Consider the following 139,433-nt stretch of genomic DNA (forward strand, 5'->3'; position numbering starts at 1 on the left):
TTTAATTATATCAGTATCATACCCGTGTGTACACACACACACCCAAACTCCCACCCTCATAAAAAAAAAAAAATGAACATTCGAAAACTATAGATTGGGTCCTTTAAAAAAACAAATATTCTGGTTAGGTTAATTTTATTTTCATCATTAATCCCCACCACAATTATTAAATACTCTGTACTTGGCTTTAATGGTGATGTGTAAACCACTTAATATGTAACACACCACTATACATGTATATGTCAAAAGTATGTTCCATAACAAACACTTATTTTTTATATATTTTTATAGTGAAAAACATTTATTTCAACATACATGTACATGTATATATGATTGTTCAACAAGTTTTCATTGTCTTTTTCACAGTTGACTGACCGGCAAATGGTTTGGGCATCTCTTGAATTTCTAATGTTGGCAGTGACCTGTCTTGTGTGCCTGACTCGTAGAAGTTCCACACCAGTAACCCCTAAACTGGAGACTTCATCAGCACCCAGCCACTCACAGTCCAGTGGTAAAGCAAGACGCAGTTCTGATATTGGAACTGTGGGACATGAAGTCCCTGTTGCATCAATCAAAAAGCAATCAAGTGAAACTATGCTAGGTATTGAATTTTTCTTACAGGCTTTAAGCATAGGTTCCAATGGTTACCACTTTAAAGCGTTTCTTTATAATAATAATAAGGAAGTATGGCACTGTGTTGAGATTGACACAAAACATACAAAAAAAAGAAAAAAGAAAAAGAAAGAGGTTTTCGATAAAGATAACAAACTTGTATAAATAAAGGAAAAACAACATAGTGTGTATGATTTTCTTCTTGAATAGTGTCATATTTTTTGTTTATTTACGAGAATACAAAGTATACAGTACACTAAATTTAAAATACAGTTCAGGGTTCATTATTTTGTTATAAAGTACCTTTAGACAAGTTTAAAAAATCTTCTTTTCTACATCCAGAAAAGTCTTCATATGGTGAATAGACCTAGCTCTTTCACATTCCCATTGCGCATATGCGTGAAGAGTAAAGTCCTTTGCCGAATTAGACTATATCCAGACTATATACAACTTGGGGGGCATGATCAACAGAGCTGTGAATCTCTAGCGACTAACATACATGTTTCTTATCAGATGGTAAAATGGCTGCTAAAAATGGTCTACTAAAGTTTACACTGGAATGGTTTAAGACCAAAAGCAGTGAAACATTAACTTAGACGAAGTCTCTGGAGCCGCCTGTCAAGGGTTTTAACAATGCAAAATTAAAAGATTCATACAATAAAATAAATTAAGTGGAATAGGTTTGCTACTTTTAACAATTATAATTGTAGTTAAATATTCACGTGGATTTCCAGTGATATTTAATTCTCCACATTTATCAGTATTTAAAATTTAATAAAATATGCCTCCCTTCTCCCTAAAACCCCCCAAAACCCCTACCTAATGTAGACCTTTATCACAGCAATATTTTCCCATTATCATTTTAATAAAAAAATACAGTCATACAACTACTAATCAATGTTGCATGTCTGTCCACAAATTATTTATTTATTTATTTATCTTATTTTATTTATTTTATTTTCACTATCATTTATATCATGCAGTCACATACAACTTCAATTCAAATATCTGGTATTTATGAAGGTTAATTTTTTTAAAACGTTTTACATTTTTATTTATCTATTATTCAATACCGGGTATCTGCATACATACATGCACACACATTAATATTATTTCAGTCCATATCCAATATTTACTGTGTACGGTTCCGAACCGATGGTTTCTCGGGCGTTAAACAACAACAAAATATTTTTTATTTCATAATAAGCAGTAATTCACATATGACTCCAATAAGTCTTTTGTTGAATGTTGACAGAATATTTGGGTTCCCTACTAATCATGGAGATATTCACATGCCTATTGCGTGGCCTCCCATTGTCTATGCCCCCCAACTTGTACACAGGGATATTTTTGCAAGTGAGTTCACGGTTAGCATCCACGAGGTGCTCCACTACACGGACATGCGTAGTGGAATTTGAAAGAGGTCTATTTTAAAAAATAAATTTAAACTAATTTATTCACAACTACAGACCATTTCCAACTAGTATACATTTGTTGGGAAGCATTTTGTCTGCATTCATAAATTTCAAAATTGCCATGGATAACAAATCCTCCCTAGAATAAAATTGATATCTTAAGGCAGTAACCCACTTTTATTAGTCCCCAACGGGTCCAACCGGAGGGGATTATAGGTTTCATCTCTGTCCGTCCGTCTGTCTTTCCGTCTATCCCACATATTTTCTAGATGTTTTTTGGCAGAAGGCTTTGAGATATTGAGCTGCAATTTTGTGTATAGGTTTATCATGTATTGTTACAGATCATGTTTGACTTTCATGGCGATTTATCCATTTTTGACGCAGTTATGGCCCATGAATTTAGGAGATGTGAAAATTAGTTTTTTGAACTTTTTTGTCAGAAGACCTTTAGATATTGAGCTGAAATGTTGTGTATAGGTTTATCACGTACTGTTACAAATCAGTTTTAACTTTCATGGCGATTTACCCATTTTTAACGGAGTTATGGCCCTTGAACTTAGGAGATGTGAAAATGTGTTTTTCTGATTTTTGCTATGCCTTGAGATATCAAGATGAAATGTTGTATATAGCTTTATCATTTGTATATACATGTAGCTTTACAGATCAAGTTGAAGTTTCTTGGTGATTTACCCACTTTTCAGAGTTATGGCCCTTAAAGGAAACATGTCACGTAAACCATATTTGGCACCAACCATGTACAATTAATTATAAATTGAATCACCTAAAAAAAACATTTATAAAAAATTAATTACTTAAAATATCTCCATAAAAGAACCCCAGATACGAGCTCTTAGCGGAAATTGCCGATCTTTAATGAGCAGGGCAATCACGAGGTCCGTGACGTCAGAGACGCGTCGCTTGATCTGACGCCTTACACTTAAAAGCATTAGTCCGTACCACGCATAAAGAATCTAAGACTTGCACAGCTTACCAAAACAATGAGTGTTCGTTCGCAAAACGTTTTGCCGTATCAATATGAGCTGTTAGTAAATGAAGAAAGACACACATTTACTTACAACAGTGATACTGAAGAAAAAACGGATAGCGAGTCGGAGGGTGGAGAAACTGATGGTGCCAGACCAGACCGGTCGACCAATTTACAGCCCGGAGCCCGAAAGTAACCCGGAGACAAAACCAAAACTCGGATGCTAATGCCGAGGTGTATACTGTTCATATTTAGCATAAAGATACACCTCGATATGATGTATTTAAATATGTAAAAAATATAAATGTAGGACAAACATTTTTTGGGTGTTTTTTTTTAGAAAATATCGCATTTTTTATGTTCGGGCTGTACATAATGAAATCTGTATGCACAGTGTAAACAAACGCTCTAATTTACGACAAGGCGCTTCACTTTAATTAACCTGGCTTGTAAAACAACATAAATGACTTGAGAGTATAATCAACTTTTAAACTAAATATATTTCTATTTGCATCAATAGAACGAAATGGGGTTATAGTATTTTTCTCTCATAAAAAAAAGTAGCATATTATTAGGCCTATTGGTTGGGTGCGTTAGAGTAAAAACGACCACTCACGATACCCAAGTGATAATCTTCTTTTCTTTGGTACTACGTAATTGGTCAGTTTTGTAATTTTAGATGGGAAAGTCTACTTAATCAAGGGTTTTACAGCATTATTTACAGTAATGAAGCAGCGCGGCTGATAATGTCCATTAACATTGTACTATAGTCGCGACAGGTTACGCAACAATACCCTGTGATCTTAAAAAAACTGGCACGTATTTTGTACGTATGTCTAGACCGTGGTAATCACTTACCTGGTCGATACCCTGCAATATACACCTGCCAATCAGAAATCACATGTGCAGGCCACGGAAAGAAAGGACCAATTAACTAAAACAACACTCTGATTCTCAAGTCAGCCCGTGGATGAAACATAATAGTTATTTCGACACCGACAGTAGTGGTTTATTTTGTATTGAACTTCGTGTTGCTTTGGGGCTTCGGGCGATGAGGAACGTTTTTGTGACGTATTCCGCCCGAAGATTAAAAACATTATTTAAAATTATTATTGTTTTCTACACGTTTTTTAAAAACATATTTAAATACATCGTACTGAGATGTATCCTCATGCCAAATCCCATGTTTGTATATGCCATATTTAATTACTTATTGACGTTTCCTTCTTCGGACGGTGAATACAGATTTTGTTATGTAGGCCTACAGCCCTAACATGAAAAAAAAAAGAAATTCCCCCAAAAAAACAAAAAAAATTCTACATTTTTGTTTTAACATATATAAATACATCATGCTGAGGTGTATCTTTGTGCCAAATATGTACAATGTACACCTCGGCATTCGCAACCGAGTACTGTATTTGTCTCCGGGTAACGTTCGGGCTCCGGGCTGTAAATAGGCTGACACCAAAGTACTATGCGGTGTTGGTGTCCAATCTTTTCTTTTGCGATAAAATACACGCGTCTTTCTTCGGATACAATCCTTTGGAAAACCATAAAAAGACAATCCCGATCGTTTAAACTGTTTATTTTTACACCCAAAGGCCGCGCAGTACGGCACTGTTGGACTGAAAAGATCGTAAGCCCCTTACTCCATATATAAACAGTTAACAACAATGGAAGAGTACAGCGGCTCTGACGAGTACAGCGGCTCTGACGTCACTTCCCTTTTTTTCCGAACGCTCACGAAGAAATATGCATAAATCGTACTTTGATACTGATTAGCGTAATTTCTTCATTTTAAGTTAACTACACGTATTTTATTGTTATAAAGTTATTTGTATATTATTTTTATATCATTTTTCTTTTAAAATGAGCTATAATATGGTCTCGTGTCATGTTTCCTTTAAATTTAGGAGATACGAAAACTTGTTGGGCCCGGTAGGGGACATGTATTGCTTTAGCAGTACTTCCAAAATGCTTGTTACCTCAGCGGTCACTCATAATGGGGAAAATATTTTTCAGATTTTCTCAGTGACAAATACTCTACATTGGTTTGACATGTATACACTACAGTTGGGTAATCTGATGCTTACAAATTAATTACCTTGTTGGTACTATATATGTCATCATGATTTAGCAAACACAAAATGATGTGGGGTAGTTTAAACAGTTTGCATTTACGGCTTTCTGTTTTCAGTGTTAAACTTGTAATAAAATGTTATTTTAATGCAATTCATTATAGATTTATTTTTTAATTAGAATATATAGAACTTGTTTTTGAAAATTATCTTTGAACATGATTCAAATACAAAGTTATAGCAGTACTCAGAACAGTGTGTAAAGCGGTTTACATTGTTTCTATATACATGTACATGTGTGTGTGTGTGTGTATGTATATATATATCTTGATCTTGAAAATAAAGGCTTTTAGAAATAAAATAATAAATAGAATAACAAATTCGGTACCAGTTATTATCAAATTTATGTCCCTCATGATACAATTTTTACTTGTCACTTGCTAAAGGTCATCACAAGTGAAAATTATTTCGCTCAGGATGTACCGGGTAAATGTAAATTTGATAATAACTGGTAACTTGTTTATTATCCTCTATATTCTGTATTTATAGGTCTTAAAATATTTATTGAAAGTATTAGTAATATCTTACTTAGAGGATTAAAGTACTGTCGGAAATAGAATAACAATTATTTTTGTTGATTATTTCTTACATATATATTAAACAGGCAAGTAAATATTTTGTAAATATCTATTTAATGATAGTCTACCTAATTTAGCATTTACTTGTTTTGGCTCTCATTGATGTACAAGGTGGGGTTTACTCTTAAAATTAAAAGAAAGATGTCAGTAAACAGGTGATTTGTGCACTTTATTGGAACAGACTATAACAAATGTTGGTCAACATGTGTCAGTTTCATTGCTGTTGCAATATGTGAGGGACTATTTCTGATGATGGTTTACCCCTATTCCTCTGAAAAACTAAATATTTGTAGACATTTATAAGTAACTTTTGAGCAAAACTGTCAAGAACCATTTTGAATGTGTGATCTATTATACCAGTATTAAAGGTGCTATCTCAAAGTTTATATTCACTAAATATGCTGGTCATAATTAATAATTCATGCTGCAATTCAAAATGATCAGTTAGCTTAAAGTTTTAAATTAAAAGTTTGTTTAAGGGTAAATGAAATTGACACTTATCATCAAAATGTGTTATAGTCTGTTCCAATAAAGGTCACAAATCACATGTTTACTGACATTTATTTTAATTTCAAGAGTAAACACCACCTTGTACATCAATGAGAGCCCAAACAAGTAAATGCTAAATTAGGTAGAGTATCATTAAATAGGTATTTACAAAATATTAACTTGTTAGTTTAATATGAAAGAAATAATTGATGAAAATCATTTCATATTCTATTTCCGACACTACTTTAGTTGTTGCTATCATGGTTATTGTAATATTGGACAATGGTTTATAACTTAATGTTGCATGCATTTTGTAATAAAAGAACTATTCATGACCTTTGATCTAGACAGATACTGTTAAATTACATCAAATAGCCAAATTGTTAAGCTTTATCAAATCCATTGTAAACACATCACTATTAATTGTTTCAGCAACATCATCAGTACAAAACATTGGAGTTGTTCATAAAACAGACACGCCATTGTCAGATACGGTTTCCCGAGAAGGACAGAAGAAAAAGAAAAGAAAGAAACATAAAAACCTTGAAACGAAGTCTTCCGTTGACCTAGTACAAGATTATAAGCACGATACCCAATCCTCCACCCAGCTGAGTCGCTGTGCTGGCCTGCTGTTTGGTGCAGATGCAGTTAACTCTTTAACAGGTGTCACTGATGAGGAGCACAGCCAGGATACAAACACATATGAACATGGTAGCAGTACTACAAGCTTGCCGTGCTATAGTGGACCAGACTCTGTAGAAAGCCAGCCTGGCCGACCAGACAGCTCTCTAAGTGATACTGCGCTTCATGGAATGTGTCCTCACCACAGAAAGACATTCCAGCCACAACCCTCCAGGAGTGTTCAGTCAGTTACAAATGGATTTTCCGACACATCCGACACAAAACAAGACAATCCGATGGAGTTTTCTGCTTCTTATTGCCTTGATCGCATCGAGTCTGTTTCCATGATAAAGACAGAGACTAAAGGTTACAAGAAGTGGGTGGAATGGAAAAAGTCCCTTGGCTTTAAATAAGTAGCCAAATAAGTTGTGTGTTTAACCTGGTCAGTATTGTGTATAGTGGTGATTGTGCATTTGTCATGTATGTAAATTGTGGTGTTTTGTTCAAATGTGGTGGATTATGTGACTGGTTATTTCAGGAGAGTACCTAAATGTTAATGGACACCTGTACCTGTATGTTCTTTACACTCAGTATTTTTTTCTTTCACTTTTGTTTGGTACATTGCAAGTCCCTAGATATAGTGTTTGTTGTCACTGTCCGTCCACATAATATGCTTCACATCAGATTTGAGTCATATGTTTCATCCATTGTGTTGCTAAGTTTTTCTTCAGAATGGTTTTATTAAGGAGTCAAGTGTCAATATGGATTGAGGCTGATGTTGAAATGTCAAGTTTTGATACCTGTGGGTAGTGTTCAGCATAGTTTTCAGTTCAGTACTTCATAGTGGTGTCAGCATAGTCTTACCCAGACATATCAGTCAACAGGGTGTGGTTGATTGGAGGGGAGTATGGGTTTCATCTTTCTCTATCTACATGTATCTGTCCCTCTGTCCTACATGGTATTCCGGACAGTTTTTTCCACAATGCTTCAAGATATTGAACTGAAATTTTGTGTATAATTTTATCATGTACTGTCACAGATCAAGTTTGACTTACAGGGCGGGTTTACCCATTTTTGACAGAGTTATGGTCCTTGAACTTAGGAGATATTTGGGCTTGATAAGAGATATGTTTTGTTTTAGCAGTAATCTCAGAATAATTGTTTGCAATATGTCTTGATAGCATGCACTATGTTTAGTTGACTGGTTTACTAACAGACACAGCTATCTGAAGTTACATGTAGGTAGACGGGCACCACATTATTGGTTTAGTAACAGACACAGCTATCTGAAGATACATGTAGGTAGACGGGCACCACATTATTGGTTTAGTAACAGACACAGCTATCTGAAGATACATGTAGGTAGACGGGCACCACATTATTGGTTTAGTAACAGACACAGCTATCTCAGGTTACATGTAGGTAGACGGGCACCACATTATTGGTTTGTGTCAAAACTCTGTTACTGGTGTGCAACCTAGTGATTCATTCTAGATTGGAATGCATCTAGTGGTGTCGTTAAACAAAACAAAACAAGCTCTCTGATGGACTAATAATTTGTTTTGTTTCATTTTTAACATGTGTATGTGTATGTCTAACTGGAACCAGATTTATTTGTAAGCAGCAAATTGCTTGCAGTTGAATTGAATGCGATCATTGTTGATGCAGTGTATGAACAGTGTATAAATGTGTAAAGTGGTCTTTGGTTCATAATTTCATGCATGTCAAAAACTATCATGTTCAGTGTATGTGTATAACTATTATATCATTATAAAATAGTATCAAATAAAAATTGATCTCTTTCTTCGTGAAATTAATACATGACACAAGGGATCTTAATTCAGTGGTTCAGATTTTTCCATCAGTAGCCAAAAGAAGGAATTCTCTCTTGAAATTACAACTTTTCAACACTAGGCCTATAATTGCATGTTATTTCAATAAAAAATAACATTAATAGATAACATAGACATATTTTATTATTAATGGTAAAGAAATCATCTGAAATGATTTGTTTAATATTTTATGCATTGCCGAAAGTTATGCAAAATTGAAGTTATTAATATTACTTTTTTAAGACAAATTATATTCAAGCATTTATAACAAAAGAATATAATTTACAGATTGGAATTAAACGAGTGTTATCTGCCAACAGAACAGTATCATCCAGATGTAGTATATACATGCAGTGCTTATCTGCATTGTACATGTAGTTTTCTACTGCCGTTTGCCAACTTGTTTATAATTAAAAGCTGTTTGTTGAATGTATGACATTATACCAAGTATGGTATGTACATTTGAAAGATGAGTTAAAATGTATTGCAATGATAAAGTTAGGTAAGATAGATACATGTACATTGTACTTTTCCAACAGCAGTCATATATGGCATTAACGTTTGTGTTTACATATAGCTCAATTTCTCACAAACTGTAAGTCCTACATCAAGGAAACTTCATTTATAATTACATCTATGGATATTTATATCAATGCATGTTTAAACATTTTTAATTTATTAAATTAAAATTTTATTTGAAATTTCTTAAAGTTTAATTTTTTAAATATTATATTTTGAAACATGCTCTGAGGTGAACATTTTTAAATGCATTAATTGGTAACATTATATAAGTGGTGTGACCAGGATTATATAAATAGGTGAGACCAGGACTTTTATAGTATAACAGTTTCTGGCACGAGTCCTTTTGTATGCACTTACATGTACATGTAGCTTAAATACAATTTGAATTTATGGGTAGTGAGTATCAACAAATTTGTTTAGTTACCATCTCTCCTCATGTGCAGAATTAGAAGACCAGCCCTGCATGACCGTATAGTGCATGAATGAATTGCAACATTTTGATGTTTGTGTATTTGTTGCATAGACACACACACACACACACACACACACACACACACACACACACACACACACTCCCTCTCTCTCGCTCTCTCTCTTTCTCTCAATGGATGAAAAACTGTTTTCGTTATTGCTAATTTGATTTTATTGGATAGGACTGTATTTAAATTATTTGAATAATAATCATCTGTGAACATCATCGCTTACTGTCAGAGTTGGTCAGCCCCAAGTTGAGCCAGCAAACGTTTCACTAATGTTCGTGAACTATTTGACAGGTTCCCAATGTGGTCATTTGGTTTACCATAAAGCGCATAAACCAGTCTATAGCGGACGTTTTTCCGCTTGATCTGGCTGAACGCAGCCCTGATTTCTTTTGGATCCTAACTTATAGTGTGTGTTTTATTTTTGGCATCTTAAGATTGATTTCACATTTAGTGTAAGAAAATTGTCAACATCTGACAATATTTTTATTTCTATGTTCATTTGTGTTATTCCCAGTGCATATGCAGATATACACATGTACTTTATTGAATGAAATGTCTGGTTATGAGCTGTTTGGATCATTTATGTTAAGTTGATGTGCATATTTGGAATGGTGGATTGTTATTGAATACAGCCTACACTTGTCCAGTGTCTTGTTGCTATGTGTACCTTGCTTTTTGCACACTATAACTCTCGTTTTAATGGTTAAGATTTTTCAAGACACTTCTGTTTTTGATCATTGTCAATGTGTCAGAGGTGGTTCTATGGGATTGTTAATTTATCTTAGTTTTTAGTATTATTTTTTTATGTACATGTACATGTAGCTTGCAGTTAATTTAAAGGGACACACCCTAGTTACGGCTAGTTGTTAACCATTACGGCGTTGTTTTTCGCTATTAAACCCATTTTTTTAACAAATAAAATTGCACTTTACTTACCGTTTATTATTTAGATATACATTTCCATTCACCTGAAGTGTTTTTTGGTAATCCTGGTGTTTGTAATACCACAAAATGCATTTTTTGTATTGCTGAAAAACGGACGCACGTTTGAGAAAAAAACGTTGAGCAGACAAGGTCTAATCTATTTTTAGATGGGATATTTCCATTTCAATGTCACAGACGTTTGTATACCACATGACCGTTATCATTTTGGTTCGGTTTGTTTTCTCGTGCACGGTTCACGCAATCAACATCCGATTTGTTGTTCATTTGTGAGATTTTTCTTCACAGTTTGTGAACATTTTCAGTAACAATAAAGTTCAGACAAGTAAGTATCTCAATACAAAACGTTACAAACCCTTAAAACCAATAATTTTGCTAAGTCTTACGATATCTGGAGAAGGGATACAACCAGGACAGAACAGTTGGAACATGTCCAGGAGAGGTGAAAAGAACGCACCCCAAGTCTGTGAAATTTGTCGTGATGTAGGCATTGTGATGTAGGCATTGTTGTGCTTCGAGCGGTGACATCAGAATACAAACTTTCAAAATTATTTCATGCAATTGGGACATGTGGGTTCCCATGGTATTTATCGATATAAAACCTGCTTTTTCACTCCATTTGATAAAAAAAAACGTGATTTAAGTGTGTTACAGGTTTGTAGATTAACAAAATTATAATTTATTTTCGCTGGATGGAACTAGGGTGTGTGGCTTTAACATGATGAGTTATCTCCCTTTGTCATATCAAACATTTTTCTTCATTTAACTCAATTTTAACAAAATAAATACATTTTCATTACACATTTTATGAAAACAGTTGTATCAAGTATTTGCCGATTTGTTTTTGTGACAGATTACATTAATAAAATTGATTCTTACAAATTAATTTGTCATAATAAAACAATCTCTTACAGGTATAAACAAATGGTATACACCTCTGTGCAATATTTTAATAGATTTTAAGAACTGCTATACATACATACATCTCTGTCTCCCCTTTACCAGAATATTTCCAGTACTAAGTCATTCCAGTCAACTTAAACAGTTTAAATAATAATAATAAGATGCATGGAGTTGCATATAGTGTTGTTATGTTAAAGATTGGCCCACAAGAAATACAGCTCTAAATGTTTCAGGATTGGTTCATTTCGTAGGCTGCCATCATGACATTTCAACACATTATATATATTTATATGTACTACACATCTTTGTTTATTTCAAAACCCTTTAAAATTCTAAATACAGAACTTGGAGTTTTTTGGTGGTTTTGTAAATAATAAAACTGCAGTTTCATTTCCTTATCCAATAAGGTTAACATACAGATCTTAGTGCATCAAATATTTGAGAAATGTCATACTTCTAGCATTTCTTCGTGGCCAGCAATATAATTTTAATTAAATTGGGCCTAGAAACAAATATAAATTGAATATAGGTGTGCCATGGGAAAAAACTCAAATTGGGTGATATATCCTAAATGTAAATATTTTTTTTAATATTCTCATTGAGTGCAAAAATTATATATTGCTGGTCTCTGGTCAGCACCCACATTGATTTTGACCTAGTGATGTGCAGTTAAATGTGGAATCATTTCTGTTTTGGTTATAGGAGAAAAACTGAAAAGTGTAACTGTGGAGATAGAAAAAAACTACTTTCGGTTGTCCAAATTTGGTATTTTTAGCCTAGTTCGTCCATCAATACCAAAATCTACTTCTGACAATAACCTGCCGAACGACTCATATTTTTGCATTTTGTGATGTTGATCTGCGAATTTGGTACACATTTTGAATGTCGAGCTGTGTTGATTGCAATGCAAACTTGTCGCCATTTTAACTTGGCGAAAAACGAGGCAGATCGAGTTTGGAAAACTCCATTTGTCTGTTTAATGTCTATTTTATCGCATCCACGTGACGTTTTCTTATGTGTGTATGTCTTCTGCAAAAGTCATCCATGTTTATTATTTGTTTGAACCCTTGATTTATACTCATATTTTGTATTTGTACCTGTAAGGTATTTCCAGTGGGTTTTTCAATATCGGTTGTTATTTTTTTAATTTCCAAGACAAAAGATAAATTCACTGTTAACACGATTATTTCACTACTTTTTTGTTTTAGTTGCAAAATAAAACAATGCTGACAAATAGTTTATTTTATATATGGAAAAACAAATTTAACTAAATTTTAGGGAAAGAATCTTGGACTAGTGATAATATCTGTAGGCTAATTTATTTTTTAATTTATTAAACTGGCTAATTAGTAGTTTTTATGTTTTTTAGTAGACCCACAAGACTGGAACATGATTGTTCTACAAACTGTTCTTTTTGAACTTTGCAAAGTTTTCTTATTGGCAAACCAAATTTCATAAAAATGCCAATAAAAACCAAAATCGAAATCGAAACTCTTCTCTTGTCAAAACCGAAACCAAAGCCAAAGCCAAATTTCATAACCGCACATCACTATTTTGACCTCACATGTCCATTTGTTTTTTTCAAAAAGTGCCATCTATACCAAAAATAATGCTATGCTGCTGCAAATAATAAATATTGTGATGCACCATAAGAGTTTGGGTCCAAATGAGATCATATAGGGGCAAAGATCAGTAAGGAAATGGTTTATTTAATGACGCACTCAACACATTTTATTTACGGTTATATGGCGTCGGACATATGGTTAAGGACCACACAGATATTGAGGGAAGAAACCCGCTGTCGCCACTTCTTGGGCTACTATTTTCGATTAGCAGCAAGGGATCTTTTATATGCACCATCCCATTGACAGGATAGCACATTCGTGGTGCACTGATCAAGTCATAAACATAGCCTTGGTTATATGGGAAATGTGAAGAAAAGTGTTTAGGGTACCAAGGCAGATGAGGACATAAAAACAATTAGAATGCTGGTATTTCGGAATTTGTAATAATCATAGATTTCATGTTAAAAACAACACTACACAAGTTGTGTATTCAAAGTTACAATTAAGGGATTCAATTTAAGTAACTTATGGCTAAAAGCTGGTTCACAAACATTTGTTTGATGAAAAACTCATTTTTGTCTAGGTGTTACTGATACAACAGTCACCTAATGGCTGCTTGTGAGGTGAAGAAGTCTTGAAATTTTCAGAACTGTTCTTCTTCTGAGTCAAGAATGGTCTCATGTGATGTGTGCAATTATAATTTATGAATTAATTTACATTAACCTTGTCTCTGCATCTGCATTTGACAAAATTATTTCCCTTTGATCATAGTTCATATATACATACATGTATAGGGATAATCTGATAATGAACAGTGTTCAAACTACATGTACATGTATATTTCAATAGAGAAGTGTTATTATCAGCATCATGTATTGTTTTAATTTGATGCAGATCCTGTTTCATAAACAATTTGCATTGTCCATTTGTATTGATTATTGACTGAGATTAAATGTAGATATTGGTTTTGGCTGACATGTTTTTAAATTAGAACACCAAGCTTCATTTCATTTAATGTACATCGAATGTTTTAAACTCATCACACAAATGTATCCATTGCATTAATGTTTTATACATTTCACGTGTTTTGTTTTGATTTAACATGGCAAATTTATTCTTACTACAGTTAGAGCTTTGAATATGGTTATATATTATTTAATCAAATATGGTTATCAAGTACTAAATTAAATGTTATTCCAGAACTACATCGTATTCTACATTTCAGAAATGGGCCTTGCTTACTTTAATAAACATGTAAGTCCAAAACATACCTGGGGTTGGGTCTGGTGTATTTTGTAGGTAACTGCATTCATATCTGTAGGTATATTTTTAAAAGTAAAAATTTGAGAATGTACCTTTCTTGCTGTTTATTAAGAAGAATAAAAAGGTAAGGCTCGAACACTGTGCAGTGTGAAAATATGGTATATGTTCTATCTGTTGTCTGTTCATGCCAGCACAGAGGTGGTGTGTTTTGTCTTCAATTCAGTCTCTTTCTTTTTTAACTGGTATCATATTTGCCAGATCCAGACCCAGCACCAGTGTATTTTGAGCATAAAAAACCCATACCATGCAGGTACATGTGTTAAGTTATTTTGATTGGGGGAAAAACTAAATTGAATGTGTTTTGTCAAGATGAACATTATATCTTAAACATGTTTGTGATACTATGGTTTATACCAGTTGTGTTTTCATCAATTGAATAAACAGTTATCTGGGCATGTGATACATGTACATGTGACTTATGTTTGATCAGCTGAAATGGGTCTAAAGTTAGCATGGTCATTTTACATATAAACATATTGGAATATAGGTGGTCAAGTTCATGAGTACCAAACTTTTCTGCAAATAAGTTTACAAACTCCATGTAGGAATTGGTGTATTCATGTGATATCCATGATTCAAAATAATTGTTAATATAGAGTGGCTTCAGACAGCCTGAAAATTACTGCGATGTGCCGCCATTCTTGTCAAGTGAAAATACTTGCCAAAAACCAAAACTAACAATTCCCAGGTATTTTCCATTGAATAAAAACTAAAGCAGCCATACTGTCAAGTAATGTATTTCCTGTTTGGTTATTATTATTTCCGGTGAGTTCCATGTGCAAAATGGTGGGAAATATGAATTGGGGAATGCACTGTATACAGTGTGTCGACTTGTGTGAAGTGAGGCAAGATATCTCGCCTGCAGTAGTGAGAAGGTTAAGAAGGCATTAACTTTCACTTATTCTCTTTGTTTATTTACAGATCGCTCAAGGCTGAAGTGTCACTTAGAGCAATGAGAGTCTTCATTATATGCAGACTTTTCTTAGCTAACAAGGTCCTGTATGTTTGTGTCCCAGAGTGCTTGAGCCTTTTTGAAAATGTTGATGGCAAGAGCCAGAACGGATTGTTCTTTGCAGGGTTTGGTGTACCTTGACTGACAGATTCCACAGTGGAGCTGTCGATCAAAGATTCGGTCTCTGAATTTTGAAGACTGCCGGCCTTGATAGACACCATGGTGACATCTTCCATACTGACTGCAGTGGTTACACTTTCTTTAATTCCCATTGAAACTTCTATCGCGGCAACCATTTTGTCACAGTCCAAGCACCCTGATGATTCTACATGTACGGTTCCGGACAAAAAGCAAGGGAAACTGATGATCAGTTCGGTGCAGATCACTGCATGAATAAACAGAATGCAGCCAGTCACCAAGATAACTGTTGAACATCGGATCACTGCTGTTTGTCTTTGAAGTTAAGGAAAAATACTATTACTACCTTCATGACTTCGGTTCCGGTTTGGGGTGGGATATAGCTCAGTCGGTAGTGCTTGCTTGAGGTGCTTGCGTCTCAGGATTGAACCACCTCGTTGGATCCATTCAGCTGATATCCATTCAACTGATTGGTTTTTTTCTTATTCCAACCAGTGCACTACAATTGGTCAAAGGCCATGGTATGTGGTTGCCTCTCTGGGAAAGTGCATATAAAACATCCCTTGCTGTATTAGAAAAAGTGTAGCGAGTTTCCTCTGAAAACTATTGTCACAATTACCAAATGTTCGACATCCAATAGCTGGTGATTAATTAATCAATGTACTCTAGTGGTGTCGCTAAACAAAACAAACTTTTTCGGTTACGGCTACTGTAATGGCTCACACAAGCAAGCAGAGGATCTTGTGACATCTACCTGTCCGTCAGATTCTGGCCGTAGATCAAGAGACTTCTTGTCTTGGTTTCATCGAATCGGTGTTCCACGGTTCACGGGTCTTTGAAATGCAGCCATTTACTGGGATCGATCATTCACATCGCTGTCATGGTCTAGAAGTTAGAGCATCAGTACTCTTTGTCTTATCGATTGGATCATTGGAATCCCACTGGGCCCTGTGTGGACCATTGGCCTGGAGATAGTACACTGGACTGATGTCGTTGTGGCGACGTCATTGAGAACCTGTGAAGAGTACAATGGCCCTGGCAACCATAGGTTTCCTGCAATCATCGGATCGGCGTCACTGAGCTCATGGGTCTCTAGAATAGATCTTCTGCGGGTCACTTGCCACCACCATCAGTTCCAGGGTTTGTCCATGCTCCTCATTATATCACTAGGTTTAGATTGTCAGGTTCCATTTGGAAAGCTGTCTTCTAGACTGTCAACTGGCAATGATCAAGTCGGGGTCACTCGGCTCCAGAGTTTTTGAACAGGGCCATCTGAGATCTGTTGTGTATTGCTCAAGTTGATAACGTTGGCATTCTTATACAATGCACAGGAGATATCTTGACTGCTGGTTCCCTAGCCTCGGGCATTGCACCGGACTTGTATAACAGCTGTACAGTTTCTCCATTAGTTAGCATCGACATATCCTGTTTTTAACATGATGGCACATAGGCAAAAAGTTGGAAACATCAACACAATTGGATTTTTTTTTTAGACAGGTCATCTGGGTCTGATAATTGACCGAATTGGTCATCAGTACAAGCAAAATGGACTTTAACTGGCTGACTATTGTTTTCTTCAGATAGCCTCTCAACATAAACTTGTTTTGTGACTCAGATTGTCACTTTCGGAGTGTACAACACCAAATGACAATGTCACAAGTTGACTTCAGAAGTATTGAAAAAATGGGATGTTTTTGCTCCGGTTCGTAGATCCCTCGTATTTTAAGATACAGTTACAGTCTACAGTTGTGTTGTCAGACAATTCCCGTTTCAAGATAAACTTCACATGATTCACAATCATGCATGTTTCAACTGGATTTATCAACATCCTCCACCTTGATTCAATATTTTGTAGATTCAGGATGATTGTGTGCTATGAAGATGAAGGTTTGCTTTCTTCATCTGCATCTAACTCTCACGAGTTATGAGCACTAGCCACAATGATGTCTCTGCACTGTCACCCACCAATTAGTAACATACTAATGGGTTGTTTTTGGGTCACTGATTCCATCTTTACTAATTAGTACCTTAGAGATTTATGTACCAAATATATTGATGGGTTTCACCACCTGGGTCCAGTGAACATGGGCTGTCCTCGTTGTCATTGGAGATTCTGTCGGGTTCCTGGACTGCATATGGAGATGTCCACAGAGCCAACAGATGAGAACAGGCCCGTTGATAATTGTGTGTCTGCACTGTACTATGTTCACACTTGTTTAGTGTCAGGCTTTTTGTCAGGTTAAAATTAGCTATTTTTACACATGCACTTAGGCGAAGTGTTGTTACCATCTTGGACTAACAGATCCTTGTTGAATAACCTGGGACTAATTCATTCAATGTTCTGATGGAAATAAACATAACATTTGTTGTTTGCATGATCCGCTCTGGAGTTGGCTAATCATGGCTTAATCTTCCACTTTGTCAGAACCGTTCCAGTCTATGGGGAAAAGACGAAGGCATTTTTGGATTATAAAACCTGTGTCCTGCTATTGAATGCTGTCATTGTTTGAGGACAGGTTAAGTAGAAAAGAAATGGAGAAAACTTTGATCGTTTTCTCTTTTATGAATACTTAACCTGACCTCTAGAGTTTATACACTCCCAATCTCCCTGCTTCTAATTCTCCATTCAGTGTGCTCAGGCAAAAAAAAAAAGAAGGAAACTTCAGTCATGTGACTGGAACAGGAAGCAGAGGACTCATTGTAAGATTTTAGTCATCCCATTGGCTGTTGGGATGTACGGACCAGACTACTATTCCTAGTGGAATATGCCATCATTTGAGGTCAGGTTAAGTATATTAAAACTTTTAATCCCAGACCAATGAAACATGTATGTGTATATTTTTCTCAATGCCTGACTAAAAATAATTTAATTTATTAAATATTATTTTTAATTAAATTACTTTTGTATTTGGCTGAATGTCAAGTGCATTGGGAAATCGAGACTAACAATTGTTGACATTTACCGAAGATTTGAAGTACGCGCTTGCGCAATGCATATGACAAAAAGATCGTCCATTTTGTCCAATTTGCTGAAAATATGAGGAGATGTATTTACTGATTATTGAGTAACGTGAGTGTTGAAAAAAAAAAAAATTTGTCTTGGAAAAAGTCTGGAAAAGGTCTGGAGTTTTTTTGTTTCCAAGGTGTATGAACCCTGGATTATGTTCTCTCCAGATAGCACTAATAATTGGCTCCATCTGAAGCTGGTGTAATGAGAATTACTGCTTATTATGCAAATTAGTTGTAAAAATGTTCTTTGGAGAGTTAATTTACTTTTTGATGGTGTCTGATAAAATGTGAAAAGGTTAAAAAAAAGTACAGACAATGTTAATGAGTATTTGATTTGTATTATTTGAATGAATGTTTCCAATGTTAATGGCTATTTGATTGCATTTGAATGAATGTTTCCAATGTTAATGACTGTTTGATTTGTATTATTTGCCTTTGTTAAAACAAACCAAAGACTTTGATGTGTTTTGTGTGCTGTACATCAGTATTTTAAATAAATAAATGTTATGAAATGTTGTTGGTCTATATTTATTATTAATAATCTTTTTAATAATCTTGTATTGCTTCTTGAATTGGCTTTGCATTATTATTTTTTTTTTTTTAATTGATTGGACAGAAAAGGTGGGTACAGGTATATAATTTGTTTTTAATATCCTCATCGTGTCGGTCCCTCTGCAATGGCTATGGTGCCACCTTATTTGGTGCATCGCAGTATATTACTAGATGAGGCATCACAGCTTTATTTCTGATACAGATCACACTGTTACAGCTACCACTGGAAATTTAAGGAAACAAATATTGATTTGCAGGGTAAGCATTAACATGCGAGCTGACCAGAGACCAGTTATATATATATATATATATATATATATATATATATATATATATATATATATATATATATATATACTCTGTCAAAAAAGAAACACATAGGTGATAGGGAAAGAAGAATAGTGTTTGATTTTACAAAATATCTGGGGTAGTGATGGGTATTTAAAGCTGCAATGCTTGCAATGATACCTCATTTCCATTTCGACATGGACAAGTTACAAGATGCCAAGACTAAGCATGCCGAATCAAAACATTGCAATAGGCCGCCTCCAGTTAGGTGAATCGCTGTTAGCAGTTGCACGCCACATGAACGTCCATCAGAGCACCATTTCACGTCTCTGGGACAGGTACCAGCAGTTTCAATCAGCTGAAGACCGGCCCAGAAGTGGAAGACCTCGATTAACAACTGCAGCACAAGATCGCTACATCCGAGTGTGCAGCCAATCAGAAGATAACTTAAGGACATCCTTCACGTTCATCCCTAGCAGCTAATCGAAAAGAGTAGCCCATGAAATGGCGACAGCGGGTTTCCTCTCTCAATACCTGTGTGGTCCTTAACCATATGTCTGACGCCATATAACCGTAAATAAAATGTGTTGAGTGCCTCGTTAAATAAAACATTTCCTTCCTTCCATCCTTCACGTTCGTCTTCACTTTCGTGATCTTTCCCGTGTCATTGCAGGAAGAGAAAACTGTTGGTGCTGCACAGAAACGCCTGTTGTCAAACACTCGTCGGTAGTTTACTGCTGACAGTTATACATCAGTGGTGTCGTGGTTAAGCCATCGGACATAAGGCTGGTAGGTACAGGGTTCGCAGCCCGGTACCAGCTCCCACCCAGAGCGAGTTTTAACCGACTCAATTAAAAGCTTAACGATCAGTGTTTATATATGCTTCTTATAGAAATCAATTTCGCAAATATCACCGTCTTGTTTACATGTGCATCCAGCTACTTGTTATTTCTGTTATGTGCGGCAAATCAAAGTCATGCAATACTTACAAGCAAGCAAACCAATTTTGATGCTATGTTCATTTCCTTGTCCTCGTCACGAAACTGTTGACTGCAGAGATTAAAGGGACATTCCTGAGTTTGCTGCATTGTAAGATGTTTCCGACTAATAAAATATTTCTACGATTAAACTTACATATTAAATATATTTTCTTGTTTAGAATATCAGTGTCTGTATATTCCACGTGTTTCTGGTCGTCTTAATATTTGTAAGAAGCCCAAACTGGATTTCGTCTTCAAATAATTTTGTACATACGTACGTACGACCTAGTACAAATATTAGAACGATCAGAAACACGTGTAATATATAGGCACTAATATTTTAGGCAGAACAATATATTTGATAATTAATTACAATCGTTAAAAAGTCTCAGTTAGTCGATAACATCTTAAAAATTGCAGCAAACTCAGGAATGTCCCTTTAATATTCACTATTGGCAGATTGACGTTCCCACCTGTTTTATTTGACATTCAAGATAAACATATACAGGCGCGTGTGTGTTTAACAAAAGGAAACATTGGTTTTGTTCGGTTTGCTGATTGCTGATTGCTGAAGGAAATATATCTACAAATAATAGACCGGCGCAATAACAAAAAGTAGCTTTAAAACTAACTTTACTGGCCCCAGAAGCCATATGGCTATATTATAGCTCATTTGAAAGCGTAATTATGTCTAAGTTTATCATAGGCCCTGATATGATGTGGTGGCGAAATATCGTCACGTTTTGGGGAAAATGACGTCACGTGACCCCATCACAGTTTTATTTAAAAATCCATATTTCCAAATCAGTAGCTCTATTTCTTAATATTTTTCTTTTTATGAGCAGCAAATATTTAAAAAAAAAAAAAATTACGAACTTTCCTAATTTTCTTTTCTGAAAACCTGGCCCCAAACGCTATATCGACAGATCGTAGTTCGTTTGATAGCTTACTAGTTTTTACGTGCACATTCAGAGCAAGCTGTTGTAGCGCACACTGGTGTCACATATTATTTGCACTCCCCTGGATTTGCACTCCCCAGTCAAGATTATACGTAGAATAAGCACTTCCCAGTGCATATTTTATGTATAATATGCACTCCCTCAGAATAATATGCACTCCCCCAGTCTATATTACACGTAGGCTATAATAATTTGTTAAGCACTCACATAATTATATTTTTAAAGTTTTGTTTTATGTTTGTATGACCAGTGCACTTTGTAAAAGTTGGTATAAATCTCAGTGGCGAATCTAGACGAGGGTGTTGGGTATATCAATCAGGGGCGGATCAAAGGGGGATCAAAACTTTCCATAACTTATCATTTGTAGTGATCGGATGGATCCTAAAATCTCTTCACCCATCCCTTGCTTCCCTTACTTTGATTAATATGACAGAAATTACGTGGAGATAGCATTGCAAAGCTTTGTCTTAAACAGGTTCGTATTTTAAAACCAAATAATCGTTACTTCAGACCCACCCTACCCCAGTTAAATGCCACCTTATGCCCATCATCATTTCTGCATTCTTTGTTCATAGGGATTCGATATTGACAACCATCGTTTGTCTAAAAACATTTATATATTTTTTTAATAAAGGAAGTTTTAGGCATAGAATCGCCCTCAAATTGCTGAGCAACCATGATGCGTTCTGAGCTATCCAGACATCCATAAAATGATGCTGTTTAACTGAACCACATGATAGCTTACATGCATGCCACAGTGTACGTATTGATGTATGTATGTGTGTGTGTGTGTGTGTAAGTATGTATGTATGCATGCATGCATGCATGTATGTATGTATTGTATGTATTGTATGTATGTATGTATGTATGTATGTATGTATGTATGTACTGATGTGCGTTTGCGTGTGAATATGTCAGAAATAATTTAATACAAATGTCACAATATCGTGGGAACAATGTCAGTGGAATTTTTAGAAGTACAATTACCAGGTTACTTGCAAAATACGGTATAGGTTGACAGTTGTTTGGGGGTTGTTTTACTTAACTACCCTCACGTTAAAGCCCCGTCTCAATTTGTTGTTATAAAAGTCAAAACGTAACCAGCAAAATGTAATTTAAATGCAACATGGTCAATCATATTTATAGTTTGTTTTGTTTACCGATACCACTAGAACACATTGATTTATTAATCATCGGCTATTGGATGTCAAACATTTGGTAATTTTGACATATAGTCTTAGAGAGAAAACCCTCTATATCTTTCCATTAGTACTGGGTCTTTTATATGCACCATCCCATAGACAGGATCAAGCGAGCGCTTTACCACTGGGCTACGTCTCGCCCCCTCCTATTTATAATCATTAAAGATATATTTTGAAAGTTTTATGTTATGTTTTATATTATTTCTTTAATGAAGCACTTTATATTACTTGAACCAGCTACTGCAGTTAGTAATCATATGGCAGTGTTCATTCATAACCTCCGACGTCAGAACTGATCCCCAATAAAGAAAAAAAAATCGTTCAAAATGAGAGTTGGGTGTTAGAAACAGGTTGGGGTTTTTGTTGGGGGTGGAGGTGGGGTGGACGTCCCACGGTTATTCGGGATAATATTTTGCACAAAACTCACGTTATCGTATATGAATGATATATCTTATAAACCTATAAATTATTAATTAAACGAACATTCATATTATGACTGTGGCGGTGATCCGTTTCATAGGTCCTAATTGATTTACAATAATATCCCTCTCTACGTGTTGCCCCAGTGGAGTTAATCTGATGAAATTCTTTCCACAGATTTTCTTCTTGCAAACTGCTTATTTCTGGCCTTATTCCTATCAGTCTTAGACCAGTATTATAATTATCTCATTGATGAGCACACTTTTTATATTATAATTAGCGAACTGTTTTAATGAAAATCACATTTATGTAAAAACTGATAAAATGTGGGAGAAAATCATTATCAAATATTGTTTTCTACCCCTAAAAAAGAGACATGAATGCTATCTTTAATAACTGTATTGATAATGAGACCATAAGCATCCTGTTTGAAATGTAATAATAAAAAATGAAGACACCCCAAATCGTGAGCTATTAGCTAATTGTTATTTTTCCATCGTATGTACAATACAGTTGATTAAAGGAATGCTCGCGCAAGGCGTTTGGACTGGTATGCATATTCAGCGATATATAATGCACATTATTGCTTAATATCAACAAGTATATTATTATATTTAATTAATAAAACGGTTAAATGTGACGGCTATTATATATAACGGGCGCAGCCATTTTGTACCATCCCAGTGAATGGTTTATGGAAATTTAACAATTCACTACTACACGATACAAATTATAGAAAATATAAAAATCCAATATGCCGTCCCTTTTTAAATGTCAATAAACGTAGCACCGATACCTTGATTAATTTACAGTTATCAAATTCTGAAAGTATGTGATATAGTATATTTATTTTATTGGCCTAACTCTTCTTTTTTTTCACCATTTTAATTATTTCGGCTTAAATTCAGGCTTGTCCGTCGTCCGAGGCATTATAGATGCACTCGACCGCACGTGCTATCATTTGTTTATGGGGTAGTCTGGTTCACGGTTGTTCACGATACTGCTAATGAGAGCCGCAGCTGTTTTCACTCAGTAAATATGTGATGGTGCGCCTCAGACTTTGACAGGGAAACCGGCCTCGGTGGCGTCGTGGCAGGCCATCGGTCTACAGGCTGGTAGGTACTGGGTTCGGATCCCAGTCGAGGCATGGGATTTTTAATCCAGATACCGACTCCAAACCCTGAGTGAGTGCTCCGCAAGGCTCAGTGGGTAGGTGTAAACCACTTGCACCGACCAGTGATCCATAACTGGTTCAACAAAGGCCATGGTTTGTGCTATCCTGCCTGTGGGAAGCGCAAATAAAAGATCCCTTGCTGCTAATCGGAAGGGTAGCCCATGTAGTGGCGACAGCGGGTTTCCTCTCAAAATCTGTGTGGTCCTTAACCATATGTCTGACGCCATATAACCGTAAATAAAATGTGTTGAGTGCGTCGTTAAATAAAACATTTCTTTCTTTGACAAGGAACGTTTTCTTCTTTGGTACAATTTGATCTACAGATAGTCCGGCAGCGAAATGGGGATTTTTTGCCTAACCCAAAATGTTGGTATTAAGGTTTTTTTTACTGTTAACTTTTTTTAAGGACATATCCTAGAACCAATATCTGGCGGATGAAACTCTGTCACCCTTGGGCATTTTAAATTTATTTCAAGTTAAAGAACGTGTATCCCTGCCCGCCCCCCCCCCCCAAAAAAAAGAAGAAGAAAAAAACACACAACCCCCCAAAAAAAAAACAACCCCAAAAAAACACCCCGACAACAACAAAAAAAACCCCAAAAAAACAACAACACACTTTTAAATCACTTTTCTTTACTTTTTCCCATTAAATAAGAATATAAGAAGAACACATATGTTAAGGAAATACATTCCTTCTATTTGGTGGTTAAAACACCTATTTCTGAATTTCTATTGATCAGTTTTATATACATAATTAATCAATCGTATTACGCATGTTAAAGTCGAGACCCGTATTCTGCTTCTCTGAACACTAATTAATATTTGGCTATGTTCATGAATAGTTCGGAAATTATTATTATTATTATTATTATGATTTCACAAAAGATAGAGTACGAAACAGTCTTTACGCGATATCATGGGCCTAAGAAGCCTGCCATGCCCACAAAAACAGCTTTAAAATCACCATCACATTTGAAAGTATTGGCTAATCGTGTTATTTCAGTTAATAACGCTAAAGATAGCGATTTTCTCTTTTTTAAAGAGTTTCGTTGTGATGGCAGAGAGTGGGTTACTAGAAATCATGGGTAAGACATTTGCTGGTGTAGCAAAGATGCTTACAGGCAAGAAATTTCCGTAAAATGTCAGAGCACTTCGTATGGTCGCAGAAGAGGTTACGAGGCGGTATTTGAATCAGTGATGAGTTAATAAACCTTCTTAAAAATCTTTCCACTTGAAGTAAAACTACAAAGCTGTGGGTTGATGTGCTCATTAAACCTGTTTTCATCATGAAGGTGTATGTCAGAGCAGAGAGGGAAGGCGACTAGCCTTTACACATTGAAGCTGTCCATCAAATGATGCCATACTTCTATGCTGCTAGTCACATACATTATGAGATTAGAAGAAGATGTCTTGGAGATCAGCCAGCAAAATGAACATGTGACAGGAAAGGCACAAAGAAGAAATGAAATCTAGAATAGCATCTGATGCTAAAGATCGTGAAAATATTCGACATAAACTACAACTTTGTATTGATCCAATGACACCAGACACACATCCAGAAAATATCGTGAATATTTTGCCAGGTAGGGTTTCAACAGTAAATGTTCGTGATGCTGTAGCTATGAAGGTCGTTACCATGGCAGTTACAAAGAAAAATATCACTGTTAACACAACCAAAATATAGGACACAGGCTTGATTTATTCTCGTGTTATTGGTATACAAGCAAGATCTCGTGAGGTAGACATCAACCTTGTCTTATCTCATGAGTTGACGCCAGTTCCAACTTCTATGTTCAATGACTCAGGAGATATGCGAATAGGCAAATCAAAGTCTACCTTCAAAAATCTTCTACAAGTACCAGTTTCTTCTCTACATAAATATGAAGGTTCACCCAGCATCATTACTGATGGATCAGCACTACTGGTGGTTGTGCATTGTCCAGAACGAGGCACAGTACAAGATTACCTGTCCAGTTTCAAAACTTTAATAGTTAGAAAGTTGGAGATTTGCAATGTTTACTTGGTATTTGGTCGCTACAAAGAGTATAGCATAAAGGAAGTAACAAGGCAGGGTAGGAAAACTGGTGCCAGTAGAGTTCATCAAATGACTCCAACAACAAACTTGCCATCAATGAATGTTGTTCTCAGCTGATTGAAATGATCTGCCATAGCCTTCTAAACGACACCGAATTACTCCAGGAACATACTCGGAAACTTATGCTTGTAATCACAGGGAAGGATGATGTTCCATATGAAATTTATGGTGGCATCACAAGTAAAAGATGGGATATAGCAACTACTCACGAAGAAGCAGACAACATCATTGTTCAACAGGTTATGGATGTAGCTTCAAAGAGGCTGCAGACAGTAATTGTATTGTCAGATGATACTGATGGTTTCCTGCTAATACTGCACTACTATGTTATTGAGAACACTGAGGTACAAATGCTGATGGAGTCACCTATTCAATGCAGGGCAGTGATAGATATCGGTGCTTCTGTTTCATAGTATTAACACATCATATCAGATGTTTTGTCAGCATACGCACTTAGCGGACGTGAAACAACTGCCTCCTGTTTTGGTATAGGTAAAGGTAAAGTTCTGAAAGCATTGAATGATGGGCATTCCCTCTCATTGCTTGATGACTCTTCTGTAGAGTTATCAACTCAGTTCATGGCAGCTTGCTATGGCCAAGCTAAATGCAAGTCAACAACTGAGGCTCGTGTAAGGGTCTGGGCATCTAAAATGGGAAACTGTTCTCAAATGCCAAAACTGTGTTCGTTGCCACCCACAGATGAATCATTTCAATAAAATGTGAAATGTGCCAACTTACAAACATGTGTGTGGAAATGTGCTCTTGAACCCAACCCGCCTGCAATGGAGCCATCAGAATATGGTTACTGTAAAGATATAGTTTAGAAATGCCTACTTCCTACAACTATACCAGATTACTTATCACTAGCGCCTGCAGAAATTATGAAGTTAATTAAGTGTTCATGTGAAAGCAACCTGCCTTGTCGAAGTAACAGATGTGGCTGCACTAACGCGAAGCTGGCATGCACGATGTTCTGTTCGTGTCATTCTGTTGGTTGCTGCAATGATCAAACACATACAGCTCAAACTGATGATGAAGATGACGATCTTCCTGAAATTGCCTCTCAAAATTCCTAATCAGTTGATATTTTCATTGAAACAAATAACAGGGACAATATTATCAGTGATTAGCAAGAGAATAGATAAAACCATTAAAAAAATAAATAATTAAAAAACCATTAAAACCCCCCAAAAAACAAACCCATTAAAAAAATAAAAATAAGGATCATTTTTAACGGATTATATCTCAAAATGCCCAAAGGTGACACACTGTCATCTTTCGGATCTGTAATACATATGCCCTTACCACGTATAATCGGCAAACCACAAAACAAAACAACTTAATACCATACAGGCATACTTTGGGGTTTAGCTCTTCGCTACCGGACTAAGAACCTCGTAGACATGGCTCCCCTTAAATAAGTTATTAGGTGTCACCACTTGTAATCAAAAATGTAGACAAAACTCGTCTAACACATCTGTTTCAGTAGGCCCCTATAAGGAAAATTTGAGCTTAGACCGGTTAAATCGCATGTCTATGGAACTATGTGATAAAATACATTTGAAAAGAATCACTGCATCAATCTCAGTCTAAATCTCATTCCAAATGAAAAGTCTATTTTAATATTTATAAACATTCCAATGAAATTGTTTACTGTAATCTACAAGGACATAGTCCCTGGTGCACCTGTGAAGAGATGGTTCAATACGGAGAAGAAGAAGAAGGAAATGTTTTATTTAACGACGCACTCAACACATTTTATTTACGATTATATGGCGTTGGGACGGAGAAGAAGAGAAGAAGAAGGCTCAGTTGTCAACATTAGAGTTACGCCCCTTACGGACAAAAGCAACAGGTTGGTGTTTCTTTATTGTTAAAAAGTTTAAAACTGAATCATTTTAGAAAGTATTGTTGTTATATCTTTTAATCAGATAACTTGTTTTCTAAAATGTTACCGTGAAACGCTGGTACAGTCGAATGCCTGTGTTTCGCCCCAAATTTTGGGCCAAAACCTGTTCCATACTGTTACAACCTGTTCGCCGCCCCATCCAAAAAAAGTCAGTTTGGTCACAACTCGTTACAAATTCGTTTTTCCCTCCACCCCCCCCCCCCCACACTTGTCTGTGGGAAAGAGCATAAAAGATCCCTTGCTGCATTAAAGTCCGAACCAAATTGTTGACAACTACAATACATTACTCTCCTGTCTTTAATGAATGCCAGACAACTCGGCCTGGAGGACAACTCGGCCCAGACAACTCGGCCCACGTTGAGACAGCTCGGCCCAGAGTTCTGAGACAACCCGACCCACCGCGAGACAACTCGGCCCGGAGTCCAGAGACAACGTGGCACATGGACAATCTTGTCTATTATTGAACAATATTGTTGAACAAGTGTTGTTTTTTAAATTAAAGTATTCTCACAGAAATAAAAGAATTAGTTTTTTTGTTAAATTGATAAATTGCTGATCCATTTATCTTTGAAGATAGTTTCCGCTGTTCGAATAATTTGTTTTTGTTCTACAGTCGGTGACCTAAACATTGGAGATGATCCCAGAAAAAACATGCAAAAGTTATTTATCGTTGTAACAACACTGACTTTTATCTTTTGTTGGATGTTTTATTTCTATGTTCTTTTGGTGATTGGTGTTTTATTTCTTTATTATAACTATTTATGTATATGTGTTCTGTTGGTTTTTTTATGTACATATGTGCATATGTATTTAATGTGATAAATGTGGGAATTTGGCAAATGATGTCTTTTGCGTTATTTCTATAGTACAATACTTCTAGAAACCCATCCGACACTACGATATGTGCCTATGACATACACAATTGTCATTCTTAATGGTGACCATATAGTTAGCGGTATCTATCAGTATAATGCATTATTATTACTATAGTACAATACTTCGACACTACGACGTGGCCAACTATCATACTTAACACGCATATAATGTGTCACAGCATGCCCCGTCTATCAGTCTAATAACTCGGGCCGAGTTGTCCCCCGGTCCGAGTTGTCTGGTCCCCTCTTTAATTACCATTAGATTGTTCCCAGATATTGTGTCAAACATAGATTGTGAAATACATGCAGTTTTCTGCTGTCTGCAATTTTTTTTTTTTATGGAATATTCTTCAAGAGGGGCGGAAGCCTCCTATGTATGTGACATAATTAATCTGACGTCATGATCAGCTTTACGGTTCTAAGCACTCTTGTTAGTATAGTAATGTTATTAACAGCTGTAGCAGAAATGCACTTCAAGTTATATCAGTCAAGTTAAGCTTGATATTGAGGTAAAATATTTTGAGGTTAGCATGTTTATACAGGGTACGTTGAAATTAACATGAAAACCATGGTTGCCAGCAGGACCAGTTTTCAAAAGAAAAATCTTACTGACCCTTCTCAAATTCAACTAGTTCTCCAATTATCACATTGAAATTTAGCTGCATGCACAGCCAAAATGAAAACTAGAATGTTTTTTGTTGAATACTTTTTTTTAAACTTAAAGGAGGGGACAATTAACGCATTTGGCCTGGTATGCATATTCAACGATATATATTGCACATTATTGCTTAATATCAACAAGTATAATCGTATACTTAATTAATAAAATGGTTTAATGTGACGGCTATTATATATAACGGGCGCAGCCATTTTGTACCATCCCAGTGAATACGCCCTCTGGCGAACTGGTGGTTACATAATACCTAACGTGTCACATCAGGAATTAGTCTTCGAACTGAAGAATCAAAACATACCTGATCTTTGCGGATGCATCGCAATGTTTTGTAATAATAGCCATCCCAGTAATCCAACAACAATTATATATCATTTTTCAATACAAAATAAACCACCATTGTCAAAGTGTTGATATAACTGTATTATGTTTTGTACATAAATTAACCCATATACTGAAATAATAATCGGAATGTTTTCTTGGTTAATTGGTCTTTTCTTTCCGTGGCCTGTACCTGTGGTTCCTGATTGGCTAGGTGTATATTTAGACGGTCGCCCAGACACTGTGTCTAGACGCACTAAAAAGATGTGCCTCTTTTATTAAGATGAAAAGGTATTGTCTGATAGCCGTGCGGACACCCCTCAAATCGGAATGGTCATTATCACTTTATTACTGTAAGTAATTTTGTAAAACCCTTGATTAAGTAGACTCCCATCTAAAATCACAAAACTGACCAATTATGTCGTCCAAAAGAAAAGAAAAGTATCACTTGGGTATCGTGAGTAGTCGTTTTTGCTCGAACGTATCTTACCAATAGGCCTAATAATATGCATTTTTTCTTTGGATTTTTTAAAGAAAAAATGCTATAACTCCATTTCGTTATATTGATGCAAATTGAAATATATATAGTTAAATAGTTTGTTATACTATCAAGTCATTTATGTTGTTTTACGAGTCAGGTTGATGAAAGCACCTTGTCGTAAATTAGAGCATTTGTTTACACTGTGCATAATAGAGAAGTTGGACCTGTGCTGACGTCACTTCACCCCAAGCTATACCACCAGACGTCACAAAAATGAAACAAAATGGCTGCCCCCAGTTAGCAGGAATAATCATGGTTTTTTATTAACTCTAAAATTACGTGTTTTTTCATTTGTTAAAGTGTCAGTATGTCTTGGTGGTCTGGGTATGCATCTTTCCAACACATACGGCTCTTGTTTGAGTTGACCCTACCTTTAATAATGAATAAAGTCAAAATTCATATAAAAACATGTTAAGTTTTAAACCATTACCAACTCAAAAAAAGAAGGAAAAAAAGAAGAAAATTTAAAAAGAAATCCAGTATAAATAAAAATGTTACATTATAAAGTACCATTATATTATACATATTAAATCTCATTTTGAATATGTGGTGAAGGCAAAATGCTAGAACAGCCAAGGTATGCTGCTTGACTTGCATTGTCTCGTACATTTTGAATAATTTGTATTTTCTTTGATGGAATATTCCACACATGTATTTGTATGGCAATCATCCATTATTCTGTAATGAATCTACGACCCTTGTTTACAGCAAGATCAAGGTCACAGACATAGAATGTTCCAACATTTAGGGTTGATTAACAAAAAGTCTCGTAAATTTTGAATAACTTTCCTTTGACGGTATGTCATGATATTTCACATAGCCATAGTTCATTCTAGGTCACGGCCATTGTTGTGGATATTCCATAAGCACTTGCTTACTGACAAATCTAGTTGTGACTATCATTTTAACAGATAAACCGACAAAGTATGATTGTCAATCAATGTAGTGCCCATGTTCATGTTGTTTCTAATAAAGTAAATCTTGTAAATGGTAGCCCACGATGATGAAGCCTGATATGAAATCATGCATGGATATTCATTGGTAATAAAGAATGTCTAGTAATTTTTCACTGCACATTCTACTAACATTTCATTCCATTTCTCTTACACTATGCATAGTAGTAAGTACCCAGGGAGTTATTCATGTCAGTTGTTATACCATGACAAGAAATTATCTGCAGTCAGATTGTCTGTCCATGTAACCATAAATATGGACACCATTCCAGCCTTTGTGGTAAATTGTGTATACACCTTTATCCCCATGATTAGCTGCATTGCATGTTCTTGAAGTTCATATTTTTGTGATACATTTGGCTCACTTTAAATCATTCCACTTAATTGTGCCATACCAACCATTCCACCCCGATATTTCTGTGATCAAGGCCACAGACCTGCTGTTAGTGTGTCAAAATTAATTTTGAAGGTATTCTGTAAGCACATGCTTAAGGTGTTACAACACGAAATCGTTTTGCTATATAATTTAACCAAAACTACCAAATATTGACGGTCTCTGCCACATTCAATAAACATTAGGATCCTGCACCACCTACTTACCCATAATCTGCAACATGTCTGCAGTGGAATACCAACAAAATAATAATAGGTTCACTTACTCCTAAGAAAAATTAGTCCATCTCAATGTGGAGACCTAGATTTGTTTATGATTCTGCATGGGCACTTGAAACTATGTTGACATCACGTGAGGGATTTTTTTGTTGTTGTATTTGTCCAATAACTAAAATCTGGTAGAAAATGGTGTCAAACTAACCTCAACATGTGTCTTAGGTGACATGAAATACAAATAGATAACCATCTGCAAGCAAACTGTCTCTGTATCCCCACAAATCCAGCTTACCGTGTTAGGAACTACTTATTGTATACACCTTCAACGGGTTCACAGGCTATTTGCACTACTAAGACCTTAAGCTCTAAACAGTCAGGTGTAAGTGTATTTTATAATTTATTAACAGTACAAGACATTGAAATATTGTACAAACTCTTGCTTGATACAATGCATTGTAATCATATCTAGTGTACATTATCGTATTACCATAGACGTTGAGTATCAGGCTACCTGAGTGGGAAAATTTAAGAATTTTATATGACGACACCTTCATGATGAAGTTCATCTGTAAAAACTGTTGTACATGTTATAACACCCAATGTTACTATGAACACAAAAAAAAAGTCAATTGTTTTACTTTAAATAACAATATATAAACTTAATCTAGATACATTTTATCAAATTGTCCTAATTTTAGCACAATTATTCGGTCAGGGAAAACTGAAGAGGAGTCAGGGAAAAGTCAGGGGATTTTGAAATCTCATGTGAGTGGCAACCCTGCAATGATACCTTTTTTTTTTTTTTTTAAAGCTGTCAAAGCATTTCTGCTAATACTTCAATCTCTGCTATATAGACATAGAAATAAATCAAAATAAAAAATGATTAATAGAGCTGTTGTTTTATTGAAGATATTATTGTTCGTGTAATGATACCATTTTAGCCATACATTCTTGGGGGTTCTGTTTTAGCCATATAACCATAGATTGTGGTGCCGTTTCAGCCAAACACTAGGTTCCATTTTTTCCAATTTGTTTCCATTTTCATTTTGGGCCGTTTTGGCATGGTTCCGTTTTCACTATAACCCATTTTCGGAATGTTGCGCATTCACAGTTCTGAACTCCGAAGTCTATTTGAAAGGTTTGAAATTATGACATGGCTGATGTGGAGATGCGGATTCAATGCAAAATAAATAAATAAATAAAATTATAATACAATCAGTCGGTAAAAAGATCGCCCGTTGCATTTTTTAACTGTCAGAATTTTTACTCATATTTGGCAAGAGGGCAAGTACTTTCTGTACCTCTGTAAAACCGATAATTAAATATAACAGGGAGTTAATAGGTAAGTAAACAAGTAAATAAACATAGCAATATTTTATTTATTTTGACATTGGTTACAATTAATTTGTGAGATTGCTACAAAAGCAACAGTCACCTCACCTGCCCGTTCTGCAAATTTGTGATAATTCAAAACACCTTGGCTTATTACGAATAGAAATAGGCCGAAGTGTTCCGAATGATCAGAATATTCTGATAGACAGTACGACTTCCGCTTACATACATCCAATGAGAACAGTTGATACATGTTATATTAAGGAAGACACCAGTTTTCTTTTTCTGAATGAAAGCTTTTGGTTTCAGTTTCAATTTCTCAAAAATTATTTAAGTTAACAGTATAAAATTTTCACCTTGCAAATTTGTTAGTGGGGCAATTCAGTGGTCAAGTAAACCAATAGGTTATTTTTTAAAAACTCGTTCAAGTGAGACAAGTTTGGTATCATTTGAAAGGTTATTATCTCTAATGTCAAATATTACAGTAATCCTTTTTCAGTAGATGTGTTTTAGTCACTTATAATGCAACTAATGCATGAACCATGGATGCAGCAATATTTTATGAAAAATTCTATTAACACATTTATCAGCATACACGTATGTTTTATACATAAGTGAGTAGAAATAAAAATCTTTATAAAGAAATAATCCCAGACATGTCCTTTGTTAATTGACATATCATATAAAAGACATATTTATATTTTAAGCAGACTATTTACATATGTTACTTGTGTATACATGTACATGTGTACGTCTAACACCAAAATATAACATTTAAATTTCTCCACTTCTGCTAACTGGTTGTAAAATGTTACTAACTAAGATGCAATGTTAATTTTATATGGTTGATTAAAAATGTAAAAACAATTACTGGATATGTAATAATTGTCATGCTACTGTGGTGCTGTTATAGTGTACGTTCGACACCATAAAGCATGTTTATTGTTTCCAATTTTGAAGCAAAGTATTGATATTTATGCAATACCAGCATGATATTAGGAGACTTTGTATAACTAGAGCCAATTATGACCATCAGTATTAATTTTTTATCCATATACAATGCAAGTGGATTAAGAGGAATTTATCAAAATGTGCAAAAGGCAGTTTCATGCCAAATGTGTTGATTATGTTAAGGTAAAAATTATACTTGCAACTAACTGTTCATCTCCATAACAAAATAACAAACTCAGTAATTGCATTTACTGCCAGAATTATACAAATTGGAAAATTTGTAAAGGATCACAACTAAAATGTGATGTCACATTTGAGGAAACCATTTTGAAATTTTCTAGTTAATTTTATAGAAATTGTGTGTGAAATCATTAAATATAAAGTTACTTATCACAAATAAATGCAAAAATATTAAAAAATGTCTCTTGCACCTTGTTCAGGTCCCTATAGTCACTGGGGACTGCCACAGCCACAGTTAACCCCATCTTTATATGCCTTTACTTTTAGAATAATGAAATCTTTCTGTGGTGCTGTCATCTCATTGTCATACATATAGCTAGTGACAATTTTTCTTGTGTCACTTGTCATTTGTACATGTACACTAGTCACAAGGTGGCTACCTTGCATTTTTAAATGGTGTTCATCTTTGCACTGAACTAGTAAAGTTTATGGCTAATATTTAAGGTTTCTTTCAACAACAAAAAAACAGCTTTAAAGAAAAGACATGGCCCACCACACCCTGTGCACTGCCCCCCTCCTTTGATACACGACCGGCTTCGGTGGCGTCGTGGTTAGGCCATCGGTCTACAGGCTGGTAGGTACTGGGTTCGAATCCCAGTCGAGGCATGGGATTTTTAATCCAGATACCGACTCCAAACCCTGAGTGAGTGTTCCGCTAGGCTCAATGGGTAGGTGTAAACCACTTAACCGACCAGTGAACCCTAACTGGTTCAACAAAGGCCATGGTTTGTGCTATTCTGCCTGTGGGAAGTGCAAATAAAAAATCCCTTGCTGTTAATCGGAAAGAATAGCCCATGTAGTGGCGACAGCGGGTTTCCTCTCAAAATCTGTGTGCATGGTCCTTAACCATACGTCTGACACCATATAACCGTAAATAAAATGTGTTGAGTGCGTCGTTAAATAAAGCATTTCTTTCTTTCTTTAAATCCTAACTCAAACTGTGTTTATGTTTTTAATATCATCTTGTTTGTTAACTATAATGACCGTTTTTCAAAACTTGTAAAGTTGTATTTCACACAAATATGTCTGACACCAAAAAAATGTACGTCGGACACGAAGCATGTTTATCTCTATTGTTTTTGTGTGTGATTAAAACACAAAGTTTTACATCTGATATACAGATAAATATCTACTCTATAGGAATAGGACACAAGATTTCTAATATATGTCCTCACACATCACAGAGAATTAGGCATAACAATGTGTGGGTGAAAAATTGCAGTTTGTGTGCATACGTCCGATTCCATGCATATTTTCCCCTGTACACCTAAAGTGACATAAGGATGGAATAAAGTGTATATATAACAATAGTGCCCTAGTTGGTTCTTACAATGTATAACAATAAAACGTTGTGGAACTTTTTGTACATTTATGTAATGCTTGGCTGAAGTGTCTGAAATGTACATCCAACACCACAGAATTGACCAAGGGGAGCGGGGGTTTTTGCGCACCGAGATATGATTTATAGGCGCTATACGGGCATGGGCGTCCGTCAAACGACAGTCACTGCTTTGTGCTTAAATAATGAAATAATGTGCTCATGCATATTTGTTATACATACATGTATTATAAGTAGTTGGTGGTATAACTAACAGAATTGTTTTGGAATAGTATATTACTTGTGTTATATATGAACATCTGTTTCTTTTTTATAGCAGTGAATATTTACAGTAGCTGGTTTGTTTTCTACTGTGTGTACCTGGCTGACTCGGAGCATTGGAGATGGCCATACCACCCAAGGTAAACATGCAAGTTTCATGTGATCTCTTCTGAACTGTATGTAGCTCAGTAGTACAGTATGTAGCTCAGTGGGAAAATATGTAGCTCAGTGGTACAGTATGTAGCTCGGTGGGACAGTATGTAGCTCAGTGGGACAGTATGTATAGGTTGGTGGTACAGTATGTAGCTCGGTGGGACAGTATGTATACATGTAGCTCAGTGGGACAGTCTATAGCTTGGTGGGACAGTATGTAGGTTGGTGGAACAGTATGTATAGCTTGGTGGGACAGTATGTATACATGTAGCTTGGTGGGACAGTATGTAGCTCGGTGGGACAGTATGTAGCTCGTGGGACAGTATGTTTACATGTAGCTTGGTGGGACAGTATGTAGCTTGGTGGGACAATATGTAGCTCGGTGGGACAGTATGTAGCTCAGTGGGACTATGTATACATGTAGCTTGGTGGGACAGTATGTAGCTTGGTGGGACAGTATGTAGCTCGGTGGGACAGTATGTAGCTCGGTGGGACAGTATGTAGCTCGTGGGACAGTATGTTTACATGTAGCTTGGTGGGACAATATGTAGCTCGGTGGGACAGTATGTAGCTCAGTGGGACTGTATACATGTAGCTTGGTGGGACAGTATGTAGCTCGTGGGACAGTATGTATACATGTAGCTTGGTGGGACAGTATGTAGCTCGTGGGACAGTATGTATACATGTAGCTTGGTGGGACAGTATGTAGCTCGTGGGACAGTATGTATACATGTAGCTTGGTGGGACAGTATGTAGCTCGTGGGACAGTATGTATACATGTAGCTTGGTGGGACAGTATGTAGCTCGTGGGACAGTATGTATACATGTAGCTTGGTGGGACAGTATGTATACATGTAGCTTGGTGGGACAGTATGTAGCTCGTGGGACAGTATGTATACATGTAGCTTGGTGGGACAGTATGTAGCTCGGTGGGACAGTATGTATACATGTAGCTTGGTGGGACAGTATGTAGCTCGGTGGGACAGTATGTAGCTCGGTGGGACAGTATGTATACATGTAGCTTGGTGGGACAGTATGTAGCTCGGTGGGACAGTATGTAGCTCGGTGGGACAGTATGTAGCTCGTGGGACAGTATGTTTACATGTAGCTTGGTGGGACAGTATGTAGCTTGGTGGGACAATATGTAGCTCGGTGGGACAGTATGTAGCTCAGTGGGACTGTATACATGTAGCTTGGTGGGACAGTATGTAGCTCGTGGGACAGTATGTATACATGTAGCTTGGTGGGACAGTATGTAGCTCGTGGGACAGTATGTAGCTCGGTGGGACAGTATGTAGCTCGGTGGGACAGTATGTAGCTCGGTGGGACAGTATGTAGCTCGTGGGACAGTATGTATACATGTAGCTTGGTGGGACAGTATGTAGCTCGTGGGACAGTATGTATACATGTAGCTTGGTGGGACAGTATGTAGCTCGTGGGACAGTATGTATACATGTAGCTTGGTGGGACAGTATGTAGCTCGTGGGACAGTATGTATACATGTAGCTTGGTGGGACAGTATGTAGCTCGTGGGACAGTATGTATACATGTAGCTTGGTGGGACAGTATGTAGCTTGGTGGGACAATATGTAGCTCGGTGGGACAGTATGTAGCTCAGTGGGACAGTATGTATAGCTCGGTGGGACAGTATGTAGCTCGGTGGGACAGTATGTAGCTTGGTGGGACAGTATGTATAGCTTGGTGGGACAGTATGTAGCTTGGTGGGACAGTATGTAGCTTGGTGGGACAGTATGTATAGCTCGGTGGGACAGTATGTAGCTCGGTGGGACAGTATGTAGCTCGTGGGACAGTATGTATACATGTAGCTTGGTGGGACAGTATGTAGCTTGGTGGGACAATATGTAGCTCGGTGGGACAGTATGTAGCTCAGTGGGACAGTATGTATAGCTCGGTGGGACAGTATGTATAGCTCGGTGGGACAGTATGTAGCTCGTGGGACAGTATGTTTACATGTAGCTTGGTGGGACAGTATGTAGCTTGGTGGGACAATATGTAGCTCGGTGGGACAGTATGTAGCTCAGTGGGACTATGTATACATGTAGCTTGGTGGGACAGTATGTAGCTTGGTGGGACAGTATGTAGCTCGTGGGACAGTATGTATACATGTAGCTTGGTGGGACAGTATGTAGCTCGTGGGACAGTATGTATACATGTAGCTTGGTGGGACAGTATGTAGCTCGTGGGACAGTATGTATACATGTAGCTCAGTGGGACAGTATGTATAGGTTGGTGGTACAGTATGTAGCTCGGTGGGACAGTATGTATACATGTAGCTCAGTGGGACAGTCTATAGCTTGGTGGGACAGTATGTAGGTTGGTGGAACAGTATGTATAGCTTGGTGGGACAGTATGTATACATGTAGCTTGGTGGGACAGTATGTAGCTCGGTGGGACAGTATGTAGCTCGTGGGACAGTATGTTTACATGTAGCTTGGTGGGACAGTATGTAGCTTGGTGGGACAATATGTAGCTCGGTGGGACAGTATGTAGCTCAGTGGGACTATGTATACATGTAGCTTGGTGGGACAGTATGTAGCTTGGTGGGACAGTATGTAGCTCGGTGGGACAGTATGTAGCTCGGTGGGACAGTATGTAGCTCGTGGGACAGTATGTTTACATGTAGCTTGGTGGGACAATATGTAGCTCGGTGGGACAGTATGTAGCTCAGTGGGACTGTATACATGTAGCTTGGTGGGACAGTATGTAGCTCGTGGGACAGTATGTATACATGTAGCTTGGTGGGACAGTATGTAGCTCGTGGGACAGTATGTATACATGTAGCTTGGTGGGACAGTATGTAGCTCGTGGGACAGTATGTATACATGTGGCTTGGTGGGACAGTATGTAGCTCGTGGGACAGTATGTATACATGTAGCTTGGTGGGACAGTATGTAGCTCGTGGGACAGTATGTATACATGTAGCTTGGTGGGACAGTATGTATGTAGCTTGGTACATGTAGCTTGGTGGGACAGTATGTAGCTCGTGGGACAGTATGTATACATGTAGCTTGGTGGGACAGTATGTAGCTCGGTGGGACATGTATATGTAGCTTGGTGGGACAGTATGTAGCTCGGTGGGACAGTATGTAGCTTGGTGGGACAGTATGTATACATGTAGCTTGGTGGGACAGTATGTAGCTCGGTGGGACAGTATGTAGCTCGGTGGGACAGTATGTAGCTCGTGGGACAGTATGTTTACATGTAGCTTGGTGGGACAGTATGTAGCTTGGTGGGACAATATGTAGCTCGGTGGGACAGTATGTAGCTCAGTGGGACTGTATACATGTAGCTTGGTGGGACAGTATGTAGCTCGTGGGACAGTATGTATACATGTAGCTTGGTGGGACAGTATGTAGCTCGTGGGACAGTATGTAGCTCGGTGGGACAGTATGTAGCTCGGTGGGACAGTATGTAGCTCGGTGGGACAGTATGTAGCTCGTGGGACAGTATGTATACATGTAGCTTGGTGGGACAGTATGTAGCTCGTGGGACAGTATGTATACATGTAGCTTGGTGGGACAGTATGTAGCTCGTGGGACAGTATGTATACATGTAGCTTGGTGGGACAGTATGTAGCTCGTGGGACAGTATGTATACATGTAGCTTGGTGGGACAGTATGTAGCTCGTGGGACAGTATGTATACATGTAGCTTGGTGGGACAGTATGTAGCTTGGTGGGACAATATGTAGCTCGGTGGGACAGTATGTAGCTCAGTGGGACAGTATGTATAGCTCGGTGGGACAGTATGTAGCTCGGTGGGACAGTATGTAGCTTGGTGGGACAGTATGTATAGCTTGGTGGGACAGTATGTAGCTTGGTGGGACAGTATGTAGCTTGGTGGGACAGTATGTATAGCTCGGTGGGACAGTATGTAGCTTGGTGCGCGGTGGGACAGTATGTAGCTCGTGGGACAGTATGTATACATGTAGCTTGGTGGGACAGTATGTAGCTTGGTGGGACAATATGTAGCTCGGTGGGACAGTATGTAGCTCAGTGGGACAGTATGTATAGCTCGGTGGGACAGTATGTATAGCTCGGTGGGACAGTATGTAGCTCGTGGGACAGTATGTTTACATGTAGCTTGGTGGGACAGTATGTAGCTTGGTGGGACAATATGTAGCTCGGTGGGACAGTATGTAGCTCAGTGGGACTATGTATACATGTAGCTTGGTGGGACAGTATGTAGCTTGGTGGGACAGTATGTAGCTCGTGGGACAGTATGTATACATGTAGCTTGGTGGGACAGTATGTAGCTCGTGGGACAGTATGTATACATGTAGCTTGGTGGGACAGTATGTAGCTCGTGGGACAGTATGTATACATGTAGCTTGGTGGGACAGTATGTATACATGTAGCTTGGTGGGACAGTATGTAGCTCGTGGGACAGTATGTATACATGTAGCTTGGTGGGACAGTATGTATACATGTAGCTTGGTGGGACAGTATGTAGCTCGTGGGACAGTATGTATACATGTAGCTTGGTGGGACAGTATGTAGCTCGGTGGGACAGTATGTATACATGTAGCTTGGTGGGACAGTATGTAGCTCGGTGGGACAGTATGTAGCTCGGTGGGACAGTATGTATACATGTAGCTTGGTGGGACAGTATGTAGCTCGGTGGGACAGTATGTAGCTCGGTGGGACAGTATGTAGCTCGTGGGACAGTATGTAGCTCGTGGGACAGTATGTTTACATGTAGCTTGGTGGGACAGTATGTAGCTCGGTGGGACAGTATGTAGCTCGTGGGACAGTATGTTTACATGTAGCTTGGTGGGACAGTATGTAGCTTGGTGGGACAATATGTAGCTCGGTGGGACAGTATGTAGCTCGGTGGGACAGTATGTAGCTCAGTGGGACTATGTATACATGTAGCTTGGTGGGACAGTATGTAGCTTGGTGGGACAGTATGTAGCTCGGTGGGACAGTATGTAGCTCGGTGGGACAGTATGTAGCTCGTGGGACAGTATGTTTACATGTAGCTTGGTGGGACAGTATGTAGCTTGGTGGGACAATATGTAGCTCGGTGGGACAGTATGTAGCTCAGTGGGACTGTATACATGTAGCTTGGTGGGACAGTATGTAGCTCGTGGGACAGTATGTATACATGTAGCTTGGTGGGACAGTATGTAGCTCGGTGGGACAGTATGTAGCTCAGTGGGACTGTATACATGTAGCTTGGTGGGACAGTATGTAGCTCGGTGGGACAGTATGTAGCTCGTGGGACAGTATGTTTACATGTAGCTTGGTGGGACAGTATGTAGCTTGGTGGGACAATATGTAGCTCGGTGGGACAGTATGTAGCTCAGTGGGACTGTATACATGTAGCTTGGTGGGACAGTATGTAGCTCGTGGGACAGTATGTATACATGTAGCTTGGTGGGACAGTATGTAGCTCGTGGGACAGTATGTATACATGTAGCTTGGTGGGACAGTATGTAGCTCGTGGGACAGTATGTATACATGTAGCTTGGTGGGACAGTATGTAGCTCGTGGGACAGTATGTATACATGTAGCTTGGTGGGACAGTATGTAGCTTGGTGGGACAATATGTAGCTCGGTGGGACAGTATGTATACATGTAGCTTGGTGGGACAGTATGTAGCTCGGTGGGACAGTATGTAGCTCGGTGGGACAGTATGTATACATGTAGCTTGGTGGGACAGTATGTAGCTCGGTGGGACAGTATGTAGCTCGTGGGACAGTATGTTTACATGTAGCTTGGTGGGACAGTATGTAGCTTGGTGGGACAATATGTAGCTCGGTGGGACAGTATGTAGCTCAGTGGGACTGTATACATGTAGCTTGGTGGGACAGTATGTAGCTCGTGGGACAGTATGTATACATGTAGCTTGGTGGGACAGTATGTAGCTCGGTGGGACAGTATGTAGCTCGGTGGGACAGTATGTAGCTCGGTGGGACAGTATGTAGCTCGTGGGACAGTATGTATACATGTAGCTTGGTGGGACAGTATGTAGCTCGTGGGACAGTATGTATACATGTAGCTTGGTGGGACAGTATGTAGCTCGTGGGACAGTATGTATACATGTAGCTTGGTGGGACAGTATGTAGCTCGTGGGACAGTATGTATACATGTAGCTTGGTGGGACAGTATGTAGCTCGTGGGACAGTATGTATACATGTAGCTTGGTGGGACAGTATGTAGCTTGGTGGGACAATATGTAGCTCGGTGGGACAGTATGTAGCTCAGTGGGACAGTATGTATAGCTCGGTGGGACAGTATGTAGCTCAGTGGGACAGTATGTAGCTTGGTGGGACAGTATGTATAGCTTGGTGGGACAGTATGTAGCTTGGTGGGACAGTATGTAGCTTGGTGGGACAGTATGTATAGCTCGGTGGGACAGTATGTAGCTCGGTGGGACAGTATGTAGCTCGTGGGACAGTATGTATACATGTAGCTTGGTGGGACAGTATGTAGCTTGGTGGGACAATATGTAGCTCGGTGGGACAGTATGTAGCTCAGTGGGACAGTATGTATAGCTCGGTGGGACAGTATGTATAGCTCGGTGGGACAGTATGTAGCTCGTGGGACAGTATGTTTACATGTAGCTTGGTGGGACAGTATGTAGCTTGGTGGGACAATATGTAGCTCGGTGGGACAGTATGTAGCTCAGTGGGACTATGTATACATGTAGCTTGGTGGGACAGTATGTAGCTTGGTGGGACAGTATGTAGCTCGTGGGACAGTATGTATACATGTAGCTTGGTGGGACAGTATGTAGCTCGTGGGACAGTATGTATACATGTAGCTTGGTGGGACAGTATGTAGCTCGTGGGACAGTATGTATACATGTAGCTTGGTGGGACAGTATGTATACATGTAGCTTGGTGGGACAGTATGTAGCTCGTGGGACAGTATGTATACATGTAGCTTGGTGGGACAGTATGTATACATGTAGCTTGGTGGGACAGTATGTAGCTCGTGGGACAGTATGTATACATGTAGCTTGGTGGGACAGTATGTAGCTCGGTGGGACAGTATGTATACATGTAGCTTGGTGGGACAGTATGTAGCTCGGTGGGACAGTATGTAGCTCGGTGGGACAGTATGTATACATGTAGCTTGGTGGGACAGTATGTAGCTCGGTGGGACAGTATGTAGCTCGGTGGGACAGTATGTAGCTCGTGGGACAGTATGTTTACATGTAGCTTGGTGGGACAGTATGTAGCTTGGTGGGACAATATGTAGCTCGGTGGGACAGTATGTAGCTCGTGGGACAGTATGTTTACATGTAGCTTGGTGGGACAGTATGTAGCTTGGTGGGACAATATGTAGCTCGGTGGGACAGTATGTAGCTCGGTGGGACAGTATGTAGCTCAGTGGGACTATGTATACATGTAGCTTGGTGGGACAGTATGTAGCTTGGTGGGACAGTATGTAGCTCGGTGGGACAGTATGTAGCTCGTGGGACAGTATGTTTACATGTAGCTTGGTGGGACAGTATGTAGCTCGTGGGACAGTATGTTTACATGTAGCTTGGTGGGACAGTATGTAGCTTGGTGGGACAATATGTAGCTCGGTGGGACAGTATGTAGCTCAGTGGGACTGTATACATGTAGCTTGGTGGGACAGTATGTAGCTCGTGGGACAGTATGTATACATGTAGCTTGGTGGGACAGTATGTAGCTCGGTGGGACAGTATGTAGCTCAGTGGGACTGTATACATGTAGCTTGGTGGGACAGTATGTAGCTCGGTGGGACAGTATGTAGCTCGTGGGACAGTATGTTTACATGTAGCTTGGTGGGACAGTATGTAGCTTGGTGGGACAATATGTAGCTCGGTGGGACAGTATGTAGCTCAGTGGGACTGTATACATGTAGCTTGGTGGGACAGTATGTAGCTCGTGGGACAGTATGTATACATGTAGCTTGGTGGGACAGTATGTAGCTCGTGGGACAGTATGTATACATGTAGCTTGGTGGGACAGTATGTAGCTCGTGGGACAGTATGTATACATGTAGCTTGGTGGGACAGTATGTAGCTCGTGGGACAGTATGTATACATGTAGCTTGGTGGGACAGTATGTAGCTTGGTGGGACAATATGTAGCTCGGTGGGACAGTATGTAGCTAAGTGGGACAGTATGTATAGCTCGGTGGGACAGTATGTAGCTCGGTGGGACAGTATGTAGCTTGGTGGGACAGTATGTATAGCTTGGTGGGACAGTATGTAGCTTGGTGGGACAGTATGTAGCTTGGTGGGACAGTATGTATAGCTCGGTGGGACAGTATGTAGCTCGGTGGGACAGTATGTAGCTCGTGGGACAGTATGTATACATGTAGCTTGGTGGGACAGTATGTAGCTTGGTGGGACAATATGTAGCTCGGTGGGACAGTATGTAGCTCAGTGGGACAGTATGTATAGCTCGGTGGGACAGTATGTATAGCTCGGTGGGACAGTATGTAGCTCGGTGGGACAGTATGTAGCTCAGTGGGACTGTATACATGTAGCTTGGTGGGACAGTATGTAGCTCGTGGGACAGTATGTATACATGTAGCTTGGTGGGACAGTATGTAGCTCGGTGGGACAGTATGTAGCTCGGTGGGACAGTATGTAGCTCGTGGGACAGTATGTATACATGTAGCTTGGTGGGACAGTATGTAGCTCGTGGGACAGTATGTATACATGTAGCTTGGTGGGACAGTATGTAGCTCGTGGGACAGTATGTATACATGTAGCTTGGTGGGACAGTATGTAGCTCGTGGGACAGTATGTATACATGTAGCTTGGTGGGACAGTATGTAGCTCGTGGGACAGTATGTATACATGTAGCTTGGTGGGACAGTATGTAGCTTGGTGGGACAATATGTAGCTCGGTGGGACAGTATGTAGCTCAGTGGGACAGTATGTATAGCTCGGTGGGACAGTATGTAGCTCAGTGGGACAGTATGTAGCTTGGTGGGACAGTATGTATAGCTTGGTGGGACAGTATGTAGCTTGGTGGGACAGTATGTAGCTTGGTGGGACAGTATGTATAGCTCGGTGGGACAGTATGTAGCTCGGTGGGACAGTATGTAGCTCGTGGGACAGTATGTATACATGTAGCTTGGTGGGACAGTATGTAGCTTGGTGGGACAATATGTAGCTCGGTGGGACAGTATGTAGCTCAGTGGGACAGTATGTATAGCTCGGTGGGACAGTATGTATAGCTCGGTGGGACAGTATGTAGCTCGTGGGACAGTATGTTTACATGTAGCTTGGTGGGACAGTATGTAGCTTGGTGGGACAATATGTAGCTCGGTGGGACAGTATGTAGCTCAGTGGGACTATGTATACATGTAGCTTGGTGGGACAGTATGTAGCTTGGTGGGACAGTATGTAGCTCGTGGGACAGTATGTATACATGTAGCTTGGTGGGACAGTATGTAGCTCGTGGGACAGTATGTATACATGTAGCTTGGTGGGACAGTATGTAGCTCGTGGGACAGTATGTATACATGTAGCTTGGTGGGACAGTATGTATACATGTAGCTTGGTGGGACAGTATGTAGCTCGTGGGACAGTATGTATACATGTAGCTTGGTGGGACAGTATGTATACATGTAGCTTGGTGGGACAGTATGTAGCTCGTGGGACAGTATGTATACATGTAGCTTGGTGGGACAGTATGTAGCTCGGTGGGACAGTATGTATACATGTAGCTTGGTGGGACAGTATGTAGCTCGGTGGGACAGTATGTAGCTCGGTGGGACAGTATGTATACATGTAGCTTGGTGGGACAGTATGTAGCTCGGTGGGACAGTATGTAGCTCGTGGGACAGTATGTTTACATGTAGCTTGGTGGGACAGTATGTAGCTTGGTGGGACAATATGTAGCTCGGTGGGACAGTATGTAGCTCGTGGGACAGTATGTTTACATGTAGCTTGGTGGGACAGTATGTAGCTTGGTGGGACAATATGTAGCTCGGTGGGACAGTATGTAGCTCGGTGGGACAGTATGTAGCTCAGTGGGACTATGTATACATGTAGCTTGGTGGGACAGTATGTAGCTTGGTGGGACAGTATGTAGCTCGGTGGGACAGTATGTAGCTCGTGGGACAGTATGTTTACATGTAGCTTGGTGGGACAGTATGTAGCTCGTGGGACAGTATGTTTACATGTAGCTTGGTGGGACAGTATGTAGCTTGGTGGGACAATATGTAGCTCGGTGGGACAGTATGTAGCTCAGTGGGACTGTATACATGTAGCTTGGTGGGACAGTATGTAGCTCGTGGGACAGTATGTATACATGTAGCTTGGTGGGACAGTATGTAGCTCGGTGGGACAGTATGTAGCTCAGTGGGACTGTATACATGTAGCTTGGTGGGACAGTATGTAGCTCGGTGGGACAGTATGTAGCTCGTGGGACAGTATGTTTACATGTAGCTTGGTGGGACAGTATGTAGCTTGGTGGGACAATATGTAGCTCGGTGGGACAGTATGTAGCTCAGTGGGACTGTATACATGTAGCTTGGTGGGACAGTATGTAGCTCGTGGGACAGTATGTATACATGTAGCTTGGTGGGACAGTATGTAGCTCGTGGGACAGTATGTATACATGTAGCTTGGTGGGACAGTATGTAGCTCGTGGGACAGTATGTATACATGTAGCTTGGTGGGACAGTATGTAGCTCGTGGGACAGTATGTATACATGTAGCTTGGTGGGACAGTATGTAGCTTGGTGGGACAATATGTAGCTCGGTGGGACAGTATGTAGCTAAGTGGGACAGTATGTATAGCTCGGTGGGACAGTATGTAGCTCGGTGGGACAGTATGTAGCTTGGTGGGACAGTATGTATAGCTTGGTGGGACAGTATGTAGCTTGGTGGGACAGTATGTAGCTTGGTGGGACAGTATGTATAGCTCGGTGGGACAGTATGTAGCTCGGTGGGACAGTATGTAGCTCGTGGGACAGTATGTATACATGTAGCTTGGTGGGACAGTATGTAGCTTGGTGGGACAATATGTAGCTCGGTGGGACAGTATGTAGCTCAGTGGGACAGTATGTATAGCTCGGTGGGACAGTATGTATAGCTCGGTGGGACAGTATGTAGCTCGGTGGGACAGTATGTAGCTCAGTGGGACTGTATGTATGTAGCTTGGTGGGACAGTATGTAGCTCGTGGGACAGTATGTATACATGTAGCTTGGTGGGACAGTATGTAGCTCGGTGGGACAGTATGTAGCTCGGTGGGACAGTATGTAGCTCGTGGGACAGTATGTATACATGTAGCTTGGTGGGACAGTATGTAGCTCGTGGGACAGTATGTATACATGTAGCTTGGTGGGACAGTATGTAGCTCGTGGGACAGTATGTATACATGTAGCTTGGTGGGACAGTATGTAGCTCGTGGGACAGTATGTATACATGTAGCTTGGTGGGACAGTATGTATAGCTTGGTGGGACAGTATGTATACATGTAGCTTGGTGGGACAGTATGTAGCTTGGTGGGACAGTATGTAGCTCGGTGGGACAGTATGTAGCTCAGTGGGACAGTATGTATAGCTCGGTGGGACAGTATGTAGCTCAGTGGGACAGTATGTAGCTTGGTGGGACAGTATGTATAGCTTGGTGGGACAGTATGTAGCTTGGTGGGACAGTATGTAGCTTGGTGGGACAGTATGTATAGCTCGGTGGGACAGTATGTAGCTCGGTGGGACAGTATGTAGCTCGTGGGACAGTATGTATACATGTAGCTTGGTGGGACAGTATGTAGCTTGGTGGGACAATATGTAGCTCGGTGGGACAGTATGTAGCTCAGTGGGACAGTATGTATAGCTCGGTGGGACAGTATGTATAGCTCGGTGGGACAGTATGTAGCTCGTGGGACAGTATGTTTACATGTAGCTTGGTGGGACAGTATGTAGCTTGGTGGGACAATATGTAGCTCGGTGGGACAGTATGTAGCTCAGTGGGACTATGTATACATGTAGCTTGGTGGGACAGTATGTAGCTTGGTGGGACAGTATGTAGCTCGTGGGACAGTATGTATACATGTAGCTTGGTGGGACAGTATGTAGCTCGTGGGACAGTATGTATACATGTAGCTTGGTGGGACAGTATGTAGCTCGTGGGACAGTATGTATACATGTAGCTTGGTGGGACAGTATGTATACATGTAGCTTGGTGGGACAGTATGTAGCTCGTGGGACAGTATGTATACATGTAGCTTGGTGGGACAGTATGTATACATGTAGCTTGGTGGGACAGTATGTAGCTCGTGGGACAGTATGTATACATGTAGCTTGGTGGGACAGTATGTAGCTCGGTGGGACAGTATGTATACATGTAGCTTGGTGGGACAGTATGTAGCTCGGTGGGACAGTATGTAGCTCGGTGGGACAGTATGTATACATGTAGCTTGGTGGGACAGTATGTAGCTCGGTGGGACAGTATGTAGCTCGGTGGGACAGTATGTAGCTCGTGGGACAGTATGTTTACATGTAGCTTGGTGGGACAGTATGTAGCTTGGTGGGACAATATGTAGCTCGGTGGGACAGTATGTAGCTCGTGGGACAGTATGTTTACATGTAGCTTGGTGGGACAGTATGTAGCTTGGTGGGACAATATGTAGCTCGGTGGGACAGTATGTAGCTCGGTGGGACAGTATGTAGCTCAGTGGGACTATGTATACATGTAGCTTGGTGGGACAGTATGTAGCTTGGTGGGACAGTATGTAGCTCGGTGGGACAGTATGTAGCTCGTGGGACAGTATGTTTACATGTAGCTTGGTGGGACAGTATGTAGCTCGTGGGACAGTATGTTTACATGTAGCTTGGTGGGACAGTATGTAGCTTGGTGGGACAATATGTAGCTCGGTGGGACAGTATGTAGCTCAGTGGGACTGTATACATGTAGCTTGGTGGGACAGTATGTAGCTCGTGGGACAGTATGTATACATGTAGCTTGGTGGGACAGTATGTAGCTCGGTGGGACAGTATGTAGCTCAGTGGGACTGTATACATGTAGCTTGGTGGGACAGTATGTAGCTCGGTGGGACAGTATGTAGCTCGTGGGACAGTATGTTTACATGTAGCTTGGTGGGACAGTATGTAGCTTGGTGGGACAATATGTAGCTCGGTGGGACAGTATGTAGCTCAGTGGGACTGTATACATGTAGCTTGGTGGGACAGTATGTAGCTCGTGGGACAGTATGTATACATGTAGCTTGGTGGGACAGTATGTAGCTCGTGGGACAGTATGTATACATGTAGCTTGGTGGGACAGTATGTAGCTCGTGGGACAGTATGTATACATGTAGCTTGGTGGGACAGTATGTAGCTCGTGGGACAGTATGTATACATGTAGCTTGGTGGGACAGTATGTAGCTTGGTGGGACAGTATGTAGCTCGGTGGGACAGTATGTAGCTCGGTGGGACAGTATGTAGCTCGTGGGACAGTAGTATGTAGCTTGGTGGGACAGTATGTAGCTCGTGGGACAGTATGTTTACATGTAGCTTGGTGGGACAGTATGTAGCTTGGTGGGTATGTAGCTCGGTGGGACAGTATGTAGCTCAGTGGGACTGTATACATGTAGCTTGGTGGGACAGTATGTAGCTCGTGGGACAGTATGTATACATGTAGCTTGGTGGGACAGTATGTAGCTCGGTGGGACAGTATGTAGCTCAGTGGGACTGTATACATGTAGCTTGGTGGGACAGTATGTAGCTCGGTGGGACAGTATGTAGCTCGTGGGACAGTATGTTTACATGTAGCTTGGTGGGACAGTATGTAGCTTGGTGGGACAATATGTAGCTCGGTGGGACAGTATGTAGCTCAGTGGGACTGTATACATGTAGCTTGGTGGGACAGTATGTAGCTCGTGGGACAGTATGTATACATGTAGCTTGGTGGGACAGTATGTAGCTCGTGGGACAGTATGTATACATGTAGCTTGGTGGGACAGTATGTAGCTCGTGGGACAGTATGTATACATGTAGCTTGGTGGGACAGTATGTAGCTCGTGGGACAGTATGTATACATGTAGCTTGGTGGGACAGTATGTAGCTGGTGGGACAATATGTAGCTCGGTGGGACAGTATGTAGCTAAGTGGGACAGTATGTATAGCTCGGTGGGACAGTATGTAGCTCGGTGGGACAGTATGTAGCTTGGTGGGACAGTATGTATAGCTTGGTGGGACAGTATGTAGCTTGGTGGGACAGTATGTAGCTTGGTGGGACAGTATGTATAGCTCGGTGGGACAGTATGTAGCTCGGTGGGACAGTATGTAGCTCGTGGGACAGTATGTATACATGTAGCTTGGTGGGACAGTATGTAGCTTGGTGGGACAATATGTAGCTCGGTGGGACAGTATGTAGCTCAGTGGGACAGTATGTATAGCTCGGTGGGACAGTATGTATAGCTCGGTGGGACAGTATGTAGCTCGGTGGGACAGTATGTAGCTCAGTGGGACAGTATGTATAGCTCGGTGGGACAGTATGTAGCTCGGTGGGACAGTATGTGTAGCTCGGTGGGACAGTATGTATAGCTCGGTGGGACAGTATGTATAGCTCGGTTGGACAGTATGTATAGCTTGGTGGGACAGTATGTATAGCTCGGTGGGACAGTATGTGTAGCTCGGTGGAACAGTATGTAGCTCAGTGGGACAGTATGTATAGCTTGATGGAACAGTATGTATAGCTCAGTGGAACAGTATGTAGCTTGGTGGGACAGTATGTATAGCTTGGTGGGACAGTATGTATAGCTCGGTGGGACAGTATGTGTAGCTCGGTGGAACAGTATGTAGCTCAGTGGGACAGTATGTATAGCTTGGTGGAACAGTATGTATAGCTTGGTGGAACAGTATGTATAGCTCGGTGGAACAGTATGTATATTTCGGTGGGACAGTATGTAGCTCGGTGGAACAGTAAGTATAGCTTGGTGGGAAAGTATGTAGCTTGGTGGAACAGTATGTATAGCTTGGTGGGAAAGTATGTAACTCGGTGGGACAGTATGTATAGCTCGGTGGAACAGTATGTATAGCTCTGTGGAACAGTATGTAGCTCGGTGGAACAGTATGTATAGCTCGGTGGAACAGTATGTAGCTTGGTGGGACAGTATGTATAGCTTGGTGGGACAGTATGTATAGCTCGGTGGAACAGTATGTATAGCTCTGTGGAACAGTATGTAGCTCGGTGTGACAGTATGTATAGCTTGGTGGGACAGTATGTAGCTTGGTGGGACAGTATGTATAGCTTGGTGGGACAGTATGTATAGCTCGGTGGGACAGTATGTATAGCTCAGTGGGACAGTATGTAGCTCATTGGGACAGTATGTATAGCTCGGTGGGACAGTATGTATAGCTCGGTGGGACAGTATGTAGCTCGGTGGGACAGTATGTAGCTCAGTGGTACAGTATGTAGCTCAGTGGTACAGTATGTAGCTCAGTGGGACAGTATGTATAGCTCAATGGGACAGTATGTAGCTCAGTGGGACAGTATGTATACATGTATATATAACTCAGTGGGACAGTATGTGTAGCTCGGTGGGACAGTATGTATAGCTCAGTGGGACAGTATGTGTAGCTCAGTGGGACAGTATGTAGCTCAGTGGTACAGCACTTGGCTGAGGTGTGATGGGTCGCCGGATTGCATGATCACCAAGAACTGCACTGGAATACTTAAGGACACTAAGTTTTATTTGACTTATTCCTAGAAAGGTTTTCCATATGATCTACAGGTAGTACTATACCAAATAACTTCCGGCTGGGTCAAAGTTCGAGGTGCACCGAACTTTTGATAGAGAAGTGAACACCACAAGTCCTGTGATTGGTTATAAATGTGAGTGTGTTGGTTGTAAAAAATAATAGTTTCATCTGGGTAAAATAAATGTGCAATTTTATTTCATCTAGTACCAATGTGTCAAGTAGCCTTGTGCTTGAAACATGTATGGGGTACCTGTAAAAAAAAGTACTCAAATTTTGTGCGAAACTAGGGTAGTCATAGACGCTACCCGTTATCTCAGAAACGAGCAGCTTGACCCCCATTTTTTTCTGATTCACTTTAAGTGTAAGGGGTGGTAGTATTTATATCCGTGGCGTTTATGTCGGTTGATACGTTGCAGGTAGGAGTTTTAGCCGTATATGTTACTATTGTCGTCTATGGGATTTGATTTGGTAGTGTACACCCTACAGGATGTTCTTGCAGCCTTAGAGACTTAACTCGGGGACTGATAAGGGTAGAGATTGTCATCTGGGCACGTGACAGCCTCATACACTCAGTACTAATGATTTGGACTGGGATCATAGTTTCCAAGATCAATAGACAACTGATTTTTAAAATAATTTTTATTGTTATTATTATTATTATTATTTTACATATTAAACATGTTAAAGTGGGTCTCTGTGTGATTTTGCTCTTAACTAAATTAATCTCCATGACACTTAGATGATGAAAATAAACAAAGCAAAAACATTTTATGTTATGTCAAATGTTCATGCACTGGCATGGCCAGGATTTTATTTTTGGGGGAGTGTGTGCCAACACATATTGGGGGGGTAGGTGGGGGCATCCCATTATGTATATATGATTTTATAAAATTGAATACAGTTTAAAAAAAAAAGGTTACTATCCAACAAAACATAAATGATATATAAAATTTAACCGGGTTAGCAATATTACTGCTTTCACTTTTTACTGTCATACTACTTGCTACTTTAAAATTATTGCCTCAATTACAATAATTATATATGAGCATGCATGGTGATTAATGGGGACACATGCACATACATATGCATGCATGCGCACACACACACACACACACACACACACAAATCCCTAACCCACCACAACAAAGTTGCAGTTAATTAACTGTTTTTATAATATTATGTAAGTAGTAATTGTAAGTAGTAATTACCAGTAACTATATAATTTTATCCTGGTACAATGACCAGGTCCAGGTACCATGACCGGGATCCACTTTTAGGTAAAAATTATTGGATGCCAACTGGGATCCCGTTATTTGTACACTGTGATGCCGCCTTGAATGTGGGATCCCATCCGGAATTTCATTTCCCAACGATATCCTAGTCAATCCCGCTGGAATCGCAGTGTGTGTTTTCACTTGAGTGATAGAAGAAAACGGAAGGGTGGAATTATAATTAGGTATATACATGTATATATATAAAGGTGATTTTCATTGATGCAACCTTTGGCAATACAGCTTAATTCATTGCTTGAAATAATGATTTCAAATTGTTAGCCACTTTCTTGACCCTATCATTTGTCTGACATTAAGAATTTTTCACAACATATACATGCAATGTAGACTGAAAATAGCCAACAATAAAAAGTAAACATTTGTGTAGGTAATATGTATGTTATATAGCCATCTCTGTTTGGGTAATTTTATTTATCATTGTTAAGACTATTATAGGATTAAATGTTCACTACAGTATGTATTTCTTCTTATCTTATTACTGATTAGCACTTTCTGTTTGCAAAAAGCAGGAGTTGGATTACCACTATTCTCCAAGTCGCTGGTCCCACCGCATGGGTTCTGATGAGGTAATAGAAGCACACATCAACACAGTTACTCAAGGTACAGTACTTAATCTAATCTCTCGTTGCAGGGCTATAAAAATCATTGTTCTTCTCAGTTAAATTGGAACAAAATCATTCAACTTTGAATATAACTATAAAGGGTCTTTAACAGAAAACAAATAACATTTCCCATATTTGAAAAATACAGTTTTAAATGTTTGGAATGATTATTAAGGGTTTCCATTTCATCAGCTGCAAATCTACTGTTCATATGGCCGGATGTGACATCTAGTAGTGTTGGTAACTATAATCAGCTGCAAATCTACTGTTCATATGGCCGGATGTGACATCTAGTAGTGTTGGTAACTATAATCAGCTGCAAATCTACTGTTCATATGGCCGGATGGGACATCTAGTAGTGTTGGTAACTATAACTATGCAAAATCAGCTGCAAATCTACTGTTCATATGGCCGGATGGGACATCTAGTAGTGTTGGTAACTATAATCAGCTGCAAATCTACTGTTCATATGGCCGGATGTGACATCTAGTAGTGTTGGTAACTATAATCAGCTGCAAATCTACTGTTCATATGGCCGGATGTGACATCTAGTAGTGTTGGTAACTATAATCAGCTGCAAATCTACTGTTCATATGGCCGGATGTGACATCTAGTAGTGTTGGTAACTATAATCAGCTGCAAATCTACTGTTCATATGGCCGGATGCGACATCTAGTATTCTTTTGATCAAGTAAAAAATTATTAGATGGTTACAGACACTACAACTTTTTTGGTGACAAATCTATAAGTTGCCTTAATTTTGTTAGGTTTTTGTAACATTAAAAAATATTGCGCTTAATGTTCATTATAAAAGTACTTTATTGATTCTATCTTCATTGTTATGTCTCATTGTCTTAATTGTTTGTTAACAAATTAGATAAACAACACAAGATTTACATATATTGCAAAAAAACTTTTTTTTATTCATAATTGCAATGCAATAAAATCTTATTGGTATTACTGCTGAAAAAAAAATATTTTCAGTGTGTGGAATTCCTGTCATAATTTTTTTTTTTTTATTAAAATTACAAATTCACCCTGTTTTTATTTTAACATCCTTACAAAAAAATACAAGAAAATTTAAGTACAAGATGTATTGATATTTTTAAAGAAAATATCTAAATTTATAATGATGCTTTTTTAGACTACAGTTACGTCTCCACATTCGGTGTGTATTATATCTTTGAGCTACTTCACATTTATTTACATTTCTAATATCTTTGTTAAATGGTGGAGAATTTAAAAAATTTTAGATGGTTACAGACACTACAACTTTTTTGGGACAAATCTATTTCAGTATTGAAATGTTCATTATAAAAGTACTTTATTGTAGTACATTTTATATGCAAAAAAATATGGTTTTTTTTAAAATTTTAAAAAGTAATTTAAAATTTTAAGGTGGGGAACTCTAATAAGAATTTACAATTGCCAAAATTGTAAGGTATATTAGCTGTGGGGAATGGTTATATACTAATAGTGAATTAATTGGGCAAACATTACAACCAGTAGTTCAGTATTACAGTAGGTTTTATGACCACCAAAGATCTTGAAGGACGATTGGGGTCAGAAGTGAAATTTGAAAGTTGACGATTTTTTATCAGTAGTTGTTGATACCACCACGATGTGTCAAACATTCATACTGCGTATGAGTCTCAATGGCCATTTGAGGGAGTCTGTTCCACTCCTCTTGCAGTGCCTGACCAAGTTCCGCTAACATGGATGGCGGTCTTTTATGTTGATGCACACATCACCTATCATGTCCCAGACGTGTTCAATGGGGGAAAGGTCTGGGCTCATTGCTGGCCATTCGATAGATTCGTGCACGGTGAGCACAGGCATTGTCATCCTGAAAAACAAAACGTCAACCCACACGCCTAGCAAACGGGGCAACAAAGGGTGTCAGTATGTTGTCCCGGTATAGTACTGCCCAGTGACCCTTCCTTGCACAATATTGAGGGGGGTTCTGTCAGTCATAGTGAGACCACCCCACACCATAACCGATCCACTGCCAAATCTGTCATGAAATCGCATTGTGACGTTGGCGTGCCATTCATTTCATCGTCGCCAGACCCCACCACACCTGTCAAGGAAGTCCAAAGTGAATAGGGACTCATCTGAAAACATGAAATGTAACCAGCGACGAATACCCCAGTTCTGACACTCCCTACACCATTCACGTCTGGGCAGTGTGACGATTTGTCAAGGTAGGCACAACCTGGGGCCATCGAGCATGAAGATGGGCTGCATGAAGACGATTAAAAATCGTCTGACTCGTAACTCGGACACCAATAACCTGATGAAGGTTTGCAACAATTTGATTTGCCGTTTGAGCTCGATTTCTTAGAGCCTGGTTACGGATGAATTGATCCTGTACTCCTGTCGTTGCCCTGGGACGGCCTGAACGGGATCAATCGTCAACATTTTGGGTTTGTTGGTACCTGTTCCATTGTCTGCTAATCACTGACTTCGAAACATTGAAGGTGTTGGCCACTTCACGCTGACTTCTGCCCATTTGCAGCATGCCAATAGCCCGTAGACGCTCATCGCGTTGCATACGCCGCATCACAAATTCAAACAATAAAAATGTAGTGCATTTTCCAGTTCTCTAAGGTTATTCATTTGTGGACGACGTGAGATGCATTGACCAAGGTAATCCCAAAGATTCTCTATTGGAGATAAATCAGGGGACAGTGCTGGCCATTCAAGGAAAGGGACATTATTGTTCGCTAGATACTGTGTTGTAACACGTGCTGTGTGTGCTCGGGTGCTGTCTTGCTGAAATTTGTGCATATCCCGATGCTGATGAAAGAAGGGAATGATGTGATTTTGCAAGAAGTTATTCCGGTAATAAATGGCATTCATTCTGCCACAGCAAACATGGAGTGCTGTTCAGTGATAACTGATCCCACCCCACACCATGACACTCCCTCCACCCCCATCGATCTGTCTAAACAAAACAGTCATTGTGGTAACGTTCTCCACATCTATGCCACACCCGCAACCAATTATCAACATTCCTTAAATGGAAACAGGATTCGTCAGAGAATAGCACACCATGCCAATGTTGTAATCTCCAATGACAATACCTTCCTGCCAAACGTCGGGGCTCATTTCGATGTCAATCAGTCAGGATAGGTCCAACATATGGTCGTTGAGCACGCAGCCCAGCAGACCAAAGACGGCGACACACAGTGTCTGCACTGATAACCCCTTGTCGACCGTGAACTGTTGGTGCAGTTTTGGCAGCTGGCAGTGTTTGATCACGAATGTGGAGGCGAACAATATGGCGATCAGGTCATAACATGTCATTGGCCTGGACGTGGATGGTCCATGGTGGTTTCTGTCTGCTGGTATCTCCTGTGGAGTCTAGTGATTGTTGAATGATGGCATCCAAACTGCTGTGCGATGACTCTACTCGAAATGCCGACTTGAAACATGCCTAAGGCACATTCATGTTCGTCAGCTGTCAATCTTGCCATCACTTATTTAATGTTCCCTCAAAAACTACCTCATAAATGAAAGTGGCTTTTCAGAGACCATCTTTCATAGCCTCAGTCAGCATGATTTGCACATTCAGTTTATGTTTTTCATGCTATGCATGCAATATGTTGTGTTTTGGTGTTGTGTTTCATGGAGTGTTCAGGCAATCGTTTTTGTAAGTTATTCGTTGTTATGCATGGTCTATAAGGTAGTACGATACTTATTCATTGATATTTTTAATGTTGATATACGCCCCATTCACATTTGTTATCATCAACTGGTGGTGCATTTTCAGTGCTGTTCAGTATATATACTTCTGCTTCTTCTTATGGGCAACCTAGGGAGACACCCCAGCATCAATAGGTCTAAGTAACGAGCTACTCTCGACTCACTAATATCAAAACCTATACGTAGCTCTTGACTTTATCTTTTGATCGACCGTTAAAAAATGCGCACCCATTTCCTTCATTCAAAATGCACACCCATTCTCTTTGGCTAAATTCCGACCGCTCCTTCCAAATTGAAAAACCCATACACCCACCCCAACTGTTACCGGCCCCGGCCGGACTGCTGGTGCTCCCTTGCACCTTCTATAGTGCAGGTGGTCCTTCCTTCCACCACCCACACCTTTCCTGTCCTAGATGGAGGAGCTGGAGGAGCCGGCCTTGCCCAGGACAGGCATGCACTGCAACAGCGTGCTCTGAATGTGCACGTTAAACCCTCTGACCTGACCTAACAAAACATGATACATCGTTGACAGTTATTTAAATGTTTTGTAGCCAGTTTGACAATGGTGGATATTATTACCGAATATTACGACAAATGTCTGTATCATGAAACATTTATTCTGCACAAATCAACAGTGCTTCAGTTCTAAGACTAATACATCTGTACCTGGTGTGACATGTTTACTTATTCGATTCGGTGACATGAAGTAAAATGGCAGCGCCTGTTATATATACATGTTTTTTGTAACAGTCGTTACATGTTTTCCATTTTATTAATTAAATGTACCAATTTACCAGATTTATTTGTTGATATTAAGCGGTAATGCAATATGCATACCAATCCAAACACCTTGTCTGATTGTCCCTTTAAGTATTCCAAATAATTTAGTATACATTTGCTATATAGAGTACTGTACACAAGAGGTTGAAACCAGTATAGAGTACAATTAAAAAATGCAAACAGTTACTTTCTGCAAAATTGAAGATTTATTACTGTCATATGACACTGGGAATTTTTGCATGCTAGTTGATTGTAGTTGTTGAATGCAAAATACCATACCTTTTTTATGTGTACAGTTTACTGTCAACATTGTTTAGATTTGTTTTATTAGAAAATGTTAACATTATCAGTAATGGAAACTGATGTGGTGAAACATAACTGGTAACTGTTTGCATTACACCACATTTGAGCACCAATGTCAACAAAATTGGGGTATTTGTTACAAAGTATAATTTTCTGTTCAATGTAGATTTGAATAAAACTAAACTGGTAGGTACATTAATTTTAGAGATGATATTATGTTGATAATTAGATTTTGCTTTAATATAAATTTGGTAAAGAAAAATTATGACTTTTTTGTGTTTTTTTGGAGTGGGGGTGGGGTGGTGGTGGTGGTTTCACCAGTTCAGCAGGATCAGAGTAACTGTTTAAACAGTAAAAACCACCAGATAAATGTGTTGTGCTACTGTATTCTAGCTACGAGCCCTGCAGTTTTAATTGAATTCATCTCAGTGTGACAAATGTGTTTCTACTGAGCATGCCTGTTTGAGACAAACGTGCAGGATGAAGTGAGCTAGGGGCGGTAACGAGATATCCGTGATGAGTTCTGCCCCATTCTCATGATTCTTTCATCATGTTTATTGTATTTCTAATCATTTGTGAGGTTTTATGCATATGTAAAACAATAAATAATAAATGTTTGAATACAGTAAATAATACAATGATGCTTAAGATAGAAATAAAACTTTAATGCATTAAAAAATATATTTTCTAAACTAAACTACATAATGTTGCAGCTAGATTTTAATTTTTCTAGCTAGCAGAGAGGCAACCTGGCTGCTTAACTGTGATGGTGAAATATCATATGGCAGTGGTCCACTGCAAAAACTAGATATCTTCACAGCAAAAAATGCTCAAATCAAAGGTAAATAGTTGCAAGCTACATGTATATGTATGTATCTACACGCAAATACACATAATGTTTAGTTATTTCTGGCCTAATAATTGTTAGCACTTTGCAGAAAACAAACCATGTGTAATAAAGTCAGGGAACATTTTGTTTTGTAATCAATTAATGTTTAATGTTTTATAATTGTGTAGTGATATCTGAAACTTGCATAGTGAATCGTGACATGATACTGAACAAAATGTTCCCTGAAACTACATTTAGATTGTATATATCAAAGTGACCCATTTTATTATGCTTTAACCTTTAAAATTTAAATTTAGTTAATTTCGTTTGTGAGTTATGGGAATATTTAGTAAAAATAAAGCATCCCTCCCTTTTCCCCACTGCAACGTGATCAATTCGGGAAAATTATTTGTACATTAAAAATAACATAATCAAATAAGGTACATATTGTAACGACCGTGGCCATACATTCATAACAACTCTCATTTGAGAAATAGTAATTCATTTGAGTGGTTTGAAAGGCGGATGAGTAACCAAACAAGATATAAATAAATAATATTTGTTTATTTATTTCTGCACAAACAATATATTTCAATCTTGGTGTATTCTCAACAGTTTTTTTTATTTCTGTATAACTAATTCTAATTTCTACATTATCACTAATTAATAACACTAAACTACTTCAAACTACTTCTGAAGTTGTTCCCCCAATATGCAAATTTGCATGCTATTTTTATATCAAACGTGTATCCCTTTCTTTATACTTCTTTCTTTTCTAAATAATAATTTCTGTCATTAAAGATTTGAACAGCAAATGTTCATTAGTATTTAATGTCAGTCTTCTAAGCTGCATTCTATAATTTAGATGCTTGTTTTGGAATACAACAACTTTTTCTGGGTGTACTGTTATTTACTTTACGTGTCCTATAAATAGAACTGTCAAATGGTAAGAACTCCGTTATTACTAATCAAAACATGTATTCTAGCCAAAAATTACTTTTAAATAATCTTATAAAAATGAGTGAAGCCGTTATAATCCGTTTTGTAACTTTGCTAAAATAATTGTTTAGCATGTAAACATAGAAATACACTCACGTACCCGTGATAAACTTTTGTGCCTTCACTGACCGGCACTGTCAAACAACTGCTTATATATGCAAACAACCCCAGCACAGCTGAATAATCGGTGCTGGTTGGAATTCCAGCAGTGCGGGTGACCTGACCCAGCTTTGCTGGGCTATTGCACATGAGCTGTGCATGTCTATAGTTGTTGCCATAAAGCGACCTAATTACTAAATAATTATTAAGTAAAAATAGGTAATTAATTAGGTTTTACCTCTATTAAACATCTACTTAAATTAATTACATTGCATAAATAAATGCTAATACTTTATCGGTAACATCATAAACAACAATAATTGCCGTAACATGAACCGTCGCTAATGATGGCCATTTTGACGTGTCTTATTTCATCTTCACCACGGACAATACGATGTGGAATCTTCTGTTCCTCTGTTGGCAAACAATTACAAACATGTCTTTTCAGGTAACTGTCCTTCGAATAATAACTGTCACGCGTGAATATCACAACAAATGTCCAAAGTTATGAAGTTTCCTTTTCGCCCCATGATGAAATCGCACAGTGTGTAAACTGACCCATAAGTTAACATTTACTAATAGCAACATACATACAGCTAAATAAACAAATTATGTAATTAACCAACTACTCAGTTTTGTAACTGATGTGTATACCATATCAATTAATATACACAAAATATTCTGTAATACTATTTACTGACATTAATATAATAAAATCATTAAAATGTCAGATCCTTCCAATATACATGTATTTTATTGCAGACAGTACTGTCGGCAGTTTAGTATGGACTATATACAAAACAAGTACTCTAGGCCTGGTGCTTATAAAACTTTTAGAGTCTAGACGACTCTAATAGAGTCGGAGACACTAATGCGTATGACATTATTAGAGATTGAGTCTGGACTCTAAATGTTTTATAAGCATGGGCCCAGCTAGCTAGGAGCTGTGGATTTTTTGCATGCATGAGAGGTCTCCTAAATCACCCTAAATCACGGGACACAGTGGCGGATCCAGAAAATCAGTTGGGATTTCTCATATTCTCCAAGGTAAAAACCGTATATATATACTAGGTCTGTCCGGAAAGTATCCAGCCATTGTGAATATCTTGAGAACTGGTATCGCGGCTTTGATGTAACTTGGTAGGCACTTATGTACAGCACATGCATGATCAGCCACACTCGTGTGGAACTATTCGTTTGGCTGGCAGACTTTGTTGAGTTGTAATGTTCGGTTACGATGCAAAGACACACACGTTGTGTCCAGGCTGTCGGTCTTATTGAAAAGACTGTCAGTGTGAGATCTGCACCATATGGTTTCTCGACCAGTGGGCTTGGTCTGCTTTGCAAACCCAGGTTCCATGTGCCAGCGAAATCTTGTCGGCTACCACTGCGATAGTCGGGAAGTCAGATGTAGCATATAGGACCTGCAAGTCAGGGGACACATCAAAAAGTGTCCGGAAGTGGGGTGGGGACACAAGCATGTTTCCTTGTCGGTCCATCTTCCGAGCGACGGTACTGACATTTCGGGAGTGCCCGGCTCCTATTATGACCGTGATACAATAGCCATCTTCATTGGTTACGGCACCCTATTCTGCTTGTGTGGCTTCATCTGTACCTCAGGTGTCACCGACGCCTTTGCGGTTACCTTTACAAGCAGAAGGTGGGCAGAGTGGCATCGTTGTGGCACTGGCCGTAACAACTTCATAGGTTACCAAGCACGTGCACTCTGTTGTGCACTGGTCCATTGCCTCATCCAGAGAGCATGTGGCACTGACTTTGCCATCGATTGCTGGCAGTCGCTTCAGTACCCCAGTTTTCTTAAGGCACAAGTAGAGACCTGCCGGTTCATTACGAACTGAGCAGTTCGTTCTGATGTCATGACCTGTCCCCGATGGGATCCTGACCAATGTTCACTGCTGGGTGGAGGACTAATCCTGCTTGGGTCTTCCGTTTGCATACGTTTACCCAGAGGGTCCGGTGACTTTGGTAACAACGGAGGTCTCCTCACAGTTTGCATGGTCGACATTTCCTACCTCTTCGACTTTGCTTGATGGGGACGGGGATTGCGCGGGTACCCATTGGCCACCCAGTGGTCGCAAACTCTGACCGTTCCATACTCGGTGCAGGAACGACCGTTAGGATTTCAAGAAACATTGTTTTGAAGTTTCTTGGAATTCTTGCAAGCTTCACCTCGGTTGGGACCATTGCTTGTGCAGATGGGACCATCGGCTGTGGCTCCCATTCCTCCTCCCACCCACCCCCGCTGGTTTTCCGCCGAAGCCAGCGGAAACTGCGATTCGACAGCAGTTTGATGATGCAGTTATGGACTGCCGTTCGGTTCATAATGTGTCCGTCTCGGGAGATGCTGCCCTGTGGGCATTTCAAATAAGGGGAGGAGTCCATGACAATCTTAGGGTTCGACTGGACAGTGACCTGGCTTTGAAGGAAGCATTGGTAGGACTGGATTCAGTTGCTGACCGGTTCGGAGGTAGAGGAGGAGTGTGATTATCTGGCAGTCCTGGCTTTTGTCAGGGACCTGGTCTGACAGGTTTGTGGGGATGCAATACCTCAGGTCAAGGCCCAGCCAAAATTTCACGGTGTCTCCTTCAGGAACCGTACCTTGAATTTGGTAACTCCATGTGAGGAGTCGGGTCTACCACTTGCAACGAAGGCACACGATTCATTTCGTGAGATTGATGCGCAGATCAATGGCAGTGATCATATTCTGGGAGTGGGTGTAGATGCATGAGTACCCAGCGGCATTACCCACAGTGACATTTTTTTCTGTGCTGACTCCTATGAAACCGTGAAGGTGAATTTTCTTGAACCCGATCGCGGATCTGGAATTATTCGAAAGGCTGGCTAAGTTGGTATTCCAGGTTAACAACCATTTAGGAACTTTCCTATTTGGATTGGACATGGCTGTCTAGAGCCTTCCCGTGATGGTGAAAGGCTGTTTAGAGGCTGTGTCGAAAGCCTCTGAACATATTGTTCACTTATCTGGGCGATTGTTTGTGAAGTCTTTTGTTACAGCGTGACCACTACCTGACGGGGTTAAGTGTGTCAAACGTCATGAAAAGGTTTTTTGCACACGCTCGGTAAGGGAACCATTACTTTTCTGTCCTGATTTTAATCTTGTCTCAGTTCTGGACGCTCAATCCCCAACCTCCGGCAAACATCGTTCCACGTTTTCGGGGTTCAAGCGTCCGCCTGTGAAGATGGCTACTATCTTACAGGCTACTCAGAACCCTCATGTTCCTGACACCACGAGTCAGCCAGGCAACAGACTGCCTTATGTTCAGCATGGATGCAAGCAGTGTTATGCGTCTTGCTCACAGTCCACCAAAGGCACTGCGCCTAAAGGTGGTAAGTGGTTGGGGTGAGGGTACGACAATGGTTAGTAAACATACCAGTGGGGGGCAGACTACACCATTTCCTTCGATATTGGTGCGAGCTGCTGGGCCTCAATCCATGGGTTCTGTCGGTCATTCGACACGGTTACAAAATACCCTTTTCTTCCAGCCCCCCCCCCCTTACTTCCACTCCGAGAATGCTGCTGCTACCATCCGCATTTTAGTGGAGAATATAATTGCTGAGTTTTTTTGACAAAGGAGCCATCCAGAGAGTCGGTCTGGACACACCAGGATTTTATTCCCATCATTTCTTCGCACTGAATACTCAATTTGAAGCCACTGAACGCCTTCGTGGTCATTCCATCCATGAAAATGGGAACGGTTCATTCAGTCCAGAACCTGTTTCAAATTGGGGAGTGGGCTGCATCTAATGATTTGAAAGACACATACCAACATGTCCCGGTGCACAAGGCGTTTTGGAAATTTCTTCTCTTCCTTTTCGACGGGAAAGCATATAAGTTTCGTGTGCTACCGTTCAGTTTGGCGACGAGTCCCCATGCTTTTATACACGTGATAAAAGTGGTGGTAGGTCATGTTCATTCATTAGGGGTTTGAATGTATACCTATCTGGACAATTGGCTGATCCCAGCATTATCACGACAGGATTGTCAGATCAATGTCCAGTTGGTTTTGGACACGATCCTACCATTGGATTTTATTCCCAATTGGATGAAATCAGCTCAGAATTTCACGTATATCGGAGTGGTCTTCGATCTTGTGGAGGCGTCACACCGATGTGCATATCCATAATTTTCAAACGTGAGTGCGACGTTTGATGGGGAAGCAGAGTAGTACGAACTCTCTACAACATGTTGGGTCACCTAGAATTTCTGGCTGCCTTGATCGTGCATTTCAGACGATTCAAATGACCACTCCAGTGGCATTTGTCCCCACTGTGGGACGGTCACAACTGGGACACTTTAGTGCCCCTGGGACCTTGGTTCACTCTTCCGATACAGGAGTACCTGTCGGACAAGTGCATGTCCCAAACAGTTCCATTGCACTCCCCTGCTCTGGACCTGATCCTTTTCACAGATGCGTCCCTGCACGGTTACGGGGTGCACCTGTTGGATCAATACATTTCAGGGGTATGGAATCTCACTGAGAGGAAGCTCCATGTCAACTGTTTGAAAATAGAGACAGTGTATCGTGCCTATCTTCACTTACAGAGTGTTGTCGAATTCTGTTGAGATGTGACAATACTACGGTAGTTGTGTATCTCAACCGTTGGAGTGGCACAAAATCGGAGACTGGGTTGCAAAGCTCTTGCGATTTTGGATTTCTGCGACCAACTAGGGATGACCCTGTGGGCGAAACACATTCCTTCCTCAGTTAATGTGTTAGCCGAAACACATTCCTTCCTCAGTTAATGTGTTAGACATACACCCATTCAGAACAAGGTTCTCTGGGTGTGGGGCAGTTCACAGGTGAACATGTTTGCCACACGGTTGAACAACCAATTGCCGATGTTCGTGTCTCCAGTACCTGACATATTGGCATTGGAGTGCGACGCCTGAGTATGGATGGGACGGGCCTAGATTTTTATGCCTTCCCTCCCCCAGTCTTACTCGGCAAGGTGCTGACTAAGGTGACACTGATCGCTCCTCTAGGTGGTGCAGCCCTAGTTTCCTCAGCTCCTGTCATTGTTAGTGGCAGTACCGTTTCAGTTACGAACGTTGCCCGATCGGCTCAGTCAGAGACTGAAACAGACGGAGGTTGTCGGGGCCTCCTTGCAAAGCAGAGGCTTTTCGACATGAATTGCTCACCTCGTCTCCACAGCAAAGCGCAACTCTACAGAGTCGGTCTATCAGTGTCACGGGCGTGCTTGGGTTCGTTGGGAAAACAATTTTTTTTTTTTCGATCCCTTATTGTCAACTGTCAACGACTTAGCAGTGTACTTTCTGGCGTTGGTCCAAGAAAGGCAACTAAAAGTCCAGGGCCCCGTTTTACGAAGCGATCTTAGCTACTATCGAACTTAATGATTTAAGGTTGATGTTACGCTACCGACCTTAACATTTACAACCGTTCGACGAAGCAACCTTAGTGCGATTGTAAACCAAAACTTACTACAGTAGCAAACTTAACTAAGGTTAAAATATTATAATCCATCCCATCCTCCTACAAAAATGTTTATTTGTAAATAATTTCAGTTTTGCTTGACGTAAGAAGAAAAGTAAAAGCGTTTTGGAAATAAAAAAAATTTTAAACTATTTTTGTGTCCAATTTAGACAACAGTCGGCTCAGAAATAAACAACTTGTAGTTTTTATTTATAGATCGACGACAGTCATTCTTCGCACCCTTGTTTCGGCTTCATACACAATAAATATAACATATCCAACGGTATTTTTTTATATCATATATTTGACAAAATGTACTTTTTATATATTTCATCATTTTAAAACTTAAACTTAATATTTTGTTTAAAATTATGAAAAATAAAAACATACCGAAAGTAAACTGCGTTGTCTGCTCTCGGAATTATTTTGACAGGGGTCAAGGTTAGTAGACTAGTTTTTATTTTAATGGTGCGTAGCATTGTAATAATATAGCTAATTTTGAATTTAAATGACGTCAGTATTTCAGTGACGTCACTTTCCATCTTCTTATAATTTAACAATAAACTCGATGTATGACGTTTCCTTTTTCATACACAATAAATAACACTGGGAAAATCCCAATGCAAAATTTCTATTGAAATTGTTTTGTTTGAACATTACTAATGCACGTGTTTTTTAGAAGATCCTGGAATTAAAAAAATTGTACTATCGACGAAATGTGGATCTGAAGTGAAATTACGGTAAGATATGTTATATTTATTGTGTAAAATATCCGCTCGAAACACATAGCATGCCGAGGTATCCGATACCTTCATATCAGTTCCTCGTCGTTTATTGTGTCGAACTTTATGCTTCTGTCGCAAAAAACATGTTCCATTCGTCTTTTTTCCTTCCTCAATGTTAATTTAAGATCGCGACCTTAGAGCTTACAATAGGTGCAGACCTATTGTAAATATTAATAGTAACTTAAGGTGATTGTAAGCTAAGGTCGTTTAGTAAAATGGACTGTCGATTGTAGGAAAAAGTTACGGTCGCTACCTTAGGCACTTAAGGCGATAGTAGCGCTAAGATCGCTTCGTAAAACGGGGACCAGACAGTGAAAACTCACAGAGCGGCGATTTTCACTACCCCTAAGCAGTGTGGAAGTCGTGACTTTTCCACAAACCTGGAGTTGCGTGATTTACTTAAATCATTGTACACCACAGTAGAAAGGACCTTCCATTATTCTGACATGGAATGTTTTTTCTAGTTTTACACTCTCTTAAGATGCGACTTATGAGCCGTTGAAGTTTGCTAGTCTTCGTGCCTTGACGTGGAAGACTCTGTTTCTGGTTTCACTGGCGGCTTGTCGTCGGTTCAATGAGATACATGCTTTTTTGTATGACTTGGTTGATTACAACTTGGACGGGTCTGTCACTTTACATACTAATCCTATCTTTGTTGCTAAAAACCATGCTCCGGGGGAAGAGTTTCCCCCTACTGTCATTCACAGTTTGTCTCGTATGCTTCTAACTGACAACTCTGATAGACTTCTTTGCCCGGTGTGGGCATTGAAGTACTATTTGGATTGTAGGAAGAACTGTCGGCAGGGTAAAAAGAGATTGTTTATTTCTTATACCGGGCCCGGCGACGTCACCAAAACTGCTTTGTCTTGATGGATAGCTGATACCGTCAAGTTAGCATATGAGATGGCGGGTGATCATGTGTTACGGAATTTCTCTGTTAAACCACATGAAATCAGAGCCGTTTCTGCTTCCCCGAGCTTTCATGATATTATAAAGGTCATGAATGCAGGGGTTTGGAAAGGGCGGCACACTTTTGACCGTTTTTATTTCCGAGATATGGCAGTTGCACCTGGCAGTACGCGCATTATCCAGACTCATTGCGGCTCAACACGTCATACCCAAAAAAAATAATTTCGAACACTGCACCTACATGTATATCGACTTCGCTGAGATCGCATAGGACAAAAAGCATATAATTTTATGCCGGCTGCCATTTTGACGTTTTATGGAATACTCTCTAAGATGGGTGAAAGGATATGACTTAATCTAACAATGTCATAACATGTTATGATATAAAAGCAAACGTTACCATTAGAGAACATTGATTTTATATTAATTATGTCACATACTTTGGAGGCTTTCACTCCTCTTGGAGAGTATTCCATAAAAAAGCAAAATGGCAGTCGGCAGAAAACATCATTAGATTTCTTACTGCAATATTTGGTAGTAAAAAGCACATTGTCAAATAACATCAATATTTGAGGAAGTTAATCAGCAATGATCCATTTTTCTCATTGCTGAACATCTGTTTTAAAGCACAGTTTTAAAAAAAAATTTTTTATCAAACTGAATTTAACAGGATTCTATGCTTCCACAAATCTCAGATGTTTTGGTTAAAAGATAAGATTATGAGATAGAATTATCATAAAATATTTATATTATGTCATTTGTATGATTCTGGAGAGTCATGACAAATCCCCAAATTCAGTGCCTGGTATGAAATCAGATGTAATATCATCTCCTGAAAGTTCACTATACAACTTAGCAAAACAGAACTTAGTTTTCTGTGCTCTTGACGTTGTAAGACAATCGGTCAGATAAATATCACTTTGCATGGTATAGTGTTTCATGAACAGCTTGTTTCTTGCATTTTTAATTTGACTTCTGGAATGTTTGTGGTTTTACACTGCTTTATTCTTTCCTTTTTTGCTTACAGGGGTTCCAATATTTGTTTTTATCCATGGTGGATATTGGCACATGATGGGGTAAGTTCACGTCTTTAAAATGTGTTGGAATAAATGCTTTGGTTGGAAATACATTATGAAAGTGCCAGTATTTACAAATTAGCCTGCTTTTATCTTCATCCCACCTTTTTTATGTATTAATTAATAATTTTATTTATTTTGTTTATTGGCTGTTTACCATAGTTTACTGGTTGCATTTTAAATATTAAAGTGAGTGTGGGGGGTATGCATACATCATATGAACTTTGATGTAATTTGTAGATTGATAGGTTATGAGAATTAAATTTGTGACTGTTAATGTCGAGTTGGATGATTACATATTACAAACAACTGATTTTGTTTTCTACAATTTATAAAACGTGTTATTGACATGCAGCAGAGAGAAAACTACAGAAAATGCATTGCTTGTGCTTCTTTTGTGCTTTTTTTCTTCTTTCTTTTGTTTGATAACTGAACTCTTGACAGGTGTACTTTGATATAAATTTGAGTAGTCAAAATCTTGCAGTTTGAAGTAGCTAGGAATAAATCATATTCTCTCATCTTCAGGTATATAGGACAGACCTATCCCATAAAAGAAGGCTGAAAGCTACATTGTATGGCAGGCGTTGTTTTAGGTCAATATAGGTTGATATTTCAACCACCTTCAGTGTACTTTTTCTATCCCACATAACCACATGTGATAGAGTCTTATATTCTACCATAACTGATACGATGTCATCACAACTTGCCATATACTAATTTATAAAAGTTGATATCTAAAGTCTGAACCAATTTGTTAACTTTTACGATAAATTACTCTCCTACCTTTAATTACCGTTACATTTCCCCCAAATTTTGTTCAGACACAAGTTGTGGAAAAAACCTTACAGTGACACAGATTCCACACGGCACTGTAACAATGTCGCCAGTATCGACTTCACTGACATCGCATCCTCGGGCAAAATTCATGTACATGGAATTTTTCTTTTTTATGGAATACTCTTCAAGAGGAGTGAAAGTCTCCAAAGTATGTGACATAATTAATATAAAATCAATGTTCTCTAATGGTATCTTTAAAAAAAATCAATATGACGTCATCACGTTTGCGTCTATATCATAACATGTTATGCAGTCCTTGGTTTTTGAAAATTGTAGGCGAGTGGAAAATCGCACACCTCAATATGCTACGGCGAGTGAAAAATCACTCTCCAAAATAAATAAAATAGGCAGTGTAGCTCTGATTTGATTTTGACTGATATGTCTACAAAATTGTCTATTAAACCAGTATTTCCCGATTTGTTCAACAAAGAGAAATACCAGTTTAACGACTGCATGGAAGCCACTGCCATGTTTAATTTTTTATTGTTTTAATAAAAGGACCTTCCAATCAGCTAAATGAGCTATGGAAACTGTTAATTTTTGTAAACAGTGGAAATAAATATACCCATCTATTTTACATGCGCCGTTTGTTGAGTGTAACGTGCGCTGTTTTTCACACTCGTCAGATTGAAATTACGTGCGCTGTACTAGCACGATCGCACCCGCGCACCTTAAAAAGCAAGGTCTGTGTTATGACGTTGTTAGATTAAGTCATATCCTTTCATCCCACTTGGAGAGTATTCCTTAAAAAGTTCGAGGTTAAAAATGTTGGGCAGTATCCTAGTTGGATACTAACATTTTAAAATCTGGTATCCCACCTGAGAATTTAGTATCCCACTTAAATGAAATTCATAAATAAAATCGTAACAAACTTGAACAACACTATTGCTGCAATCGAAATGACGGAATTCGTGAAATTCGCAATCAAACGGAATCAGCAAAAAGATTTGCTTTATCTAGTTTTGAGTAATACTGACATAAATTAATATTTAGCAGTAATCTATAAGGGTTTTCAATTTTCTGCAGATGTGGAGTAAATATCTCAAATAAAATTTGAAGGGAGGAAACATCCAACAAAAACAATAGCGACATAACTGTTCCCAGTCTATTGCTGCGTCGCTATTGCTCCAGTGTAGCATTAGACTGGGTACGAGTTGGAGGAGATATTGTTACAACATAGCATTAGACTGGGTACGAGTTGGAGGAGATATTGTTACAACATAGCATTAGACTGGGTACGAGTTGGAGGAGATATTGTTACAACATAGCATTAGACTGGGTACGAGTTGGAGGAGATATTGTTACAACATAGCATTAGACTGCATGGGTACGAGCTCGAAAATACTGTTACTGAACTAGCTTCATCAGTAAATGATGACTTTCATTGTTTCAGTGAAAAATAAAAACCCAGGATTAAAAAAATAACAACATTACATGTATATGGTATCCCGGTGGGATACTGGATTATTGAAGTCTGGTATCCAAAATTAAATTAGTCCATACCGTTAATCTCGAACACTGCATGTGACATAGTTATTGGGGTTTTTATTATTATTTATTCTTTTTTTTTCAGTACATGATATCCACATTTGGAATAACAAAAAACTTGATAAGACAGCAGTATTAAAGATACATATTCTAAATATATGCATACATATAATTATCACCAATATTAACCTTAGTATCAACAATGTACTACCATTCTTGTCAGTTCTATATAAATATAACTCACATAGGCAAATAAAAACTAAGTAGGCCTTCAAACTTTTTTATAATAATAAATTATTAATTTTCCTTTGTGAAACATTAAGGTACTTGTATGCAGGAATGGAACTAGCTCTGGGCAAGCAAATAATTTCTCCAAATTATTTGTAACCCAGTTATTTTCCCCACAAAAAATCAATTACCTGTGTATCATAAAATTATTTTGCCAATTTAAAATAATATTTGTCATTTAGGTTTTTATATTCCCAGTACGTTAGTTTGGTGGTTGCCAGAGCTAGCCCCAAGACCTGCAAGTTCATCTTAAGACTGTTGCTCAAACAGATTATGACAAATTGACCAAAATTTTATAAATGAGTCAAATTTACAAGTGGAAAAGGCAGTTGTCTTAGTAATATAATAATAATCTGACAACTCCTTTTGGATCCAGTTTAAATCAGGCACATAAGCATTCAAATGACTTTTAAATATTAAGTGTTTAAGTGTTGCATTAACAGGATCGTTGTTTCTAGTTTTAAAGCGAAATTGTTTTTTTCTTTGTTAAAATTAATAATTGTACCGGTTTTTATTTGAATCCAGTTTTTAATTTCTGTCCAAATAGAGTTGACTAGAGTACATTCCCAAAACATATGAATAATTGTGCCTAGTTCTAAATTGCAAAAGCTACAAAGAGGAGAAGCAATATACCCTATCTTGTGTAGGTAGGTATTAACAGAAAGTATACAGTGAATGATAGTTATCATCTAGTATGTGGAATCTGTGTCATTGTAATGGGTGTTTTTTTTTCAGGATTTCTGTCTGGACAAAATGTGGGTAAAATGTAATGAACAATAAAGGTTGGAGAGCAGTTTATTGTGAAAAAAATTTCTCATTTTGAGAATCTTTGTTTTTGCAGACGTGCAAAATCCAGCTTTTTGGCTCCTCCTCTTGCCAAAGCTGGATCAACGGTGGTAATTGTTGGCTACGATCTTGCACCTGCAGGTAAAACATAGCATGACATTTTGTTGTTTTTAGTTACACACATAAAATCGGAGGGGAACCCCAAGCCAGTGTTTCTGCCAGAAAGAAATTTTTGGGTATGGCACTATGGAATTGAATGCAACCACAGTCAACAGGGTCTATGGGGGGCCTCCTCCATAAAGAAAATGGGTTACATTTAGGGTTATAGGCTTAAGAAAATCATACAATAATGATAAAGAAATTTGGGTATGGTGCCATACCCATTTTACCCACTGGCAGAAACCCTGCAAGCTGTTGGATAAAGGTCAATTTTATAATAGTAAAATTTTTAGTTTCTAAAAAATTAACTGTTTGAGGGATTTGAGCACATCCACTCATGCTTTTAACCTACATGTATATTCTTCAGTTAGCAATACAAGTGGAAATTCCAGCCACTGTTTATCGGTAATTTAAAGGCCGTTGCACACATACACGACACGCCCCAGCAACAGACCAGACAACAGCAAAGTAACAAGATTTTGTGGTGTAGCCTCATGTGCGAGACCAAAGTCATGCCACAAAACGTTACTGGAAGTGGCGCAGCCACTGGCAACGCATGTAAAACGGAATAGAACCAGTCCTATTTCTTGTGACACGTAGCGTTGTTACAGCGAATCAAAACGGGGTGGGAGGGGGGGGGGGGGGGTGGGAGTTCAGGGTAACTAAAGGGCAATTCCACGAAAAATGATACCTTAGTGAAATTTCTTTCCCTGTCATGCCTTTATTTTTCACATAGAATTATTTGTTACTAGTTATTATCTGATACACTGACAGCTTCATATCACTATCATCTTCACATACAACATAATCATCTGGTTCATTTATGTTCTCCATGGTTATCCATTGTCAAAACATGATCACTTTGAAGCACAAGAAATGGGCAGTCACTTTCGTATCAGGTTGTTCAGCAATTCTGAGTAACACCAAACTTAGTTCATTAGCTTGAGTACCATATATACCAATAAAACATTTTTCTCTTCAAAACAACTCTTGGCAGCATTTACAAACTCATGTTTGGGTGTGATGACGTCTTACGATGTCACCAGCCGGTAGAGTCATCACTGCTATGTAGGTTAAAGGTGTCTTCATTTTGGTTAGCTTAGTTGGTCAATTCCATTGTGACTTACGGGACATTTGATCAATAATTCCCAAAGTGTAGGAGAAAATTTGATCAATAATTCCCAAAGTGTAGGAGAAAATTAATTTTTTGTTATATAAATAATGGTGTGGTCTCTCACATTAAATAGGAAGTATTTGTCTTCCTGAAAATTATAAAACCTTATGGTAACTTGATTTGTCTTGTCCAGAAGACATATGGGACGTTTACGGACCACGTCTTTTGGCTGAGTGTACTCAAGTTGTAATCACTATCTCAGCTTGAAAGGCAGATTTTTGTATACAACCCTTTTACTAGCTATATATTGCAATTCTGCATTAAAATCAGTTTTGAGAGAAATAGTTCTTTCACTTTTAATACTGCTTACTTTTCTAGTGTAACTGATGGGACAAAACCATGTGACTCATGACAAGATGCTATTCCTGCAAAAACCATAAAATGTTTTTGTGATGCATATGGTTTGTCAATATTCTAGTAAGCCATTTTAAAAAAAACTATGTTTGTTCCAGAAAGTGGAATTATTATACATTTCGTTTATGTGCATGATTTGTCAGTGAACAAAATTTGAAAACTTTGTGAAAATGCAACTTTACTGGCAATCTGATATTGAAGATTGTTCAGCGAATCGCAATATGCATTTTAATTCAAGGTTCCAATATTTGGTGGCCGCCAACTTTTCTTCCTAAAACAGTATCCCTTGTGTTCCCAAGTTTGCAATTAACTGTAACTGGTCAACTTTCTTCATATTATATTGTTTCCATATACATGTATGAGGAGATATAATAATATTTCGTTCACTCCAATTATAATCTTAGGCAAAGCCCACATATGTCTATACAGAGTACATTGTAAAATGTCTAGGTATCAGTCTGAACGGCATGAAGATGTTGTGTCTCAGACCAGGACAAGACAAGTAAATATTACAAAATATGGCAGTTGTGAAGTCAATTGTGCTGAATTATGCTGCATGCAAAGTGTACGCTTCAGGAAAGAGAACACAACACATTATAATAAGCAGTGATGTTCTCGTATTGCTTCTGTATTGTCGTAATACGAGTATAGTTACAGTAAAGAAAATACTTGTATATCTTCTCACATGCATTGAATGAACATGTTCCAGTCATACATGTACCTGATATAAACAAGTTAGATCTTATTCAGCACTGTAATATGATTTCTGCCTATAACTGCATACAACACTCTGAGCTCTTTCTAGGGTCATGGGAAACACTAAGTATACTGCATAATAATGAAGAAATTTGAACAGTTTTAGTCGTTACCAACCTGAGACCACAGGAAATATTCAATGATTCTGATTAAAATTAGCTCTATTGGTCTACCAGTAGATCTAACAGCATTGCGTGAACTCCCATGTCCAGATGACATTTCATCTATAAATAAAAATTCAAATATCGACCAATTACACTTCGCCTTTTATAGCGTTATTCGGGAGCATACAAATTCTAAAAATATCGGGCGTGACTATTTATGCAATAGGTTAACTTGTTGGTCTATTTCAACATTAAAAAACAGGGGGAAAAGTGCAGTAATAAACTCTGGATTGTATTCTAGTATAAACAGATTTTATGGCAATACCATCACGTTTTGTTTTTGTTTTTTTTGTCTTGAAACAAATTTTATATACAATTTTATATTGAAATTATTTTCCGGCATACTTCGTAATTCATCTGAATCATGATTTTGCAAGTAAGGTTTTGATTGGTCAAATGAAAGGTCAACTGGACATGAGCTCCAACGAGGTGCTGTTAGATCCACAGGTAATAGTAATTAACATACTCACTCATTCACTCACTAATTCATCCATGCATGTATTTATTCAGGCTATAGTGGTTAAGCGTTTGTGGATGCTGATAGGTGTATAATTACAACGCTTTTTTTACTAGAGAACCATTGATCAATAGTAAGACATACATGTGTGTGTCGGTATCTTGATCTATTATTTTATACAATTTACTGTTTGCAGTAACATGCTAACTAAACTTGGCAACATCTAAAACTAACATTTGACATAAAAATAGGTTTTCCTAAATCATGTTATAAATATTTTTAGATTTTTATACCATAATTACTGTCCTTTTAGTCAGCCATTAGTCAACCCAATATCTGATAGTATTAGAAACAGTTTTACTGAACTCATTGAGCACATACACATCTATTGTAACACCCAGATCACATTTCTAAGTGCTGTAGTTCTGAAGGTATACACTTTTTATAATGACTGGTGGCCATTTTTGAAAAATAGCAGCCATCTTGTTTGCACCAACTTTAGAAAATATCATCTTATATTTTCATGAACTCCACACCCTAGAGATTAATTTCAGCCATAGTGACAAATGTTATACTTCAGCCCCGGTTACTCAAAAACTAAGGCTCTCTTTTAGTCTATTGCTGCAGGACTAATGACGCCTGTTGTGTTGCCGGTTGCTATGGCGTGTTAGCTATGTGTGCAACGGCGTTGAGATCAGGTAAAGTAGGGGTGGAGGGAAAACAATTATGTCAAGCTAATTTTTACTACAAAGGAACATTAACAAATTGTGAAAAGATCTCGTTTCAGTAACCATGGATAAAATTGTTTCTGAAATCAAGCAAGCGATTCGTTTTGTTTTGAAGCTAGCCAAGGAAAGACAGTCAAGGTTAGTACATATTTAGTGTACCATATTATGCAGACCTTTCCCCAGGATATTTTTGAGGAACTTACATTTTTACTATTAGTTTAATGCAAATGCAAGTGCCAGCTTTGTTGTCTATGACAATTAGTAAAGGGTTGAAAATTAGCAGTTGCCCGGTTGCCCATGCCAACCTTTATAGCCTCTATTAGAAATTTGCGAGAAAAAATAGGCAGAGTTACATTGTATGTCCCCTAATCACTAACCACTTCCGGCACATTCCGGTTACAGCAGAATGGCTGATATGACCACAGTTGTTTGTGAATCTTCTGCTGAGATTTATGCATGCCAGTCCCTGGCATCATAAATGTCCCCACCTACATTTATGCTTTAAAAATAAAGAATGATACAGGAAAAAATTCAGTTGATGAAATTGCTTTTTGTTATAACTGACCATGTATATGTTAAATATAGGAGATGAATCTAGCGAGCTGTCATACACCCTGATTGTTTTGGGTTTTTTTTTTTTTCAAAGCTGCAGTCTCGCCTCACATTAATTATCATAATTTCATTTAAACATACAAACACACCTGCAGTTTTAATGAATTATGTGTGACAGTAACACAGTTGTAATAGATAATAGAAACATATGTTTATAGTGCGTCCCAAGGGGAACACATTTTTTTGCATACTATGGAATTTACTACAAGTTATTTATTTCTGAACTGCTTGTTTTCTAAATTACACACAAAAATAGTATATTTTTGTTATTTCCAAAACACTTTTATTTTTATTTTTACGTCAAACCAAACTTAAATTATTTACAAAAACAACAAAACATTTTTGTAGGAGGATGGGACGTACTATATTATGGAATATTCCGATCAGAACAGTCCCCTTTCCCACGTGGTATATTATGTTTGTTTGGTTTTCTTCAATGTATTTCCGGGGACGCATGACCCGACCCCTCCCCTAAAAACACCACACGCCAGTCTAGACTTCCTCTACACAATTTCCTGTACACGCGCCTGTTTGACTAAATATTTTGTTTACTGCAAATCAATTAGACCTATATGCATTGCATATAAAGTATAAATTTTGCAGCTAAATGTATAATTTAACCTAAAACATCTACCTATAGTAACAGTACTTGTTTTGTTTACATCAAAATATTTGTGTAAACATATTTATGTCAGTCTTGCATGCCGATTATTTAAGGTAGATAGATGCCCAACATGTTAAAATGAAGACATTGTTGTATACATGATTATAAGTGTAAGTGGCAGGCAAAACAAAAATCTAATATTTTAAAAATAAACCCCCTTCAACAATTTTACCTCCCCACCCAAAAACAGAAAATCCCAGTAACAACAACAAATCTGCCCCCAAATAAACAATAGCCTACAAAACAAGACACACACCAGTACACATACACAACCAAAAACATGCATAACCCAGACGAACACGCACATTTAAAAAAAGGTTTTATCTATGTACATATACCAGTGGCATAGGAAGGTGGAAGGGGAGGGACGCATGCACATACACATACACACACACATATACAGTCAAACCTGGTCTAACGGTCACCTGTACATAATGGTCACCTGCCTATAATGGCCACTATAAATCCCCCCAATGAATTTCCTTCCTTATTTAACCTGTACATAATGGTCACCTGTCCATAACAGCCAGCGGTCACTATTTTTCACCCAAAATCACAGGTTGAACCTGCTATAACAGTCACAAGATGATCGCTGTGAAGACGTTTTTTTGTTTATTTTTTAACCCTGTTTGTGTCTTTACTTTTTCAATCATCTTAAAAATTATAAATTAAATGTGTTTACATTGGGTTTATTTCCCGTCAAAGTAAAGTTCCATTATGATTCTCTGATCGTAACTGAAAAACAAACAGGCACTCAATAACTTCCGTGACAAACAGTTACTGGTGGATGAAATATGATTGGTTCTCACCATCCTCACTGAACAGTAGACGACTTCCCATTGGCTGTACATAACGTAATCTGTATGTATGGTCACTATTGAGTCTCGAGAAAGGAAAGAAATGAGATTAGTCTTATTCAACTTGCCGTACTAGCACAACAACAATGCTATACGACCCTGAGTTATAACCTCCACTGCAGAATTATCTCCCCTTGCCGGATGTATAACCTACACCCGCGCATGGGTAGACCATATATCCTCGTTTTTTGATTCTGCAGTCCTCCGTTGCAGTCGTGTTTACTCTGTCATACGAGGTCTTTTGGGTGGTTTACACAGGTGGTCTAATGTCTGACACGGCTTTCTCGGTTCCAACTGGTTGGTTGTGTGTGCTGAGGGGGGTTGTCTTAAATGTCTGCCCCAGTTTGATCAGCATTTGTTATGTCGGACATGCCGTTCTTGTTGTTTTGAACGCCAGTGTCATATCTGTGTAAATTGGTCCCCCTCCATGTGGGGGAAGGCTAAGAAGCTGTCAAAAGACGCCGAGCGTAAGAGGATGATTAGACGTGAACGGGACGGGCGGAGCACAGTGGCAACCTCTGGGGTCGTGCTCCATACCGATTTGCCATCAGTTGGCAAATCGGTGTCCAGTTCAAAGAGCTCGTGGACAAGTGGTAGGCGCAAGGGCGCCTCCTCGTCTGTTCGCCATCTTCATGGTGATACCAGTAAACCCGCAGCGCCGCTTGGCGCGGAGGGGGCGCTGTTGCTCCCTGCTTCGGCTGAAGCAGGGAAGGTTTCTTCTAGGTTGGGCTCCGTTCCACCTGGGGATTTGCTTTTGCCTCTGTCGGTGGAGGCCGCGCCTGTTACGGTTGTAATGGGGGCATCAGTCAGAGGGAGTGCAGTCATGGCAGGAATGACTGTGTCTCTCAGTTCCGACTCCCATCTTGCTGATGGGGGCAGGGTTATCGGTCCTTCTGTAGAGGGGTCGATTAGCTCTAGAATGAAGTCCGCTTTGCGGCGCCGTTTGTCTCACCAGACTTCTGGTGGAGGGTTGGTCGTGTCGTCCGAGGGCGTCTGTTCAGTCTTACAAGGGTGTTTCGTTTGGAAACCGACCTTTAGCAATGGACTCGGTAGGATTTCGGCTTGCCGTTAGCGCACGAGGTGCATGAATCTCTTGCGGAAATTGATGCTTTGATTGCGGGTAGCAATCGTATTTTAGGGGTGGTGGTGGAAGAGTTTCCGGCAGCGTTAGCTACCGGGAAACTGTTGTTTGCTGCAAAGGTTTTGTCTACGTCTTCGTATAAGACATTGGGAGCTTCCTTCCTTTCACATCCAGCGGTCGTTTCTGCTAGAGTGAAGGCAGACTGCCACCCATCTCCTAATGTCAGTGTGCCACTCACGGATTTAGAGACTTAGGAGAGGTTATCTAAACTTCTTTTTCAAGTCAATAACCATTTAGGTTTGTTCCTATTTGGGCTAGATAAAGCAGTCACAGGTCTTCCGCCGATGGCTAAGTGTTGTTTGTTGGCGGTTTCTAAAGCTTCTCATCACGTCGCTCAGCTTGCTGGACTGAGAGTGACGGGTGTGGTTAAAACCTACTTTCGTAGTCACTCAGTAAGGGTAACCTTACTTTTTGGGACAATTTTATGGAGGTTCCGTTAGCAGATCTTCCTGTGGGGGGCAGATTGCGCCATTTTGTTCAAAGTTAGCGTGAACTGCCAGATCTCGACTCATGGGTTTTGTCGGTTGTCCGCAATGGATACAAAATACCGTTTTCATCACCCCCTCCACTGATGTCCTCCCCCGGTTACCTGCAGTACCATCTGTCGACAAACAAGTACTTGTGGAGAAGATAGTTGTCGAGTTTCTCGACAAGAAAGCCATCCAGGAGGTAGATTTGGGCACTCCTGGATTTTATTCCCATCTGTTCTTCGCCCAGAAGAAGAATGGCGAGTGGCGACCAATTCTAAACCTGAAGCCACTGAATTCTTACGTCGTTATTCCATCTATGAAGATGGAGACGGTTCAATCTGTTCGCACTTTGCTTCAGGTGGGGGAATGGGTGGCGTCCATCGATTTGAAGGACGCTTACCTGCATGTATCGGGATTTTTGGAAGTACTTGCAGTTCCTTTACGACGGCAGAGCTTACGAATTTCGAGTTCTGCTGTTCGGATTGGCCACACGCCCTCACACTTTTACTCGGGTAGTAAAGGCAGTGATGGGGCGTGTACATCTGTTGGGTATACAGATGCACAATTACCTGGACGATTGGTTAATTCCAGCGGCGTCACAGACGGCATGTCTCGTGGGCGTGGAGTTTGTGATCGACATGATTCTCCAATTGGGGTTTATTCCCAATTGGGTCAAGTCGGAATTAGTGCCAAAGCAGGTTTTCACTTATCTGTGGGTGGTTTTCAACCTTGTGGAGGCGTCCGTTCTTCCGACAGATTCGCGACTTCACAATTTCACGACGTTGACACAACGTCTTCTGGTGGAGCAAAGTGCGTCGGTGCACATGCTCCATGTGTTGATAGGCCATCTTGAATCGCTGGCGGCGCTGAATGTGCGGTTTAGACGGTTCAAGAGACCGCTTCAATGGCATTTGTTCTGAGTGTGGGATGGTCTCAACTGGGATTTGGTGATACCATTGGGGCCTTGGTTCGCTCTCCCGATCCAAGAGTGTCTAGTGGACAAGTGTATGTCCCAGGCCGTTCCTTTACACCCACTTTCTCCAGAGTTGGCCCTGTTTACCGATGCTTCCCTCGAGGGGTTCGGTGCACACCTTTTGGATCAACATCTGTCAGGGGTGTGGACTCCTTCAGAGAGGAGTCGTCACATCAACCTGTTGGAGATTGAAGCGGTGCGTCGCGCTTGTTCTTCAAGTGTGGGGGAGTTCTCAGCTTGATATGTTTATCACTCGCCTGAACAGTCAGTTGCCAGTGTTTGTATCGCCAGTACCAGACCCACTGGCACTGGAGTACGATGCGTTGAGCATGGACTGGACGGGACTGGATTTTTACGCCTTTCCCCCTCCAGTTCTGCTTGGCACGGTTCTGGCAAACCTTGTCGTGTCACACTCGTAGCCCCAAGTTGGGCAGCTTAAGCCTGGTTTCCTCCGCTCCTGTCACTTTTAAGATCTGCTCAGTCAGAGACTGCGTCGGACAGAGTGGCATCCAAAGCCGGAGGTTTTCTGACTTCACGCGTGGCAGTTGTCGGGGTTTCCCTTCGAAACCGAGGCTTTTCTAAACGGGTTGCTGAGCTTGTCTCCTCTTCAAAGCACCAGTCTACGGAGAGGGTCTACCAGTGTCACTGGCGCGCTTGGGTTCGTTGGGCGACTGAGAGGGACGTGGATCCCTTGTCGCCTACTGTTAATGACTTAGCTGAGTACTTTCTGGCTCTTGTCCAAGAAAGACAGCTGAAGGTTCAAACAGTGAGAAGTCACCGGTCATCCATTTTCACTACTCTGAGGCAGTGTGGACGTCAAGATTTCTTAACGAATCTCGTTTTGCATGACTTGCTTAAGTTGTTGCAAAACACGGTTGAGAAGCCTTCCATTTTGCCTAAATGGAATGTTTTTTCGCCAGTCTTTGACGTGGAAAACTTTGTTTCTGGTCTCACTAGCAGCTTGCCGTTGTATTAGAGAAATTCATGCTTTTTTGCATGATTTGGTGGATTACAATACGGATGGGTCAGTTACGTTACGTACTGATCCTGTTTTTGTGGCTAAGAACCGGCCATCATTCAGTGTTTATCTCGTACGCTTTCTGCGAATAATTCTGATAGACTTCTTTGTCTGGTGCGGGCTTTGAAATTCTATTTGGAGCGTACTAGAAATCTCCGGCAAAATACTAAGAGACTGTTTATCTCTTTCACACGCCAACCGGGAGACATTACGAAGAATGCTTTGTCGAGATGGATTGCTGCAACCATCAAACTGGCATATAAGAAGGCGGGTGACCATGTTCTGCGGAATTTCTCCGTTCGACCTCATGAGATTCGGGCGATTTCTGCTTCCCTTAATTTCCATGATTCTTTGGACATTTTCACGGTCATGAGTGCGGGGTTTTGGAAAAGTCGACACACGTTTGACCGTGATATGGCTGTTGGTCCGGACGGAACTCGGCAGATTCAATCAGTCATTGCAGGGCAGCAAGTCGTTTCGGTGCGCAGGGCCACGAGTAGGGGGCGACCCTTATTTCGTCTGGTCGCTAGCGGCAGTCTTTCTGGGAGATAGTTCTCCACCTCCTGTTTGGAGAGTGAGGGGTGGATGGTTGACTATCTGGGGCAGTCGAGTGTCTTTTACCATTACTTGGTGTGCGGGTTTTCCCACTTTGGAGTTGTCCTTCAATTTAAAAGTCACTTTGACATTTTATACCTCGTATGATGTGGGTTGCTTTTCACTGTATCATTACTTGAGACGAACACTACTGGTTGAATGAGTAAGTCCTTGTTTTCTTTAATGTTAAATTCTTGTGCTTTAACGGTGTGATATCACATCTTTTATAGCATTGTTGTTGTGGTAGTACAGTAAGTTGAATAAGACTATTAGAATTTTTTTCTTCTAATTTTCATTTTTATTCATACTTACCTAGTACTAGCACAACAAACTGTTACCTCCCACCCGCCTCGATGGAGATCTTTTTTTATTCAGTCATTCCGGACTTTGAATCGATACCGAGGATATACGGTCTACCCATGCGTGGGTGTAGGTTATACATCCGGAAAGGGGAGATAATTCTGCAGTGGAGATTATAACTCAGGGTCATATAGCATTGTTGTTGTGCTAGTACTAGGTAAGTATGAATAATAATGAAAATTATAAACAAATTTTCTAAGTTATGTTAGGTGTCTGATTGTTTTTATAGCCAGACATGATTGGTAATAATGCATTTAATATTTGCATCGTCAGTATTCAATAAAATTTAATATACGTGATGTACGATTTGTTACCTGTGTTTATTCCACTGAGAAATATGTGCATGTTTTCTCCCGAAACTGTCTTTATTACCGAGTCTGACAGTAGAAACCTTATTGTTAGGCAAGGAAGTGAATTTCTTTATCGTTAGTTTCATTATTAACTAGCCTACTGCATAGGTAGTACACATGTAGTTAATAATGCAGCTAGCGATACAGAAAATCGCAGCTAGTCATTTAGTCAAATTAATGTACCCTTACGTTCGTACACAGTGATATATATATATACACACAAATAAATGCATATTAATTGCAAATGTCAAAACTTTATAAAGATGCCGTTTTAACGAGTCAGTCATTCTGACAAACAATAATAGTAATGCAAAACTTTATTTACGTCAAAAAATAAAAGACCAAGTCAATGACTACTCCACAATTCAGTAGTAACAAAGGGCCTTTGTTGTAAGCGACTGGAGCATGAACTCACCGGAAGTCATTTAGTGGCTGATTGGGGCCAGTTAGCGCTATGCAAATCAAGGGCAGATAAGTATGTTTCTAATAGAGGCTATTGGTAAAGGGCGACTAAGAAATTTACAAAGGTAGTCCGTTGGGCGACCATCGATTTTAGTGTCTGGCGAGTAAGGTACCAGTTAAAAAAGAAAGACACTGAAACTGAATCAAATGTGACAAAACACACAGCTTCTGTGCTGGTGGGAACTACAGATCTGGCAGCAGAAGATATAGATCATGCACTATATTTTGACAGCGCCAGACTATAAGCTTCTGTTGCTTTGGGCTGGGTCTTTCTAAAACTAAAGCTCAAAACGTATTGAAGACACTGCATGTATTATTAAAATCTAGAAGTCTTCGGCTTATTGGAATGGCCAGGATATGCATTAAGTATCTAGTAGAGCTACTATTTGACAGTTATTCAATGTTATGGTAAAAAGGAATCATATTTAATTAGCTTCTGGGACAAAATCAAAGTATATCTTGTAGTTTTGACTCGCACTGACTTGAGTATATATGACACTATAAAGTATTCATATAACTTATTGTCATAATGTTTTTTTTTAAATCTTGCGATTTTGGGTCAAATTGTGTGAATTTAAAAAATCTCCTGCTTTTTGACAAAATCTCCTGCTTTTTCAACACACACCTCCTGCTTTCTCTTGACTAAAGGTCAGTTAATTGATTGCCATTGTTGGTATTGTTTTAAGTTTAAGAGATTTGCATGAAATAAGAACAGATGAGATCTAAAGTGACACCAAGACTTACATGATGACATAACCGTCCAAATATTACTGTAATAAACAATAAGTATGTTTTTATGCTTTGTAATATGATAACCAAGTACATGGTATATTTTGGTGAAATGTTTTTTTGGGGGGTTCACAGATTTATTTTTCTTTCGATATTTATTTTACTAGTAGCCTACTACTATAGCATTTACAATATCCAAATTAAACGTGTGTTTGCTTTTCCCGTAGGAGGACAGCCACTCCCAAGGAAATCTTTAAATAGATATTTTACCTCTTGCATCGCCAGTTTATTTCATCCCTCTTATATCGCCACAAAGAGGACTGCCATGATAGACTAGTTTATATACTACAACACACACAGTACGTTCTCTCTTTATTCTCTTTTTACTACATAACAGTATTTGTTTACTTTAGAGACAGTGCAAGTCAAGCAGCATACCTTGGCTGTTCTTGCATTTTGTCTTCGGTACATACGGTATAATTTAATGGTATTTTGTAAAGAAACATTTTTATTTTTATTTATACTGGATTTCTTTTTTCAATTTTTTTATTTCAGTTGGTATGAGTTTAAAACTTAAGAACATGTTTTATATGAATTTGAACTTTATTTCCCAGATAGCACACTGTGGTTGGCCCAACATAAGCTGTACATACCGTTGGCCCAATGTTGGCTCAATGTTGGTACATTGCACCAATGGTACGTGTACCAACATTGTGCCAACATTTTCATACAGTGTTAATTAGTTGGCCTAATGTTGTGCCAACATGGGCAAGTGTAATTAAGAATAACAAAAGCACAGTTGTAACATTTATTATCAAACTACATATCAATCTTGTTCATCATCTTTTTCGGATTCCAACGATGTCTCCATGGGTACGGCCTCGCATGTTGCCTCTCCTCCTCAAGTGCTGCAATGACAAATGCAGAAGATATATACGTCATACTAAAAGGATTTCAAGTTTCCCTTGAATTAAAATGATAGTACATAAAAAAAAATTGTTTAATAACACTACTAGAGCACATTGATTTATTAATCATCGGCTATTGAATGTAAAACATTTGGTAATTTTGACATATATGGAGAGGAAACCCACTATATTTATCCATTAGTAGCAAGTGATCTTTTATATATTATGCACCATCCCACAGGCAGGATATCACATACCATGGTCGTTGATATACCAGTCGTGATGCATTGGCTGAAACAAGAAATAGCCCAATGGGCCCCGACGGGCATCGATCCCAAACCGCCCGCCCCATGAAACTACTTATTGATAATTCTAAAACTAAATAACCTACATGTAGCTACTACATGTCTTGTCACATACAGATGTGATATACTGGACTACATCCCGCCCCATGAAACTACTTATTGATAATTCTAAAACTAAATAACCTAACTATTACATGTCTTGTCACATACAGATGTGATATACTGGACTACATCCCGCCCCATGAAACTACTTATTGATAATTCTAAAACTAAATAACCTAACTATTACATGTCTTGTCACATACAGATGTGATATACTGGACTACATCCCGCCCCATGAAACTACTTATTGATAATTCTAAAACTAAATAACCTAACTATTACATGTCTTGTCACATACAGATGTGATATACTGGACTATACATCCCGCCCCATGAAACTACTTATTGATAATTCTAAAACTAAATAACCTACATGTAGCTACTACATGTCTTGTCACATACAGATGTGATATACTGGACTACATCCCGCCCCATGAAACTACTTATTGATAATTCTAAAACTAAATAACCTACATGTAGCTATTACATGTCTTGCCACATACAGATGTGATATACTGGACTACATCCCGCCCCATGAAACTACTTATTGATAATTCTAAAACTAAATAACCTACATGTAGCTACTACATGTCTTGTCACATACAGATGTGATATACTGGACTACATCCCGCCCCATGAAACTACTTATTGATAATTCTAAAACTAAATAACCTACATGTAGCTACTACATGTCTTGTCACATACAGATGTGATATACTGGACTACATCCCGCCCCATGAAACTACTTATTGATAATTCTAAAACTAAATAACCTACATGTAGCTATTACATGTCTTGCCACATACAGATGTGATATACTGGACTACATCCCGCCCCATGAAACTACTAATTGATAATTCTAAAACTAAATAACCTACATGTAGCTACTACATGTCTTGTCACATACAGATGTGATATACTGGACTACATCCCGCCCCATGAAACTACTTATTGATAATTCTAAAACTAAATAACCTACATGTAGCTACTACATGTCTTGTCACATACAGATGTGATATACTGGACTACATCCCGCCCCATGAAACTACTTATTGATAATTCTAAAACTAAATAACCTACATGTAGCTATTACATGTCTTGCCACATACAGATGTGATATACTGGACTACATCCCGCCCCATGAAACTACTTATTGATAATTCTAAAACTAAATAACCTACATGTAGCTACTACATGTCTTGCCACATACAGATGTGATATACTGGACTACATCCCGCCCCATGAAACTACTTATTGATAATTCTAAAACTAAATAACCTACATGTAGCTACTACATGTCTTGTCACATACAGATGTGATATACTGGACTACATCCCGCCCCATGAAACTACTTATTGATAATTCTAAAACTAAATAACCTACATGTAGCTACTACATGTCTTGTCACATACAGATGTGATATACTGGACTACATCCCGCCCCATGAAACTACTTATTGATAATTCTAAAACTAAATAACCTACATGTAGCTACTACATGTCTTGTCACATACAGATGTGATATACTGGACTACATCCCGCCCCATGAAACTACTTATTGATAATTCTAAAACTAAATAACCTACATGTAGCTACTACATGTCTTGTCACATACAGATGTGATATACTGGACTACATCCCGCCCCATGAAACTACTTATTGATAATTCTAAAACTAAATAACCTACATGTAGCTACTACATGTCTTGTCACATACAGATGTGATATACTGGACTACATCCCGCCCCATGAAACTACTTATTGATAATTCTAAAACTAAATAACCTACATGTAGCTATTACATGTCTTGCCACATACAGATGTGATATACTGGACTACATCCCGCCCCATGAAACTACTTATTGATAATTCTAAAACTAAATAACCTACATGTAGCTACTACATGTCTTGTCACATACAGATGTGATATACTGGACTACATCCCGCCCATGAAACTACTTATTGATAATTCTAAAACTAAATAACCTACATGTAGCTACTACATGTCTTGTCACATACAGATGTGATATACTGGACTACATCCCGCCCCATGAAACTACTTATTGATAATTCTAAAACTAAATAACCTACATGTAGCTACTACATGTCTTGTCACATACAGATGTGATATACTGGACTACATCCCGCCCCATGAAACTACTTATTGATAATTCTAAAACTAAATAACCTACATGTAGCTATTACATGTCTTGCCACATACAGATGTGATATACTGGACTACATCCCGCCCCATGAAACTACTTATTGATAATTCTAAAACTAAATAACCTACATGTAGCTACTACATGTCTTGTCACATACAGATGTGATATACTGGACTACATCCCGCCCCATGATACTACTTATTGATAATTCTAAAACTAAATAACCTACATGTAGCTATTACATGTCTTGCCACATACAGATGTGATATACAACTACAGGCTTTCTCTTATTTTATTCTATGCTGATGGACATTACTTATTGTGTCTTACATGTAGTTCTTGATTTGTTTTATCATATTCAGTGTTACACATTAAATATATTTAAAAAGATAGGGCTATTTCTTATTAAAATGGGTGGGGGTAAGCCTGAAGTTTTTCTAAATGTTGGGAGGGAGGTCTTTATACAGTCTGCTATGTTCATCATTATTAAAAAATACTGAAAATTTGTAGGTAGGGGGTCCAAAAATGTCCAGGCCCTCTCCTCCCCAGCCCATGACTAATAAAATTATAAACTGAAATATATAGTCAAATATGATGACAAAAACTCACTTCCTTTTGCGGCTGCCATTTCAGTCCAATTATGCAGGTCTTAACCAATTTCTAAGATACAGTTCCGCTCATGCCACTTTTATGTTGCTGTTTTTGGCAGCATCTTCAGAAAATAAGAAATGGCAAATATTAAATACATATTTTCAACTTATTAGATGTAGAATTATGTCACAGGTTACGTGCTTGAACCATCATTGAAGAAATTTTAAGTTGAACATTGAATTAATGGCTTAACTTAAATTATTAGCAAACTTAATTATTGTGAACAACATATACTAACAAATTTCTAACAAACAATAGATATTTCATGTCTGTGTAGTGTTTATTATAGGATCTTAAACAAGTGTCCATTTCTTATCAAGTTTATGTCACATGTGAAATGATTTTTATTTGCCTTAATGAGTAACAAATAAAAATATTTCAAGTCTAATATCCTATTTATTACCCAAATATTATAATTATGTTTACAATTGAGAAATCGTTGTATAAGAATGCAGATGGTGATCATTTGTGATGTCAAGTGGGATGTAACACTTTGATACGTACCAAGATATTTTGTACCATAATATTAGGGGTAATTATTCTCTCAATTACATCCTTTGCTGTTATGCGTCCAAAGAATTCAAATATAGGCAACCTATATGTAATACATATATACAGCAGCATTAAGTATCATTAAAATATGTTACAGATGGATGTTATATTAATAGTTCAGCTCTTAACATACATATTAAAATCACACATTATAGATTTATACTATTTGTTAGAATATGTCACAGGATTTAGAATAAATTTAATTTAATTTAAGTAATATCTTGCATTATGTCCACACACCTTACTAATAAAATTTCAAGCAGACTGCCTGAAATTTTCAATATCACTTTGTAGATGCCAGTAGTGATAATATAAATATCATAGTTTTTAATTATAAATTTTATTATCCCCAGATCAGTGACAATGTCATGCTTGTGGAGCACTGAATCACTGCCTTCCAATATGCTTTTAACATCATCAAATATATTAAATTAAACAAATATATAATATATAGCATTCATAAAGAGATGTTTAGCTTCTTGAAAAATAAAATAAGAAAGGAAAACAGTGAGAGAGAAGAGGTAATGAGAATGCAGGTAACATTTTGTTCAGTATCGCGTCGTGATTTGCTACACAAGTATCTGAGATCGCTACACAATTTTAAAAACATTAAACAGTAGTTGATAATCAATTTTCAATAGACAAGAAATACCACTATATAATCAAGATTTTGAAAACAAAATGTTCCCTGGAATGATAAGATACCGATTGAGATCTTAATAAGATTTTATTTAATTTTTTTATTGCTTTATTTTGCTTGTGTTTTTTTCCTCTTTGTTTCCAAACAAGCTGAAATTTCTTTTTCATTTATTTAAATACAGAATTATTAATTAAATTTATTATAATTATATATTTTTTTAATATAATTTTTTCTCTTTAAAATTTCCTTCTTAAAATTTTTATAATGGCCTAATCTTTCATTTTGAATTTGAATACCAAATATAATGACCGGTATTTGTTTTTCTAACTTGAGTATTTTGCTAACGTCGGTGCAATGTTGTGCCAATGTTGATCCGTCACCTTAAAGCAGAAGTAAATTCAGTGCAAATGCTTCAATGCGGTAATTTATTTTTTACTATTTTCACGAAACCTTCGTAATTTCATTTTCCTCAGTATCGCATTGCGATTTGCTATGCAATTTTAAGAGATCACCAAACAATTTTAAAACATTAAACAGTAGTTGCTCAACAGAGAACATCACTTTTTTAATTTTGGCTTTATTTAAAGTTCAATTTGACTAGATTTATCACTAATCAAGATTTTGAAAACTAAATAGTCCCTGTTGTTAAACTTTTATTAAATGACTAGAAGGGTCCCTGTTGTTAAACGGAAGGGTGCTGAGGGCCTCACACCTAACAGTTGATTGTCACATAGCCAATTAAAGCATACAGTCATTTGATTTAAGGCCGTTACTTGATGCCAAAGCACTTACTTACACACCTAACAATTGATTGTCACATAGCCAATTAAAGTGTACAGTCATTTGATTTAAGGCCGTTACTTGATGCCAAAGCACTTACTTACACACCTAACAGTTGATTGTCACATAGCCAATTAAAGTGTACAGTCATTTGATTTAAGGCCGTTACTTGATGCCAAAGCACTTACTTACACACCTAACAATTGATTGTCACATAGCCAATTAAAGTGTACAGTCATTTGATTTAAGGCCGTTACTTGATGCCAAAGCACTTACTTACACACCTAACAGTTGATTGTCACATAGCCAATTAAAGTGTACAGTCATTTGATTTAAGGCGGTTACTTGATGCCAAAGCACTTACTTACACACCTAAGGCATAGTGTCTACATGATATGCCTCTGGGGAAACCCCTGTGTACATATCTCAGAAATGTCAATAATGTGTACACCATTTCTGAAGTATAAATGGGAAATTATTACCATATGGTTAAACATATCTTGTTTCGGATTGAAGTGTTAGATCCTGCTACATAGGAGCAGAAGTTTCCCTTAGGAGACAGACACATACTGATTTTACGCACGAGTGTCAGGATTGTTGTATTGCCTGAGCGAGAATCCTGACACAAGTTCCGTAAAATTAGTACAATTCACACACGAGTGTCACAATTTCTTAATTATTCACATTATCCATAACCATTTTTTTTAATGGATAATGGGGAATCTGCTCACTTCCCCAAATGACATTATATGATGGATAATATATAACTTGTATATAACAGCCACTCATGGGCTGTTATATACAGGTAAATGTAGACAAATATAAAATGGTTTACTTATGAAAACTACAACTAAACTGGAATGCATAAAGTATCAACAGTCGTCATAAAAATATAAAATGAGAGAGAGAAAAACATAATGTTTGCTACCTAAAAATGTTATTCAAGGCATAAATTTAATATACTCTATTGTCCACCTTTGGCTACATGTATATCGTTATGATTAATGGTTCCGAATATCAAAAGCAGAATGTTTAGCGTTATTAATACCAAAAAATGAGGATATGGTAGATACACGAGCCCAGAAGCAGACAACATTAAGATCGATATGTCACTTTTCACATCCTTGATTTGACTATGCACATAATAAATATAACACATTTTACCGGAATTTAACTTCAAATTCATATTTCATAAATAGTACAATTTTTTCAATAATAAGATTTTCACAGTCAGATGTTTCTGTAATTCTCAAACGAAACATTTTCAATAGCAGTTTAGCACTGGAATTTTCCAGCATTCTGAAAACACAAATATCATGTACCCATTTTATTGTTGTAAACAATGCCAAGTGACATCATTGGAATACTGACACCATTCAAATTCCAAATTAGCTATATTATTACAATCACTACAGTAAAATACCATGACACCTGTTAAAATTGTTACAAGTTCTATATAGCAAAAAGCGCTGTTTATACAGGTTGGTATGTTTTTATTTTTAATCTTTTTAGACAAAATGTTAAGTTTTAAGTTTTAAAAACCAGTGACATTGAAATCATGTTTATTTTTCAGTGACATACATGTAATTCCTAGTTCGGTGGTTCATTTCATTGACATAGTGAATCCATAACTTGCTAGAATTGTGTTAGGCTTGCATAATACAATTTAAATTCCTAATATATGATATTGACGATACCGAAACACACAGGGGTAATAATTTCTTTATCATATAATCTCAAGCTTAATACAATGCATTTTTGTAAACTGTACATGCATCTTTAATTCCACTCCGCCATTACTAGATATTCAAATGATGTAAGAATATGTGGTGCAGTGTATTTTTGAATGGAAATGACGTCAAACATGAATGACTTCATTTTGGATGTCCTTGCATCAAAATAAACTAGTGAATAACATTTTTTGTTTTCTGAACGCTGAACAACTTTTGATGTAAAATTGCTATTGAAATGTTTTTATTTGATGACTATGAATTATAGAGTGTCACCCTAGTTCGTTTGCTTAAATGTCAATAAACGTAGTGCCGTGACCTTGATTAATTTACATCTGATTTGCAAAGTAAAATTATCAAATTCTTAAAAAATCACATACTTTGATTGCACTGAAAATGTAAGATATTATATGATAAATATATTTATTCTATAACTTACACATGATATCCATATCATAGACCCATGTGATAATTTAGTGTATTAACCCGGTTAATAATGGTATGCAAATTTGCAAGGTCTCTAGGTAAGGTGTTACTGTGGATGGGTTATTAAATTTGCTTACAAGTGTAACATTTTCAAAGATTTACTTAAAATGCATGATGTCAGACTAATTTGTGCAAATCGTGATGATGTCATAGTACTGTGATTTACTAAAAATTGAATTAAATGTTATTTTAGAAGTGTTATAGGATAAATAGAATTTGCTACTCGTGTTTTTTAATATGTAAAGTATCAACCTCGTCTAGTTAATCAGATTTTTTTACGGCAGAGTTTTGACAATTAAATACCAATTAACATAGATTGTTGATATTTTCCATATTAAAAAAACATATATATATAATTTTAGTTTCAGAACTCACTTTAAAGCATAGAAAAATAACTATAAAATAGATTGTTTGTCAGCTGATTGACAACATGTCCCTGTATTCATACACCGTAACAATTTGTTACTTCTGAGTGTTGCAGTTTTGTTTATTAATGACTTAAGTAACAAGAAACAAAATTGAAAGTTATGTGTTTCTTGTTACTTATTCGCTACTCGTGTTTTTTAATATGTAAAATATCAACCTCGTCTAGTTAATCGGTAGGCCCTATTTGTCTCTGCACAAATACCGATTGATTACCTAGATTCAGTTGATATTTTCTCAATCTGATTAAAATTAGCTCTACTGGTATATACACATGTACCAGTAGATCTAACAACATTGCGTGGACTCCCATGTCCAGGTGACATTTCATCTATAAATAACATTATATGTTCGACCAATTAGACTTCGCCTTTTATAACGTTATTCGGGAGCATACAAATTCTAAAAATATTGGGCGAGACTATTTATGCAATAGGCGAACTTGTTGGTCTATTTCAACATTGAAAACACAGGGGAAAGTGCAGTAATAAACTCTGTATTGTATACTGGTATAAAAAGATTTTATGGCTATACCATCACAGTTTTTTTTCATCTTGAAACAAATTTTATATAAAATTTTATATTGAAATTTCCGGCATACTTCGTAATTCACCCGAATCATTTCGTATACCCTCGGCATAATCCCGAATGTTTTCAAATTCTTTTGAAATCACTGGCATGATTTTGCAAGTAAGGTTTTGATTGGTCGAATGAAAGGTCAACTGGACATGAGCTCCAACGGGCTGCTGTTAGATTCACATGTAATAGTGGAGCTAATTTTAATTAGATTGATATTTTCTATATTAAAAATCACTCGTGGCGAAGCGTCTATATATGCAATTTTGTAGCCATCTTCCTTGCTTTTATTTAAAATGTGTTTAGTGACATCATATATGGTAAGGTGCTACTGACATGAAATAAGATCACAGTAAAAGCTGGTTTCCATAAAATCTGTAAAGCATCACCATCTAACACAGACTGACACAGATCAAAGAAACATTTTATGGAAACACACGTTGCAGACAGTCTGTGTCAGATCAGGGAAGTTGAAACCAGTTCAACTATTGAAATCAGTTCCAGAGCATCTCTGTCTTGTTACAGATTTTATGAAAATCCGGATTTAAAGTTTTTTGGTAAACATTTTATGTAAAGGACTTGGTGGTGTATTTTCACACAACTCTTCTTTCCACTCCTCAGTGGTGTATATCTGTGTGGACATTCCGCTGGTGCCCACCTTGCAGCAGTCATGTTGGCTTGTGAATTCTCCGATGATGACGCTTTCGATTCAGAAATTATTAAAGGTCAGTTTTGCAAGTAATCATTTACTGAAAAATTACTTTTGTGATGGAACACATCCACAGCCAGTTTTTATACGTCCATATATAATTACGTCGTATTATGGTATGGCGTTGTTCGTCCGTCCATCCGTACATCCATCTGTTAACTTTTTCTTGTCTGGACCATATGTTGCATTCAGATGCATACAGGACCATCAAACGTCACATGTAGGAAAAACTTGGGATGGTGGTATATTGCATGTTATTACTAGGTCACTGTGACCTACTTTTCATGATGTACATAACAGTAAATACTTGTCCAGACCATATCTTGCATACAGATGCATACAGGCTATCAAACCTCACATGTAGGAACAACTTGGAATAGCAGTGTGTCGCGTACTATTACTAGGTCACTGTAACCTACTTTTCATGGTCTACTGCACATAATAGTAAATCCTTGTCCGGACCATATCTTGCATACAGATGCATACAGGACTATCACACCTCACATGTAGAAACAACTTGGGATAGCTGTGTGCAGCATACATGTACTATTACTAGGTCACTGTGATGGTCTACTACACATAACAGTAAATCCTTGTCCAGATCATATCTTGCATATATATGCATCAAACCTCACATGTAGGAACAACTTGGAATGGTGGTGTGTCAGATACAATTACTAGGTCACTGTATCATACCCATAACATATTCATTAATATCTATGGTTTTCCATCCAACTCCTGACGGGTGTATCATGCACCAGTATTCTTGTTCAGTAAGTAACACTGAGTAAATTTATGGTGCTATATAATAATATAATTCACTATTTTAACATGTATTGTTAATAATTAATTACAAAATAATCTATCTCATATATAATCTTAACTCATCAATATCAAAATTATAATGTGATGACACATCATAATTATTTTTTTGTGTTCATTCTTAATTTTTAACCCTGAATATTCAGTGTTAAAAATGAAGAGTGAACACAAACTCCTATATGACACACCTCCATCAAAACTGCAGGCTGTTCTTCATCATCAAAGAATTAGGGCTACAAAAGATACATGTATGCAATGAATGTGACAACTATTTTTAAGTGGCAGGATTTAACTGCCGTAAGATATATCTTTTCTTGTCATCTGTATTTAAATTAACAATTAACCCTACCATTGTTGTGTTTTGCAGGTGCCTTTCTCGTTAGTGGAGTATATGACCTCCGGCCTTTAGTTCAGACAACTGTCAATGAACCACTCAAGATGACAGAGTAAAAAATAGTTTTTATTGAGTACAGATAATTTATTATCTCTTTGATTAGTTATTGTAACTAACTGAAAACTATAGTAGTGTCGGAAATAGAATAAAACTGATTTTCGTCGATTATGTCTTTCATATTAAACTGTCAGAGATGGTCCCTCACATATTGCAACAGAAATGAAATTGACACAATCAAAATTTGTTATAGTCTGTTCCAATAAAGTGCACAAATCATCTGTTTATTGACATCTTTCTTTTAATTTCAAGAGTAAACACCACCTTGTACATCAATGAGAGCCAAAACAAGTAAATGCTAAATTAGGTAGAGTATCATTAAACACATGTAGGTATTTACCAAATATTTACTTGTCAGTTTAATATAAAAGAAATAATCGACGAAAATCAGTTTTATTCTATTTCCGACATTACTTTAGCTGACTGATTTTGCTACATTTTTGTTGATATAATATAGTCTAACCTAATGTTATTGAAGAAACATTTCTAACACTTTTTACAGATTTAATTCGCTCTTATAACTTTGGTCACAATTTCAAGCTTCCTCCAACAAGATATCATACACATGCACATGGACACACGCACACACACGCACACGCACACACACACACACAGTTTGGTTTGCTTGTATCTGCAAGCAGCATGATTATAATGTGTACATTGTTGAGTTTGTTTCAGGAATGATGCTTGGCGCTTGAGTCCATTCAGTTTTGTTGGTGAAATAGCTGCACAGAGTCGACAGCGTGACATTCTGTTTGCAGTGGCTGAGTATGACTCGCCCGAGTTCAGACGGCAAAGTGCAGAAATGGAAAAGGTTGTATTAATTGACACCTGTGGTATGGCTAATATATAGTATTATTTGACACCGATGGTATGGCTAATATATAGTATTATTTGACACCGATGGTATGGCTAATATATAGTATTATTTGACACCTACCTGTATGTAGTATGTCTATTATATATAGTATTATTTGACACCTACCTGTGTGTAGTATGTCTATTATATATAGTATTATTTGACACCTACCTATGTGTAGTATGTCTATTATAATAATTTATATATAGTATTATTTGACACCTACCTGTATGTAGTATGTCTATTATATATAGTATTATTTGACACCTACCTGTATGTAGTATGTCTGTTATATGTTGTATTATTTGACACCTGTGTGGTATGGCTAATATATACATGTATTGTATTATTTGACACCTGTGTAGTATGGCTAATATATACCTTAAAACTATTGTGTTTTACACAGATGTACTATTTATCTGTTAAAAGTATAATGATCCTCTCTTGCCTTCTGAACCTGATGTACGGTCTACGCAATGCTTGGTGCGCCGTCGGTAATGATGTAACAGAACAACACATTGATGTACAGTCATGGTCGTACTTTGTGTTCACTTAATCAGTTGCATAGTTCTTCCACTGATTGCTTGGCTTAAACTGGTCATTTCCAAATGATTCCATATGTGAACCCGCTTGATATACAGTGCATTCTCCAATTCATATTTCCCGCCGTTTTGTACACGACACTCACCGGAATCGATTTATTAACAGGAAACGGAAGACAACTCAGCTTCCGGTGTTTTTCAATGGAAAGTTTTTTATATTGAGATAATGAGAATGGTAGGCAGAGGGTGATAGATGAGAAAGATGAATGAATGGCAAGTATTTCCACTTGACAACAATGGCAGCATATTGTGGTCATTTTTAAGGATTGATAGCTGATTATGACAGCTAAATTGATGATAAATTTTATTGTTTTTCCAACAACGAAAATCACCAAATATTGGAATATGAATCGTAGTTTGTTTTGTTTTTGTGGGTTTTTTATTTTTAATTCTGGTTGGAAAACCACTGTTATTAGGAATAGTGGACAAATACTGGACAGTTGGCCACAAATGCCCATAAATAAACACAACATTTTGAAATTTTTTTGCCTAATTTTAATCAACATTAACTGATTTAAAATATCATAAAAATTTGAAAAATCCACAAAAATAATACTTACCGATTCAAATATGAACTTTATTTTAATTATTTATAAAATAGTTAAGTATATGCGAGTCAAAATATTATGAACTTGTACCCACTCAAATAGTTTTTTTCTTCAAAAATTAATCCAGTAGTCTAAAGGTTAACAATACATAACTGAATTTGATTTTTTAGCTTTAAATACGCCTGTAGTATTGTTTGTGTAAACTTCATTAATACTTATGTCATGTAAGAATGCAAATGTTTATTAACTATTATTTGAATCGGGTGATTTTTTTAAAGGTAATTTTGATAAGCGATACAATTTCCTCTAGCTGCTGTGTGCATTTTTACAGAAGGAATTGTCCGATTCATGTTCAGTTTATAATTTTTGACTGTGAATGAAGGAAATGTGTCATACATTTACACTGTCAAGGGAACCATTTAATTTTCGCCAACAGCTGTAGAACTATGCTTACAAGTAAAATTCAGGTGTGAAGTTTCCTACATTTCTTTGGCCACCGACCTACCGTATTTTCCGACTTATTACACGCACTGGTGTATAAACTGCACCCCTTGTTTTTAGACCAAGTTCTGACCTTTGTTCGTACATAAACCGCACCTTTAAATAAGCCGCAGTTAAAATAAAGTCACAATCTTAATTACAGTTAACTATTGTTTGTATTTAATAATAATAAAGAGATCCATTCTCCCTTAAATTCAAACAATAAATAATTGTTGATTGTGTTGCTTTCAGTTTCATTTTACCTAATGGGAAAGTTTCGTAAACAAAACACCGTTGACAAACCCTGCTATTTTTACAAAAATATGAACAAGAACTTGATAATGCTAATTTCGTAATCTTGCATTAGTAATCTTGCATGATAATATTTTATTTGTTCCAGTATGATTACAAAGCGTGAACCCCCCCCCAAAAACAGGGTACAAGTGAAAATTACTAGTACATCTACTCACTCGATTGCAAAACACGCTTTTCTCTGTAACCTAACTAGCGTGCCATTTGCAAAAATTACATATTCAAACGAGGTCGGATCAAGCTGGATATGTGGCAGTGAACCAAAATTAAGCGTGGTCCTATCAATCATTTACAGTTTCGACATTGTTTTATAACTTTTAAACGACGAGAATTATATATGTATAATTACATGTATAATTACATGTAATATAATGAAATACATTACAACAACGTTATGCTCTGTATAAATTAGCGGGCCAATTAGATTGGAAATGTCGACATTTAATACAAACATTACAGGTACTCCGATTATGTGATTTTAATTCGCAAGCTTCGTACTAAACTTAAATTTTGATATATTAATTAAAAACATTACAAACAGGTTAGAAACAGTGGCATTAAAGTTATCAAGAAACTGTTTTGATGTCCTTGTTAAGGTCCGGCTTTTGCAATTGGCCATAAATGGCCATGACATTGTAATTGTATCACGTGATATTGTTTAGGCTGCCACTGGCTTTTTATCTGCAATATCGAACATGCAAGTTGGGTGTGTTTACTACAAAGTATAACAACACTACTTTGTATAATATGAGGAAAGTTACTTCATTTTAGAATATCTGACAAACACATCTCATGCACTACTAACAATAAATGTTACAGAAATCAAACTAAGAAAGTTCGCGAACGAGTCCATTTTTGAAACTGTAAGTATAATGATACACAAGTGATGTATTGTTTCTAGCCTGACTAGACTATTAATAAAGAGCCATTCCATTGCAATACTTTAGTCCAAGTCATTTGGTGTGCTATATTATTATTATGAGAATGAAAAAAAAAAGTTCTGGTTTATATGCACAGCGGTTACCGTAAAATTCATAAATAAACCAGACCGTTTTATAAACCACACCTTGCAATTCACAGTAAAAAAGTAGCGGCTTATATGCCGAAAAATACGGTAGTCTCATTTCCTATGGGAAGATTAAATTTATATATTTTTTTAATCAATGTGTATAGGCCTACATATCAACTCTGCTATAGCATTTTCCATTAATTTATCTTATAAAAAAGCATACTATTACATGGTATCTGTGTCACAATATTATTGCTTTTGTATCTTTCAAGTGTACCGGCCTCGGTGGCGTCGTGGTTAGGCCATCGGTCTACAGGCTGGTAGGTACTGTGTTTGGATCCCAGTTGAGGCATGGGGTTTTTAATCCAGATACCGACTCCAAACCCTGTGTGAGTGCTCCGCAAGGCTCAATGGGTAGGTGTAAACCACTTGCACCGACCAGTGATCCATAACTGGTTCAACAAAGGCCATGGTTTGTGCTATCCTGCCTGTGGGAAGTGCAAATAAAAGATCCCTTGCTGCTAATCGGAAAGAGTAGCCCATGAAGTGGCGACAGCGGGTTTCCTCTCAAAATCTGTGGTCCTTAACCATATGTCTGACGCCATATAACCGTAAATAAAATGTGTTGAGTGCGTCGTTAAATAAAACATTTCTTTCTTTCAAGTGTGTTTTCTTAATATCTAAATATGGTTGCATGCCTGAATAATCAGGCTTGTTGCACAAAAGTAGTGCGAGTCAGCCGGGAGGGTGTGTGTGTAGTAAGCGTAGCTTAAATTTCTTCAGTTCATAGAGATTTGAATGAAAAAAACGTAAGCACCTCTGGACCAATCAGATTGCAGTAAAGTGTATAAACGCAAAGCAAATTTAATTATATTGACACCTGTGGTATGGCTAAAAAAAAGTAGGGGAACTCTAATAAGAATTTACAATTGCCAAAAGTGTAAGGTATATTAGCTGTGGGGAATGGTTATGTGATAATAGTGAATTAATTGGGCAAACATTACAACCTGTAGTTCAGTATTACAGTAGGTTTTATGACCACCAAAGATCTTGAAGGACGATTGGGGTCAGAAGAGTATAGTATTATTTGACACCTGTGGTATGACTAATACATACATGTATGTATGTAGTATTATTTGACACCTATGTGTTATGTCTAATACAAGTTATATTATTTGACAATTGTGTTGTATGCCTAATATATACTGATGGAAAAAAGTTCCTGTGCATCACTAAAATTTCAGTGAGACTTATATTTTTAAAATATTGTCTTTTACATAGATGTACTATTTATTTGTTAAAAGTACAGTGATCCTCTCCTGTCTTCTGAATCTGAAGTACGGTCTAGACAATGCTTGCTGTACCTTTGTCGATGATGTACAGAACAATGTATGGTCATGGTCGTAATTTTTGATCACCAAATTGGTTGCGTACATTTCTTCCACTGATTGACCTTAGCTCAGTGATGTATTGGGATGTTAAGCTTGTCATTTTCAAATGATTCCATAATATATATTGTATTATATAATTGACACGTGTGGTATGGCTAATATATATTGTATTATATAATTGACACGTGTGGTATGGCTGATATATATTGTATTAGTCGACACCTGTGGTATGGCTAATATATATTGTATTATATAATTGACACCTGTGTGGTATGGCTAATATATATTGTATTATTTGACACTTATGTGGTATGGCTAATATATATTGTATTATATAATTGACACGTGTGGTATGGCTAATATATATTGTATTAGTAGACACCTGTGTGGTATGGCTAATATATATTGTATTATATAAATAACACATGTGGTATGGCTAATATATATTGTATTAGTTGACACCTGTGTGGTATGGCTAATATATATTGTATTATATAATTGACATGTGTGGTATGGCTAATATATATTGTATTAGTTGACACCTGTGTGGTATGGCTAATATATATTGTATTATATAAATAACACATGTGGTATGGCTAATATATATTGTATTAGTAGACACCTGTGTGGTATGGCTAATATATATTGTATTATATAAATAACACATGTGGTATGGCTAATATATATTGTATTAGTTGACACCTGTGTGGTATGGCTAATATATATTGTATTATATAAATAACACGTGGTATGGCTAATATATATTGTATTAGTTGACACCTGTGTGGTATGGCTAATATATATTGTATTATATAAATAACACATGTGGTATGGATAATATATATTGTATTAGTTGACACCTGTGTGGTATGGCTAATATATATTGTATTATATAAATAACACATGTGGTATGGCTAATATATATTGTATTAGTTGACACCTGTGTGGTATGGCTAATATATATTGTATTAGTTGACACCTGTGTGGTATGGCTAATATATATTGTATTAGTTGACACCTGTGTGGTATGGCTAATATATATTGTATTATATAAATAACACGTGGTATGGCTAATATATATTGTATTAGTTGACACCTGTGTGATATGGCTAATATATATTGTATTAGTTGACACCTGTGTGGTATGGCTAATATATATTGTATTAGTTGACACCTGTGTGGTATGGCTAATATATATTGTATTAGTTGACACCTGTGTGGTATGGCTAATATATATTGTATTATATAAATAACACATGTGGTATGGCTAATATATATTGTATTAGTTAACACTTATGTTTTATGGTTGAAGGTGCAGACCCTAGTTTCAACCTGTGAAAATGGATGCTAAGTTTAGTTAATCTACAAACCTGTAACTCACATTTGGATCAGGTTATAACAGAGAGAAGCTAAAGTCTGTGTTGTTTAAACAGGGAAATACTGTCTAAAAATAACTAGAGCTTGTATCAATAGACGTTACTTCTCAGAAGAACGTGCGTTTATAGAATGACCAGAACCACTTCAGGTGTATGAAATTTAATATTCTAAATAATAGAATGTCAATACTTTTAATTTAAATTATCAAAAATGGCTTTAATAGTGAAAATATGTTGTAATGTTTAAAAACTAGGGTCTGTCACTTTAATATATGTTGTATTATTTGACATCTATGTAGTAATATATATATGGCTAATCTGTATGTTGTATATTGTATATATGGCTATTAGTTGCTAGTATGGTGTTAATATTTAATAATAGAATTGTCTCATTCTTAGGACATTTGGGGCAGATATAACCTATAACTTAATTTTTAACCATTAATCTTAGTTATCCAGACATACAAGTAATGACTTTTAAATTCTGAAAATGGACATGAACAAACCTGTAAAAATAGACTAGACTTTGTCTCCATAACCGTTACTTCTCGCATTTGTACATGTAGAAGAATTTTTAAAGATTTAACAAACACCAGGATGAATGTATGGAAATGGTTAAGCTAAAGCATAAAATCTAAGTAATATTTTATTTAAATGATAAAAAACGACTCAAATGATAAAAAATATGCCATAGTGTTTGAAAATAAGGGTCTTTCAGTTAAATCCACCTGCAGTTAAATTTACTTCTATTGTTCAGAATGTAACAATGTTAGGATTTGTCTCTTTTTCAGGAGCTGCGAAGTAGAGGAGTGAAAACTCGATTCATTGATGTCCCAGATACAGATCATTTTGATGTTATAGAAAAATTAAAAAAAGAGGACTACTCATTAACAAAGGTATTGTCTGTGGGTCACGTTTTCCTTTCCTTTTGTTTTGAGACAACCTCTTCTATTGTCTTTGAGTGTTCATGCATTTTCCATAGCTTTGTATGGCATGGATTAAATTTAGTATTTTGTACATCATTTAATAGTCCTTTGGCTGAAAAGGTCCTCATGTGCATGAAAGGTCCACAAAGTTGCTCTTCAAAATCACGAAAAAGACCATTAGGCATAACAAAAAAATTAGGGTAGACATTAGGTAACCCGACAGTAACTTTGCAAATGACATCATTAGCCACTCTCTCTGCAGCCAACAGAAAACAATAATTTAGGGGATGGGGAATCAGGATCAGGTTGTAAAAAACCCTTACGGTTTTATTCCAGGCTACATTCCATAGATAAACTGATGACTGAGACACAAGAGCACCATTATATATATATTTTTTTTTTTTGACAGCATATCACCTAATTATACAAAGTGGATTTGTATATGGTAAATTAGGATTAAAGGAAAACATCAGAAAAAAAATTGGTGTAAAAATATTTTAAGGAAATGTATGTGTACCAACAACAGCAGTGTCAAAAATTAGATATTTTTAAAATACATGTAGCATTCCTGATAACTGGGTTTTTTTTAGCCTTTAAACCTCCATTATAAGCTTATAAAATTCTTTAAAATCATCCTCTTTCAAGGATTTAGGCAAACTGATTATAAATTCATGCATCCTTTGTGTCGATCTGATTAAAATTAGCTCTACTGGGTCTACCAATAGATCTAACAGCATTGCATGGACTCACATGTCCAGGTGACATTTCATCTATAAATAACAATTTAAATATCGACCAATAATTACACTTCGCTTTTTATAGCATTATTCAGGAGCATACAAATTCTAAAAATATCGGGCGAGACTATTTATGCAATAGGCAAACTTGTTGGGTCTATTTCAACATTGAAAAAAAAAAGGAGGAAAAGTGCAGTAATAAACTCTGGATTGTATACTAGTATAAACCATCACGGTTTTTCTTTTCGTCTTGAAACAAATTTTATATAAAATTTTATATTGCAATTATTTTCCGGCATACTTCGTAATTCACCCGAATCATTTCATATACCCTCGGCATAATCCCAAATGTTTTCACATTCTTTTCAAATCACTGATTTTGCAAGTAACGTTTTGATTGGTCGAATGAAAGGTCAACTGGACATGAGCTCCAACGGGCTGCTGTTAGATACACATGTAATAGTGTAGCTAATTTTATTTAGATTGCCTTAGTGTATAATTAATTATTGCTTATATAGTTAAAAATATCTTGGTACATATCAAAGTGATATATGTCCCACTTGGCGTTATGCCATATGGGAACGTATCACTTCGGCATCATCAATTGGCACTTACAATAACATCAACCAAACAGTTGAGTGATATAAATTACGATCAGTTATGGGTAATAAATAAGATATTAAACTCGCTACCATTTCTTATCATATTTATGTCCATCATGACTCAGGACATGAACATAATATGAAATGGAAACTCATTTAATATCCTATAAAGCTTTTATGGATTAAAAGTAATTTAAAATTTTCAGCAATACTAAAATTTAGTGACCTTTTAACCTCTGATAACATAATTTCTTTTCAACATCACCTGTCCTCATAACTAGTGCATATTCCCTACGATTAGTAGACTGGTTCAAACATCCCAACAGCCAATGGGATGGCTTAGATTCTTCCACTGTGTACCCCTTCCTGTTCCGGTCACGTGACTATAACTTCCTTCTTTTTCCTTCGCTTCTAGCGGTTCGGACGTTCTTTATTTTGCTCTGTTGTAATCTGAGCCATCTGTTTTATTACTTTGGTTTATGTTTCGATTATTGTGGTGACACATTCTTTAATGTTGTTACTTGCTATTATACCATTATTTGGTTGTAATCACTTTATTTTAAGTGTTATTTACACTTTTTTTTTTTTTTTTGTCATGTGTGCCGGTTACCTTGTCAGGCGCCATTTTAAAATGGCGTCTAATTTGTTTACTGGATTTGTGCATTTTTATGTGTTTGCTTTCTCATTACAGTATTGTTGAGAATGTCGGATACTAGCTCTTCTAGAGTTATGCGTTCCTGTACCAAATGCAGGAACTCTTTGGTGGGAGGAGACCCGTACGACGGCTGTCCCGGGTGTCGGTCACCCTGTGATGTCGAGTCACGTTGTCTACTCTGTCTTCCTCTCGGACCGGCTGAATTGACAACTATTTGAAGGTCTTGGCTCAGCGGTCTAAGAAATCGGATTCTGTTTCGGCTGCTTCCCCTCCAGCTACACCGAATTTGGAGTTTGTGGCTGAACTGCTCAAGTCACTATTACCAAGTATGGTTCAAGAAACTATCGCTTCGCTACAAGCCACTACTAGACCTACGGCTACCGTGACGGTACCGGTTACTACTCCAGTGTCTACTACAGTGTGCGCTACGGTGACCACGGCTACCGCACCGACGGATGCTACGGTGTTTCGACCGCCTAGGGATTCCAATGCGGATCATCGCCGATCTACTTCATCTGTTTTTGGGCATCGCAGCCGTGAACGGAGCCGTTTTTCCACGATCTACAGCTTATTCCAGTCGCCGTCATCGGTCGCGAAGTATACAGAATCATGTCTCACGGTCAACCTCCGGTTCCCATTACGGCCGTTCACGGTCTCCACGACCTTCAAATACTGCGGATCGGCATGCTTGTGCTAGACTTTTGCGGGACTTCCCTGAGAATGAACCACATGGTTCCGTCGTGGGTGATACAGATACCGCGGATAATATGACTATGAAGGTCTGTTTATCCGTTGTTACGAGCTTCTACCATCGCTACCTCGGCCACCGGCGCCTACCCGGAAGGGACTGGTTCCCATGATTGCTACCGACGCAGCCCCAGAGGATGTTGTGATTAAATCTTCACGGGCTCCACTGTTCGGTTCGGTTCGGTTCAGCTGCGGCTTCCACTATTGACGATCACCTTGCCGGTGTGCACATTATGAGAGCAGATGCGTCTTCGACTGCTTCCGTTATAGATACGGATTTGCGGACTACATGACGATGAGGGGTTGTCTGGCTGCGGTTTACGACATGTTCCGTCACGTCTACCTCCGCTGACGCATTCCAAGATGGGCCCAACACCGAAGATTGCTTTGGATGTTCATTGACAGCCGGTACTTTGCAGGTCGGTGCTACCAACGATGTTGCAGAATATGTTTGTTTCCATGACTGCCACGGTTTCTGTGATTTAAAAAAAAAAAAAAAGGCGGGTTCAGTGAAGTTTCCAGCGACACCTGTTACCGGCCCTATCTAGACTTCGCCTGTCTTGATGTTTCCGGATGCGTTCCATCCTGCGGCTTTACTTTGCTGTTTACGTCGCCTGCGGCTACTGTGGAAGGGACTTCAGCGGTTTCACCAGGTTAGCGTTCTTCATACTCTCACTGGAGCCGTGCACGCAGTCGGTCTTTTTGGCCTATCATGGGTCTCATGGACCGTAGTCACCGATCTTCATCTGATGTTCGCTTCCAGGTTCCTGGGGGATTCCGACGTGCCTTTTCATGGTCTCCGTCTCCATCGACTGCCTTTCTGTCCATTGGTCTGCTTATGCGCGCCTTATGACAAATTTCCACATGATGATCCAGTCTCATCTGTGGTTGAGGATACAGTGTTCTTACTTCATATGACTATGCGTGTTTGCCTTGCTGCTGTTATGAAATATTAGTCGCATGGAACCTTCGAGGTTGATACAGACATTCCGCCTGATGACAAACTGTTTTCCAGTTTCCTGTCGATTGTCGGTTTGCCGCTGTTGCTGTTGGGCCACACAGTCAATTGTGCTACGGCATCCATTCAATGTTACATGCATACCGGGTTGGTGTTGACAACAGAATGTGTCGGTCCGGTGGTTGTTCGATGACTTTACCGATATATTCGGCAGATCGATCGCTACATCCGGTGGTGTTGCCAGTCAGTCGCTACTTCCTCTGGCTCCGGGAAGTTATCCAGTCGCCATCACGCGTTTTTTTGTTTTTTTTACCGTGACTATTTTACTATGGTCCAGTGCGGTTTATCCTCTCACTGTGTTCACTGTTGTTTCGCCAGAATTGTATCTCAGGTTCGTACTGCAGGGAGTGCACTACGAGTGGATGGTTTTGCCGTTTGGCATTTCAGTAGTTCTTATTCACAAGAATAACAGCCTCAATGGCACGGGTTTTTCATCAGCAGGGTATATCATTTAACCCATGCCTGGATGACTGTCTTTTGAAGTGCCAGAACGAGACGAAGTTAGCGAGCCAAATCAGCTACGTACTTCAGTTCTTGAACCGTCTCGGATGGATTGTCGACCAGGAAAGGTCTCTACTGCTACCAACACAGAATCTCCAGTTTCTTGGGATTCACTTGCTTACCGATCTGGGACTCCTTCAGGTTCCTGCAGCCCGATGGACCAAGATTCAATCTGCGGTATCCAAAGTTTTGGCCGAACTTCTGACTTTCCATGCGTGGCAGAGCCTATTGGGTCTTTTGACCTCAACCCAAGTCTTGACTGGGGTACCTGTCACGAGGCGGCCATCGTTGGGCCTCGGGGGGGAGCTTGTCGTCCACTAGCGGATGGTCTAACGATCTACCGGTCACGAACCTCGGTGCAGGGAGACTTGCGGCCGGGGACCCTCCGCCAACCGCACATCCATCCAGCTACGGGGTCACCTGCAGTTACAGCGTTTACAAGTCTTCCTCATTCCGTACATCATGTTTAACAACCCCCGACTGATGATAACCCTTCTCGACAACCTTTGACCCTGTCTGCAATGGTAGCTTATTTCGTCAAACGTCTTAGGCAGAGTTTCTTTGATGCCATTCCAAGCGACCGACCATCTGTTTGTGGACGCCTCACGAGAAGGTTGGGAAGTCATTTCAGCAGTCAGACATCGGGGCCGTGGTCTGCCGTTGAAGCCAGTTTCCACATCAACGTGTTGGAAAACTGGCAGTGTTCAATGCGATATGTCATTGGCGTCGGCAGTTGCTTCATGTAACAGCGGCAGCCTACATCAATCGTCAGGGCGGAACTCATTTCAGCAGTCTGCTCGATCTCATCTATCGTCTGTTCAAGCTGACGGATGCAATCCCGCTGTAACTCAGAGCATGTCACATACCATGGGTGTCGAATGTTCTGGCAGACACGTTGTCAAGACCGTCCGCTCCACAAAGCACTGAGTGGATGCTCAACCCAGAAGCGTTCCGGTGGGTGTGTCACAGGCTGTAGACACCAACTGGTGATCTTTCTGTGACGTGCTTCATTCGTCAACTCTGATCGTACGTGTCACTGGTACCGGATTCCAATGCATTGGATCTCGATGCCTTGGCCATCAGTTGGGACAATCTGGATGCGTATGTGTTCCCATCATCAGTGTTGCTACCGAGAGTCCTCCAGCGGTTTCAGGAGTTCCATTGTTGGATACTTCTCATCGCTCTAAAATGGCCAAGCAGAATTTGGTATCCAGACCTTCTACGTCTTGTGGCACCAGATCCTCTACCGCTACTTGATTGGGATCGCTTCATCTCACGTCGAGACAGCACCATCGACATTCAAGCTTGTATCAACTACATGCGTGGACCGTATCTCCGACGGTTTAAGGAAGAAGGGGTTTTCTTTGACCACATCGGCAATTTTGAAAACTCCATGTTCAAGTGTTTCATGCAAGCACGAGGATCAGATTCAACGGTTTCGGCCACCGAAATGGGACCTTAATCTAGTTCTGAGGGCCTTGTCTCAAGCACCTTACTATCCTGCTGCGAAGGCATCTTTAGAGGTTTGGACAAGGAAAATGGTGTTCTTGATAGGGTTCACTACAGCGGCAAGAGTGTCAGAGATACATGCTTTGGATGTCGACATGGTGCATTTTAATCGCGACTACTCTTCATTTTCACTGGGTCTTTTGATGAACTTTGTTGCTAAAAATCAGTTGCTGGATCAATGTCCTCGCATCTATGATGTTAAAGCACTCTATTCCATTGTGGGTTCACTTGATTTGTCGTTGTGTTCTGTTTGAACTCTTTAAGCTGTACCTGGCGAGAACTGCCACCTTTCGCAAACATCGACAGAGAATTGTTTCTCTCTTGCAACCAGAGACATTTGAAAGATATTACTAAAAACACAGTGTCTACTTGGATACGATGCACGATTTTGTGTGCCTACCAATCAGCAGGGTTACCTCCACCGTCGGCGTCTTAACCCACATGAACTGCGTGCCTTAGCCACTACTATGTCGCTGCATTGTAACACTCCGGGTTCCAGCATCGTATCTGGGGTGTTATTGGGCCACCAATTCCATCTTCGTGAACTACTATCTGCGAGATGTATCGACCGAAGACGTAGAGGAATTCCATCATCTGGGTCCGGTGGTTGCAGCTCAAACTCTGGTTAACTCTGGTCGTCCTCGTTGTCGTTGATGTCGGATTCAGGACTGCATGTACCCCAAGATGTCCATTGAATCAACAAGTGAGGACTTCATTTGACAAAAAAAATTTGCACACCTTTTTGAAGTTTTGCACTGGTTGGTATAGGAACTTTTTGTATGGATAACACTAGTTAGTCAATGCACTGCACACTAACGACCTGTTTTCCTATTAATTGAACTAACTTCTCCACCATTTTACTAGTAAGAAAAAATCGGGGTTTTGTTGGTTTAATGTTCTGATGGATGCTTTCACCATATTTGTTTCCGTTGGTATACAATTATTGGTTGGTTGGTTAACTAACACCTGCATCCGCGGTGGTGACGCTTACCCACCATTCAGAACTTCCTTGTTGGAGAACGAAATTCTGACCCTTTTCGTAATTCACGACTTCATTCATCCACACCACTGACAGATGCCACCTTTTCCACTGTCAATACTAACAGCATGGATATTAGTTGTTATGCATCGCTTGGAGGATGTGCTAATTTTGGTTGGCTTTCTTTCTTCCACTGTCAATTTCTTACCGGTTCATGGGGAGAAGACTTGTGCATCTTCGGAGTACGGAACCCACCACCATCTGTTGAATGCTGCACTAGTTATGAGGACAGGTGATGTTGAAAAGAAATGGAGAAAACTTGAGGTGTTTTCTCTTTTATAGATACATCACCTGTCCTCATGGGATGATTCCCACCCTTCCTCCCCTCTTCCAGTTCTCCGTGCGATTCGCTCAGGGAAAAGAAGGAAGTTATAGTCACATGACCGGAACAGGAAGGGGTACACAGTGGAAGAATCTAAGCCATCCCATTGGCTGTTGGGATGTTCGAACCAGTCTACTAATCGTAGGGAATATGCACTAGTTATGAGGACAGGTGATGTATCTATAAAAGAGAAAACACCTCAAGTTTTCTCCAGAATCATACACAACTGATTTTCATATAAATTATTGTGATGTATAAACATTCTGAGTGGTATTTAGTTATTCTCTGACGACTGCAAAGGGCATGGCTAATAATATCCTTTGTCAAGTAACTGCTGGGTTACCAAATGTCTACCCTAACATTTTTTTATTAACTCCAGTGGTCTACTTGATGATTTTGAAGAGTAACTGTGTGGACCATACATGGACACGAGGACCCCTCAAATATAGTAAATATACTCTGTCAAAAAAGAAACGCATAGGCGAAATATTCATGGAATTATCTCTTTAATACAGAGTGGCATAATTTCGTTATTTATGATCGTATCAGTCAAATTTGACATGAGTATGTGACAATGTTCTTGATATGGACTGACGGCAGTGGAGGCGTTTTCGTCACCAAACAGCGTCGCACGAGGGCGCTTAAAATCAGTACCTTGTGTGACCACCAGCAACAGCAATCACTGCGCGACAACTCCTTGGCATAGACTGAATGAGTCTCTGAATCCGAGCACGTGGAATCCTAGCACATTCTTCCTGCAGTGCATGTGACAGTTGCGGAAGCATCTGAGGCTCCAGGTTATGCTGGCGTACACGTCTGTCCAGTTCATCTCATAGATGTTCAATGGGGTTGAGATCTGGCGATCTAGATGGCCATGGCAGCACATTAATGTTCTCATTCTGTAGGAAATCCATTGTTACACGTGCCGTATGTGGCCTGCCATTGTCCTGCTGAAAGAGTTCTCTCTGTCGATCCAAAATGGGAAGCATGTGACGGCGAAGAATTTCATCCCAGTAGTGTACAGCTGTCAGGTTGCCTTGTACGAACACAAGTTCACTTCTGCTGGTGTATGAGATGGCTCCCCACATCATGACACTCCCTCCGCCGAATCTGTCAACTTGGGCGACACAGTTGTTGGCAAAAATGTTCATTGCGGTGTCTGTAAACACATTGTCGTCCATCACGTCGCTGTAGAAGGAAACGTGACTCGTTGCTGAACCATACTCGTCGCCAGTTTCCCATGTTCCACCCCTGTATATTCGTGCACCAGCGAACACGTAAATGTTGATATCGCAGGATGGGGCCAACATATGGTCTCCTAGCCCGTAAACTAGCTTCTCGAAGTCGGTTCCGAATGGTTTGTGCAGACACCCTTCTCAAACCAGGTATGCGTCCAGCAGTGTTCGTTGCTGTGGCAGTTCAGTGACGCAAGTGCAGAACCTGGATGTAGAAATCTTGTGCTGCAGTTGGGCCGGTCTTCAGCTGATTGAAACTGCTGGTACCTGTCCCAGAGACGTGGAATGGTAGTCTGATGGATGTTCATGTGGTGTGCAACTGCTGACTGCAATTACCTAACTGGAGGTGGCCTATTGCAATATTTCGATTTGGCAGGCTTAGTCTTGGCATATTGTAACTCGTCTGCGTCGAAATGGAAATGAGGCATCATTGTGAGCATTGCAGCTTTAACCTTTAGACTACTGGATTAATTTTTAACAAAAGCCACATTGAGTGGGTACAAGTTTATAATTTTTACTCACATATATTCATTTAAATGTTTCATAAATACATGAAATAAAGTTCATATATGAATCAGTAAGTATTATTTTCGTGTCTGTTTTTGTAATTTTTATTATTTTAGATCGGCTAATGGTGATTAAAATTAGGCAAAAAATCGAAAAAGTTGCGTTTACTTACGGGCATTTGTGGCCAGCTGTCCAGTATTTATGTCCATTATTCCCGATAACAGTGGTTTCTGACCAGAATTGTTTTTTTAAACCCGAACTACGATTCATATTGCAATATTTGGTAATTTTCGTTGTTGTAAAACGATCGAATTTATTATCAAATTATCTGTTACAATCAGCTATCGATCCCTGAAAATTACCGCGACGTGCCGCCATTGTTGTCAAGCGAAAATACTTGCCGAAAACCACTTTTTGAAAAAAAAAATTCAAGGTATTTTCAATCGAAAAAATCAAAACAAAAACCACCATTTTGAAAAAAAATCTTTTTTCTTTAATTATATTTCCGTTTCCGGTGAGTGTCGTGTGCAAAACGGCGGGAAATATGAATTGGGGAATGCACTGTATACAGTGTACAGTATATCGACTGACGTGACGTCGGGTGAGATATCTCGCCTGCAGTAGTCAGAAGGTTAAATACCCATCACTACCCCAATTGTTTCCCCGAGTTTCACGTGCATTCGCCAAAATCTGACCATTTCATGCCGATTTCCTGCAATTGTCGCACAAACGTGCCACAACATGCGTTAAATTTGGGCATGCTGTCCCATTCCAGGAACATTAACAAACATGGTCATTCAGCAACATTGTACCAAAAAAACTATATTTTGTCAAATCAAACACTATTCTTTGCCTATCACCTATGCATTTCTTTTTTGACAGAGTATAGTTGAAATAAGATTGCTTGTGGTCACTGATGCCTATACATATAACTGCAGTTTTTTCTTTATACAAACATTTTTACAATGCATGTTTTTCTATTTTGTTTTAGGAGATGATTAGACTAATGCATCTTTCTAAGTAGTCACTGGTAATGAAAACTGCCTGTAATCCGATGTTATAGAGAAAAAACATGTATCCTTGCTGTGAATCGTCTACAAGACTCAAGAGTGCATACTTACCTCTCACATTTTAAGGGACTGTCCTCTCTTTGTTCGGACTAATAAATTTTTTTAACTATTAAAATTAAGTCTGTGTCTGTATAATCAGTGTGTTTCTTATTGCCCTAATGTTTTTAAGTGGTCCAAACTGGATTTCGACTCCCAATACCTTTGCACATACCAAAAAAAAATATAATAGGAAATAAAATGAAACTTGACTTAACTGGGATGACTAGAAACACATTTATGATACAGCCACTGATATGTTCTGCAGAAAAATATGTTTAATATGTAATTATAGCCGTTAAAAAGTGTCTTTTAGTTGGCAACATTTTAACAGCTGCAGCAAACTGAGGACAGCCCCTTTAATCTGGAGTGAACAGTTTACCAACATTATCAACATCAAGACTGTTTAATCTGTAAGTGAACAGTTTACCAACATTATCAACATCAAGACTGTTTAATCTGTAAGTGAACGGTTTACCAACATTATCAACATCAAGACTGTTTAATCTGGAGTGAACAGTTTACCAACATTATCAACATCAAGACTGTTCAATCTGTAAGTGAACAGTTTACCAACATTATCAACATCAAGACTGTTTAATCTGTAAGTGAACAGTTTACCAACATTATCAACATCAAGACTGTTTAATCTATAAGTGAACAGTTTACCAACATTATCAACATCAAGACTGTTTAATCTGGAGTGAACAGTTTACCAACATTATCAACATCAAGACTGTTTAATCTGTAAGTGAACAGTTTACCAACATTATCAACATCAAGACTGTTTAATCTGTAAGTGAACAGTTTACCAACATTATCAACATCAAGACTGTTTAATCTGTAAGTGAACAGTTTTCCAACATTATCAACATCAAGACTGTTTAATCTGGAGTGAACAGTTTACCAACATTATCAACATCAAGACTGTTTAATCTGTAAGTGAACAGTTTACCAACATTATCAACATCAAGACTGTTTAATCTGTAAGTGAACAGTTTACCAACATTATCAACATCAAGACTGTTTAATCTGTAAGTGAACAGTTTACCAACATTATCAACATCAAGACTGTTTAATCTGGAGTGAACAGTTTACCAACATTATCAACATCAAGACTGTTTAATCTGTAAGTGAACAGTTTACCAACATTATCAACATCAAGACTGTTTAATCTGTAAGTGAACAGTTTACCAACATTATCAACATCAAGACTGTTTAATCTGGAGTGAACAGTTTACCAACATTATCAACATCAAGACTGTTTAATCTGTAAGTGAACAGTTTACGAACATTATCAACATCAAGACTGTTTAATCTGTAAGTGAACAGTTTACCAACATTATCAACATCAAGACTGTTTAATCTGGAGTGAACAGTTTACCAACATTATCAACATCAAGACTGTTTAATCTGTAAGTGAACAGTTTACCAACATTATCAACATCAAGACTGTTTAATCTGTAAGTGAACAGTTTACCAACATTATCAACATCAAGACTGTTTAATCTGTAAGTGCACAAGAATACTTATGTGATAGTAAGGACTAGTGAATTAAATAAAGGTATTTTTTACCTTCTTAGCTAATGCCAACTGTTTATACAAGGAACATTGAGGTTGATTGACAAAGATTAACAGGTTTAATTGTTGTTCACTTCAATTATATGTTGTCTGTTATATGTAAACCACCTTTTTAAAGCTGGCCAAAATTGAATTTTATTTTCATTGGAACTTAATTTTCACACAAATACATTTACTGCGGTTTGTGAATAGTAATTTAAGGTCCCAATTACAGTTTGGCAAGATAGAAACATTGTTATTTGCTTTTATTATGATATTCAGTAAATCATAACATACATAACAAAAAATTAATTTTCTTGTTCATTAATGTTTCTCTGATAAATTATGGGCACTCAAACAATCAACAAGAATATTTTGGTGTTCCCAAAATAATGGCTACATCTTAGTAAAGAAGTAAGACTGTTTACAAGAACATTTGGACATTGGGACAATTACATTCCGTGTTAGATGGTGTCAGCTAAACATTTCTTCTGGAAAGAAGCACATTGTTAATGACATGGAACAAAAGCTAGTTGATGGAAATAAAAATCAATAAGGATGTTGCATGATCAAATTGGAATTGATTTGTCTCGAAAATAAAGTGAAGGGGAAGAATGAACAATGATGAACTATTAAAGTATTGTGGGTAAAATACCTTGCTGAACGATTATGATAATAATAAAAACTTTTCCTGATTTATCGAAATGTGACAGATGTTACTGAATCCATGTTTTCCTGTAACAGAAGTTAGTTTCCTTTTCTCTCTTAAATTCAAATCCCATAATTCCAAAACTGACTGACATATTTATTAACTTTACCTTGGTTAATGCTAAGTTTATATATCCATAGGCATACAGGCTCCCATTTTTGTAGGGGGGAGCTGGTTGATTTTGGCCCGAATTAAACAAAAATGTCTGAATTAATCCATGTCTGAATTTATTCATATTAGCATTATACTGCCAAATAGGTATATATATATATATATATATATATATATATATATATATATATATATATATACATGTATATATACATGTATATATGGGAATGAAGTAAACTCGCACCATCCATCTTACTTCCAGCATTGAACATGGATGCCAAATCATACCATTGTATTGCATTCCACACATTTGACTTTTGGTTTCCGTCTAAGTCTCATAGCCTTATAATGTAACTGGCAGCAAGCATATGGCAAAATGATGCAAACAAATATAATTAAATGAGAGTGCTCTTCCTTGAACAGGTAATAGTCCTGAGAATGGACTCTAGTCCTGCTAGATTTGGCCCATGCCTGAGTACTCTAGTACTCCTGGAGACCCTAATTCCAACTAATATTCTGGGTAGAATGATGCAAATACATGGTGAAATGGTTTCAGGCCAACTAATTTTGTGCGAATATTGCTGTCATTTTTGCCTGAATTTGAGGATTTGCTCCAGCACTAGGTGTATGTGTGTGTGTGTGTATTTTCACTTAAACCATTCTGATTGTTTTACGCTGAACAAGCATATTGCTTTAAATTCAATTTCTTGCAACCTGTCATAAAATATTTAAATATCCTTACTCTTTAAAGTGATGCTATACATACATTATAAATTGAGTGAATTGAAGTGTCAAAGCCAGTTTGGTGTAAGTAATTTGAGGCACTTAATATGGGGTAATGTGTAGCTTTGACATTTTGAGATGTGCTCGACAGCAGAACCATAAGGAAAATCATATTGCGTCCCTTGAGCCATGGAATTGTGAACATTTGTTTAGGCTTCAGCAGCTGATAGACAATTGGTTACAAGATCAGTGTGTCTTTTAAAATGCCACAATATTAATATTTTATTACCTACTAATACACATAACCTGACATCTGAAATTATCCCACTAGTAGAGTAAAAGTCTGTGAACGATCATGTTCAGTTTTGGGTCAAATTCAAACTCAACTAGTGAATTTTGTCATTTTTAGAACTAAGCCAGTTGCCCTATTGAGTTTTTTGTTTAACGACCACTAGAGCACAGATTTTATTAATAATCAGCTATTGGATTCAAACAGTTGGTAATTTTGACATAGTCTTTTAGAGGAAGCCCGCTACATTTATCGCTATTAAAGTACAAATGATTTTAAGGAACAGAATTTTTTATCAATTGCTTGGGATATTATTTTCAAAGAAGACATGTTGCTCTTTACCTTTGTTCTCTGTGCACAAAATAAGTGTAATCTAACTATATTATAAGTACATGTAAATTGCAGTGCTCATCTAAAAACTGCCTTAAGAGTATTCAAGATAGTATGAAAACATATGTAATTATATTTGTGTATCTTGTTCATGTGGATACAAATCTTCTAAACTTTGTTAAAGTACTGTTGTCTAATGCTAGGTTCAGACACCAACTAGTATGACTATCCATTTGCTAGTATGAGCACTTTTACAACTCTGTGCTCGTCGTATAATCTATTAGTTGTTAATCTGAGCGCACCCATCGTAAGTCGAGAGTTGGGGAAATTACACTGCAACTGTTGAGTTGGCCAACTTTCTGCTGGCAGTTGACAGTTGGATCCTAGCATTAGAACCAGACCTTACACAGAATAAAGTTAAAAAATAATAATTTCTGAGTCTCACATGAAACCTACTGACATGTAAATAATGTCTGCTCAATATGGAACTGACTGTTATAATAATTTCTGAGTCTCACATGAAACCTACTGACATGTAAATGATGTCTGCTCAATATGGAACTGACTGTTATTTTGAGAGGGGTGAAGTTAATCTATAAAACCAAATCACATAGTTCACAGATAATTTCAAATTAGAATGATGTGACAATGCATACCTCTTCAATTATAAACATTTTAGTCCTTGATTCTAGTTATTAAAACACTTGAAAACTTAATGTGAAATTGCTATATTAGTAAATTTTTGTTTGATGATTACAAATATTTCTGACTCTGTTGTGAAAGAAACCAAATTGTAACAATTATCAAAAATGACTTTAAAAATTGACAGCAAGATACATGTATTTCCAGTTATTGTGAATTAATCCAAAATGATGATGCTAAAATGTTCTCTCATTGACCTTAAGCCAAACAAAACTCATTTAAGGGATTTTGTGTCTGTGATATCAATCAGTTGGAGGAAAGGGAGATGATATAGGTGGGTTGTTTATTTTTTTATCTTTGTAAGCATGTGACCATTTGAAATAAAGAAGTATGGGGAAGGTGTACGGTTTTCTAATTCAGTCAAGATTTGAAGGACTAATCAAATTGGTTTGTTACATTATCATATCACAAATTTAAAAGAACAGGGAAATCAACAATAGCTATTTATAAACTGGTGACGTTATGCAGTAATAGGTCACACGGACAAACAGAGCAAGTTTGTTAGTGTTGATGTTGTTTTGAGGGTAGGAATGTGGTGCATGTGCAATAACAACCTTTAATTACTCTGACGATTCATAATCCTATTTTTCAATATTTTCATTCCACCAGATCTGTTATGTTTTATTATACACAGGCCCATAGGAACAACATCTGGAATGAGAGGACACAATCACAAGTGGAGGGCATAATCACTAATGGAGGGGGCACAATCACTAATGGAGGGGGCACAATCTCTAATGGGGGAAATGTAGGCCTGAGTAGGGGATTGGAAACATTTGGCTGAGTTTGTATTTCAATTCTGGCATAGTACTAATACAGAGTAGGGTGTTATTTTAAGGTTAATGAAGGAACAGAAATCTCAAGTTGGTTATGTAGGTTCTTGTATTTTACTTTTGAACATTAAACATGATTAACAAGTTAACAACATGGTGATACAGATAAAATGTCCATTGTATATGTCTAAGCTCTTTGATAAACAGGGTTGCCCTAGGCAACTCACCCAGGCTAAGACCTCTTTGTGAATTGTGCCATTACCCATTATTTTGTCACATAATAAATTGTAATCACCAACTGCTATCATAATAATTAATAGGTATCTTTGTTGGCAGACCGGGTATCAACTGGGGACATCAGTTAACCGTATGTAGTGTCTTGATTGCTGTGATTTAGTTTCATCACACTAATTGGCCTGATTGCTAGCCCCTAAGTAACTAAAGACTGAGTTATTGCATAATCGAAAGGTGACACCATAACAACTGAATTGTATATGCACTAAAAAATATATATACATGTACGTACATTTGAATATTTGAATATAGTTGTAAATCTTCCACTATGATAGTACTATGAATGTATCATTCTTTTTACGAAATTTAACATTTTAAAATATCAGTTTACTTTTAACATTTGTTCATTACTTTTTTTGGTTGATTGGATTATGATTTTTTGTTTTTAAATAAGAAAAAATGTACATTCCTTGCCAGGACTCTCTTTACAGGTGTTTTTCTTATGTCATAATATATAACTCTTTTGTTTATGACTATTGGTGATAATTTATGTCATAATATATAACTCTTTTGTTTATGACTATTGGTGATCATTTATGTCATAATATATAACTCTTATGTTTATGACTAATAGAGATCATTTATGTCATAATATATAACTCTTATGTTTGTGACTAATGGAGATCATTTATGTCATAATATATAACTCTTATGTTTGTGACTAATGGAGATCATTTATGTCATAATATATAACTCTTATGTTTATGACAAATGGTGATCATTTATGTCATGATATATAGCCTAACTCTTATGTGTATAACAAATGGAGATCATTTATGTCATAATATAAAACTCTTATGTTTATGACTAATGGTGATCATTTATGTCATAATATAAAACTCTTATGTTTATAACTAATGATGATCATTTATGTCATAATATAAAACTCTTATGTTTATGACTAATGGTGATCATTTATGTCATGATATATAGCCTAACTCTTATGTGTATAACAAATGGAGATCATTTATGTCATAATATAAAACTCTTATGTTTATGACTAATGGTGATCATTTATGTCATAATATAAAACTCTTATGTTTATGACTAATGGTGATCATTTATGTCATGATATATAGCTCTTATGTTTATAACAAATGGAAATCATTTACCTACTTTTAATATTTTATTTGTATATTTATGGATATTTCCTTATTTATATATTAAGTGTAGTATGTAAATATGTATTTGAAATACATTTACGTAAGAAAATGTACAATAAAAAGATAAAAAGTATACTATTGGTGTTTGTTACTGTTGATGAAATGAGTTTGTATTAAAAAAATTACTGTTAAAAAGGGACTGCAGGCAGGGTGACCCGTTGTCGCCATATATCTTCATAATATGTGCTGTTCAAAATTCTTTAAATATTTCATAACAACTGGTCTGGGCTCTTGTTCATTTCATTAATACTTGTATATTTAAATATACTTATTAATATGTTCACAATATTAAAATGTTTTGTTTGGAGTTGTTAGAGTGGTTCGTTATGGAGCCGCCATTATCGAACATTTTCCGTTGGATCAAGAAACTATGGTCATTTGCAATGTAAAATGTTCGACGGGACAAATAATGTTTTAATGCCGAAAACTTCAGAGTGCTTCTATTTCAATTTGTCGTCTCCCCCCCCCCCCCCCGGCAGATTTCAGGGTTCCAGAGGCGAAAGCTGCAGGTTTCTCTGTTCCATCGGGCATCTTTTGTGGTAGTACAGCACTAATGCCATACTGTGAAGCGTCACAAACCAGAATTAATTCATTGTTGCACTAACACTTTGGAAGACTGAAGCAGTTTTTTAGACTCGGAAAATGCTTTTTCTTGGTCACTTGTCCATCGCCATTTCTCATCTTTTCTCAGCAAGAAATGCAAGGGAGCCAAAACAGTAGAAAGGTTAGGAAGGAATTTTTCGTAATAATCCAGATCACGGTATCACTTGAGTTCAGTAACACTGGTAGGTGATTCGTGATGGCTATGATTTTATCTTGAACCGGATACTTAACACGAATATCTGTATCAGAAAGTCTCTTGAGTAGAGATCAGAATGGCATCCTGATATCCATATCATTGAAATGTGTCGAACAAAATTATGCATACACCTTTGAAAGATTGCTGGAGATGGAAGATATTTTGAAAGATTGCTGGAGATGGAAGATATTTTGAAAGATTGCTGGAGATGGAAGAAATTCCAAACGTAAGTCTATTGTAGCAAAATAGATCATGGTCAGTATGGATGGTTGTGAACTGATTTGACGTTTCATCAAGAGGAAGAGGAAGATATGCACTTTTAAGATCAATTTCGTAAAAGTTTATGACACGGGATACCATAATTTGTTCACCTGCACAGGTATAGCTTTCGATTTCCTCAATGGAGGAGCATCACGTTCAGACCACGTTTTCTTATAGCACGACTCGCTCATTGGCGATACACTAGCGCATGTGTCAACATGCAGTGTATCTGGTTTACTGTTCATACAGACATCTACAGTGATCGGTACAGACGATGACCTTTCACATCCATTGACATGATATAATGAGTATTCCTCATCAGGATTCACATGGAATGAACCATTATTGTCACTATCTGAGATCATTTTGCTGAACCATACTTGTTGCGTGAATGGTTTGTCTAGCTTTGCGACGACAAGCTTTAAAGGCACCCAGTCACGGATAAATGGAAATTACATTCATTTGGCATACCAAACCTCGTTATTGTATCATCCAAAACATTTTAATTGAACCACGATCGAGGGAATTCCATGACACGCTTCATTTTTAAATTTTGGAACTCTGCAAATAATTAAAATATATATCATTTCATGACCAAATAACGGCGAAATAAATAATAAACATGAACTAACAATTTTTTAAATTATTAATAAAAAATTTTTTAAATAATAATAGGTGTCTTTTGGGGTTTTTTTTTTTTTTACGGAGCTACCGTACACAGTGCCACTGCAGGCGCGTGTGCATGGAATTTAGTAGGGGCGTGAGTCTAGACGGTGCTCGGTTCGAAAACGGGTAATATGTTTTCCAGCGTCGCCAATGTCCAGACGACAGTTTTTCGCTAAATATTTGCAACTTATTTTGACTGATTCGCAAAGTGGTCATTCTGTTTAATATGTAGCGTTAAAAACCCACTACTCGCATGTTTTTGCGTCCAAAGGTTGGCTTAATTATAAATTAACCCAGCTGAATCCAATTCTACATGCAGGGGAAAGTTTTGCCTGTTATTTGTGTGTGTACACACGTTAATATTGCATTTTTATAGCCCCCCCCCCCCCCCCCCTCCCCCTCCACCCCAATAAAGTAGTAGTAGGCTGCTGCTAATAATAATAATAGTTATTTTGTATTATTATTATTATTGCTATTATAATGTTGGTAAAATCACGTATCGGTGGAGTGGGTGGGGACGTTACATAAATTTAGACTGGGACCCGGAAGTGATATTTTGTATTGTATTGCTCCTTGCAGTTTTGCGCATTTCAAATATGACTACATACAGCAAAATAACCTTTAAGTCATATTTATTTGCGGTAAAATTCACTTTTAAAATTTTTACGTAAGCAGCCTCAAAATTGCAATCGGTGAAAAATTATTAATTTCAAGGCCTGTTTTTAGTTTCTCTTTCAGATAATCTACCTCAGCAGCTGATAATTTGCAGTTTGTAATTTTTATTTTTATTTTCATTTATTTATTTATTATTTTATTTTATTATATATATTTTTTAGTACAGCAGGGGCAATATTACGCTATTCATATGTCTATGGAAAACTTACACAAATTGGATTCGCTAGATTCATATACAATCTCTCTCCTCCTCCCCCCCCCCCCCCCCCCCCACCCCACACACACACACATATCCCTGTTCAGACCACGCACTGTTCGTACAGTACTTAGTATGTATTCCTCCTGTTCCAGATGGTTCGGTAATATGGATCAATCAAATACATGTACTTATTTACCACCTATATACATTTTTGCTGTGTATATAGCCAGCCTTCGTTAGCGGAGGCTTATACACGGCCGTCGTATATATAACCAGATCGTATACAAACGCCGTCTAGTTAGCAGTATTCTTTTAAAATGTGACAATTCCTATCCTAAGCCAGCTGTTATGATATATTTTGCATAATACTGAATTTGACAAGGTGGAAAATGAAGATGTTTGCGATCCAGATGGTTAGATTTTTTCGTGTACGGCTAACGATAAATTTACCAATAGATGTAAAGGCCTAACTAGTCTGGAATGCCGATGTTTAACATGCTTCTGTTACAAAAATAAATTAATGCATAAGCTTATTGTCATTCAGTACATGTTTTTATTAATTTGTAATAACCTATTTCTTTGTTGTTTTTCTATTTACCCTACGTCGCAGAGGACGGTTAAGCGTTCTCGTTACACTAGTTTGGTAAATAATTTTGACACTGCGGTTATTCGGGGATACCCGCCACGTGACTCAAAAATAATACGTCACACATTTTCTCTCCAAATAGCCGTTATTTTTCTTTGAATTATGGACCGTCGACATAATTCAATTATTTTTATAACATATAAATAATAAGTGAGATATGGTGGTTATGTAGATGGTTCGGTAAAGTACTTTTATGTACAAATCAAATGTAGGCTATATATTTTCAGATAATACTTTGTTGGATCATTAATTTGGTCAACCATCCGTGATTGAGCGCCTTTAACAATATGCCCTTTTTTTTATGACAATTGGTGCAAAGAGTATCTTTGAAATTGCACTTATCAGAAGAATGTGATCCATGACATCTGTAACACTTCACATTCAGATTTCTAAAGATTTTAGCACGGCAACCGACATATTATTTAGACCTGTTGTGATTGTTTTCATTATGTTCTAGATTGTTTTGTTTGTTTTCGTGAACCACTTTATTTATCATTTCCTCCTGTCAAGAAGAAACAGCACTATGCATATACCGTTTTGAATGCATGTCACATTGTGAGCAGTCATTTCCATACTCCGCGAAATTCGAAGTGCACAACTAAAATTTAGGTTTGGTTCGGACAGTAAACATTTTAGACACCTTTATCAGAAACCCCACATACAATACGATCACGCAGCATGTAATCTAACATTGCACCATATTCACAATGTTCCGCGAACTGTCTCAGTTCAGCAACAAACTCAGAAATCCCTTGACCTCTGTCTTGGAAACACGTGTTAAATTTATTTAGTTGAACGTTAACCGAGAGTTTTGGGTGGCGATTATCTTGGATGGCCTTTACTAATTCCTCAAACGTTTTGTAAGTTTGACGATCAGGAGATACGAGATTTCGCATAAATGCATACGTTTTTCGTCCGATAACGCTCAACAGAATAGCTCGTTGTTTAGACGCGTCCGTTTACGATCGATCCCCGTCAGTGGACCCATTGGGCTATTTCTCATATCAGCCAGTGCTCCACAACTGGTGTAACAAAGGCCGTGGTATGTACTATCCTGTCTCTGGGATGATGCATATAAACGATCCCTTGCTGCTAATCGAAAAGAGTAGCCCATGAAGTGGCGACAGCGAGTTTCCTCTGTCAATATCTGTGTGGTTCTTAACCATATGTCTGACGCCATATAACCGTAAATAAAATGTGAGGAGTGCGTCGTTAAATAAAACATTTCCTTCCTTCATTAGCTCTGAAGTAGGCCGACAGGCGTTCGGTGTCCGCGGTCCAAGATTCGATATGCTGGTCAAACGGATCGACTCTACCGTAAACTGCCGTCAAAAACAGTTCAGGTTTACCTCGTCGCCAATTCTGTAATGTTCTGGCACAACAAACTCATTTGGAAAATAACAGCTTTATTTTATATTGGGAACAAAGACTTGTCGTCTGCCTGGCCATGCCGTATTCCAATATGCTCTTCCGGGCACCTGCTATATTACACTTCTGGTAATAGTATCTAAACGATAATAGTGTTTTTTTATATCGCTATTGGTAGTATCGCAATATATACATTACGCCACGGACCTGCGTTCCTTTTACATCAGTATTATCTAAAGTACTTGTTGCATTTGGAGCAACCTCGAAGTTTGTGGAAAGAGTTATCTGTACTTGCAAACCTGTTTTTAAACAGTCAAAATAGAATTCGACTTCTTGCATTGTGTTCTTCAACATATGTAATTCAGTATAAACGTCAGTTCTTCAAGGTCATCTCCAAAAATATAATGAATTTCATGCACTATATCATCACGAACTTTCTCTCCTGTGGCAGGTTTTCCCCCAAGAGAAATTTCGACTTTTGCATAACTGGTAAATGAAAGTGATTCAAACCTTCGCTAAATTCTTCTAGTCAGCTTGTCAGCTATTTCAAAGTAGAACCTACGGTACGTGCCTTTTAGCGTTACTTCATTTTGGGTACTTGAGAAAGTCTGATCAAGACTGCGTGATAGGGTTGTTTGTTGCATATCGAATATGGTGTTACTATATAACGTTTGAAACGATTCACAGCACACAAAAATAGATAAACAGATTAGCACCTAATTTGTATATTTAACAGGCCTTTTTAAAAAATATCAAAACAGTTTTTAAATAATACTGTAGAAATGATTGTCAGTTTGTTGGCTCCTAAACTTCTCATTGACGAAGATGAAGACTTTAAATAAGCATTAAACAACGTCTGTCCTGTCCAGAAATGATACACTTAAGTGACCAGGTGTCAAGTATATCACTTACCTCGGGACATAAGGGACAACAAAGTGTTTTCTTTGAGTCCCGCGTCACACACGATCACCATAAATATCAAATTATTGCATTATGTATGTCATATACGTGCGTAGGCATAGTCTTCGTGAACAGTTGTCAAACGGAGTATAACTACCGAGAAATAAGGTCAGGACGTATATATAGTATAAATGGCACCAGTTTGTGTACACGCAATAAACGTTTACAGATTTCTAAACGCGTACATGGAAATAACTGCTGATGACGTTACACATTAATTAATTCATTCATTCATTGTATCATCAATTAATTAATTCATTCATTCATTAACATGTTTATTTTTAATAAATAGCAATCACAGCAAATATACAGATTAGCTAGCAAATGAACATTTATGTTTTCGTGCTAAAATTCTATAAATTTAAAAATTAAAATCACCGTGGACGTTAGAACAATCTAAATTTTGTTTTTAACAAATATGAATTTATAAGAAAGTTATAATAAAAAAACCCATCAAATGTTTTGTAGAAGAACAAATACAAAATTCCACACCTAATTCATAAAGTCTAGGAATAATGTTTGTCGCGCATTGGTTTGTGGCATCAAAGCTGCAGAGTTAACACGTTTACATATCGACGCCTCATCATTTTCCGTGACAATCCTTGCATCAACTCCTGATACAACAGCGCCACGGACAGTTAAAGGGAGGGTCAACTCAAATATGAACCTGATTCATACCCGGACGACCAACACATACTGACACTTTAAGAAATGAAAAACGCGTAATTTTAGGAGTTAATAAAAAACCGTGATTATTCCTGCTAACTGGGGACAGCCATTTTCTTTTGGTTCCGGTGCGTCAGGAATTCTAACTTGGGGCGAAGTGACGTCAGTTCCGACCGACTCCAGTAGGCACAGTGTATAAACAAAGGCAATCATTTACAACAAGACGCTTCGCTTTTATCAATCTGACTTGTAAAACAACATAAATGGTTTGATAATATAATAAACTATTTAAAGGGACATTCCTGAGTTTGCTGCATTGTAAAATGTTTTTGACTAATAAAATATTTTTACGATTAAACTTACATATTAAATATATTTTCTTGTTTAGAATGTCAGTGTCCGTATATTCAATGTGTTTCTGGTCTTTTAATATTTGTAAGAAGCCCAAACTGGATTTTGTCTTCAAATAATTTTGTACGTACGAAAAAACAATATTTTAAGAAATAAAATGAAATTTAACCTAGTACAAATATTAGAACGATCAGAAATACGTTTAATATACAGCCACTAATATTTTATGCAAAAAAATATATTTGATATGTAAGTACAATTGTTAAAAAGTCTCTATTAGTCGATAACATCTTTAAAATTGCAGCCAACTCAGGAATGTCCCTTTAACTAAATGCATTTCAGCTTGCATTAATAGAACGAAATGGGGTTATAATATTTTTTTCTCGTAAAAAATCAAAAAAAAAAAAGGCATATTATTACGACTATTGGTAGGTACGTGGAGTATAAAACGACCACTCACGATACCCAAGTGATAATTTTCTTTTCTTTGGGACTACGTAATTGGCAGAGGGCGTATTCACCAGGATGGTATAAAATGGCTGCGCCAGTTATATATAATAGCCGTCACATTTAACCATTTTATTAATTAAATATAAGATTATACTTGTTGATATTAAGCAATAATGTGCATTATATATCTTTGAACATGCTTTTACCAGTCCACAATTCCTCAAAGCCACACGTCACATGACTAGTTGCATTCTTTAGCAATGGTCGTCTGCTAGCGTTTTCTTCCAGAGTCAATAAGACCATTTTAGTACCTTGTTCAATTGCTTAGATAATTTCATCCGTTCATCTTACACGTGAACTGTTACGGTAACTACATGTACAAATCATGTGCTTACAGTCCTATCTTGGCAACTCTTTTGATGGTTGATTACATGCTCACAATACCGGTGTAGCATTAATTTTAATTTGCACTCCCCAAGAATATGCACTCCCCAATCATTATTATACTTATAATTTGCACTTCCCAGTTACTATTATACATATAATAAGCAGTTACTATTATACATATTATTTGCACTCCCCTCTTACAAGAACTTTCGATTGGCAATAATTTTAGTGCTATTCAATGAATACAATCCACATTCATTATTAGGGGACTATATGTTTCATCTCCGTCCTTGTCTGTCTGTTAGTCCGACTGTCCGTCCCACATATAGTTTTCCGGAATGTTTTTCACAATGCATCGATATGTTGAGCTGAAATGTTGTATATAACTTTATCATATACCATTACAGATCAGATTTGACTTCCATGACGATTTTGACTGCATTGTGACCCTTGAACTTAGGGGATACGGAATTTTAATAAAACTTTTTTTACTTTTTTCCCCAATGCCTCAAGATATTGACCTGACATTTTGCGTATAGCGTTATAGGGTGCCATTACAAATGGCCCTTGGATTTAGGAGATATGAATATTAGTTTTCCGGACTTTGTGTTTTCGATGCCTCAAGATAATGACCCTTGAATTCGGACTTTTGTTTTTTTTGCAATGCCACAATTAGTCCATGGGCCAGAGTCGAAATTGGTATCACCTGGGCGGGCAAATTCTCATGGTGTTTTTTTAATAGCTCTATGCCTGTAGATAAATATGATAGACTTTTATAAGGAGTAGCTTTTCGGTGGATATCACCCAATAAACATAGTGAGGCGAGGACAAATTCGTGTACAATATTTTGGGGTAGGGATAACAAAATGTATCAGAATTTTGCAACCAATGGGCATAGCCGCACAATTTAGCATTCAAAATGTTTATATTACACCAGACTATACACTGATATACAATATATAAAAATTGGTTTAATAATGAAGTCACCAGAGGTCAAAAGGTCATGACATTGTGTTGAATTTAAAATGGTACTACTTCTTCATGTATGAGGGACATATTTTAACTCAACTGTCTAGAATGTGAATAATAGATACCCTGTGAGTAATTAAAGGGGTCATTGTTAAATTGTTTTGAAAAAGGTGCCTTTACAACAAACGACAGAAAGTCGTATTTACAAAACTATCATAAAAGTGTGAAAAACCTATACTTACTTTGTAGACAGTCAACAGATCCTTACACACTACCGGTAACAATTTAAAAACAGTTTTCCATTGCCTTAGACTTCAACTTCTAAAAGGGACCACTTGTCTAAGATACGTTATGGTCGCTATCATGGATTTCCAAGATGGCCGCCATGCAAAAACCTAGTGATACCAAAACCTCAAAATCCATACCACCTAGGCTCGTAGCTTTTCTTTTATTCTAACTTAGAGTTTTGAGTGTAATGAATGTAGTTATATCATTCACAATATTACAATATGGACTTTTTAAATATAAAATAAATGAAATATATAGACAACTTATTGAGGCACAATGCTGCAATGACTATTGTGTCTTACCATCTTTTTGCTTTTGTATATTCTGTTCTCATTAACACGTGGAAAATGTTTGTCCATTGCCTTAGTTTTCAATTTTTAATAAGGACCACTTGTCCAAGATACATTATTGTGGCAATCGTGGATTTCTAAGATGGCCGCCATACAGTAGCTATTAGTACCAATATCTTGAAATCCTTGCCACCAGTACTGTCATTTTTGGGGTCTAACTTTGAGGTTTGAGGTAATTAATGTAGTTATATCAATCAAAATATCATTAGATGGATTTTGATTTTTGTACAAGTAACAAAATATACAGTCAACAAGGTGCAACGTCACTTGTGAATCTTTTCAGGTTTTGGATGCTAAAGTTAGCTTAAGGGTATTCCACACAAGAATCCGATTTATACAGGAACAATGTGCAGTTTGTGAGTCTTACCAACGTTTTGCTTTGTTATCATTCTGTTCATGCAAGAAACATTCCCAGTCTGGAGCTCCACGCGGTAAGACGTGTTTGTTTCGCTTGTGCACACTGCACGTGCTTTCGTGTGCTCGACTTGGGGGTCCTTCATTTTGTTGTTTTTGTCAGCGAAATGAAGTTTTTTACTGGGATGTATGCGACCATTGGAACTGATTGAACGCTGGAACGCTTCTCGTTTCGAGCCTGCACCACCAGGTTGGATTCTTTTTTAGCGAGAATCCTTGCCTCCACGTCATTTCTCCGTCTGACTGTCGACTTGTTTTTTTTCGTGACTCGTATGACGGCCATTCTGCAGAAGGCCACGGTTGTTCGCGTTTAGTCTCTACATATCCGAGCCTGTCCTAACAGCACTGGAAGATTGACCGCCCCACTCTAAGAAGAAATAGGAAGCGGGGTCAGCCCCTACTACTCTTTTTCTAGACTTTACCTTGCTTTATAGTGATACCATCTCGTATCCCCCGGAGTCGGGCCCGTCCGCACCACTATACCAAACCATGACGACTGGACTATACCCTAGTCTGATACTCTCTCTCGTTCAGACGGATCCGGCTTCTCAAGATCTGTATTTCATCACAGCACTACACCTTCAACGTGTATCGACTGTCAATCTAGGTTTTTTTTTGACGGGATGCAACCCATCTCGTCCCTTGCTTCGTCAACATGTTCCACGTCGCTGGCCTTATTATACAAGATAACTGTGAAATGTTTTATTAGCTAGACGTGGGGAGCATTTACAATTACTTTGGTGTAAGGGTTGAGTACCATGTAGGTTAATGCAAAAGTCACTACAGGGTAGCACTTTTAATCTGTCCTTTTACCTTTTCCAGTGAAAGCAGAGGTAGTGTCACATCCTTTGAAGTTGTGGAACAGAGGCAGCGCCAGATTGTTTTTATTTATATAAGACATCATAGTATATACCATGATGCCTGCTCCCTCGAATACCCTTTCCACACTTTATCTTAAAATGATGTGATGTTACACGTGATGCATGTCTTTTGGAACGTTGTATGTTGTATAAAACAGAGGCACGGCCGGCATACTCATCACATGTCCGTTATCTGGTAACAACAACATTCCAGCAAACTAATCGGACGTTTTTCGTGATCCAACGAACAATCAGGAACTTTTTGTATCACAAATGCTATCGTAGACTGTCCCGAAGACAAGTAAACAACCATCGCATCTAGTGCCGCAGCTATTCTTCCTAGTAGATGCAGATGCTCTAGACCTTCGCTGTTGGAACATTTCACAGCTATCTAATGACCTGGAATGTGTTGTATCGCCAGAAGAAGAAGACAATAGAAACTATATCACCCACCCAGGATGCCCTATTGCAGTACTCAAAACGTGTTGCCTACCAAGCTGGGATGTGGTCTACCAGTGAACAGCATGAACAAATTGCACGCACTCTTGAGGGATGGGGGAAGACTTTTGATAAAGACAGCCAATGCTGAGTTCTTGTGTGGGACGCTACCTATGAAACGAGAACCTGCAGTGAATTGGTTAAGCATGCTTACAAGAGCATGCACAGATGCCCATCGGAGCGCATTGAACTTGTGAGAAGTAAAATATTCAATATACACATATTCAATTTTATGTGCAGTGAAGTATGGAATCGGTGATAGATTCCTCTATATATTGTAATTCGCAATGAAGTTAATCTATGCCGCGACTACCTATAGTATATTATTCATTTCTGAGGATCAAGTCTAGTGTCTACTTTCTCATGGTCACATGTTGGCATCGAGGAATAAAGTGACACCAGATATAATGCTTATTTACTCCATGACAGTTTGGAGTCTTGGTGGTGAACAATCACGAAAAACAATCATAGCAGTTAGACCTACCTGGTTACCAAATACATGACATTTGATGAGTATGCCGACCGGGTATTTGTTTCATATAACATTCCAAAAGACGATGTTGTATACGATGTTGTATGGGATATATGCATTATGAGTAGCATCAAATAATTTAAAGAAGATGAGTAAGATAAAGGTATTCGAGGAAGTAGGCACTATTGTATATATGACGTCTAATAACAGGACGTCTTGGGGTGCATGGAGCTGCATGTCTTTATCTACATGACTCTCAACTCTTACACCAGTAACTCTCATGATAAGACTAGTGACCTGAAGAAGAAAGGAATGTGCTGTAATGCCAGAATAGGAAGACAATGGAAACCATTCCACCCACCCAGTATTCCTCATTGTAGCACTCAAGATAGTACTAAACCAAAAAACTTTTGATAGAGAAGTGAACACCACAAGTCCTGTGATTGGTTATAAATGTGAGTGTCTTGGTTGTAAAAAATAATAGTTTCAACTGGGTAAAACAAATATGCAATTTTATTTCATCTAGTACCAATGTGTTGAGTAGCCTTGTGCTTGAAACATGTATGGGGTACCTGTAAACAAAAGTACTCGAATTTTGTGCGGAACTAGGGTAGTCATAGACGCTACCCGTTATCTCAGAAACATGGAGCTTGACCCCCATTTTTTTCTGATTCACTTTAAGTGTGAGGGGTAGTAATATTTATATCCGTGACGTTTATGTCGACTGATACGCTGCAGGCAGGAGTTTTAGCCACATATGTTACTATTGTCGTCTATGGGATTTGATTTTGTAGTATAGACCCTCAAAACGTTCTGATTACCAAGCTAATAATATGAGTCACTAGTGGACAATATAAACAACATGCACCCGCTCCCGAGGGACGGGGAAGGACGTTTGGTGGCCAGTGCAGGGTTCTTGTGTGGAATACCCTTAAGCTAACTTTAGCTTCCAAAACCTGAAAAGATTCTCAAGTGACGTTGCACCTTGTTGACTGTATATTTTGTTACTTGTACAAAAATCAAAATCCATCTAGTGTTATTTTGATTGATATAGCTGCATTAATTACCTCAAACCTCAAAGTTAGACTCCCGAAAAGGAGAGTATTGGTGGCAAGGATTCTACGATATTGATACTAATTGCTATTGTATGGCGGCCATCTTGGAAATCCACGATTGCCACCATAATATATCTTGGATAAGTGTACCCTATTAAAAGTTGAAACCTAAGGCAATGGAGAAACATTTTCTACTTTTTATTGAGAACAGATTAATACAACGGCAAAATGATGGTAACATTTACAATAGTCATTGCAACATTGTTCCTCAATAAGTCTATATATTTCATTTCTTTTATTTAAAAAATCCATCTAGTAATAGCGTGGATGATATAACTGCATGCTTTACCATAAAAACTCTAAGTCAGATTTAAAAAAAAGCTACGAGCCTAGGTGGTATGCGTTCTGAGGTATTGGTATAAATAGGCTTTTGCATGTCGGCCATCTTGGAAATCCATGATGGCAACCATAACGTATCTTGCACAAGTTGTCCCCTTTAAAATCTGAAATCTAAGGCAATGGTAAAATATAAACAAATTGTTACTGGTAGTGTGTAAGTATCTGTTGACTGCCTGAAAAGTAATTATAGGTTTTTCACACTTTTGTTAGTTTTATAAATATGACTTTTTGTCGTTTGTTGTAGATGCACTTTTTTTTTCAAAACAATTTAACAATGACCCCTTTAATTACTCACAGGGTGTCTATCATTCACATTCTAGGCAGTTGAGTTGAAATATGTCCCTCATACATGAAGCAATAGTACCATTAAGGCCAATGTGTCGGATTTTTTAAATTAACAAAATATCATCACCTTTTGACCTCTGGTGACCTAGTTATTACACCAAGTTGTATATATTATATAGCAGGGTGTCAAGGGGTTTAATATAAACATTTTGAGTGCTAATTCGTGTGGCTATGTTCATTGGTTGCAAAGTTACGATACATTTTGCTATCCATACCCCAAAATATTGTACAATAATTTGTCTTCGCCTCACTATGTTTATGGGGTGATATCCACCAAAAAGATACTCCTTACAAAAGTCTATCATACTAATTTATTAACTAAAGGCATATGGCTATTAAAAACATACCATGAGAATTTGCCCTCCCAGGTGATACGAATTCGTTAAATTTCGGGATCTGGCCCATCGACTAAATACTCCACCAACTCCTTTGACTCGGGCAAGGGGTCTGCAGATGGGGTTTTAAAAAAATTATATGTTTGATGATTTGAAATGTTTATGTTCTACTTCTATGTATGAGAAACGTTTATTATGTGTATTTTCCAGTATGGGACATTGGCATTTAAAACGAATTTCGCTCTCTTTTTCTTTACCCAGGCTCGTATTTAGGGTGGGGTGAACTCTTCCGTAAAAACTGGTGTCCACTTTTTTAAATATTGCACAAATAGTTGACTGTAACTTTTGCAACTCTCCCATAAAACTATATTTGCTTGTCTTAGTCATTTAGCAGTCCCCTTACCAAAGCAGCAGTATAAATGATTCAGAATTTCTATCTAATCTGGTAAAAAAAGAAAAAAGAAAAAAAAAAGGAACCTACATGATTGTAGCAAACATGTTTAATTGTACTTTCTGCTATACTGATGACATCGTAGCATTTGATAATCACATGACAATGACAGCAGTTCACCTGCCATTGATTTATCAACCAAAGTTAGAGATAAAAGGTTAACCAAAGAAAGTAATACTGTAATGCGGCGTTCACACAGTGCCGATTATGGCTCCCGTTTGAGATCAGACAGCGCTACGACACGAAAAGTGAAAAAAGTCGGATTACTATCCTCAATGATCTGGAATGTCCTATCATTGTCTGAACGCAGTCGTATACATTCGTAACAGAGTCCTACGGATCGGGAATGGTCCGGAGAGGTCGGCCAAGCACTCCCGACAATTAGGTGCGTCCCGTAACTTTCGGGAAACTCAGCCGATTTTGTCTAGTCGGATTACAATCGTGACTATGTCGTGACAGATTCTGCTGTATCGGATCAAAATCGTAACAATGTCCTGTGTTGTCTGGACGGTGTCCTGTGGATCGGGACGCTGTCGTGATGAACGGGCATGATCTGGACTATCACGTGAGTAACTGTTTTCTAACGGATGTCTTCCGTCAGCGTCGGGTCACTGTCGGATCTCTGTCGGATCGCATTCGGGAGAATCGGGACGCTGTCGGGACAGATTTGGTAGTTTTTTACCATGCGAAAGATACAAATCGGATCAGAATCGGATCAGAATCGGATTGAGAACTGGAGAATCGGGACGAATTCGGCTGGAAACGGCTGAATCGGGACGCTTCCTGAACAATATCTGATTGTTGTCGTGATTTCCCGCCACGAATCACAGGATCTTGATCAGACTTTTGACAAATTTTAATCGGGAATGGTCCTATCAAGGACGGCAGTAAAAATCCTGAATGTGTGACTGAAGCTTTAGGTCGGGTCAGGTCATAGATTTTAATGTGCACATTCAGAACAAGCACTTGTAGCACACGCATCTCATAGGCGCAGGTGTCGACATTCGCCTGCTTCTCTGTCCAGGAGAGGAAAAGGTTTGGATTGGGTGAGAGAGGGGGTCGCCCGCGCAGTCATGTGCAATGGAGCACAAGCAGCCCGACCAGGGTCGGTAGTGGACGAAAGTTGGTTTTGGTGCTCTTGAATTTGCAACTGTCCCGTAGGATTAAGACCAATTATAAAATGTTGCATACTTTCTTTCTTGAAGGTAATTTCCAAGTATTTCCGAATGTTTTATAGCCAAAATGTAGATGCCATTTTGATGATATGACGCATCAGTGACAAAAGGAAATGGAATGCAATACCTTATGCAATACCCAGAAAGCCAAGACTACACATGCACTCTTACAGGGGCTGCAGGTGTTGGCGGTGATTGCTTATGATACAGTTTTAATGAACGTAATGCATTTCGTTTTTCATAAATATGTGGATCATAAAAGGAACTGATCATAGTTATGAGGTACACGCACCTTTTCTGTTACTAAGGTTATAATACGTAATTGCCGAAAATATTTATCATATACCTCGGGTCAATACTCCAGGTTAATACCTTTAACTCTTGTTGTGTGCTATCGTGTTTGTTTAAATATTTTTAAATAACATTAATAACAAAAATACAATCTACAAAATAGTCGAAAATCGTTGCTTTAAAATATAAAGTTTTAAGTTCCAGATGCCAGTAAAAAACACGTTTTAGGCTTTCAGTTATTAAATATTTTCCGGGGAGGCACTGGTTGGGAGGGACAGGGAAAAACTTCATCGGACCCTACGATGCAACCACCTCAGGCGAGAGCTAGATCCTGCCCCTGGGGTATTTTATACACATTTGAAGAGGCAACTTTTTATGGAATATTAAACAGCATAAGCCATCACATATGTAATGGAATTTACCGAATCTCTGTGTATGATATGCTATTATGAATACCGTGGGCGACTTCAAATATATAGCTTTGATTGTCAATACGTCATACTATTAGATTTGTCATATATCTGATACTGTAAAATAAAAATTATGTCATCAAAAAGTAAGTCTGTTGTAAATATTAATCGCCTAAGCAAAGCTTCACTCACAGTATTGTGTTTTGATCTTTTATTCTCTATGGAATAGAAATAGTCCATTTGTTGATGCCAGTCATTGTATTAGTCCAGATGTTAATGCCAGGCACTGCACTGCCAAAACGTTTGAAGAATATGCCCTACATACAGACATGGTCATTGGCATAGTCATAATTGTATATTAGGAGTGGCGCCCATATTGTCTATGACGCGTATTATGGGGTAATAGACATATATAAAATGTGGTGGAGGTGGTGGGGGATTGAAGTGATGTGATTTGGGGACATGCCCTGGCTATGGCAGTGACTATGGTATGAGACACCCACATAACACATGCAAATAAATATGGAAGAATTTATCAATAATACTCATTTATACATTTGCTGACGATGAAAAGTAACGTGTTGTCGCAGTGGGGAACACGTTATCTCTGAACTATCAAAACTGATACCAGCTTGCTATCTCCATGCAATCACGACAAGGCATGAATAAGTAGATGTTTAATAACACCCCTAGCACAAAAACAACCCACACCAGCTTTTGGGTTTCAAACAAGGGTATAATATGATGATCAATATCAATTTAAAACTCTAAAATTATTAATAAATATAATTTATCCTGCAATACCCGTTTCTATTGACAGAATATGATAACGGATAAAGCAGTCATATCCCGCTACTATCAGGATATGACTTTTGACGTCACTCAGCTCACGACCACACACGCATAGCCACATTACAAAATCGCTCATTTGACCTCTAGCCTAGGTCATCGTACAATGTGGCTGAAATAACAGAAATAATAGATTTTCCCATTAATGTTTATGGTTTGCATGATATAGATAATAACTAGTTAATGACTTCGAATATCTGCTTTATAATTTTCAGGTCGAATGAGAAATTCCGCTCGGCAAACCCTCGCGGATTTTCTCATTCTTACCTTCACAGGAGAAAGCAGATATCCGACGTCATTAACTATTCTCTGTTCTCTATTTATCCGTCATCATATTTTGTCAATAAAAACGGCGGTTGCAGGATAAAATTGCTTATCCAGTTTACCATTTTTTTTTTTAAATCTACGTTGTGTAAAGCTTGTAATTATTATAATAAAGAGATTATTACTCTCGTGTTTTTCGGTATCGTCAATATCATATATTAGGAATGAAAACAATGTACATGTATTAAGCTGTCTAGCGACTGCAGCCCGGGGCGAGCACACACGCTATTGATTTGGATCAGGAAATATAGGGAAAAAACAAACATACTCTTGTGTTAAATATAAATATGTATTTCTTTTCAATTAAATAGTCCTTTCGTCAGTTCAATATACATATATATATATATATATATATATATATATATATATATATATATATATATATACACACACACACACACACACACACACACACACACACACACACACACACACACACACACACACAAAACTGTCTAAACCGGATCATGTCGGGGACTTAATATTTATCCGGTTTGGAGAGGATCCGGTGTTTAGAGGGTCACTTTATAGAATATAGAGTTATTTCCCTTGACATCGAATTCGTAACTGCGAACGAACATGTCCGAGAATTGCCGAATGAATGTGACTGTCGAAGCTCATAATAATGTTGCTATCTCCCAATTTTGTTATGTATCTTTGTTATTTATTAATTGACATTAAAACATAAATAAAAACAACAGTCTTTGTAATCATCAATTACGTTGTTATTGATAGGCCTACCGGCACTTTCACCGCTGATATTGAAATGTGAAACAGAAAAGCGTGACTTTCAGCTTTCTAACCATCCGTTAGAAGCCTTAAAATCCTGAATCAGCAGATCAGATGAAAATTTCAAAGTTTTTACTGAATGATCGGTCCGGATATGAGAATATTCTTTGCTCGCTCATGTTGAAACCATTTCCATGTCAGTTCATACATGTTCGTCATATTTGCAGCCTGTACTGAATCGAGTTACTGTCATATTGTTGCATATAAACAGTCTTTTTCATTAATATGTCCGACACAGTGGAAAGGTCAATGTCATATTTTGCTGCCAAATCCTTTTGAGTTAATTTTGGTACAGACTGCGAATCATTACTTTCAACAATAATTCCACACGCCTACGTTTAGCATGTGGTGGTTCGTTTGTTGTTGTGTTTAGCAACATTCAGCGTGCATGTTTGTTTTTTTATCTATCGCAGAAAAGATAATATTTTCTGTTTGTATGTATAGTGTATACAAATTAAGTCATGTGTGCATATTTTACTCTAAATTAACTCTTAATACCCAAACAGCTAACAAAAAAGTTGTAAGTGCCTTGCATAGTAACTAAGTTATTTGTTTACAAACAAAATCTAATATATACTCTTTAAAAAAAAGTAGGGGAACCTGAAATATTAATGTTAATAATATCAACTATTAGACCGAACATACGTTTTGACCACAGACATCCTAGTAAAGAACGTTCAGGTCTGTTTATCAACACACCGAAACACATTCCATAGTTTGCACGTGCATCACGCAGTTACACCGTACACGTGCGTGGGGCTTCATTCTCGATTTTGACAATTTCCAGGAAGGTCGATTAATCACTGTGGAACATTATTTCGGTCAATCTTTTTCATTCTGTTGAACATACAGTTCTGTTTTGTTTTTAGTCATTTTTATTGTTTGAATTTGCGATGCGACGTATGCAACGTGATGAGCGTCTACGGGCTATTGGCATGCTGCAAACGGGCAGAAGTCAGCGTGAAATGGCCAACACCTTTAATGTTTCGAAGTCGGTGATTAGCAGACTATGGAACAGGTACCAATAAACCCAAAATGTTGACGATTCATCCGTAACCAGGCTTTAAGAAATCGAGCTCAAACGGCAAATCAAATTGTTGCAGTTCTTCATCAGGCTACTGGTGTCCGAATTACGGATCAGACGATTAGAAATCGTCTTCATGCAGCCCATCTTCATGCTCGACGGCCCCGGGTTGTGCCTACCTTGACAAATCGTCACATTGCCCATAAACGTGAATGGTGTAGGGAGCTTCAGAATTGGGTTATTCGTCGCTGGTCACGTTTCATGCTTTTAGATGAGTCCCTATTCACTTTGGACTTCCTTAGCAGGTGTGGTCAGGTCTGGCGACGACGAAATGAACGGCACGCCAACATCATAATGCGATTTCATGACAGATTTGGCGGTGGATCTGTTATGGTGTGGGGTGTTATTACTTTGACTGACAGAACCCCCCTCGATATGGTGCAAGGAAGGGTGACTGGACAGTACTACCGGGACAACATACTGACACCCTTTGTCGTCCCGTTTGCTAGGCGTGTGGGTCGACGTTTTGTTTTTCAGGACGACAATGCCCGTGCTCACCGTGCACGAATCGTCAATGCTTACCTCCAGCTGCACATCTATCGAATGCCATGGCCAGCAATAATCCCAGACCTTTCCCCAAATGAACACGCCTGGGACATGATAGGGAGACGTGTGCGTCAACGTCAAATACCGCCGACCACGTTAGCGGAACTTGGTCAGGCGCTACAAGAGGAGTGGGACAGACGCCCTCAAATGGCCATTGGTAGACTCATACGCAGTATGCCTCGTCGACTGAATGAATGTCTGACACATCGTGGCGATACCACCAACTACTGATAAAAAAAACGTCAACTTTCAAATTTCACTTCTGACCCCAATCGTCCATCAAGATCTTTGGTGGTCATAAAACCTACTGTAATACTGAACTACCGGTTGTAATGTTTGTCAAATTAATTCACTATTATCATATAACCATTCCCCACAGCTAATATTGTGACGAC

General features: G+C 38.1%; 2 protein-coding genes across 2 annotated transcripts in view; both read left to right on the forward strand.

Annotated features, from left to right (window-relative positions):
- Positions 1-8,538, forward strand: part of LOC121382989 (SUN domain-containing ossification factor-like) — a 103,489-nt gene extending 94,951 nt beyond the window's left edge. The window contains exons 17-18 of the mRNA XM_041512708.1: positions 367-601; positions 6,650-8,538. Of these exons, the coding sequence (XP_041368642.1) occupies positions 367-601; positions 6,650-7,251 (837 nt within the window). The 3' untranslated portion in view covers positions 7,252-8,538. The remainder of the gene's footprint in view (positions 1-366; positions 602-6,649) is intronic.
- Positions 8,539-27,975: 19,437 nt separating this feature from the next.
- On the forward strand, positions 27,976-119,165 carry LOC121382768 (kynurenine formamidase-like). Its single transcript, XM_041512352.1, has 12 exons — positions 27,976-28,031; positions 36,236-36,320; positions 53,802-53,892; positions 59,419-59,526; positions 68,805-68,853; positions 72,308-72,393; positions 76,104-76,182; positions 94,211-94,314; positions 95,488-95,566; positions 96,250-96,385; positions 102,940-103,044; positions 112,938-119,165. Exons 2-12 carry the CDS (start codon positions 36,303-36,305, stop codon positions 112,968-112,970), a joined length of 888 nt encoding a protein of 295 aa, XP_041368286.1. The 5' UTR covers positions 27,976-28,031; positions 36,236-36,302; the 3' UTR covers positions 112,971-119,165.
- Positions 119,166-139,433: the final 20,268 nt, after the last annotated feature.

This window comes from Gigantopelta aegis, chromosome 10 (genome assembly GCF_016097555.1).
Source record: "Gigantopelta aegis isolate Gae_Host chromosome 10, Gae_host_genome, whole genome shotgun sequence".
Classification (NCBI taxonomy): Eukaryota; Metazoa; Mollusca; class Gastropoda; order Neomphalida; family Peltospiridae; genus Gigantopelta; species Gigantopelta aegis.

What these genes read in the sequence shown, in the direction of transcription:
- LOC121382768 (XM_041512352.1), top strand. An exon ending in CATCAACACAGTTACTCAAG is followed by an intron (nt 53,893 to 59,418) that starts GTACAGTACTTA and finishes TAATTTTTCTAG; the next exon opens with CTAGCAGAGAGGCAACCTGG. An exon ending in AGGACTACTCATTAACAAAG is followed by an intron (nt 103,045 to 112,937) that starts GTATTGTCTGTG and finishes ATTTTGTTTTAG; the next exon opens with GAGATGATTAGACTAATGCA.